General features: G+C 50.1%; 35 protein-coding genes across 35 annotated transcripts; 17 read left to right on the forward strand and 18 right to left on the reverse strand.

The window, feature by feature from the left end:
• Positions 1 to 5,958: 5,958 nt before the first annotated feature.
• Positions 5,959 to 7,155, forward strand: DSM5745_03707 (uncharacterized protein; the record flags this gene model as incomplete). Its single annotated transcript, XM_026745723.1, has 1 exon — positions 5,959 to 7,155. One exon carries the CDS (start codon positions 5,959 to 5,961, stop codon positions 7,153 to 7,155), a length of 1,197 nt encoding a protein of 398 aa, XP_026606589.1.
• Positions 7,156 to 17,705: 10,550 nt separating this feature from the next.
• DSM5745_03708 (uncharacterized protein) lies at positions 17,706 to 18,131 on the forward strand (the record flags this gene model as incomplete). Its single annotated transcript, XM_026745724.1, has 2 exons — positions 17,706 to 17,949; positions 18,106 to 18,131. 2 exons carry the CDS (start codon positions 17,706 to 17,708, stop codon positions 18,129 to 18,131), a joined length of 270 nt encoding a protein of 89 aa, XP_026606590.1.
• A 767-nt stretch (positions 18,132 to 18,898) lies between these two features.
• On the forward strand, positions 18,899 to 20,026 carry DSM5745_03709 (uncharacterized protein; the record flags this gene model as incomplete). Its single annotated transcript, XM_026745725.1, has 4 exons — positions 18,899 to 19,155; positions 19,210 to 19,553; positions 19,615 to 19,724; positions 19,778 to 20,026. 4 exons carry the CDS (start codon positions 18,899 to 18,901, stop codon positions 20,024 to 20,026), a joined length of 960 nt encoding a protein of 319 aa, XP_026606591.1.
• Positions 20,027 to 21,164: 1,138 nt separating this feature from the next.
• DSM5745_03710 (uncharacterized protein) lies at positions 21,165 to 28,712 on the reverse strand (the record flags this gene model as incomplete). Its single annotated transcript, XM_026745726.1, has 4 exons — positions 21,165 to 21,933; positions 22,004 to 28,045; positions 28,110 to 28,285; positions 28,356 to 28,712. The coding sequence occupies 4 exons, from the start codon at positions 28,710 to 28,712 to the stop codon at positions 21,165 to 21,167; spliced, it is 7,344 nt and encodes a 2,447-aa protein (XP_026606592.1).
• A 2,286-nt stretch (positions 28,713 to 30,998) lies between these two features.
• Positions 30,999 to 32,753, forward strand: DSM5745_03711 (alpha-amylase; the record flags this gene model as incomplete). Its single annotated transcript, XM_026745727.1, has 2 exons — positions 30,999 to 32,015; positions 32,085 to 32,753. The coding sequence occupies 2 exons, from the start codon at positions 30,999 to 31,001 to the stop codon at positions 32,751 to 32,753; spliced, it is 1,686 nt and encodes a 561-aa protein (XP_026606593.1).
• An 831-nt stretch (positions 32,754 to 33,584) lies between these two features.
• Positions 33,585 to 35,653, forward strand: DSM5745_03712 (alpha-amylase; the record flags this gene model as incomplete). The annotated part of the gene is made up of 7 exons (XM_026745728.1): positions 33,585 to 33,657; positions 33,715 to 34,128; positions 34,192 to 34,784; positions 34,852 to 34,947; positions 35,007 to 35,229; positions 35,298 to 35,559; positions 35,629 to 35,653. 7 exons carry the CDS (start codon positions 33,585 to 33,587, stop codon positions 35,651 to 35,653), a joined length of 1,686 nt encoding a protein of 561 aa, XP_026606594.1.
• Positions 35,654 to 36,738: 1,085 nt separating this feature from the next.
• On the reverse strand, positions 36,739 to 37,535 carry DSM5745_03713 (GPI anchored serine-threonine rich family protein; the record flags this gene model as incomplete). Its single annotated transcript, XM_026745729.1, has 3 exons — positions 36,739 to 37,150; positions 37,205 to 37,418; positions 37,484 to 37,535. The coding sequence occupies 3 exons, from the start codon at positions 37,533 to 37,535 to the stop codon at positions 36,739 to 36,741; spliced, it is 678 nt and encodes a 225-aa protein (XP_026606595.1).
• A 2,256-nt stretch (positions 37,536 to 39,791) lies between these two features.
• Positions 39,792 to 40,418, reverse strand: DSM5745_03714 (uncharacterized protein; the record flags this gene model as incomplete). Its single annotated transcript, XM_026745730.1, has 1 exon — positions 39,792 to 40,418. One exon carries the CDS (start codon positions 40,416 to 40,418, stop codon positions 39,792 to 39,794), a length of 627 nt encoding a protein of 208 aa, XP_026606596.1.
• A 1,628-nt stretch (positions 40,419 to 42,046) lies between these two features.
• Positions 42,047 to 43,257, forward strand: DSM5745_03715 (metallophosphoesterase family protein; the record flags this gene model as incomplete). Its single annotated transcript, XM_026745731.1, has 3 exons — positions 42,047 to 42,181; positions 42,232 to 42,657; positions 42,715 to 43,257. The coding sequence occupies 3 exons, from the start codon at positions 42,047 to 42,049 to the stop codon at positions 43,255 to 43,257; spliced, it is 1,104 nt and encodes a 367-aa protein (XP_026606597.1).
• A 713-nt stretch (positions 43,258 to 43,970) lies between these two features.
• DSM5745_03716 (alpha/beta fold hydrolase) lies at positions 43,971 to 44,996 on the forward strand (the record flags this gene model as incomplete). The annotated part of the gene is made up of 3 exons (XM_026745732.1): positions 43,971 to 44,336; positions 44,407 to 44,760; positions 44,817 to 44,996. 3 exons carry the CDS (start codon positions 43,971 to 43,973, stop codon positions 44,994 to 44,996), a joined length of 900 nt encoding a protein of 299 aa, XP_026606598.1.
• Positions 44,997 to 49,866: 4,870 nt separating this feature from the next.
• On the reverse strand, positions 49,867 to 51,712 carry DSM5745_03717 (cytochrome P450; the record flags this gene model as incomplete). Its single annotated transcript, XM_026745733.1, has 3 exons — positions 49,867 to 50,069; positions 50,135 to 51,423; positions 51,492 to 51,712. 3 exons carry the CDS (start codon positions 51,710 to 51,712, stop codon positions 49,867 to 49,869), a joined length of 1,713 nt encoding a protein of 570 aa, XP_026606599.1.
• A 1,728-nt stretch (positions 51,713 to 53,440) lies between these two features.
• On the forward strand, positions 53,441 to 53,923 carry DSM5745_03718 (uncharacterized protein; the record flags this gene model as incomplete). The annotated part of the gene is made up of 1 exon (XM_026745734.1): positions 53,441 to 53,923. One exon carries the CDS (start codon positions 53,441 to 53,443, stop codon positions 53,921 to 53,923), a length of 483 nt encoding a protein of 160 aa, XP_026606600.1.
• Positions 53,924 to 54,592: 669 nt separating this feature from the next.
• On the forward strand, positions 54,593 to 55,798 carry DSM5745_03719 (uncharacterized protein; the record flags this gene model as incomplete). Its single annotated transcript, XM_026745735.1, has 1 exon — positions 54,593 to 55,798. One exon carries the CDS (start codon positions 54,593 to 54,595, stop codon positions 55,796 to 55,798), a length of 1,206 nt encoding a protein of 401 aa, XP_026606601.1.
• Positions 55,799 to 56,412: 614 nt separating this feature from the next.
• DSM5745_03720 (uncharacterized protein) lies at positions 56,413 to 56,877 on the forward strand (the record flags this gene model as incomplete). Its single annotated transcript, XM_026745736.1, has 1 exon — positions 56,413 to 56,877. One exon carries the CDS (start codon positions 56,413 to 56,415, stop codon positions 56,875 to 56,877), a length of 465 nt encoding a protein of 154 aa, XP_026606602.1.
• Positions 56,878 to 57,833: 956 nt separating this feature from the next.
• Positions 57,834 to 59,057, forward strand: DSM5745_03721 (uncharacterized protein; the record flags this gene model as incomplete). Its single annotated transcript, XM_026745737.1, has 1 exon — positions 57,834 to 59,057. One exon carries the CDS (start codon positions 57,834 to 57,836, stop codon positions 59,055 to 59,057), a length of 1,224 nt encoding a protein of 407 aa, XP_026606603.1.
• A 619-nt stretch (positions 59,058 to 59,676) lies between these two features.
• On the forward strand, positions 59,677 to 60,888 carry DSM5745_03722 (uncharacterized protein; the record flags this gene model as incomplete). Its single annotated transcript, XM_026745738.1, has 1 exon — positions 59,677 to 60,888. The coding sequence occupies one exon, from the start codon at positions 59,677 to 59,679 to the stop codon at positions 60,886 to 60,888; it is 1,212 nt and encodes a 403-aa protein (XP_026606604.1).
• Positions 60,889 to 62,731: 1,843 nt separating this feature from the next.
• Positions 62,732 to 63,282, reverse strand: DSM5745_03723 (uncharacterized protein; the record flags this gene model as incomplete). Its single annotated transcript, XM_026745739.1, has 2 exons — positions 62,732 to 62,738; positions 62,795 to 63,282. The coding sequence occupies 2 exons, from the start codon at positions 63,280 to 63,282 to the stop codon at positions 62,732 to 62,734; spliced, it is 495 nt and encodes a 164-aa protein (XP_026606605.1).
• A 345-nt stretch (positions 63,283 to 63,627) lies between these two features.
• DSM5745_03724 (uncharacterized protein) lies at positions 63,628 to 65,052 on the reverse strand (the record flags this gene model as incomplete). The annotated part of the gene is made up of 2 exons (XM_026745740.1): positions 63,628 to 64,721; positions 64,788 to 65,052. 2 exons carry the CDS (start codon positions 65,050 to 65,052, stop codon positions 63,628 to 63,630), a joined length of 1,359 nt encoding a protein of 452 aa, XP_026606606.1.
• A 580-nt stretch (positions 65,053 to 65,632) lies between these two features.
• On the reverse strand, positions 65,633 to 67,596 carry DSM5745_03725 (putative Major facilitator superfamily transporter; the record flags this gene model as incomplete). Its single annotated transcript, XM_026745741.1, has 9 exons — positions 65,633 to 65,859; positions 65,948 to 66,047; positions 66,098 to 66,208; positions 66,273 to 66,465; positions 66,522 to 66,876; positions 66,927 to 67,103; positions 67,152 to 67,280; positions 67,332 to 67,384; positions 67,433 to 67,596. 9 exons carry the CDS (start codon positions 67,594 to 67,596, stop codon positions 65,633 to 65,635), a joined length of 1,509 nt encoding a protein of 502 aa, XP_026606607.1.
• A 568-nt stretch (positions 67,597 to 68,164) lies between these two features.
• DSM5745_03726 (glycoside hydrolase family 43 protein) lies at positions 68,165 to 70,093 on the reverse strand (the record flags this gene model as incomplete). Its single annotated transcript, XM_026745742.1, has 4 exons — positions 68,165 to 68,425; positions 68,521 to 69,498; positions 69,573 to 69,677; positions 69,755 to 70,093. The coding sequence occupies 4 exons, from the start codon at positions 70,091 to 70,093 to the stop codon at positions 68,165 to 68,167; spliced, it is 1,683 nt and encodes a 560-aa protein (XP_026606608.1).
• A 356-nt stretch (positions 70,094 to 70,449) lies between these two features.
• DSM5745_03727 (uncharacterized protein) lies at positions 70,450 to 72,054 on the reverse strand (the record flags this gene model as incomplete). Its single annotated transcript, XM_026745743.1, has 2 exons — positions 70,450 to 71,568; positions 71,614 to 72,054. 2 exons carry the CDS (start codon positions 72,052 to 72,054, stop codon positions 70,450 to 70,452), a joined length of 1,560 nt encoding a protein of 519 aa, XP_026606609.1.
• Positions 72,055 to 72,343: 289 nt separating this feature from the next.
• Positions 72,344 to 75,074, forward strand: DSM5745_03728 (glycoside hydrolase family 3 protein; the record flags this gene model as incomplete). Its single annotated transcript, XM_026745744.1, has 3 exons — positions 72,344 to 72,601; positions 72,662 to 73,116; positions 73,163 to 75,074. The coding sequence occupies 3 exons, from the start codon at positions 72,344 to 72,346 to the stop codon at positions 75,072 to 75,074; spliced, it is 2,625 nt and encodes an 874-aa protein (XP_026606610.1).
• Positions 75,075 to 75,314: 240 nt separating this feature from the next.
• DSM5745_03729 (fungal specific transcription factor domain-containing protein) lies at positions 75,315 to 77,863 on the forward strand (the record flags this gene model as incomplete). The annotated part of the gene is made up of 7 exons (XM_026745745.1): positions 75,315 to 75,417; positions 75,470 to 75,498; positions 75,566 to 76,210; positions 76,241 to 76,528; positions 76,581 to 76,853; positions 76,927 to 77,706; positions 77,774 to 77,863. The coding sequence occupies 7 exons, from the start codon at positions 75,315 to 75,317 to the stop codon at positions 77,861 to 77,863; spliced, it is 2,208 nt and encodes a 735-aa protein (XP_026606611.1).
• Positions 77,864 to 78,130: 267 nt separating this feature from the next.
• On the reverse strand, positions 78,131 to 79,153 carry DSM5745_03730 (zinc-binding alcohol dehydrogenase family protein; the record flags this gene model as incomplete). The annotated part of the gene is made up of 1 exon (XM_026745746.1): positions 78,131 to 79,153. The coding sequence occupies one exon, from the start codon at positions 79,151 to 79,153 to the stop codon at positions 78,131 to 78,133; it is 1,023 nt and encodes a 340-aa protein (XP_026606612.1).
• Positions 79,154 to 80,330: 1,177 nt separating this feature from the next.
• On the forward strand, positions 80,331 to 82,340 carry DSM5745_03731 (uncharacterized protein; the record flags this gene model as incomplete). Its single annotated transcript, XM_026745747.1, has 1 exon — positions 80,331 to 82,340. The coding sequence occupies one exon, from the start codon at positions 80,331 to 80,333 to the stop codon at positions 82,338 to 82,340; it is 2,010 nt and encodes a 669-aa protein (XP_026606613.1).
• A 1,810-nt stretch (positions 82,341 to 84,150) lies between these two features.
• Positions 84,151 to 87,210, reverse strand: DSM5745_03732 (uncharacterized protein; the record flags this gene model as incomplete). Its single annotated transcript, XM_026745748.1, has 5 exons — positions 84,151 to 84,982; positions 85,122 to 85,810; positions 86,160 to 86,303; positions 86,415 to 87,109; positions 87,165 to 87,210. The coding sequence occupies 5 exons, from the start codon at positions 87,208 to 87,210 to the stop codon at positions 84,151 to 84,153; spliced, it is 2,406 nt and encodes an 801-aa protein (XP_026606614.1).
• Positions 87,211 to 87,552: 342 nt separating this feature from the next.
• On the forward strand, positions 87,553 to 89,460 carry DSM5745_03733 (uncharacterized protein; the record flags this gene model as incomplete). Its single annotated transcript, XM_026745749.1, has 5 exons — positions 87,553 to 87,721; positions 87,779 to 88,008; positions 88,091 to 88,330; positions 88,404 to 88,485; positions 88,529 to 89,460. The coding sequence occupies 5 exons, from the start codon at positions 87,553 to 87,555 to the stop codon at positions 89,458 to 89,460; spliced, it is 1,653 nt and encodes a 550-aa protein (XP_026606615.1).
• Positions 89,461 to 91,573: 2,113 nt separating this feature from the next.
• Positions 91,574 to 93,193, reverse strand: DSM5745_03734 (uncharacterized protein; the record flags this gene model as incomplete). Its single annotated transcript, XM_026745750.1, has 3 exons — positions 91,574 to 91,969; positions 92,023 to 92,872; positions 92,928 to 93,193. 3 exons carry the CDS (start codon positions 93,191 to 93,193, stop codon positions 91,574 to 91,576), a joined length of 1,512 nt encoding a protein of 503 aa, XP_026606616.1.
• Positions 93,194 to 97,643: 4,450 nt separating this feature from the next.
• On the reverse strand, positions 97,644 to 98,915 carry DSM5745_03735 (dimethyladenosine transferase; the record flags this gene model as incomplete). The annotated part of the gene is made up of 2 exons (XM_026745751.1): positions 97,644 to 98,426; positions 98,484 to 98,915. 2 exons carry the CDS (start codon positions 98,913 to 98,915, stop codon positions 97,644 to 97,646), a joined length of 1,215 nt encoding a protein of 404 aa, XP_026606617.1.
• Positions 98,916 to 99,527: 612 nt separating this feature from the next.
• On the forward strand, positions 99,528 to 101,112 carry DSM5745_03736 (uncharacterized protein; the record flags this gene model as incomplete). The annotated part of the gene is made up of 3 exons (XM_026745752.1): positions 99,528 to 99,558; positions 99,660 to 99,811; positions 99,871 to 101,112. 3 exons carry the CDS (start codon positions 99,528 to 99,530, stop codon positions 101,110 to 101,112), a joined length of 1,425 nt encoding a protein of 474 aa, XP_026606618.1.
• A 232-nt stretch (positions 101,113 to 101,344) lies between these two features.
• DSM5745_03737 (uncharacterized protein) lies at positions 101,345 to 102,922 on the reverse strand (the record flags this gene model as incomplete). The annotated part of the gene is made up of 1 exon (XM_026745753.1): positions 101,345 to 102,922. The coding sequence occupies one exon, from the start codon at positions 102,920 to 102,922 to the stop codon at positions 101,345 to 101,347; it is 1,578 nt and encodes a 525-aa protein (XP_026606619.1).
• Positions 102,923 to 103,393: 471 nt separating this feature from the next.
• Positions 103,394 to 104,869, reverse strand: DSM5745_03738 (uncharacterized protein; the record flags this gene model as incomplete). The annotated part of the gene is made up of 1 exon (XM_026745754.1): positions 103,394 to 104,869. The coding sequence occupies one exon, from the start codon at positions 104,867 to 104,869 to the stop codon at positions 103,394 to 103,396; it is 1,476 nt and encodes a 491-aa protein (XP_026606620.1).
• Positions 104,870 to 105,594: 725 nt separating this feature from the next.
• DSM5745_03739 (uncharacterized protein) lies at positions 105,595 to 107,244 on the reverse strand (the record flags this gene model as incomplete). Its single annotated transcript, XM_026745755.1, has 1 exon — positions 105,595 to 107,244. One exon carries the CDS (start codon positions 107,242 to 107,244, stop codon positions 105,595 to 105,597), a length of 1,650 nt encoding a protein of 549 aa, XP_026606621.1.
• A 905-nt stretch (positions 107,245 to 108,149) lies between these two features.
• On the reverse strand, positions 108,150 to 109,625 carry DSM5745_03740 (uncharacterized protein; the record flags this gene model as incomplete). The annotated part of the gene is made up of 1 exon (XM_026745756.1): positions 108,150 to 109,625. One exon carries the CDS (start codon positions 109,623 to 109,625, stop codon positions 108,150 to 108,152), a length of 1,476 nt encoding a protein of 491 aa, XP_026606622.1.
• Positions 109,626 to 110,599: 974 nt separating this feature from the next.
• DSM5745_03741 (uncharacterized protein) lies at positions 110,600 to 112,129 on the reverse strand (the record flags this gene model as incomplete). Its single annotated transcript, XM_026745757.1, has 1 exon — positions 110,600 to 112,129. The coding sequence occupies one exon, from the start codon at positions 112,127 to 112,129 to the stop codon at positions 110,600 to 110,602; it is 1,530 nt and encodes a 509-aa protein (XP_026606623.1).
• Positions 112,130 to 113,671: the final 1,542 nt, after the last annotated feature.

The raw sequence follows: 113,671 nt of genomic DNA on the forward strand, positions 1-113,671 counted from the left end.
AAAGGTAGGTTAATAATAAAGTTTATAAAATATTTTTTATAGCGTATTTAGTACTTAAAAAATATTAAGCTTTTTTAAAATAATTACCTTAAAACCTTAAATTTTTAGTATAAGAAATATTTTTTAATATACACACGTGTATTTTTATTAAGCTTTTTTTATTAGAACTTGCGGGTAAGTATTTTAATAATTTTTTTATAATAAAAATAGCTTATATAAAAATTATTATAATATTATTTTATAATCTTATATTATAATACAGGCACGGGAGGTATATAAATAATACTTTTATAAAAAAAAGTCCTTTTTTTAAATTATTTAATAATAAAAAAGGCCTGCCTTAAATTAAAAAAAAATTATATTTTTAAGCTACTATTATAATTAGTAAATAAAAGTATTTTTTATTATGCTATAATTAATTATTATTAAAGGGTATTTATAACTAGTTTAATAATGTTTTTACTTATTATTTTTATTATAAATATTTTAAGACTTAAAAGTTTTAAATACTTATAAGCCTAACCATATAAAAAAATAGCTAGGTTTTTTAGTATTATTTTAATAATAATTTATTAAAAAAATAAACTTAACTTTTTTTATAAGGTAAAAAGCATTTTAACTTAGTGCTTTTTATTTTTTATTATATAATTTAATTATTATAATAACATATTTATTAAATTATATTTATTTAATTTATACTTAATTTTAAAGTTATAAGCTGTAAGTAATTTTACCTATTATACTTATCTTTAACTTAAAACCTTTATTATAAAAAATAATATAGGTTATTATAATTATACTACATGTATATAAAATATAAAAAGCCCTTAAAATAATAATATTATTTTTTAAAGTACTTAATTATTATAAGTAATTCCTAATTATAAACCTTATAATAAAGCTTAGGTTTATATAATTAATAAAAATAAAAGGCCATGGGGCGTTACTAGTCCTATTTTTTTATTAAGTAATTTTTTTTTATTTAAGCTATATAATAATTCTAGTAATAATAAATTTTAATATATTAGTAATAATAAAAATCTTTTTTTAAAAAATTAAAGTGCTATAATACTAGTAGTTTAGTAAAGTTTAACTTTATTTTTTAAATATATTTTTTATATTAGTAAGGAATAAAAATAGCCTGCTTTTATATTTTTTTACTATTTTTATTAAAAGCTAGGTTATTAAACATGTTACTTTAGTATAACTAAAAATAAAATATTAAAAGTAGTTTATAAAGCCTAAAAGAATTTATAACTTATAAAATAATATTAATTTTAACTAGTTAATAATAGTCTAGCTGTAGTCTAAATTAATAAATAATATTTTTATTTAATAATAAAGCCTAAAAACTTTTCTTTTTTATAAAAACTGCATTTTAATAATTTTATATATAAATTATACCTTTTTAACTAATTAAGAACTTTTTAAATATAATACAGATGTTTTTTTTATTTTAAAAAAATAAAAATATTATGAAGGTAAATAATATAAAACTTATTAAAAATCCTGCTTATAACTATATTTATATAAAATTAAAATATAGCTAGCGTATTTATTAAGCTAAAAGGTATAATTATATATCTATAGTAATTATAATAGGTCTAGAATATTATTTTTTATTTATTTATTTTTTAATTTATATTTTATAATACGTGTCACGCAGATTTAGCTTAGTAAAATATTTTATATTTACTAGCTAATTTATTAGCTTATTAATATATAATAATAAATAATAATTTTTATTAATTATTATATTTAATTTATGGTAGTTAATATAAAAATATAAAAATTCATTAGGTTTTTAAATAAAAAATACTAGTACTTTAGTACTACTTTAAAATAGCTTAATTTATTTTTTTAAGTATTTTATTAAAATACTTTTTTAATATTTATAATTTATATTAAAAAAAATTATAAATAAAACCTTATAAAGGCTTCTTGCCTTTTTTTTAATAAAATTTTATACTTTATTTTACTAGTTAAAAGTTAAGTAGCTTTTTATTTAAAAAAACTTTACTTTAGTAAATATACTAGGGTGGCAGGACTACCTTTACTTTTTTTTAGTTTTTTTTTAATTAATAATAAAGTATTATAAATACTAGTTTTTTACGCATAGTTTTAACAAATTTTTATAATATTTTAATTTTAATAAAAGGTATATAATTTTACCAGGTTTATTTTACTATAATAAAATAAAAATTTAAATTTATTTTAACTATTTAGGGATGTTTTAAAACTGCATAATAATTTTTATAAATAAGATTAATTATATAATATACTAAGTTAAATATTTTTATAACTTTTTTTAAATTATAAACCTAAGTACAGGCTTATAAACACCTATAATAAAAAGTAAAGGTATTATTAATATATTAAATTAGATATATTATATAATTAATATTTATTTTAATTTCCTACTTTTATAAATATTAAATTAAAGTAAAATTAATATTAGTCCTAGTGTTAAGCAGTGCTTTAAATTATTAATTTATATTATTTTTTTATATTTTAAAGTTTATAAAAATAGGGAAAGTAATCTTTTTTTTTAAATTATATAATTTTAATAACTTAGGATTAATAAATTACTATTTATTTTTTATTAGTTTTTTTAGGCTTTTTTTTATTTAAACAAGCCTTTAATAGGTGGCCTAATTTACTATAATTAAAATAAAGGCCCTTTTTCTTGCGGCACTTTTTTTTAAAAAGAAAAGTAAATTATTACTTTTTTTTTACTTTTTTTCCCTTTTTTAAAAAAGCCGCTTTATTACTATTCTAGTTTTATCCTAAGTTATCCTTATTCTTTTTATTTTTAAAGTTAAAACTAGCTTTAAACTTTTTTTTCTTAGCCTTTAAGGCCTTATTATACTTTAAAATAAACTTTATATAAATTATTACTATATTTATATTAGTAAAAGTTTTTAGGGGGGCTTTTAACTTTTTTAAGTATAAGTAAATATTTTTATTATAAGTTTTAGTAAGTATTTATATCTTAAACTTTAAATTATTAAAAGTACAAGCCTAATTTTATAAAACAAAGTTTTTGAAAAGTAGTATTTTAAGTATTTTATTATTTAATTAAAAAATATTAAATAGCATGGTAATTTTAGTTTACTACTAGGTTAACTTATATATATATAAATTTTTTAAAATTTGCCTAAATTTATTTATTATTTTAAAGTTTAACTTAACCTTTTTAATAATTACAAGTATTTTTTAAAGTATTTTAAATAATAAATATAACCTTTTTATTATTTATTTAAAATTATTTAAGGGTATTATTAAAGTAATTTTTTTAAGTTTTTAAACTAGGTTTTAAGCTTTATTATATTCTTCCCCTTTAACTTTTTAATTTTTTTAAACTTAATTTTAGGCTTTTAAAAAGCCTTTTTTTTATAATAAAGCTTATAATTTTTTATAACTTTTTAATACTTTTTTTTATATATTTAAAATTTTTAAACCTTTTAAAACTAGATTTACTAGTACTAGGTTTTAAAGGTAAAATAGTTTTAATATAATAACTTAAGTTATTTAAGCTTAGCTTTAAACTAAAATTAAAAAAATTATTAAAATTAAATTTTTTAAAGCTTATTAAAAATATTAATAAAAAGATTAGTATAAAAATTAATAAAAAAATTAATATAAAAATTAATAATTTAATATTATTTTAGCTTTAGGTTATAGGGGTAACTTTTCCTTATTTTTTTAAAAAAATATTTTAATTTTAATATATAATATTAATTATATTAAAATTAAAAAATAAATAAGCTAGGTATTATAATCCTAGGCTATTTCCCCTTTAAAATAGCTTTAATTATAATAAATTTAATATTAATAAATTTTAATAATAATATAAAAAAATAAGGTAAAAAATATATTTTATTTTATGCTTTACCAAGCTAGTAAACTAAATTATTTAAGTTAAATTTTTTTTAATTATTTTTAATAATAATAAAATCTTTTAAGTATAAATAAAAAAACACTTTTTAATTATTTAAATTTAAATTTTAAAAATTTTAATTAAAATACCTGTAAACCGCCTTTGCTTACCCTTTAAAAATTAATTTAAAATATTATTATTAAAAAGGTTTAAAAAGTAGTAAGTGTAAGTAACTTTAATTATAAAATTAATAAGTTTTAAAATTTTTTACTAATAATAAAAATATTAATAAAAAAATTTAATTAATAAAAATAAAGTATTTTAAACCTTATTTAATAATATTAAAAAATTATTTAAAAATTAAAAAAAGCTAGCTTTAAGGCTATTTTTATAAACCTTTAAATTATGCTTAAGCTATTTTTAATTAAAAAGTAAATATAAGTTTAAAATACTTTATATATAAGTTTTTACTTAGCTTATACTTAAAGTATATTTTAACCTTATTTAACTAGTAACTAAAACCCTAAATAATAATAACTTAATTAAGTTATATAACTTAATATAATAATAAAATATGCCAAGCCTTAATAGCCTAAGGCCAAAGCTTAGGTTACTTAAGGTGCTAATTCTGGACTAACAGTGGATTAGCTCTGGTAACATTAAATGGAAAAACATTGGCCCTGACACTAATCACTGGTGTTAATCGCTGGTAACTAGGCAATTGATGGCCATGATACTTTTCTAAAAATTATATTTTTTTGAAGTTTAATAATTTTCCTGATTCTAGCTATTTTTTAATATTTTTTTATCAATATATCAATTAAGATATATAATTTTCTAAATTATTAAAAATACTAACTTATTTAATAGCCTATAACCTATATAGGTTAGCTAATCAAAACTTATAATAAATATAAATTTAAAATAACCTAGCCTAAACTTATTTTACTGCAGGTTTTAGTACAGGTAGTACAGGTTCTATAGTGCAGGTTATACATGTCTAACAAGAAAAGGGAGCGTGAAATGTTAAGAAAGTAGAACAGAAAAAAAAATTAGACCAGTTGGCGAGCATAGAGAGGGTCCGGGTCAAGTATAGACCAACAAAAACACCGCCAGCGGAAATGGCATAAATAGCTAACACATCCATTTTGTTTGGAAGGAGAATAGTATTCAAGGGGAAAGATAAAAAAATAGCTAAGTCAAAGACCACGCAAAACACGGAGTACTTTTATAGCGAGTAACAGCCTTCTTACTGCGGTGCAACTCCCTGAACAAGGGTGCTGACTGCGGTTAGGGAGAGACTGTCCTGCTCAATACCTCCGCAGCAATCCACAGGGCCCAGCGCCAAGATACTTAATAAGTCTTAATATCTCGATACCTGCAATCTTCAAAAATATTCTTTTGAGAAGAAATGTTGTTATGTCCAGCAAACCTTCGTTATTAAAGAAGTGTTACTCGGAGAGTGCTCGAGCAAAAGCACAACAGTGGTATATACATAAGATATGCCTTTTCAAAAAAGCAGCAGAGTGCAACCTTGAGTGCGAATCCGATATTATCATGGCTATTCAAATCCAGAAAACCGGGCAGATATATATTTTGGATTCATTTTCGCAGGACCCATTGGATCAATGCAGTGTCCAATTTGGTATGGTAGGCTTGGTCAAAGTGTGATCCTTACTGTCTTACAATCCTAGGCGAAGTGCTAGGAACCTGCCTCCCATCCATGAGACACTAGGGGATACCATTCCCCAGCATAAGTGTTTGTCGTCGAACCAGGAAGGCAAATCCGTATCTACAGGCGGCAAATGAAATGACCTTGAAGCAATTTTTGGTACTATGTTTCAGATTTCTGGCGTTCTTTTCTACGTGTGTTGTTAACATTGGTTCGGGAATAAAAGGAACTACTCTGAAATTGAATCCCGTGTCTTCTCTATGGAGTCTCAGCCCAGCCACCCGTAGTACGGCATGCAGACAGCGAGATCGACCCACACTTAGCAGGTTAACCTCGCGGAGAGAATCTCCTTCCATAAAATACCAGGCCTTTAACCTATCTCCCATTCCGGCAGAGATGAGCCAGAATGGATCCCTTTGGCAGACTTCCCTGGTTTGCTCTACACAATATCCTGTCCGCTCTTCCAGATCTCCCCACACTTCACAGCCTTCACAATGCATCCCCCGATGTTGCAGCATTCCTCCAAGGAAACAATGACCTCTTCGCCCATATTGTGGACTCTATCATGGAGAGTACAGCCCGTGAACGGGGTCTGCCACCCATTGTTCAGCGTGCCGTCCGCTACCTAGTGACCATCTGGACCGCGCAGTCAAAAAGAGAAAGACAACAACAAGACTCCGACCAGAATATCCTCAACAGCCTACGGTACCTCGCAGAGAAGTATTCTAACCACCCCACACCCATTCCGACAACAATATCCCCATCTACACCAGCGGCTATTCTTTGCCGGCTCCTCGCGTTAATGACCCGGCTCCGCTGCCTCGTGCACGCTTCATTCCACGATATGGTCTCAAAGGCTCTCCAGCTGAAAATTGAACACCTGCCCAGGAAGGCTGCGTACATCAATACACGTGGGGTGGGACCTGCTCATCGCCCGCAGGGCGTCCCCCATACGCCTGTTGACGTTGGTCCGCTAATGTGGATTGAGGAGCAGCGCCTTTTGGGGAGTTTTCTGTGGATTGTCATATTCTACGAACTGCGGAGGATATACGGTGACTTCACCGTGCCGCCCGTGCGGGGAGAAACAGTGTATATTTCGTCGCTCGACACTGCAGAAACATTCTGGAAGAAAATCCTCTGTGGCGACAATAATACCCAGCGAGAGCAGATCGCAACGACACTGCAGTGGCTTGATATTAAATGCGGTGGGCGCGAAAATATCTCCTCCTTGCTATCATCCAGCCCACTTCCACTCCCAAATACATATCAGCATCGCTATCCCGAATCCACGACCCTCTCCGACAAGGAATGGGAAACAGAGGAAGAATGGATATCCAACGCATTCTCTACACACGGCGCACTCTGTCTATGGGAAGCGCGTGTTTCACCTATCTCGCCGCTACGGTGCGTGGATTACGCTGTTTTCCGGCCGTACGGGTTGATATTCTGGAGTGTGCGAAGAATGGACGGGTTGGGGTTTCGGGAGGCCTTTGATGCCGGGCACCACATGTGGTTTGCCTTGTCGTTTGTTCTCAATCAGGAGGATTGGGATGAGGTTGTTAAGTGGCAGGCGGAGAGGGGGTTTGATCCGCGTGCTGTGTGAGGTTGATTACATTTGTAGCTTTGCTATTAGTACGCTTGGTGTTATTGAATTGGCCTGCCTTTCAACATGGTATTCTCAGCCTTCAGGAAGCAGATATTCCTATTTCATCCACTGTCTACAAATCGCAGTATTTCGCCATGACCCCAGCTACATCCCCGACCCTACCGTCATCACTGCAGACGATGATACGACGACTATCTTCCTCCCCCAGCAACTATGCAGTCCTACCGCGACGACGACGACGACGGCGAGACATAGACCTACTCCGAGACGCAGTTCCCCTCGCTGACCGACATTTCAACAACAACCGTCTCGACAACAACCATCCCCGCCCGCAACCCCGACGCCACGACCACCAGCACAGATAACCCCCATCCCACTGTACATTCAGACCGGCGGATTCTTCTGGTCGCACGTCCCAGATCTCACCCCGGCCCCGGGCGATATTAACGTGAAACCGCCGCCTCTCCCCTCCTTCCCGCCCGTCCCGGACCCCCCCCCCCTGCTTCCGCATCGGCGATCTCTTATCTCGGGTTTCCGCGGGATGATAAAGGGCTATAATAGTTTTTATAAGCCAAGATTATTAATATTCTTACTATATAAAATACCCTGTAGCCCGCGTGCTAAGTGGTTGCAGTACTTTAGTTTAACCCCTTAAAAAATAAAAGTTATTTTATTAAGTAAATAGTAACTTACGTGGTTTTTTAGCTTAATAGTTATATGTTAGTATTATAATAACTTAATTTAGCCTTTAAAAAATAATTTTAGCTTGTTTTAGGCTTTAAAAAGCCTTATATAAATACCTAAAGCCTTTAAAAAGTGCTAAGTATTTATTTTTATTAAAAAAGTATTTATTTTTTTTATTCCTAGGCTTAAACAAGCTAAAACTAAGTTAAAAACTACTTTTTAAAATTTTTTAAAAACTAGGAGGTCCTGGGTTTAAACCTAGGTATAATTATATAAGTTTTTTTTATAGGTTAAGTAAATTAAATAAAGTTAAAAAGTTAATTTACTATTTTTTAATTAGGCTAGTGCAGCGGTAAAAACCTTTAAAAAGTATTAAATTTTTAAATTTTAATTTTATATATAAAAATTTAATATACTTAGCTTAAAAAAAGTATTAATTCTTACTTATTTAAACTAGTGGCCTTGGGCTAATAAAAAGTTATTATTTAAAATATATTTAAAATAGCCCTATACTTAAAATTATAGAAAATTAAGAAGTATTAATTTAATATTTAAAAAATTTATAAATTAAAAACTTAATATAACTTTATAATATTAGGTTTTTTACGCTTATTTATAGCCTTATTTAATTTATAAATATTTAAGTAAGTTATTTAATTAATAAAAACCAAGTAAAAATAACCGGCCGTAATATAAAAAAAATAATTAAAAGTAAAAAAAAAATAAATAAATAAGTAAACTAATTTTATATTAAGGTTTAAGTAACTTAATTATAAAAGGCTTAGGTACTAGGAAATACTATAATTAAATTAGTTAGCTAAATATTTTAATAAATAAAATATATATACATGCTAAGTAGCCCTATACTTAATATTTATTAAGTATATTAAAGTTATATTACTAGCCTTTAACTTTTAAGGCTTAAATTAATTATAGTTAAAAGGCTTTTTAAACAGGATTTTACCTAGTGTCTTAATATAAGAAACTATTATATATATTAAACTTAGTAAAAAGTTTTTTTTTAATATATTTAAAACTATTTTATTAATAGTTATTTCCTATACCTTATAAATAATAATAGTATATATAAAAGTTAAAAAAAACTAGGTATAATAATAAATTATATTTACCCTAGTAAACTCTTGCTTTAATAAATAAATAAATATAATATAATTTTTATTATTAATAATAATACCTAGCCTAATATACTTATTAAACTTAATATAAATAGTGCCTGGGAAATTTATATATAAATTAAAGTTAGGTAACTAGTTAATATTAATAATAATACTTAAAAATTTATTTACTAGGCTAGCTTTAACCTAATAATTTTTTATTAATATAATACAAGCACTTATATAAAAATATAAAATAAAATATAAATTACTTATATTTTTTATTAATATAATTTTTATATTTTTATTTTTATATATAATATTAATAACCAGAACTACATGGTTTAGATCCTGTAAAATATTATAATTTTAGGTAAAAACCTAAGTTTTTTTATAATATATATATAATATATTTTTAAAACTATTTTTACTATTATAAATTAACTGCGTATATAATAGAAAAAGTTTTTAATTTTTTTTTATTACCTTATTATAATAAAAATTTTATAGGGTAGTTTTAAAGCCCTTTACATGTAAATTACTTTTATTTTATTATTAAATAATATTAAGTTTAATAATAATATTAAATAAATAATATAAATAGCGTGCGTAAACTATATTAATATTTTTTAATAATTAATTATAAAATAACAGGCGCTATATAATAAGTAGTAATTAGTAAAAATTACCCGCAAGAATAATATTAATTTTTTTAAAGTTATTATTAATAATAAAAAATATTTTATAATAGTGCTAGTTAATTTACTATATAAATAATAAGCTAAGCATAAACTTTTTATTAATAATAAAATAATATATACTAAAAAAAAGACTTTAAAGCACGCGTAGGTTTTATAAATTTAATACTTAATATTTTTACTAAGTACTAATTAAAAAATAAAAAAGTGCATGTAAAGTATACCTTAATATAATATTTATAGTAACTTTAGTTAAAGTAATATAAATAATTAATATTCTTTAACTAGCACTTATAGCTATATTTTATAAATATATAAATATTAATTTAATAGCATGTATTTTACTAGTTCTTACCTAGTTATTTAAGTTAACTTAAATAAAGCATGGAAAATTACTAGTAAAAATAAATTAATAATACTTAATTATAAGGTTATATAGGTGCTATTACTTAACTTTTAATCCCTTAATTAATATTTTAAAATATAGTAACATAATAACTAAAAATATTATTTTAATATTATTTTATTATTTATATTTTATTATAGTTTTAGGATACTTATTAATATAAATATTTTAATTATAAAAGTAATTAATATTATAATTTTTAAGTAAATTAAAGTTTTTAAAGCATGTAAAATTATTTTTTAAAAGTTATATAATAAGCTTAACCCATACTTTTTACTTTTTTTTATTTATTTACTTAAAATTATTATTATTATTCTTATCCGGAGCTAAAGCAGTAAAAATATAATAAAAATTATTTAAATAAGTATATACTTTTTAATAAATAATATATATATTATAAAAAGTTAGATACTTAACACTTTTAATAATTTTTAAATTATTAATATTTTAAAAATTATAATAAAGTATTAGCTTTATATAGTCTAAATTTTTAGTTTAATTTTTAAAATACTTTAAAAAGTAATTTAAAACACATGCCTTTCCCTAATATTAGGGGTGAATATTAGCCATACTCCTGTACTTATAGTTTAAAAAAAAATCTAAAAAAGTTATATTTTTATACTTATTTACATGTAGCTTATATTTAGTAAAAAAAAAGGCCTTTTTTAAAACTATTATTAGCTTTTAAATTATTATTATTAGCCTAATTAATAATAAATAACTATTCTTGTTATTTCTTTAAATAATAATTAATATAAGTAACTATTTATAACCCCTGCGTTAAAGACAAGTAAAACAAAAAATAATAAATTTTTTATACTAATTAATCCTGCTTAAAAATTAACTTATTTATTAGTTTTACCATGGTAAAAAAAAGGGGATTATTTATATTTAAATATAAAATTAACTTTAATATTATATTTTTATAAAACATGGTTTTTATTTTTATTTTTATAATATATTTAATAATATAATTTATTACTACGCAGGCACTTATATAAGGTGCTATATTTATATTTATTAGCTAACTTATAAATATTAACTAATTATAGTAATTTAAATATAAATTATTATATTTTAAATATAGCTAATAATAAAACACTTAAAAAGGCTTAGCTAAAAATATATTTTTAACATAAAATATAAAATAATAAAAATAGTAATAAACTTTTTTAAATCCCTTTTATTTTTTAAGGTAGTACGCTTTAAAGCACTAGTATTTTTATATATAATTTAGGATTATAAATAAATAAGTAACTATATTATATTAATTTTTTAAAAATAGGGATATTATAAAATACTTATTTACTAGGTTAAACTCCTGCCTAGGTTTTAAATTAACTATAAATATATAAATACCCTAAAACTTTGTAAAAGCATCTTGTGCTTTAAAAAAATATATTTTACTTTAAAAAAAAATATTAATAATAAGAGTTAAATTAATTTAATATAATTTATATAAATATATTAATTCACGGCCTTGCTATTTAAAATAAAATTACTTATTATTAATTTTAAACTTAGGCTTTAAAACGGTTTTTTTAAATATTTTAAAATATAACTAAAAATAATAAAAAATAATATAAGGGTTTTTACGCAAATTATTACGTGTAATCTTAATTTATTTAGCTAATAATTTTTAATACTACTTTTTAAAGCAAGGGAGGTGCCGCATTAAATTATATTAATAAAAATTAATAGTAAAAAGTGTTATAAATAAATATAATATACTTAAATTTAATATAAAAAACTTAATTTACCTGCGCTTTTTTATTTAAAATAAATAGGTGCCTTTTAAATTATTAAAAAATTAGGTAATTAAGTTTAATAAGGTAATAAATTTAGGACTATTATTTTAAAAAGTAGGTTAAATATTTTTTATTATAATATTTACATGCATACTAGCCTTTTAATAAATATAAAAACCTGCTTAAGTATTTACTTATTTTTTTATAATTATATTAAAGGCTATAAACTAAAAATAAAAATATTTTATAAAGCGCCTATTATAATACTTTATTAAATACTTAATATAGTTATTATAAGCCACTTACTTATTTTTAGGTAAGGTAAATTTAGCTTTATTTTTAAAAAAATAAAGTAAAAAAAGTGTAGGCTAAAAAAGCAGTGCTATAGTTAAACTTTAATAATAAAATATTTTAAAATAAAGGCATGCTAAAATATAAAGCACTAAAACTAAAATTATAAGTAATTAAATTAAAAAATTAGGCGTTTATTTATTATTAAATTTTTATTAATTTTATATTTTTTATTATAAAATTAAGTATTATAGTAACCTCTAGCAAAAGCTTTTTATTTTTATTTAGGTTTTTAAAATTAAATTTATTAATATTAAGGTCTTGCACTATTATATTATTAGTAATATATATATTTATAAGTAATATAGCTAAAGTTTTAATATTAATTTAAATATTTTAATACTAGGAATACTAAGTATATAAATAAAAAAGCTATATTTAAACACACTTTTAATAAACATAAAAGTTGCGCTTATACTAATAATAAAAATAAGGGTTATTTTTTATATTAAATAAATAAAAAAAATAATATTTATTTTATATAGTAATAAAAAAAGGGTATTATACACGCGGTTAATATTTTAAAAAAAAAATAAATAACATGGCTATAGTATTTATATTACTAACTATGTACTTATATTACCTATATATATATATATATATATACCTTTATTATTAATATTTTTTTAATTTATATTAAATTAAGAAGTAAAGTTTATAATATAAGTATTAGGCCTAAATTAAAAAAATTAGTATTATTAAATAAGTATATATTTTTATTTTAATTTTTTATTTTATAGCACTTGCAAACGCCTTTTATTAAGTATATTTTAAACTAATACTTATTATAATTACTATATTATTTTATATATTTATTAATAAGGGCGGTTTAAAAACTTATAAGGTATTTATTATTAAATATAAAAAAAGCTAGCCTAGCTAGCAGCTTAGGATCTTAAATATTAATAATAAAATTTATTTTAATAGCAGGTTTAATTTTAAATTTAAGTTCGCATTTAGGTTTAGGTTTAGGTAAGGTATTATATAGCATATTAAATATACTTAAAATACTTATAATAAATACTTTAAACTAAATAAACTTATATTAAAACAAGGGCGTTTGCGCAGGTACCAAAAATAAAAAAAACTTAATATTAAATTAATTAAAAAAAAAGTTATTTACGCAGGTGCTAAAAATAAAAAAAAACCTAATATTAAAGCAAAGGGTCCTAGTATTAAAGTAATTAAAAAAAAGTTATTAATAAAAAAACTAGTAAAAAAACTAATAAAAAAATCTTAGTTAGTAAAGCCGCGCCTTTACCACTTATACTTATAAAAATAATTAATTAAAATAATATAAAAGTAGCTAAATAAGCCTTTTTAATATAATTAATAACTTTATATTTTTTATAAATAGTTACTTGCTTTTTACAAGCTAAAGCCATTAATTTTATATTTAAATTATAAATACCTTAATAATAAAAAGTAAAAAAACCTTAAGAATAGCTAGCTGCCCGCGGACTAATTTATTAAATAAAAATTATATAATTTAAAAATATAGTAGTTAATGCTATAAAGTTTAAATAGGTAATAATTAAAAAATTAGGTAAAGTAGCCTTAATACTATTATATTTTATTATTATTAATATAAACTAAAGTACTAAAGCAAGTTAACTAATTATATTTAATTAAGCTTTTATAAGCTGCTAAAAAATAAATAAATAAAGTTAATATTTATAATTATTAAATAATAAATATATATATAATTTACTTAATTATATTTTAATATTTTTAGTATTAAGTAATTAGCTTTAATATATACTTAATTAAAATAAACTTTAATATAAGCTTAAAATTACTATAATATAAGTAGCTTTTACTAGCTAAAATAACAGGAGGCTTTATCATAAAAAATATTTATTTATAAAAATATAAATAATATATATATTAATAAAATATGATAATAAAAAATATTAATAATAATAATAATATTATAAAAAAAGGTGCGAATAATGGGGTTATAATAATAAGCTTTTAAAAGTAAATATTACGTGTAAAGGGGAAGCTATTTTAAAGTAAAAAGGTATAGGTTTATATAATACTACTTTAGCTTTAAGTAGCTATTTATAAAATTAGTTAAAAAAAAGTAACTAATTAAAAATAGTAAAGCTTGCTTAGTTAAAATTTCCTAACCTAGTTAGTCCTGGAACTAACTTTTAAATTTTAGTCCTAAAGTACTGCAAATAATTACAAAGCTAAATACTATAATTATTAATTATAAAAATAAAAAAAATTTATTTATAACCCTAAGAATTATATATTATAGCAGCAGCTATTTTATCCTGTGTAATAAGATATTATTGAAGAAAAGATTAAAAAAATATATGATAGGCTTATAATTATAAAATAAAAAAATAATTAGAAAGCTTTAAGTCATTAAATAATTATAATAAAAGCTAAATACGCGCATGTTTTTTAAGTATTAAAATAACTATTTATATAAAAGAAAAATTACTAGTATCTGCATGCTTACAGCGCGGCCTGGATTTTGATAGTTCTAGTTTTATTAAATAAAGGGAGTTCCTTTAATTAACACTTTATTTAACAATGCATATCTAGTCCACGGAGGTAAGCTGCTTGTTTACTTTTTTTGTAAATATTATACTATCTTTTTTATATAATATATTTCCCCTTTCCAGCTCCAAAGTCAAATAACTAGATATTAAAATTTATAAGATATAGAAATAATTTAAGTAATAGTATTAACTTTTATTACCCTAATTAAAGCCCCGTGCTTGTTATATTAATATTAGCTACCCTTGAAACTAAGAAAGGGTATTTAAGAAACTTTTTTACTTTATATATATGCCCCTGCCTATTCTAACTTTCTCAATATATATTTAGTAAATTCATTTGCTATTATTAGTATAATATACAACATTTTTATATATATATTATAATATTTACTACTATAATAGTTATAATTTTTAAACCAATTAATATTAATATACCTATAGTAACACCCTTAATTATAAACACCCTACCTATAGGGATTTAACTAATATTAAGCTTCAATTATTATTATATAAATCTTAAAAAATAAGTACTAGTTTATATTTTATGAAGTTATAAGGCCTGGTACCTACTCTTAAACTATTTTAGTTCTTAATTCTAGCAAATAGCAAGCTAAGTCGATTTTTATTTTTTATTTATAATTTTTTAAACTTATAGTTTATTATGTTCTATATTTACTAGACCTAGTTATATAATAAAAATATAAAATATATATTTATAAAAAGTACTTTAAATTTCATTTTAAAAATATATATTATAAACCTGCCTTAAAAATAATACAGGGCTTGCAAAACCTAGTTATAGTAAATTAGCTAATAAAAGTGTAATTAAAGCCTGGTTAGGAAATTAAATTAGGCGCAGCCTAAAACTAAAATATATTTAGTTTATTTATTATGCAAAGCCCCAAGAGTAATAAGGTTAATATAGAGTATAATTTTGCAGCGGATAACATCCTGGGAGCAGAGAGGAAGAATGGCTTGGGGGATACAGGGGGTTTGCATTATCATAATCGTTGATTCTGGAGTATGTACGTGTAACAAGCGCAAGCACCAATTCCTCTGTTGAGAGGATCTGAATTAGTGACTGTACGCTAGGCGAGATAGACTTGATATCATCCGCATTTATGTTCCAGCCTGGAGGAGGTTATATCGACAGCACCCGTTGAGTTGATGGGTACGTCAAGTCAGGTGGAGGCTGGTAGGCTAACCACGGTCATGTTCTTGACATCGCAGTTAGGTCAAAGGTCGATAAGTATGAGGCGACATCTAGAACACCCGACGGAAACTGCCGGTCGTAAATTCGAAGTCCAGAAAACTCGAGTTCAATCTCCGGAATTCCAACAGTCCTCCATCACATTCAATTAATCCCCGGAATCTTCCAGCGTCATTCGTTTGCAGCCAGCTTTGAGAAAACAAATAAGCTGAACCGACTACGAACGCATGAACCTTACAGACCCCGACGAAGCCAACATGAACCGCCGAAACAACAACAACAGCGTCCCATCAGAGCGAGATAACGCATCTGCATCTTTGTCTGAGAGAGGCAACGGCGCGGACTTCATACATGGCGCAATGCTGGCCAATCCAGGAGTATTCCCTGAGGCTACGAGCAGCCAGCATCAGCCCATAAGTACGAGCCCGTCTATCGCAGCTGGGCTGGCTATGGCTAGGGATTCAGAACTGAGGTACATGGGGCGACGATGGGCGAAGCCGGGAACGCGCTAGTCAATCGGTATATGGCCCTGGGTGGGAGCCGATACCTAGGATGGGTAGATGGTGAACTTGTAGGGGGAGGCTCACATCGGGGAGGAAAGCCTACCATACAGTGCTGTTTGTTCTTTTTTATATAGATTTGAACATGCCTGTTGATTGCGGCCAAGCTTCCGGATTTCTGATACTTGTAGAAATTGATGGATCCTCATTCTACAATTCTAGAAGACTGCCCAGATGTACACGGCATGATTCACATGCATGTGCCCGTTGCAGCCCAGTTTCTAGAATGCGGATATTCCCCGTTCAATCCCGCTCCCAACAGAAACAGAAAATATGTAGTACTATAAAATTGAAGGAGCATCCGGCTGTTCGGCCCAACACCCAGTCAAACTTCACTGTCCCCCATGGAGATCACCATGTCAGGCTTATATGCCCCTTATGGCACTTCTCCGCGCAGTACTCGGGGCCTTTTCCTGACATCAACGCCAAAAAACTATGCCCGTCATTGAAGGGTACTTCTGAAGTGAGCAGCCATAAGCCAGGCATAAAACATACCCTTGAATCTTTATAGATCTCACTGCGGCTGAGCCATCTCGTTCAAAGCACATCCACAAGAGACCAAAGCTGGTGGATGAAGCCTCCCCTACGGAACACGTTCAGGTCCCATGAACAGCGACGGAGACCTTGAGAAGGATCCTGAGTTGCATAAGGATGTTTTCCAGGCGGACGGGAGGGCGGAGGGTCACCAGGGGGTCTATGATGATATAGTGAGCAGAATGCGGATTATGACGATTTCCAGCTGATCCACTTGAAAGATGAGAGAACCATGGTAAGCCCAACAATTGCGATGTACTGGAAAAGGTGGTATTAGTATTTTCTACATATAGAGAAAATAAAGTTCCATCTTGTGAGGTTGGACTCAGCTTTTGCAGCAGCTACAGCCCTCTCTTTCGAGTAACAATATTTTGAATAAGCACCCAATATAATGAAATGAGAAGCCACGCAAGGGCGGAGAGCACATGCAAAACCCCGACTCTGCCCTAGTTGACATCAGCATCAAGTCACGAAAATGTAATCCACTTGGCACGATCCAACGAATATACCCAGGCAAAGGTCCATAAATACAAACCATCCCATCGGACCTAAGCCCTGCGTATACTCAGGACGAATATTCTCCAACTTCTCTTGGGGAAGAAACAAATCCTCTTCCTTGCAACCACATACCATATTGCAGTCCAGCTACTTGATTCAACAAAGAACCAATCCCCACAGCGAACATCAACACGCACCTCCTCAGAAGCATGAACGCCCAAAGCAAAATGTCCTCCGAGAACCCGGCGGACATCAGGATGCCCGCGACCGAGTCAGATCCAACTGGAACCTCCATGTCGGACCTGGACGGCGGTGTTAGGATCGGCAACACAAGCGTAGTGGATGACAAGGAGAATGACCGCGACGAAGACGAGGACCCGCATCTCCCGTCGCTCGGGGAGTATCTGAAGATGACGGAAGAGCAGAAGAAAGGGGTGATGTTGGATTGCTACCGTTGGCGGTCTTTGAAGGGTGAATAATGCGATTGTTGAGATTTGATGTACATTACTATTTACCATGGATCCTTTTCTGTATGATGATGTATTTGAATAGTAATAGACAGTTGAAGGAAGAGCAGTGAGATGACATCCCCAGATAACGTCCAATGAGATACAATTATCTTTGCAGGTCTGGCTATCCGCGGCTGTCCCTGAGCTGGTGAGGTCATCACCGTAACCCTAATCCAGCCCCGACTGTTCATTAGGGAACCCAAACTCAGTCCACGATTTAGGCCTGCCACAGCCAAAGACGCAATCCTGACCGCGTCCAACCAAACCACCAGTAAACTTAGATAACACGAGCCAAACCCCAAGGGCAACGCCCCCACACACTTCCCCAGGGCCAAACTAGCCATTGGCAGATTCGTCATTGTGTGCCTATTGCGACAACTCGCTCCTGATCGACACGGCCAGGAAGCCTATCAGCGAGCGGGTGCCGATTTTATTTCGCTGGCAAGCTAAGCAAGACCCTGATATGGGGCTGACCTGGGGGCTCGGGCTGCGCTGTGGGTGCACGACCTTGGGAGCATGGCAAAAAAGAGTTTTGCAATAGATTCTCCAAGTATACCCAGCAGGATACAGATTTGGGCTATTGGAAGACGGGTGCATATGCTTTTTCAGGAACTTCTTGTACCGCCATGCCGTGTCCTGTGAGAAGTTGTGAGAGTTCCAATATAACTATATGCATGCTAAGAACTACTCTGACTAACAATGGCCTCAGTTTCTCCTTCGGACGGTGTCATCAGCCCGTTATCTTAAATGGAGATAACTCTGCAGGCCCTGTTCGGACATGTCCCGAGGTCGCCAACAGCAAGGGATCGGGGTATTATAGAACCTTATGTGTATGTGTAGTCAATGAATGATGCTCCATTGGACGGGGAGTAAGGTACAATCGCCCAAGCAAATCATATTCAGCGTCTGATATGACTCGGAATGGATCTCCGCGTCATGACGTCTTCGTCGGCGCCCAAGAATCCTCTCCTCTTGTCCACCAAGCTGCCACCATGATAGTCGACCAGTCGGGTGAAGTCCTTGGGACAGGACTCGAACCTCTTTGGGCCGCGGAGCTCGAGCCTGGGCAGATCAAGGGGAAGCTTGACCTTGACCCTGAAGCGGGCCACAGAAATGGAATGCATCTCAGACCTATCGGAGTGTCGCCCCTCACTTTCTCCATTGGTAAGTACAACCAATTACTGCCCAACATATGCAAAGCAATCATCTAACATTCTACCAGCTACAAATTTCATAAATATTCACAAAGAGTGGGCGCTTGCCCGGGGCCTGGACGGGTTTCCAGATATGCAACAAAAGAAGGAGCGAGCGTTTCTTACACATGGATCCAGGACATGCTTTCCAAGTGTCTTAAAGCAAAATCAAAAGCAACTAGCCTCCAGCCGGTCCTTCAAGAGGGCAACAAAGGCCTCCGGGTCCCACATAACCCATTGGGCTACCGTGACCCCCCTCCAAGCGACCGACTTCTCACCGCGACCGCTATATGGACCGTGAGCTTCCCCGAGGGCAATGATGGCGGCGATCTCAGGAACTACTTGGTAGTCGCCACCGACCAGGGAAACATGGGTAAGTGATATGCTTGGGATGCGGATCTTGACGTTACAGCTTAACAGTGGACATCCTACAGGGATTGTCCATCGTGATCGCAAACAGCAGGGCAAAGAAAAGACAAATGTCTATGGTCTCTCCGTTGAATGTCGCACGTTTAACTTCTTTGATATCGACTCCAGGTCCCGGGTAAGGAAGCACCCTTAATATGCATTTGGACTCTGCTGACTTGACCTTCGCAGGTGCATTCAAGCCCTTCATGTCAGTTTGACGTCCACTACAAACCTGGCGAGGGATTCCACCGGTCCGTAGTGGAGCGAGTATACCCTCCAGAGTACTGGGATAGAATCTATGCGCAGTACTGGGATTACGAGAAAGGCAGGATGAGAAGTAAAGTGACTCATGTGGAGGACACGATTGCCCTGATTCTTGAGATTCTTAACAGAGCGGAAAAAGACTGCGCTTTAACTGTTCCTATGGAGCAAAGCTGAGAAGGCATTTTTCGGAGAAAGCTATTGTTACATGGAGTAACGGGTTACGAGGTCTTTTTGTCAGATAGGGAAGACTTTGGCTTTCGGCGTCTGGCGGACGACTATAGGTCAGCATAGTCCTTCAAAAATGAAACCCTCCTGGAAAATTCATTCCAGGGTCTGGTATTACGTGTCACATTCAATGGTATAACTGTGGTATCTCCAGCTCGTGCTCTCGGGCCATGCGGACCTTGTCTACCATACAGACCAGGGCCTTTCCAATGCTTTCCAATGCTTTCCAAGCCATTCAATTCGCCAAATAGTAACAGACATGCCCGCCCTCTTACAGAATACTGCGTCTACACATAACCAGCTCCAACACAAGCCGCACCAACGCACCAAGCATCAAGCATCAAGCATCAAGCATCAAGCATCAAGCATCAGGCATCAGGCATCAGGCATCAGGCATCAGGCATCAGGCATACCGTGTCCATGGCACCTCCAGAGGCAGGTTCCTCCCCCTCCCCTTCAATCCGGCGCCTCCGACAACTCCAGGTCCATCCCTGCATTGATGGCATCGGAGGTACTAAACACGCCTCAATCCAAGAGCCTCAGCACGTTAAAACCCCACTCCCCTCTCAAGAGGGCATAGAAGCGGCTTTTCCTTTCTCCCATATCTTGAAAATCTCCAGGGCTACCCTATATCCAGCGCTAGGAACCTTCATCTCGTATACTTCGTTGACAAAGCAAGCCCAGCCATATTCTACTGAACGAGCCGGCATCTTGACCCAGGCCCTTATCGATGGGATACTACATGCAAGGCAGTTTGCAGAATTCGGCTAACGAGTGTGTAACCATGAGAGAGCGATGAAGCAGGAGTCTCAGTGTCATGAGAGTCTAATTAATATAATGGAATGTACGCCGGACTGGCGGACAGCTAGTCGGCCATGGTCTATATACATCAGGATGGATAGCATAAGATAAACACATCATTATAGAGACATAAAACGGCAAAGGAAAAGAAAGGACAATGCAATGAGACAAGGAATGGGACGCCGATACTCCATAGAGAAGGCAGGATAGGTAGAGATACATGATATGATAAAAAGACATGAACCACCCTGCCCTAAGACAGGTGGTAAGTAGGTGAGAAGGTAGATCACGGCTTCGAAAGCTGCTCCTTGCGGAAGAAGAGCAAGAAGCCCGCACAAACAAGCAGCTGGCAGAACAGCGCAACCCAGAACCAGGCGTTCGCGAGCTCCCCGGCGCCCTTGGTCATATCGGGACTGACAGGCCCAGGACCGACATTATTCGGCGCGCAGGCACGAGCCACGATCGTCGCAATGGATCCCAGGACCTGAGAGACAATGAGCGTGAAGCACATGTGCATGCGCGTGAGCGTCTGCAGGAGGATAATACCAAAGCCCAAGCCCTGGATACTATCCAGCACACCGAGCCACAGCCACAGACTGCGCGAGACCAAAGCGCCGCCTGTATACCCGCCCGCGACCCAGGGGAGGTAGTACCCGATGCCGGAGACGCCCCACCAGATCTGCAGGAAGCGAGGGGCGCCGAGGCCGCAAGCGAAGACGGGCAGGAACCAGGAGTGCTGCTTGGAGAAGGTGGAGACGATGTAGAGGAAGGCGCACCAGAGGAGGCCGAAGAAGATGACGCAGAGGATGACGATCTGCCAGGCTTTGGCGTGGTCGGAGGTCCATAGGAACGACCAGTTGCGGCCGTAGGGGGCGGACAGGAAGAAGTTCTGCAGGATGACGGCGACGAAGTTCCACAGCACGATTTTGCGGCGGAAGAGCGACTTGTAGAACGAGGGCACTTTGCCGGGCTTTTGGCGGTAGTAGTTGGGTAGGCCGAAGATGAGGAGGAGTCCGATGCCCCAGAGGAGCAGGGCGATGGGGTAGCAGATGGCTCTAGACAAGAAGTTAGTTTGATGTGAAGAGAAGGGGAAGGGGGAGGGTAGGAAAGGTTAAGAGAACGTACGACATCTTCCACGTATTCGAGATCTTATTATCGGCCGTCAGCAAGCCCTCACTTGAAGCCGCCGCCATCGTCGAACCCCAGTACCACAGCGCAATGACATAGACCTGCTGCAGGCCCTGCACCACACACGCGCGGAAAATCCACTTGCTGACGGGCGCACCACCTTCGTCACCAAAGTTCAACGCGAAGAAGATCGATCCAGACGACGAAGCCGCAGAGTAGAACCCACTGCCGACATTCTGGATCCAGCCGCGCGTAAAGGAATCCGCCTCGAAGTGGGCCGACCCAATGAACAGGAACGCAATGCCGTACAGGAACCACGGCGTGCTGAGGCAAACAATGCTCTTGAAGTACCGGAACACAAGCCACCAGCACGCAGAGGTAATCGCGTACACGGTCGCAATGCCATACAGTTTCTCGGCCGTCTGGCCCACCTCGCCTGTCAAAAGCGTAATCTGGTACGAGTTGGCCGCGATAATTTGACCAAGAGCAAGGAAGAGCGTGTAGACCGGCCAATCGCCGATCTTGATCTGCATCCACTTCTTCAGCCCCGTGGGCGGGACATAGTCCTTGCCCAGCAGGAACTCGTCGTCCGTATCGTCAGACTCGTGCATGGCGTCGCCGCTGTGCCGGGGCGCATTGACGTCGACGTCGACGTACAGCGACCCATCGGGTGAACCGTTGCGGCTGCCGTGCAGGTGGTTGTCGCGGAAGATGGAGGGCGTGGGCGACTTGATGCGGCCGAGCTTTGCGTCGCGGAAGCGGTCGAACCAGCGGCGTTCGGACTTGACGAGGAACTCCTCGATGCACAGCTGGGACTCGGAGTTGGAGCCGTTCAGCGACTCGAGTTGGTGCTCGAAGGTGCGGGCGAACTCGCCGTTGGAGTCGGTGAAGAAGGGGTCGACCTTCTGCAGCTTGAAGTCCTTTTTCCCGCCGACGACGGAGTCCAATGACAGCACGGATGCGCTGGAGAGGCGGTTGCCGGGCTCGGCGAAGGGCTTGGGGATTGGGAGGAGGGCGTGCTCTGCGCCTGGGGAGCCCGGGCTTGATGGGGGCATGGGGAGGGGAGACGTGGGCGGCTGCAGGGAGTTGTGGCTGGCGTTGAACGAGCTGGAGCGGTTGGCCTGGGCGCGTCTGCTCTCTTCGATTTGCGCCGGGGTCAGCGTGTACTCGTCTTCCTCGAAGTAGTCCGGCACGCTCTCGGTGTCGCTGTTGCTGTGCTCGTCCTCGTTGGCCTCGGGGATGTTGTCGGCGTCGCCGGCCTGCTTCTGCTCGCGGCCACGACGGTGGCCAGGGCCAGACCGCACACCCAGCGACAGCGAGCGCTGCAGACCACCGCCGGTAGACGACTGGCGGGGCTGCTGCTCCGTGACGTTCCGCTGCGCCTGCGTGCCGATATCGCTGAGCCGGTTGAGGTTGCTGTAGCTGCTGTTCCGCGAGTGCGGCACAGACAGCGCGGCGCCCATGCCCTGCGAGAACCCAGTCCCAGGCCGTGAGGGCGTCATGGCTCCGGGCGTCATGGCCCCAGGCATGAGCGCACCGGCCGGCGTCGTCGGCGTCATGGGCCGTCCGCCATTATGCCCCTTGGACACCTCCTTATCATGGACATTGATCGCGGTGGATTGCAGAATCTCCAGATCCTCCACCCACTGCGCAACAGGGAAACGCTGTTTTGCAGAACGCGCACGCATCATGGCGCGTGTCTCAACCTTGGAGCTCAGCGCCGCATCAATGGCAAGCTTGAACTGCATGAGCAGATGCGACGTCGACACCGACTCCACGTTATACCACCAACCGGGCATCTGACCAAGTCCACCAACGCGCGCTCCAATACCAAGCGCACCCTTCCTTCCAAACTCCACCGCCACAAGACCAAACGGCTCGTCGCGCGACGGGATCAGCGCGAATTCCGCGCCGGAAAAGATATACGGGGGCAAGGCCGTGAATTCCGGACGCGAGAAGACACGCCCAGGGTAGACCTTCATCATGCGGTCGAGTTTCAGCGCTGCAAAGCGGCCATACAGATCGATAACCGGACCAACACAAATAAGCTGGACATTAGGCCGTGCCTCCAGAACAGCAGGCATAACATCCGCAATAAGATCAACACCCTTCTGCATGGACCAGCGGCCCACAAACACCAGCAGATCCGCATCAGGGTTCTGTTCAAGCCCAGCCCACTCCTGCGCCTGACGCTTCAGATCGCCACGGTTAGCCTCGAAGTCCGGATCAACGCGGATATCCTCGTCCTTGACCATCTCGCCCTTGGTCCACTCGCCGACATCGCTGGGGTCCGGGTTCGGCAGGTTTCCGATCTTGCGCAGGCCCCAGAAGATCGGGTAGCGGGCGTACGAGCGCTTTCCGTATTTCTTGGACACGCCGACCGCGCCGAAGCCCTGCTGGTGGACGCGCAGGTAGCTGGCGCCCGCGTGTAGCAGGTTAAACACCTCGCCGAACTGCACGTAGTTGCGCACGGTCTCGACGTCCAGGTTGAAGACCGAGCAGACTTCCTCTTTCTCCTTCTGCGTGCGCATCGGCCACAGACCCTGGAACTCGGCGTTGTGCAGCGACAGACAGGCCGGGATTGTGCCGGGCAGGAGGTACAAGGGCGCCACGGAGCCGTGGTAGTCGTTGATGTGGTACAGATCCACGGGGAAGCGCTTGATGGCTTCCGCGATACACTGGTTCCAGGCGGAGTAGTAGACGGCCGAGTCCAGATCGTCCATGCGCGCCGGGTACGGCTCGGATTTCGTCTGCTGGCGGAACACGGGCGCGTCGAGGAGGACGTACGTGATGTTCTTGAGGACGTGGTACTGCACGTTGACCTGGTATGCCTGGCCGAGAATGGTGACGGTCATGGGTTCAGCGGGCGTGTCAACGGGATAATCAACACCTCCAACACAAGGAACAACCCAGATGAGGTCCTGGTGGCCCAACGTCTTGCCCATCAGCTGCGCCATGACACCCAGGCCACCGATCTTGATCTTGATCGCCCAGTCCTCGATATCGTACTCCATCGTCGCGATGAGCACCATGCGTCTCTTTGCCGCGGCGCCAGCGGCACCCAGCGCCGTCGTGCTCTGCATGAAGCCGGACTTCTCAGCGAGGCGCATCAGCGGGTTCGGTTTCGCGGCGCCAGACCCAACTCGCAGTTCCTTCATTTTCCGGCGCAGCGCCAGCGGGACAAGGCTCTTCATCTCCGTGCTTGCGCCCGCCGCGCCAATCTCGTTGAACTTCACCTTGTAGAACGACTTCATGAAGATGTACACGCACGCGGCGCCGGTCAGCAGCGGGATGATCCAGAACAGCACGAACATGGCGATCTGCTTGCTCTGGTGCCCGACGGGGACCTTGGTGTAGTGCAGCGTGGCGTCATTGATGTACAGCTTCCACGAGATATACGGATGCGGCGGGTGATCCGAGATGTTGAGCAGGGTCGGCGAGAGCGAAGAAGGCGGCATGCGGTCGAGCACATTATCCCCGTCGACATCCCCCAGCACCCAACTCTGATCCGGCTCGCCGTCGGGATTCATGCCCCAGACGTTCAGCTGGCCGACGGCCGGCCACTCCGACGTGAAGTGGTACTTCCAGTAGTTGTCGCCGCCGGCGTCGAGGCGGATCTTGTTGTCCAGGCCGCCGTCGTAGCCGTATTGGTTGTAGGGGCCGTTGAAGAAGGCGTGCGGGAAGCGGCGCTGCGACTTGTGGTTCCAGCCGGAATCGCCCTCCTGGACGTGTGAGGACGAGCCCGTCCAGCGCGACCAGTACTCGACGCGGACGTGGTGGCCGGCCCACTCCTGGGCCTTGGTGCCGGTCCAGTCCTGGATGGCGATGGTGTCGTTGCCGCCCTTGTAGGTGGTCCAGTTGGAGAAGGTGGTGCCCCAGTTGGTGGAGTAGCGGTATTTGTCGGCGCCGGCGGCGTGGTGCTGGATGAAGAAGCTGCCGTCGTCTCTCTCGTGCAGCAGCGAGCTGGAGTAGTTGGCGGAGTAGAAGACCATGGGGTTGTCGACCTGGCCGATGCGGAAGAGGAAGTGGTCGACCGCGTTGGTGGACTCGTCGCCGGCCTCGTTGCTGACGTTGTTGACGGTGACGCGGTGGATGCCGTTGTACACGCCCGTGAGGTTGGCCACCCACTGGAACTTGCCGGGGATCTGGCCGGTGACGTTGCTGTTGGCGACGTCGGCGATGGAGCCGCAGGAGACGGAGTCGCTGTCGATCGAGGGCTTCCTGCCGGACTCGGTGGACGAGTTGAAGGAGATGGAGTCGATGATGGAGTCGCAGTCCATGGCTTCGGAGAACTGCAGCGTGATCTGCACCGTCTCAAAGGCATTCGGGGCGACGGTGGAGCGCAGCGGCGTGTCGTGCCCGTTGTTCTCGCCGTCCCCAGGCTGGAACTTGGTGATCATGGGCTTGGGGCCCTTCCACAGACTCTCCTTGACGTACGCACGGAACTCGTAGCGGTTCATGGTCATGTTGGGGTAGCAGCCGTTGTAGTCGTCGGAGCCGTTGAAGCCCTTCTTGACGGTGCTGTCGACCAGCTTGATCCGGTCGTAGGGGGAGAACAGGTTGCGGACGGTGGTGCCGCTGGGGAACGGCGAGATCAGGGCGGTCTCGTTGTCGGAGCAGTCGAACTCGTACAGATGCGTGCGGTTCATGTTGCTGTAGACCAGCCACACGGTCGCGTTCTTCTCGACGGACCCGAAGTCCTGCGTCTCGGTGTTGAGGTCGCGACGGACAGACCAGAAGCCCGTCTCGGTCGCGGTGGTGTTGGAACCCGGGTACAGGATCTCCGTCGTCTGGTTCGACAGCGTCTCGATCACGTACCCGTCGTTGAGCATCGGGTAGTCCTCGCGCATCTGGTACATGTGCTTGAGCATGTTGCGCAGCGGATGCGCCGGGTCGCGGTGGTCGTATGTCACCGTGTCGTCCATGCAGCCGTCCAGCGCGGCAACCAGCGGCCACTGGTAGTACTGCGAGGACTCGAGCGCGAAGCAGCCGTGCGTCTTCCACGCCGTGGCTGAACTCATCGCCTGACGGCCGTAGATGTAGTTGCTGGCCGTTGCATCAAGCACGTAGAACGCCTGTTCTTCGCCCCAGAGGAGCAAGGGGATGCCGGGCAGCATTAAAGTGGTAATAAACGTCCCCAGCATCTGCCGCTCAACTCCCCACATAATTGCCGGCCACCGGAACACATCCTGGTTCGTGACGCCGTACATGTGCCGCGGGTCAAAGACGCCCGTGTTGGCATTGATCAGGTCGTTCGTGCGCACCATCTGGTCCCACGCCTCCACCCAGTCAACCGGGACATCGTAGCCCGCATCCAGCTGTCCATCCATGCCCAGGAAACGCGTGAGCGCACGGTACGTCGAGTAATGGAACGCTCCAGCATCAATAGCCTCATGGCCCGCCTCACGGAGAAACAGCTGCGGGTCGCTGGTGTTGGTCAGCTTCATGGCGTTGGCCTGGCTGCCGACCGCAGCGACCTGGTTCGACTGACGCCCGCGACCGAGGTAGATGGAGCCAAACGTATTTCCACCGGTAATTTCGCCCGCAATGAAGAAATTCTCCTTGCCCAGATCGCGCGCACACTCGCGGTACGCCTTGGACATATCGCCCAACGCGTCGACCGTCGACTGCGTGGCCTTGTCGTACCGGATCCCGTCGATGTCGAACGTGCGGATGATCATGCACGTGTGTTTGATCAGCCGCTCGCGCACGGTCGGATGCCACTCGCGCAGACGGTCCTGGACGGAGGCGAACTTCGCCAGCTGGCGCTTCCAGTCGGGCCACACGCCAAACGCCTCGATGTCGCCGTACTGGTCGAAGTCGGAGTCGTAGCAGCCCACCAGACCGGCGGTTAGGGACTCGTTGACCGGCATGCCGTCCTCGTACCAGAAGCGCGGGTAGTCGCAGGTTGCGTTGTAGGTGTTGCCGATGTCGAAGTCGACGTAGTGGCGGTCGGACTTCCATTGGGCTTTGTGTTCTTTTTCGCTGAAGGGCGTGGTGCTGTTCAGGTGGCCTTCGAAGCCGATGAGGTCGCCGAGGCTGTGCAGCAGGGTTAGAATGCACCTTGGTGTTGTGGTCAGGGATTTAAAGGGCAAAGACTCACGTAGCAATGGTATTGTCGAACAGCACGTACATCCCCCGCCTGTGGATCTCCGTGATGGCCTCCTGCCACACCTGGATCGTGCCAAAGTGCTGGTCGAGCAGCGTCGTGTCCAGCGCCGAGTATCCGTCCGAGCCCCAGGGCTGGTTCATGAGCGGTGTTCCGGCAAGATATAAACCCTGTTTAAGTCAGCATTCACCTCATCATCCCACTATCCAGCTGCAACTGCAGCTGCTTGTGCAGGCGTACCTTGATCCCCATGCCCTGCAAGTAGTCCAACGTATCGACCAACCCCGCGACATCGCCTCCATGCCTCATCTGATTCGAATCCAAGTCGTGCTCAAACGTCGTGCCATTAATATTATCATTAGTCGGGTCGCCGTTGACAAAGCGGTCCATGAACAGCGTGTAGAAGGGGAAGCGCCAGTTGTCGGGCGACGGGTGGTATTTATGATCATTACCCCAGGAGCCGTCGTAGTCGGCCGGGTCGGTCGCCGTCTTGTTCGTGTTGATGTTGTAGCCGACTAGCGACTCGTCGTACGGCCATGCTGTGGTGCTCGCGGCGAAAAGCAGGGCGCTGCTCGCGAGGTGTGTGAGGCGCACCATGGTGCAGTGCGATGCTCAAGCGAGCAAGCGAGCGAGCGGTGTAACGAGTGACGGTGCGAAGTGCGCACTGAGAGTGTCTATGCTATGAGTGGGACATGGACTGTGAGCTCTTTCTCCTCGTCTCTTCTCTGCTTCGTAAGTATGGTATAGCGTGGAGAGCGTGGGGAACAGTAACGAATGTAAACGAGCGCGAGACTCGCAGAGATAAAGACAAGGCAAGGCAAGCAGAGAAAAGTCAAAGCAGAAAAGTCAAAGTCAGGAACAGCAGAGAGAACCCCTGCTGGCGGAAGATGAGCCTTATGATAAGAGGCGTGGTGAGCGAATGAAACTGGCGTGAGGACTATTGCTAAGAATAAATACGAGGTCCACACCGATCCTCTGAAGTCACGGTCTGCCCGACACTAAGGCCGACTATAGCTTGAGTAGCCTGTAAGAGCTAGACCTAGGGCTCTAGGAGGAGGCTGTAGCCGACCTGGAGCTGCTGGCACAAACTCAATATTGAGACGGTGTACTCGGTGTAGTCTGTAGTGTACTGTAGATGTGCCACAGTACAAGTACAAGTACAATCCCCAGGACCCTTGCTGGATTCCGGGGCCGGAAGTCGGCAGCTTTTATCCATCTATAACCAGGGCCAGTATGGTGAGCTGGAGGCGTGCCTGTCTGGAAAGGAGAGAAAATCTCTGCGGTCGGGAGAAAGACCGTAACTGCGGCGTATCGTCGGGTTCCAAGCCCTACAGTGAAACAGTGGAGCTATCTGCATCGTCATTGGAGCAGACTGAGCCTCGACCCTGAAAATCTCTGCCTTTGGGTTTGCGGCGCTCGTGTCAGCAGCATGACAGTATGACAGCATTGGCATTCTGCACGAGGGCTGAACCACCAGGTCATGATTGCCCCTTTTCGCACTCTTTTCCCTCTCTTCGAAGATAATAATGCAGCCCCTGTCTCAGACTGCAGGTACCAGTCTACCAGAGACAGCAGTGGGTCGCACCAGGCCCGATCTCTTTAGGGCAAGCCTGCTTGGCAGCCCACTGGCATTCTTTCAACGGTTCGTGCTGTAACTGCTGCAATGCAAATACTGCTGTAATGTGGTATCTTGTCGATGACTGATGCTGACTTCGTATAGATAGCATAGCAGCCTCTCGTAAGTTAAGCACCAATCCCAGCCAGCGATAGGGTGCTTAGCCTGCACTAGACCCGGTCAGGAAACAGCCACCGCTATCTCCACCCAATTGCTGTTGGCCTGAAATGAATATGAGACATCAATTTATTTCCAAGACATGCCACTTCTCCCACGCCAGTGCAGTAATCTATTACTCAAGCTGGTAATGGTAATACGCCTATGGTCCGAGCCACCCATTCGGCAGATGGGCAATGGACATTCCATGAACGCAGACGATCCTAACCGGTTTTCGTCGGTTCTCGAACCATGATTGTCGCTCTGCCTCGGCTGCTTCGATTGGCCACTGGAAAGCACACTATTGACAGCGTCCATCCACGGATCCCGCGCTCTCGCTCGACTTCCGCCCGGCCAGGCACCGTACATTAGTGACTTTAGTGCATCACACCGTCTGGTTGCGATAAGCTAGCGTGCTGACAGAGTCGGAGTGAGAGAAGAGACTTGAAGAGACTCTGAGAGTGTTCCTGGTTCCTGGTTCCTGAATCACGGCATCTGGGGCACGACTACTCCGTATATTTATAGCGATGAAGAACCCATCGTGGGCACCCACATGCGGGACATACCCAGGCACTCCGTAGTATCCAACCATGTGGCGATGGCCAGGCAGGCACGAGCAATAACGGCCTTGATCGTCAGTCACCCGCAGAACCAAGTGACCAAGTCCAGTCCAAGTAGGCCCATGCTGTTTTCCGTCTAGACTAGGGTTGTCCTTGTGCCTTGCTGGCTGCCCCTTACCGGGGTCTTCTCATATCTTGCCTGCACTCTGAGCTTTCCCCAAGTCACTCGCTTTCTGGATTTTCCTCCCTGTCGCTCGTTATCTTGCCTTGCTAGAGTATGCCATAGGCGCCGGTCTTTACCCCTTTGCGTTCTCTTCCCCCGCCTTTCGCGGTGTCGCTCCTTCTATCTCGCGCCGTCCTTCACGCTCTTTCTGGATGTCCCTCCTGTAGCTCAGCTCTGGCACTCCCACAGTATCATCTCTGGAAGGCGCACGTTATCTTATCATATCACGAATCAGCATCAGCGGGAAGCACCTGCAGCCACAGCCCGCGATCTGACGCAGACGAAAGTCTATACGAGACAGGCAAGCCGAGACCGCAGGTCTCACCACCATGACGAAGATGCCGATCCCCCAATCCCTCCACCTCGTATCCCTCTTCACCCTCCTTTCCCTCCTCACGCCCTCCCTCGCCGCCAACATCGCAGCATGGAAATCCCGCTCCGTCTACCAGACCATGACGGACCGCTTCGCGCGGACCGACGGCTCAACCACGCACGCCTGCAACACCACCGCCGGCCTGTACTGCGGCGGCACCTGGCGCGGCACAATCAACCACCTGGACTACATCCAGGGCATGGGGTTCGACGCGGTGATGATCAGCCCGATCATCGAGAACATCGACGGCCGCGTCTCCTACGGCGAGGCCTACCACGGCTACTGGCCGCTGAACCTGTACAACCTAAACGACCACTTCGGCACGCACCAGGATCTGCTGGATCTCAGCGACGCGCTGCACGACCGCGGGATGTACCTGATGATGGACACGGTGATCAACAACATGGCGTACATGACGGACGGCGAGGACCCGGCGACGGACATCGACTACAGCGTCTTCACGCCGTTCAACAACAGCGACTACTTCCACAGCTACTGCAAGATCACGGACTGGAACAACTACACGAACGCGCAGCTGTGCCAGACGGGCGACGACAAGGTCGCGCTGCCGGATCTGTACACCGAGCACAAGAACGTGCAGGAGCTGCTGATTGACTGGGCGAACGAGGTGATCAAGACGTATTCCATCGACGGGCTGCGCATTGACGCTGCGAAACACGTCAACCCCGGCTTTCTGAAGACCTTCGGCGACGCAGTCGACATGTTCGTCACGGGTGAGGTGCTGCAGCGCGAAGTCGACACCATCTGCACGTACATGGACGACTACATCCAGAGCGTGCCCAACTACCCGATCTACTACTCGATGCTGGACGCCTTCACGCAGGCAAACGTAACCAGTCTCTTCGAGCAAGTCGAGATTGTCAAGAACCAGTGCAACGACGTAACCAAGTTCGTCTCGTTCAGCGAGAACCACGACGTCGCGCGCGTGCCCAGCTTCAACGACGACATGGCGGTACGTCCCTAACAATCCCATTCCAACCCAACCCCAGTAATCCCATCCATACTAACGACTGGACCGCAGATCGCCAAAAACGTCCTCACATTCACAATGCTCTACGACGGCATCCCAATGATCTACCAAGGGCAAGAACAACACCTGTCGGGCGACGGGACGCCCAAAAACCGCCAGGCGATCTGGCTGTCCGACTACAACACCAATTCCGAGCTGTACAAGCTTCTCGGGCAGCTCAACGCGCTCCGCAAACACGTCATCTCGCTGGGCACAGACTACCTCGACGAATCGACGGTCCCACTGTACCGCGGGCAGATCGAGCTCGCGTTCAGCAAGGGCGTCGAGGGCCGGCAGATCATCATGCTCTTGTCCGGGCAGGGGAGCAAGGGCGACGAGTACACGCTCTCGCTGCCCATTAGCTTCAATGCCGGCACCACGGTGACGGAGGTGCTTAGCTGCACGAACTACACGACTGTTGCGAGTGGGGAGCGCGCGGGGGAGCTGGATGTGAAGATGGACAAGGGGGAGCCGAAGGTGTTTTTTCCGGCGGAGCTGATGGAGGGGAGTGGGCTTTGCGGGCATGCGAAGGGGAATGTGAGTTTTACGAAGCTGGTGACGGGGCAGGATGCGGTGGTTGATTCGGCGGCGGGCAGTTTGACTGCGTATCGCAGTTCTGGTGCTGCTGCTGCGGTGTTTGGGCTGCTTTCGGTTGTGGCGGCGGGGTTGTTGGGCTTATAGTCTTTGTCTTCGTTCGTTCGTTCGATACTTCTTTCATTCTCTACTCTCCTTGACATTGCATTGGCAGTGGTGGTGATACCCGACCAGCGCGCGGCTGTCGCTTTCTTCCTTGTATATATTTCGCTTTCTTTGTTGTGTTTTGCGGATGCAGGGGGCTCGGAACTCGAGACAGACTGCCTGGTCAATGAGAGAAATGACGTTCTAATCCATCTCCTTCCAAAGTCAAAGTCACCAATGCAAAATCCTGAGCTTAGAATAGCTACAGTAAACAAAACAAACGGACCACCGAACCTCGGTCCAGCAAGGACAAAAGACAAACGACCACGGAAACCGGCAGACCCCTCGCCTCCGCCCGCAATTCAGTTGGCAAGCGATGACGTCAATTCTCTGAGACCGCAACTGGAGCCAAGGCCCTTTATCCGCATCCGGCATGAATGTGTGGACGTGAAAATGAAAAAGAGAAATCCACTCCAGCACAAAGAAAAACAGCAAAAATACCCGCAAACTGCCCTGTGAAACAGACTTTTCCCACACGCCCTCTGATTGGCCGCCCAAAGACCGAGCTGAAATATCTTCAGGCGGACTAAGCCGCACCAATCAGACGCAGAGAGAGGATCCGCCGCAGTGGGCCTGTGAGACATGGACGGGGCACGCCCGGAAATAGATTCTGATCCATTCTTACACAGCAAACGGCGCAATACGGTTTTCGCAACGACTCGGTATACCGCGTACCGCTCAGGGTACGGAGTATCATTCACGTTAATATAGCAAGGCCGCTGCATTGCTTGCCCTCGTATCATCCATTGCCAATCGTCAATATTGGGTCGGACGATGGCGTCACTCCTCTCCTGCTGGTTTCTCCCCTGGCGCTCGGGGGGCCGGCCGAACTGGAAGAAGATCGAAGGTACGTCCCTTCCCCATCCATATCGTACCAGACGAGATACTTAGACAACAAATGTAGAAGCCGCATCCCCCGCCCGCCTGCAGGCCCTCCCCTCCTGGACCGCCCCAGACAACAGCCTGCTCTTCCAGGGCTTCGAGTGGCATGTCCCCGCGGACGGGGCGCACTGGGCGCGTCTTGCGCGCGCCCTGCCCGGTCTCCGGGCGCTCGGCGTCGACAGCATCTGGCTCCCGCCGGGGTGCAAGGGGATGGACGTGGACGGGAACGGGTACGACATCTACGATCTCTGGGATCTAGGCGAGTTTGGGCAGAAGGGGGCGGTGCGGACGAAGTTCGGGACGCGGGAGGAGTTGCTGCAGTTGGTGAGGACTGCGCGGGGGCTGGGCATGCGTGTTATCTGGGACGCTGTGCTGAATCATAAGGCCGGCGCGGACTTTCCGGAGCGCTGTGAGGCTGTTAGGGTTGATCCGGAGCGTGGGTTGTCCCTTCTCATCTTTTCCCATGGGCGAGGGCAGTGTGTTGATGAATAATGGATAGGACGGAACGTCGACGTCTCCAAGCCCATGACCATATCCGGCTGGACTGGGTTTGAGTTCGCGGGGCGGGGAGATACGTATAGCGGCATGAAGTATCATAGCGAGCACTTTTCCGGCGTGGACTGGGATGATAGTACCCAGACCGGCGGGGTCTATCGTATTCTTGGTGGCAAGAAGAACTGGGCGCAGGATGTTTCGCAGGAGAAGGGGAACTACGACTATCTGATGTTTGCGGATCTGGACCTCTCGCATCCGGAAGTGCGTGCGGACTTGCTGAGCTGGGGGTCGTGGATCACGGAGCAGCTGTCGCTGGATGGGATGAGGCTCGATGCGGCGAAGCACTTCTCGACGGGGTTCCAGAGGGCGTTTGTCGAGCATGTTCGGAAGACGAAGCCTGCGTTCTCTGTTATCGGCGAGTACTGGAGCGGCGATATCAAAGAGTTGGCGGGGTATCTGCAGGACATGGAGCATACGGTCTCAGCATTCGATGTACCTCTCGTCGACAGATTCTCGCAGATTTCAAGAACGCGAGGAGCCGATCTGAGGAGGATCTTCGACGGGACGCTGGTGCATTCTCACCCCGAGCATGCGGTGGTACGATCATCCCCATGGATACCTCCCATCCAACATATCAAACCCATACTGACTGAACCCTTACCAGACAATCGTCACGAACCACGACACGGTACCTCCCCTGCCCTCCTCTCTCCAACCAACTAACCAACCACAAACAAAGCAACCAGGCCAAATGATGGACGTACGTACCCTTCCCTCACCACCCCATCCACCCCACTAACAACCCACACGGCGGCGTAGACCCCGATCTCCCCCTCCTTCAAACCCCTCGCCTACGCCCTCACGCTCCTCCGCAAAGACGGCCTCCCCACGCTCTTCTACGGCGACCTCTACGGCATCCGCCACAACGTCAAGAAACCGCTTACGCCCGCGTGCGCCGGCAAACTGCCGATCCTCGCGCAGGCCCGCGCGCACTTCGCCTACGGCGAGCAGCAGGATTACTTCGATGCGCCGAACTGCATTGGTGCGTCGACCCTGCGTTTCCAACCCTTACGTCCGCACCATTCGTACGTTGGATGCTGACGAAGCTAGGATTCACGCGCTACGGCAACGCCGCACACCCGGCGGGCCTGGTCTGCGTTATGAGTAACACGGGCGCGGCGAGCAAGAAGATGTTTGTTGGGACGCAGCGCGCCGGCGAGGAGTGGGTTGATTTGTTGAGGCCAGGGGCGACTCGAGTCGTCATTGATAAGCGCGGGTATGGGGTGTTTGGGGTTGAGGCTGTGAGTGTGGCTGTTTGGGTGCCGGCGCAGGCGGCGGCTGGGGTTGGGCTGGGAAGGGAGAAGGTTGAGTTGTGAGTCTTATCCCGCTATACTAATTGGTTGTCGGTGGGTGGTGAGTGCAGGCTAACGATGATGGACAGTGACGTTAATATCTACGGCCTTTGATGGGAAGTTGGGGGAGGTAATAGATTTCTGGTAATAAGGGCGCGTCAAGAGTCGGGAGCTTTATGTGGCTTCTATAGTGTTTTCTACTTAATCATAATCACCACGTTCACAATCAAGCCATGTCCCCTTGACACAATTGATATGAACAATACCAGCTCAATACACACCTGCTCGGCCGTAAGACACAAGAAAACACACCCAGACCCTGGAAACAATAATTTGCCCCCGGCCTGTTCCAATCTTCCCCGAAATACGACCGGGCGTTCAGTGTTCACTGTTCAGCCCTGCCTTGGGCCTTGGGCCCCTTTACTTTGGCAATTGGTACAAGCAGGCAGCATACTGCCACGCCACCAATGGAATGCCGAGCAGCTCCTAACTTTTCACCCACGAATTGGTCAGGCTGACCGTTCGCCAATCCAAGTCTCGGAGGGCCCGAGTCAGAGTTTGCCATTTCCGGCTGTCATAAAATACCGAGGGCTCCACTGGACCCTTTGGCTGGGTCGATACCGTACGGTGGGCCTGTCCTGTTCAGCCCAGTAAGTTTAACTGGTGCAGACCCTGTTTAGCCGGTGTAACCGGGATAGAGGAACAGGTTTGGCGTAGTTGGGCTCTGTAGAGTATCGTGGTCGGTGTAACCTGGGTAGGCACTGCTGAGGGTTTGCAGGAAGAGTGTTGGACAAGCAGATGTGAACAAAGAGATCGATATACCTATTCCGGCTTTGATGCTGCTCATTAAGCAACCCAACCAATTGAGTATTTGAGTCGGACTGAGAACCTGGGGTTGCCGCTCTGAATATATCTCTGCATTGAACAAATGTACAATTCCAAAAGTACCATATATCACTAATTCCACCACCAATATATTCACAATTAATCTAGTCTCTATCGTCCGCAAAGCATCAACCTAATTATAGCAGAGAAGCAGAATTAAACATCAATCGCATATCCACACTCACCAGCCACTCGTACGCCCTACCTACGTAGGCAGTCGTCACAAGCAGCTGGATCCCGGTCTCAGCACCACCCGGCCTCCCCAGATCGATCCTTTAGCGGTATTCAAGGTTTCGCATGTAGCATATCCCCGCTTACAGGGTGAACATAAGCGCACCGGCCATCAGACCGGCAAGGGTGAGGGGAGCACCCATAGCAACACCGGCGTTCAGGTCATCGGGGACATCGGAGGCGCTGGCGGTCGCGGCGGCATCAGACGACGAGGCAGGGGTGGAGGAGCCTGCAGCGGAGGAAGAGGCAGTGTTAGACTCGGCCTCGGTAGTGGTGGAGGTAGAAGCAGAGGTGGTCTCGGTGGAAGTGGAAGGGGTGGAGGTAGTCTCACTCTCAGTCGAGGTGCTGGAGGTCGAGGTCGAGGTGGAGGTGGAGGTGGGCGTGGCGCTGCTGGAGGAGGTGGTGTCGGAGCTGGTCACGTTGAACTGCTCGGACTGCGCGAGGATGCCGGTGTTGTGGGCTTCGTTGGAGAAGAGGTTGATTTGGTAGCCGCCGCTGTGAAGGGGTTAGGACTGGGTTGCGTGGAGTATATGGTAGCTGGGGGCTTACGCCTTCTCGAGACCGGAGATGCTGTCGATGATGTAGGAGCCGTCGGAGGTGTCGACGTCGGAGGCGATCTTCTTCTCGACGCTGGGGTAGACGGCGTTGTTGACGAGGTACAGGTCGAAGGAGGAGGGGTCGGTGCTGACGGAATCCCACTTGACGGTGAAGGAGTCTGAAGGGTCAATCTCGGCGCCCTTCTCGGGCTGGGTGACCTGGAGGGCTGCATTTATCATTAGTTGGGGCTTCTCTCTTGGTTGAAAGCCGAGTCTTTGGAAGGGTAGTTACCTCCAACGGAGACGGCCAGAGGCAGGAGAGACGAAGCGAGCGTGAAGCGCATTTTGGCGATGAACGAGTGGATTGGTGCGTAGGGTAGCGACTGACTTGACTAACGAGTGACAAGCAACTGACTGGATGATAACTGGAAGAGAGGAAGACCCTTAGATCCAAGCCGGGACAAGACAATTATATAGAGCAGATCCGAGGGATCCATTCTTGCAGCGAAGATCTTGACAGGCTCGAACCGTTGTCAGCCACAACCTGGAAGCATCAATGATCACATTGTATCTGATATGATAATATCCATAATTAGACACAGAAGCAGTGGGTTGGAACACCCAGGTCTCAGATATCGCAGAGACATGCCCAGTATGCTGTCAATACACATGATTACACAGCTGTATTTTTGCAATAGACCCGCTATCTTTCCAGTCTCCAGATTGTCTTGGGTCGCATCCGCGCTAGCGATTGAATGTCTCAATATTATATCTGTATCCGGCTGTCTCAACTCGGAAATTGAATATTGATAGCCGAATGAATGGAGCAGCCAATCGCAGGGCCCTCGGTCCTGGAAGCCTGAGCCTGGACGAACCTTGGAAGAGTGCACTGATAAGCGGGCCTCGGCGAGACACCCGAATTGGGCAAATGCCGCCACTGCCGGACAATAATAGATAACAAAATCGGAAAATAACAGAGTCAATGAGTCTTACCGTATTGGAGTGTGGCCACACCAGGGCTGCACTGTATTGTGCCACCAAACGCCAATAAACAGCTGTCCGAGCTCACTAAGGATGACTCTTGATTATGGGAGACTTTGTCTGCTTGGAACTTGTCACGCAATGAGTCTCGGCCATCCACCCTACATAACCAGCAGGTTGGAGTAGAATCCGGGGGAAATGTAGAGACAATATGTTTTTGTATTGTTCTTTTTGCCAGGGCTGAAGACCTAGACATCAGGCAGAAATTGGAGGAATGCGGACACGTATAAATAGGTGATTAGATGCTCCGTGACTGTTGTTACTAACCATGCTGTCATGACGCCCTGGCGCAATGTGAGCCGAAAAAGTCAGAGGCGAAGCGCAATCCTTCAGCAAATCTTCCTGGGAGACGCTCTGGGCGCTGGCCTTGACCATTCAGTAATTTGTGACGGAGGGTATGGAGGACATGGGAGAGTCCTATGTGATTCTCGACGATGGTACAGCGAGAGTGTCCCTCCTTAACCTTGGAGGTTTTTGGTAGATACCGAATACGGAGTAGATAAGGATTCTTCTTGGAGATTCGACCGCGAGAGTGTCTTCATTGAACAATGAATATAGAGTTCTCGCTTTCCCGTTGTTCGGATCCTCCTCGTGATGGCAAAGTTTATGCATCCACATTCCTGCATCGCCGGAGTCCAACACTGTTAACAACGAAGTTACCGACAGCACTGGGAAAACTGCCTTTATGCGTCTTGTTGTGTACGATGATCCGAGAGTCCCTATTCGATACGTGGTCAAGGCATTTGACATCCCTACTTGGACAAGGGTGCCGGGGTATTTGATTCTCCCTAGGCTTGAGAAGAGTGCCCGGGCTACGTGACGATGCTCAACAGAAACTTCCTTAGCAAGCTTGAGTTTCCATGGTAGGTTTAGAACGAAAGTTGTTATCATCGGAGTTACGGTGAAGTGAACCAAGTGTAGATGCCTTTTTATCAACACAGTACATTGGCCTTTCCGACCAACCGCATCTTGACGCTCTTGAATGCTCCTGCATCGAATATCAACTCTTTACCCATCAGAGCAAGCCAAACGGCCCTATGTCCAGACTCGGACTACTACTGGTAGCGTATTATCCTGCGTTTATGCCGTCTATATAGGTCGAAAACTTGATTAAACCAGTACATACGACCATAGGGTGTGGAGAACAGGGCTTCCCGTCCGCTCAGCCGTACTTAAACCACACGCCGGCGAGTTAGTAGTATGGTGGGTGACCACATGCGAATCCCAGCTGTTGTATGTTTTTGCTTTTTGGGCGAGCGGAGACGTACGCAAGTAATCAAAGTCAAAACCCAGCATTACGCCGGGCTGGCATTTTGTTATTGCTAAAGTCGAACACGGCGCGATTATTTAGACGGGACTAGAAACATTTCTGAGAAAATTCTCCAAGAAAATACAGTACAACCATCCATGACTACTCATACCTCAAGCATGAAGCACGCCAACCGCATCACGGCCATCTCATCCAGCCTCTCTCCACAGCTTCATACCACGGCTCCGTAGTGACATTGCGCCTTTGCAGGTTCGAGGTGAGATGCATCTCTTGCGCCACAGACCTTTAACTAGTGTATCAGGACAGGCGAGTCCTGGCCAAGCGGCGACGACTGAAGCTGGGTAGCAGGTTGAACCTCCGGGTCTGATTCCTCGCGCCAGGCCGCCCACTCTCCATCACTGCACGGGTCAAAGAGGACTTGGCACATTACTCGCTCGTTCAGCCTCCAGTCACGCTCGGTGCAGAGGTACAGCACGCCGTGGTAGGTTTTAAAGTCATCGATGTAGCTGGGGACCAAGCCCGGTAGCCGGGTACCAGAGGTCTTGGTCTCGTCTGTAGCAAGAGTTGGAAACGGAGGTGCGTTATTCTGAACAGCGGTAATCTGAGCCTTGTAATCGCCGCGCTGGGCCTTTTCGCTGTGGTAGTGGGCAATGCAGTCTGATACAGTGGCGTGAGGTAGGAAATATAGCTCTAGCCGGATTTCATGGGTCCCAGATGGCTGGTTAATTGCAGTAAAGAGGGCTGCTGGGTCCACGTTATCGGAGGACGCATCGGGGTGGGTGAAGTAGATGGCAAGCGCGTAGAGAGGAGGCAGAGGGCATGAAGCCCGGCCCCGAAATACAAGACCTGCAGCGTGCCCCTGGTGGTCCGTGAAGGGGAGGACATGAATTTGCATGCGTTGGATGCGATTCGCCATGGTGGACAGCAGGATTTGAGACGTCTCTGGCGTGCTGCTCTTTGCCTAACGAGTGATGCCCCTCACTAGCCATGAAATCCCAGCATGTGGTCCGAATATCCAAGGCGCTAGGCCAAAACGGCGACATGTCTCTATGCCAACCGGGTACGACATCTGGAACATACTTGTTGCTTGGTGAACAACAAGTACAAAAAGGGCTTACTGAGCGCGACTGTAGTCTGCGCAGTTAACTGACTTGGAGAGGGTAAGGAGTCTTGGAAGCCACTCCGGCCATCCACACGAGTGGAATGTGGAGTATGAGCCCGAAAAGGGATTTCACACGCGAGAGTTGAGGTAGGTCTGATATATCCCTGAAGCTCTGGAAATATATCTGGGCCAGATACTGGGACAAGAAAACAACGAGAGGACGAAGCTTGACAAATTACTGGTTGGATGAACAGGCCATAAGAGGTTCGATGGATTGAAAGAAGAACTAGGATACCCTTGCTAAGGATTAACTGGAAATAAAAGGCAATCAAACGGCCATGGGATTTAGTAGTAATGTATGTTAAGTCCAAGCAATGGCGGATCGTGAAACGGAGGCAGCTTGCACCACCATCCAACAAAGCCCGCTCATGCAGACCTGATTATTACTACCCAGTATACCCCGGAGCAAGTGGACACTGATTGCGGCGAGGGCTGCTTCCGGCGATCATGCAATTCCACTCTCAAGTCCTCCCGGCAATTGAAACATGGAGCTCCGACCTCCATACCTCCGATCTAACCAATATGCTCTGATCTCGTCCGCTCACCTGCATTGGCAATGCAGCGGGCATCAGAATATTATCTATAAGATGAAACGCGGGAGAAGATTTATGCAAAAGCAGTGGCAGCAGGACCTAGATATGGCGCAGACGACGTTGCTCCTGAGCCCTTTTAAATCCTTGCATGTTATGTTAAAGTAGAGAGCTTGTTTACGGGCCATGCATAGGTACCATACCCTTAGGTATGGTAGTCTTCCGTATTAAGCCTGGGATGGCTGGGTGGAATCGTGCATTCTTTTTGAAGCAGGCTATGTCTGGTTGGATGCCCTAACAAACAGAAGATGTTGCGTTGTGCGCCGGTCTCAAAACACTCTTGAGCTGAGACATTTATGTGCTTTGAATGATCGCTTTGATAGAAAGCTTCGCATGGTGAAATCAATGTCTCTCGGCCTTCGACGCCCACATACCAGTACACAATCTGACTTGTATACAATCAAGTTCCGCTTTTATAAGTGGTGACTTCGTATCGTAGCCTGCAGACATGGTCAAGAACCTGAATCCCTGGACGGGTAGAGATTTATTGAATGAACGCGGGCCAGATAGTGCAAGGATAATCCGTAGAGCCTATTCACAGCCAGGCTCTGGTCTCCGGCCCCCAAAGCCTACCATACCCTAATGACCTTTCCAATTCCTTGGAGTACCATGGAAAATTACCCTAGCAACGCTAATGCAGGGCGCTGGCGCCACTCACGGCAGGCACGGCCCCCACGTGGTGTTGGCAGTTTCCTTGTTTTAGTGTTTACAAACACTTAAGAAGCGTTACCATACCTTCCAGGGATTCTCAGGTTGCTCGCTCAGCTGTAAGAAATGCGTCAGTCAACGGTCATGCTCGCGCAGACAGCGCTCGCAGGTGCCACCTCATTCAGACCTCTTCGTTTCTCGGACGACGGCACATTTCAGATTTCAATCTTTAAGGATCTACACTTTGGAAAGAGTAAGGATTTAGTGTCATATAACAACGTTGGGCTGACGTTATTATAAATACATGGGAAGACTAGGGTCCCCGCCAGGACCGCAACTCCATCACCGTGCTTAATACAATCCTCAACGCTGAATCGCCGGACCTCGTCGTGCTGAACGGCGATCTAATCACCGGCGAGAATGGCTTCCTGGAGAATGCAACCGTCTACATTGACCAAATCATCGGACCTCTCGTTGACCGCGGCCTAACTTGGGCTTCGATGTATGGGAACCACGACCACCAGTATAATCTCTCCGCTGAAGCTCTCCTGGAGAGGGAGCAGAGCTACGCCAATGCCCGGACTCAGCGCATGGTCTCTGGTCATGATGCCGGGGTGTCAAATTACTACTTGCCGGTGTACGGATCAGACGGTAGCAGTGATCCAAAGTTGCTCCTGTGGTTCTTCGATAGTCGCGGGGGTAACTACTTCCGGGAACTTGACAAGTCTGGAAACATAGTCCCCCAGCCGAACTGGGTGGATAGCAGTGTTGTGACTTAGTTCGAGAGCACAAGCCGGTCACTGGGCCAGCAGTACAACAAGACGATCCCGTTGCTTGCATTTGTGCATATCCCTACTAATGCTTCGCTCGCGGCACAAACTGTCGTTGGAATTGATGCAAATTCTAAACCTGGAATCAACAATAACGTCCCCCTTGCGCAGCAAGGTCAGGGATGGTGTGAGGATGGGACGAACAGCAACGACTGCGCGTATGGTGGACAAGACATCCCTTTTATTAAGGCGCTTGTTAAAACACCCGGTGTCCTTGGCGTGTTCTCAGGCCACGACCATGGCAATACCTGGTGCTATAAGTGGGACTCTGAGTTACAGCTCCCTGGGGTAGGGGGTGGAAACGGACTGAATCTCTGCTTCGGCCAGCATTCGGGGTACGGAGGGTATGGTAGCTGGATCAGGGGATCGAGGCAGCTGCTATTGTCTGAGGAGGCCCTGGGTCGTGGAGAGCTGGATACCTGGATTCGTCTTGAGTCGGGGGACGTTGTTGGATCGGTCTCGTTGAATGGCACCTATGGGGAGGACTTGTATCCCGCCACCCCGAACGATATGACGCACTCGTGAATGTGTGATCGGCCTAAGCCTGTTACTTTATCAATATGGCTAGATTCAACTTTTAGGAATCCGTATCGCCTTCATCTTCCCGTTGAATTCCCTCGATTTGACGAATGAGCAAAGATATATGGCGAACATGGTATGGCCCAAAGGAGAGAATCCTATTGAACAATAATCCAAGTCATACCACGCACAGCACCACGAGGAAGATCGCACCAGTTGAGGTCTTTGGAATCTCACCAGTAGACATCCTGCTTTGGATGTTAGGCCTCACCGCGACTGCTTGAACACGGCCTGGCCATGTGGGTCTGAAGCTTCACTTCTTCGATTTGTCCCGCAGCTTTTATTCGACTTTCAACATGCAGAATTGGAGAAGAGCTGCTCGGTTGAGGGTAAATTATTCGAAAACAATGCACTGCAGTGACTTGGAAGATCGGAGCAATCGACTGACCTGTATTCCCTTCTAGACGACAGCTTGTCGAGGAGAACGAGCCGTTCCGATCCAGCGCTTCACAGTGGGCCTCCCAGAGAGCGCCCACTGCATCGGTAACGCTGCTACACTAGACTAGATTGTCTTAAGCGTGATCTAGTCATGTGTTCATTGGCTGTTTAGCGACAAGAGGGGTTCTTGTTACAGGATAAAGTTCTCAACGACAATCTCTGCCTTTAAATCATCTTGACCATCATCATCATCACCATCACCATCAGCAGCCACAAGCACGATGCCCAGAACACAAACCATCCAAGTCCCCCACCTCGGCGGCATCTCCGTCGGGTACGCCCTCTCAGGCGACAAATACGACCCCTCCAAGCCCACCTGCGTACTCATCAACTCGATGTGCATGACGGCAGCGCTATACAACGACCAATTCAACGACGCCGCCTTAACAGACGCAGTCAATCTTCTCGCCATCGAGCCATTGGGCCACGGCGCCACGAGCTGCGCCACTGAGCACTTCACCTACTGGGACACGGCCATCATGGCGCTGCAGGTCCTGGATGCCCTAGGGATCGAGAAGGCATTTGCGCTCGGAACGAGCCAGGGTGGGTGGATGGTTACGCGGATGGCCCTGCTGGCGCCGGAGCGGGTGAGTCCTCGTCTTTTCCCATGATCATCCTCAATGGCCGGGGTACCTAGAATACAACTAAAAGCGGTAGATCCTCGGCCTGATCCTCCTCGGCACATCGCTGGACTCCGAGTCCGCGGACTCACGGAGAAAAGGATGCTGGGATCCGCTGCCGCTGCTGAAGCCGTTCTTCGACGGGTGGACGAGCGATGCCCCGACGCCTGAGTTCGTCGTCGAGGCGGCCTGGTGTAAGATGGTTGGGGCGATGGGGTTCGGCGCCTTTGCGACCGAGGAGCGGGTTGGTTTCTGGACCAAGACGCTGCAGGAGGTTTATCGGGGGGATGAGGGGCGCAGGAAAGTGCGCATGGCGCTGAACTGTCTGCTTGAGCGCGATGGGTTGTTGTTGAGGCTTGGGGATGTCAAGTGTCCGGTTTCCTGGCTGCAGGTATGTGGGCATGGGTTACTTGACAGAGGAGGGAATGGAAGCTAATGGTTGACTAGGGCACCGACGATACACCCTTTGGCTCGACTGTTCAGCCAGAGCAGATTCGGCTTTTCACTCGGTCCAAGGAGGCGAAGCTGGAGATTATCGAGGGGGGTGCGCATTATCTCAATGCTACGCACCCAGAGAAGATCAACCAGACTATTTTGGCCATGGTCAGGAAGTATGGCACGCAATGAGTGGCTTGGGCAAAGTCAAAGAGCATCGAGTGGGGGGCACTTTGATCATCATAGCTTCTCTGTTTGAACTATGGATTTTTTGAGGTAGTTAAAATCGTTGTCTAAGCCATAACAGGTGTTAAGGGCCCAAGCAGGGAGGCCATGGGATGAACCTATTGTAATGCCCGGGGCTATCTCGATCTCCTTGTCATTTATTTCGCGCCTCTGCCGCATGCGGGGATCCTTAAAGCAAACCAGTAAGGCGACCCGTTCCAGGTTCCGCATCACACCCGACCGCGATCACGATGGCTTTTTGGCTGATATGGGCGGCTCTGGTATATGCGAATAGTTTACATGCCGTCCACGCGCGGGAGTGCTCTAACGGCACCTATGGGTTCATGATAGACAATGACTCGGGCATACCATCGCTCCTGACGGCTGCGACATAATCATCGGCGATGTTCTAATTTCCATCACGTTCGCAGGCGACTTCAATCTTCCTAATAGATCAAACATCACCGGGAAGCTCACAAATTCTTTCCCCGGTCGATCATCACTGCGTCATTAGATACCGACACTCACTGCGCCGGATCTTGAGCTCTTGGGTGGGTTAGTGGAGTTTCGCGCTTTACAGATTTGCGGCTCGATCATTCTGTCTGACATGTTCTTGAAGTATGGAAAGGTCGCTGGCGTCCCGAGGTCTGTTCCGTTGATTGTGCTTCGCTGACCCATGCCGCTTAGTATCGACTTTAGCGCTCTTGAACCATTTGAACAACATTTGGACAATGGGCATTGTTTTCACTGTTTTCACTGTGACCCTGATCATTATAATAGTCTTCCAGAACCATTGGAGATGGCGTTTCCGGCACCCAAATCTGCCGAGTATATACAGCTTTTTAGTCAAATCTCGAAGTAGCTATTCCCCCTTCACCAGTTCTTTACCAGATCAAAGAAACCACTCGCTGACCATTGCATTCGCTGTAGCATCCGATGTCTGAGCTAATCTCTGCTGGTCTACCGGTTCACGGCCACAGTCCCTTTGGCGATGCCGGGATGCAGGTGGCATTGCATATCCCATATGTGCCTGAGCCGTTGACGCTGAACTTTTCCAAGTTTTCGTCCATTAACAACTGACTATACATCATGAGTGTATGGAGAGGTGCGCATAGCGTTGCCTTGTTTCTATTCGGCATCTGCTGATGAAACATCTCATCCACTAAGTTTATTCTTGCCCGAGTTTCTCACTAAGGTTGCATCAATATACAACCCGTTGACATCGATATACCCCTAGCGCACGCAGGGTCGATCGAGTTACGAGGGAACATTGAACAGTCAGTCTAAACTCTTTCCTTTCATCTCTTTGCCTCACATTACCATGACTAACACGACCGCAGCGCCCAGCTAAAGGGCCTAACTTCGTACGGTGCCCTGCACCCCGACACTCTGGAATGTAGCGCCATTGGTGAGGGCTTGTAGTCGTCGGATCACTACGAGGCCAACTGTAGCTCCGAAGGAAGCAGGCTGGGCCAAGGCGAGAAGATTGCAATCGGGGGTTGCGGTCCGTTTGGCGTTCTCACTCTGGGTCTTTTCTGCTCGGTTGGGTATCGGACACAGAGAAATAAGAACAGGTCCAAGATTTCACTGAATGATGGGAACGCACTTAACGATAGGCCTGCTCGCGCGGACTCTATGGCCACGGACTCGGCGCCTGTTAGGGCTAGCTCGCCGCCGCCGCCTTACACGGCTGCGGCGCATGCGACGTGACATTGGGTTTATTTATTTCTAAAGGAGATGCTATCTGCGTCGACTGCGCGATGTAAATGATGCAAAAGAATGGAAATTCTTCAGACAACAAGAAAACTCCCAAGGTCATCTCTATAGGTATATATAGGCCTTCGAATTTAGTAGAACTACCCCAATAGCCCTGAAGGGTACGGGGTACCTGCGCATATCTGGACTAACAGATGCGCGTTCAGCCCAGTATATCGCGGAGCGTATCGGCTTCCATATTACTGCCATGAAGATTGTAGGGCTTGCTAGTCGTTGTAGTCCAGGGCCTTTCCAATCCATATTTAACCCCCTCTGCCGGTCCTGACCATGTATGAGGTCCGCAGTTACACATACAAGTGGCAACAAAAAACATGTTTACCAGAGTCCTCATCCTCCTGTTTTGTCCGTTCAAGTACCTTTAACCCCCTACAGTCTAAACACTAACGATGTCCATTCTAACCATCGCCGCCGTCCGCCATCGCCCATCTTCGCTTTAACGTTGAAGTTTTGCTCCCACTCCAGGGTCTTCTATAAATATATCGTCTCCAAAAGCATTTGGACCATCCTACGCATGATAACTCTCCCTTCTCTACCAAGTCCTCCTGGCCCTGAATCTTCGGTCAATCCACTCTCCCTAGCCCTCACTACACCCCTTCAATCCTTTTTATCAACACGATGCTCACCAAGCCCTCGCCATCTAGCGGAGGGCAAAATAGGCTGCCTAGCCAGATAACCTGAACGCGCATTGCTCCCGCCACGATTCTAGTTACCGCAACCCAGTGGTCCTGGGACGGCCAGGAATAAAACTCACACCTAGGTAGATTAAGTACACCCCGCCCTGGGCGCCCTAATAGCAATCACCGAGGGCGCCGTTGACAGAGAAAGCTAACTTTAATGCTATGGCTAGGTCTTGTTCTATCTATGGTCCGGGCTCTTAAATACGATTCTCTCTTGCACGGCGACACTTCCGGCGCAAGTCGCTCCAATTCGAATGGTCGCGCCGAACATGGCAGTGCTTCGCGCATATTAATATGGCTATGCAGGTCATGAACGGAACAAGACGGTAAAGCTGGCACCGATTGTTCGCATGAATGTGAGACTGGGAGATCACCGGTGTGGTATCGGGACTCTAGAGACGGAGAGAAGTATCTCCTGGGTAACATACCTCCGGTGCGGGTTTGGACGATCTAGCGAAGCACTTTTGTTGTCGATGGCAACATCCTTCCTGGGAAAGATGAGAGACAGTTATTTCCATAATTTTGTGATGTGTTTTAGCCCTTGGATGGGTCTATCACTTACCTGTGCCTAGTAGGAGGAGGTGATGAAATGAAAGGATCCAAGACACCAGCTATGCACACGCTATACACGGGTTCAGCATCGACAACATACCACAGTGGCTGAAAACAGGTAAAGAGTATGCCAAACACAAGCGGCCATCGCCGAACCCAGGGTAACGTGCTTAGTACGTACGGTGCGTAGACTACGACGCCGATTCAAGAGCACATGGCCGAAATACATTCAATGTTAACCTTCGACGGCGAGGCCATTGTCCGACAACAAACTAGAGCAACGACAAATGGGAGAGAATCAGCTACATCGATACGTCAAGACACACCAGTCAACCAGTCCATTCAACCGATACGCGACGAATCGATCGCACTGGAACACGCCGAAACCACCCTGCAGATCCGCGTCATTGTGGCCATGCCACTACCTGTTCTTTGGTCATTCGGTGATCAACAAAGCGTAATGATGTGACCGAGAGGAATGGCTAGCAAGTGGCCAGGAACATTTCACTAAGCGCCGGCTGTTGGAGTGAACAAGATACGAGATCATTGACGCTACTTAGGGTACCTACACGGTCAAAGCCCTAATAACCTCGCGATTCTGGCAGACTCTGAATCGACCGCATGCGATATTCTACCAGACGCTCTGGGATATAACGTCCGGCCCAGCCTCATTCAGGAAAGTAAGGAGAAGGAGATAACGACTTTTAGAATATCTTTCAGTGGAGAGCGAATCAATCTTAAGGTAGAACGACCAGGCGAGGGCTCGGCGATAAAGAGGAAATGCTTGGAATGTAGGTATTGGGTGGGATGAAGGATGCTGGACGATTGGACGAAGGGTATTTGATTACGGTTCCTTTTACAATGCCATTGTGCATTGTTCTTTGATCTGTATGACACGCCATACCTGAGCAAATTCTAAACAAAGGCGGTGCTAACAGTACTGCACATAGGACGGTGGTGGCCGTTCACCGGATCGTCTGAACAAGTCCAATGATCGTATCAAGAAGACCAGTAAGCTTCAAGCGTCTGACAGTGGCAACCTGGAAGACTCAGGCTTAACTGGATGGGAATGTCGACGCCAACTCTTGTAGGTTGACTAATGGATACCGATGGTCCGAATCCTGCGACGGAGGGAACTGGTGCGACACCCACAGTTCTTTTATCAACAGCATATTCCCATTTGTCACAGGGATTTAGCCGCGGTACTCTGCCTAAAGAACATCTCTTGCTCATGGGTGGCAAACCAAGTACTGATCTGCGTCGTGCATCACATTTCGCGAGCAACCGCCCTTCCAACACCAACAACAAATGCGCTGCCAAGAGGACACTATAATATACAAAGCAAAGCCCGATGACGGTACAGGAGAAGTAAGTCGTCGTCGACATGTAGCGGTGAGGTACTTGGGTAGTCAGTTTCACAATGACCGCCCCATTTTTTGTGTCACCGAGCTTTGCAGGTCAGCATAAGCCAACCCACAGCCTACTCTGGGCCCATTACAGGAACGTAATCGCAATGCATGAACTCATCCGTCATCTGAGCATCTGTTGTTCAGGGGTCCCCCGACTCTGCTAGGGCGCCTCCCCACCTGGGCATGTGCAGGCGTAGCGCTGACTGGTGTTCTCAAGATGGGACAAGTGGAAAGTCATGATCTCTGGCTTACCTTCTTCCAATATGTCGCTAGTCAATTAGTAGTTACAATTTTCTACTGGTCTGTTACTAGGACGGGATAGATATGAAGTTATCTAGGCAGGGTATCCAACTCCGCGCAACAAACAAATAAACCGAGCCTCGTCAGAAAAGCAGCGAAAACGGTGGACACCCAGACGGAGACTCAAGTCTCATCCTCCAGTCCCCTCCGCCTGAGTGCAAAAACAACCTTATCCTTCGGCTTCTCCGTGCCGAGCCCAAACCCAAGCGAATCCATCCTGAACTTCTTCGTCCGAATCTCGACATCGAACTGCGTGACAAAGAGCGCAATCGTGTAAAGCATGATGCGCTTCGCGAAATGTCGGCCGGGGCAGGCTCCAAAGCCAGCTACAGCACACGCAGTCAGTCAAAGGCCCATAACGGGCGAGTTTGAGCGAGCATAAATCACGTACCGCCGTACGGAACCCAAGATCCCTCCAGCCCCTTCATCGTGAACTTCGCCTGACCGGGATACTCACCTTCCACCATCGACCCTTGCCCCGGAGCCCCGGGCCCCTGAGCGCGCAGGGGCCCCGAACTGGGATCGCCAGGGTGAATAAGGAACCGGTCGGCCCAGAACTCCGTCACCGGATGCGCTCCATCCCGCGTATTCCACACCATCTCGCTCATCTGCGACGCATACGAGCTCACCGTCGCGACCTCGTTCTGCGGCAGCCACCACCGCCCCAGCGCCACGGGCTCGTGCGGCGAGCACCGCGTCACATACGACTGCACGTGCAGCCGGAGCGTCTCGGCGTAGATGGACTGGAGGAGGTCGTCGCGGAGGAGCCGGTCCATGTCCACTGTGAAGGCGCATGTAGCCGATGAACGGACTGTATCGCGGAGACTCGCGCGGACGCGATCGAGCAGCCCAGCGTCCGAGGAGATGTGTAGGATGGCTAGCATCGCGTTCGGAACGACGTTGGTTACGGCCGTCCAGAGGAGGCCTAGGTCGGCGGAGGCTAGGGCCGCGTCGTCTTGCTTGTCGGCGCTCAAGAGGAACTGTTGGCGTTCGCGCATCATGGCGCTGCCCCAGATGGAGTCGATATCGTGTTCAAGGTTGTGGGTCTCGGCGGATTGGGCGCGGGCGTGCCAGTACCAGGATTGGATTTGCTGGAGGAGGTCGTCTCGCGCGCGGTAGGCTCTTGGGTAGAGGAGTCGCGGGGTGCCTCTGATGATGTAGGGGACGGCGGCGTCGAACTCCCACAGGTTCGCTTGGAAGGTAGGGTGTATTTCCAGTAGTGACGGGCCGACGAGGGAGGTGATAATGGCGCGACCGATGTGGTCTTTGAAGAATCGCAGCATATCGGGCATCTCGGTCCACTCTTTCTCTATGCCGAGATTGTCGATTTCGCGGGTGAGGACGGCCTGGAAGCGCTGGAACATCGGCGCCAACCCCGGACCCGTCAGTCCGCGGAGGAGGGAGTCATGCGTGAGGAAGTCGACACGGTTGTGCGGCGCGATGTTGCTCTTGGGGTGCGGTTTGCGATACGGTCCGGAATCGTCGGCTGTATATGTCGCGATGGCGCTCTCCTTCATGCCGAACAGTCTTCGCAGGCCGACAGTGTACATGTAGACGGGACTGGCAAGGGCCGGGTGTTTCCACATAGCGGCGACGGCTTCTGGGTCTTGAATTACAAAGACCCCCGGCGCGGTAGGGAGCAGTGAAGCTCGGATACATGTCAGGTGGCCGCAGTATGTCCTGAGCAGTCGACGGGTTAGCTAAGAAAGAATATGGATCGGAAAACGAAGGAAAGAGAGGCAGCATACGTCACGCGTTTCACGAAAGCTGCGCCGTTGAAGAAGATATGATACAAAAGACCCAAGACGGGGACACTTGGCGGCAGGTCGGGGGGCACCTGTTTGCCTGGAGCGTCCGTCCTTCGCCGGATATTGACGATATGGTATGAAACATATAGGACAATGTAGCGCACTAAAAGAGGTATTGATAAAAGCAACGGAAACACATAAGGATACGGAAGATGTGGCATCTTGGCTGCTCAGGAGATAGAACGTAAACTACTCCAGGACAAGCGCCGCCGGGAGGAGAGTGAAAGCGTCTATATATACAACAACGAGTTGAACAAAGCTCACCTCATCACGTCGAACGCCCCCACCCAGGCAGTGCTGGCGGTACGTTTCGCTCCGACTCAGATAAGGTTAGATAGGAGCCAGCAGTAGGGGTGCGAAATGAAATGTATCCATAGCGAAGCCTGATGCAGCGGTGGCGGCCTCGGTGGCGTTGCTCTGTCCCCGTGTTTTACCATCCTGCGACGCAAACTGATCCATGCCTTCACACTGTCATTCAAGTGTCGCAGATGGGGGCCGAATAAGCCACGAGAGCCAACACATGTGACGTAGGATTCGAAGGAAGGTAGGTGCTTAGAGGGTAAGCCCAACGCGGGGCCGAGCGATCTGAGCTCTCCAACCGCCCGAAAAGGATCAATCCCGCGCCGCTAAAGCACTAGTTTACCACCGTACTGTAGTATGGTAGTTCACACAATTCGCTGACGTTCCCAGTCACTGCCACCGGGTGACGAAATGCTGTCGCCGACGGGTGCCCTGCGCACAGGCAATCCTGGCCCCAGTCAAGGTGTAACGATGCAGCTAATCTTGGAAACGTGCGTAAGCCGCAAGCGCAGTGATAAAAGGGGAGTCCGATACTTGCGACACGAATAGGTAGGCGGCACTAAGCACCCAACCAGGTACAGTCAGCGCCGACCGGGAGGATCCAGGGCCTGCCCTGCCAAGGTGCTGGGGCTGCAAGCCACCATCGGCCTGTAACTCACTTGGATCATGACGTTTCGCCCGGGATCGGGCGTCGCAAGAATTGTCGTCTTTTGGCCGTAGTCTACCATACTGTCAATGACTCAATTCGTCCCCGCGCCTACAGTACCGGTACCCGGGTACACCTTCGGCCCGCAGCGGGGCACTGAAGCGGGCCCTGCCCTGTAAGGCTGTGCCTGCGCCACCTAGGCGGCTCCCCGCAAAATCTTGATTAGGTACCACATCCTTGGGATTCGACCTCAGTATACCTCCACACCCAGTGCTACATTCTCCGATGGGCTATAGAATGGCACTGCGCTACAGTGTTGAGCCTCCTTGTTACGGTCGTCATACCAATTTCCTGAGGAAGCTCTCTGGGGTGGATTGTTTATCCATGGAGAATACTACGAAGTGATTCATAGGTAGGCTTTATGCCAAATGTGCATCTGCACGTTCACCTACCAGGGGCTACGGGCTATCCATGCATGAGCCTCTGCCATTTGCTACTCCTGGGTCTCCGAGACTTGGAGCTGAGGTTACCATGCGGCCGCGATCTCTGAGTATCCTGTACACGGAACTGGACCATGCCGCGAGCTTTCTCCGCTTCTAGGGGTGGCGTGCAGCTGAACTGACTAGGCAAGCCGCCTATGAGCCAGCCGGCTGAACGAGAAGCTTCATGTTACGCAGCTACCAAAGGATATCCACCAGGCAAAGCGTGATTCGTCGCCTCATGTTAAAGAGCAGAAATACAAGGAATATCATCTTCAGCACTCTTCTTTATATCATCATGGACCAACAACATGGTCTATCTGGATATCCACTCCGCTTCCCGTCTTGCCTCCTTCCCCTTCCATCTACCACCCTCCAAGTCCACAGTATCGCCCACACAGTGCCTACCCAAGCATTAAATCATCCAAGACCCGGCCTACGAAATCGATCGGAACGTTCTCATTATGACAAACCAAGCATCTTCAGGATTATCTGACACCCGACGCGGCGCTCCAGTGCCCTTTCGGTGGTCAGATCTGTTTCAGTCAAGTCGAAACCGTCCGTCTGCGCCCCGGACACCTCCATTACCTTCCTGCAACAGCGACGGATCCGAAGCGCGGTCAAGTCAAGCCCATCCTCCTGCCCTTCGCGAGCCTCCTCTACACTCTCACAACCATGATGGACCTGAAGCGCAGCCGAACCAAAACTGTCCTCCTGCGCCCGGCGAACATCCACTACCCTCCGGCAACCACGGCGGTGGTTCAGCGCCCCGTTTGTGGACAGAGCTGTTTTACCCGAGACGAGACCGTGATCCAGCAGATGAACAAGTTTCCGCAAGCACTACCCCGAGCCGAGGTTTACATTCAGCAACTCCTGCCTCAAATCCATCAGGGGCCCTCGCCCCAATCCTCATTTCGCTGGCCGTCGACAACACAATCAAGAGCTAGACCGGTCGCAAACGTCCGGACGATATCTACCGCGACGAGCTCTATCCTTGATTTCAAGAGATATCTTACGATACCAGGCCCTTCAAAAGTTCCTCTGGCCAAAGACACTCAAAAGACTTGCATGCTGAAACCCTGGATCTGTTTGCTAGGGCTCACCGGGATGGAAAAGTTCCGGAACTTAAGTTGGAACATGTGGACACGGTTCTGAAGACCTTTGAGGTGTTGAGGGAATATGAATAACTCGCCTTTATTGGAGAACTCGCAAAAAAGATTTGGAACTGCATTTGGCTTGTGGAGGACTTGGACCCAAGTTTGGAGAAACTTCCGACTGTCAAAAATCTAGACGTCTTCCTTGAACAAGAGGCGGCGAACCAGCCGAGTGGTAGAGTGGACGACGGCAAGTGGAACAAAAAGGTGCATTAAAAATAGACATCCTGGCAACGCCACGCAGGCCTACGGTACTATCACGAGGTCCCGAAGGTCTGGTACCATACCTAGGTATACAATGGGAGCCAGGCGTCGAGCATAAATACCTTTCCGGTTCGTCCGGCTTTCGTCTTCCCTTGCCTCCATTTTCATAATCTCGCTCTTTTGGCTCATGGTCTTTTTGCTCCCTCTCTTGGCTTGTCGTTTCTTTTGTTTCTCCCAACCCTCCTCTCGCCCGCCAATATGCTAAGCAGCGCACGGATCGAGGCGCTTCGCAACGCCGGCAGGGCCGGCGGAATTCCCGAACTCGCCAGTATCTACGGGGGATGGTACACAGCACCCAATGGAAAGCGCTACTTTGGACTGGGTACAGTTATGGAGATCGGGTATACCCATGACGGCAGTGTCTATGTGAACGCTGAGCCCACCAATACCGAGGATGACCGATTCCGGTTCTTTGATCCCTCCACCGACGAGGACATGCCGGAAGATCAATACCCGGAAGACCCCGAGCTCGTCTTCGAACGAACCTACTTCAGTCCCCGTAAAGGACCCACGTACGGCCCGAAACCAACAACCCCAGGCCTGAAGCCGGGTGACATGGCGCGCGGCTTTTACGACTCCGCGCAGAATGTGGTGTTCTACGGCGTCGGCCGCATTGTCACACCCATCATCCAAGAAGACGGCCAGCCCAGCGGCAGTTTCTGGATTGAACCGTCGCGGATCCGCGGTCCAATCCCCGTCTGGGAGACGTATTCGCGTCGTGACATTGAGGAACACGAGCTTCCACGGTCGTACTATACAGGAAGCCTGGAGACACAGCAGCGCGAGAACAAAGACCGCCCCAGGCGCGAGATTCATCATGAACTCCACCACTGGTATGGGAAGCTTCCGCCAATGCCCGCTCAAGCCCGTGACCAGCCACGACTGGGCTCTGAGCATTCTGGCGCGTATTTCGCCCCGGACGGGCAGTGGTTCGCTGGGGTAGGCAGGGTTGTTGCAGTTGGATATATCTTGCATATTGGATGTTCCCAAGAATGGTATGTATATGTGGAGCCAACAGGCAAGACTGGAGGAGACTATGACTTTTTTCACCCTCAGACTCGTGAGTGGATGGACGAGCTGCCTCAAACCAACCCTATTCCTGGCATGCAGTGTACTCCAAGGGAGCGCAGGACCCTTCCATCGCGCTGGCGAGACCTCCCAGTCATCAATCGCCAGCCAGCAATCGGCGAGGAATACCACGGTCGGTATTGCCCTCCGGGTGCGCCGAAACGGGATGTCTATGTTGGCATTGGCAAGGTTGTGAAAACGGGCGTGGATGAAGAACGGGGTCGGATTTGGGTGGAGGTGGTGCCTGTGGCCAACAAGCGCGATAGCTGGAATCATCAGTTCCGGGACCCCTGGAGTGGCAAGAAGATGCCGGAGTGGTATTGGCCGCTTGAGTAACAATGGCAAGGCAGGTTCTTGCTTCTATGTGTACATTGATTTGCTGTTTTCCCATTGCTGTTTATATCTCGCTTGGTTGGTGACTGATTATATGTTTTGCTCGTTGACTGTTTATATATATGTGAATATGCACCTTCACCTGCCAGAGGCTAGGGCTGCATGATGCATGAGTCCTCACCTATATTGCACGCCCGGAACTTAGGGCTGAGGCTTATATGCCGCCCAAACGTTTCTGCATGATGGACTATTGGAAGTTCAATAAGTATAGGATGCTTTGATCTCTCTACGGCAGGCTGGCGACACACAGGCCAAGATATTCACCAGAAAGCTCTCATATTAGGCCAATACCCCAGCATTACCCAGTAGGCACAGTGTGAATGGTCAACTCAGCGCCGAGAGTCTAGATACAGGTAGTACCACAACCATCACTGTTTTTTATGCCTCAACGAGTCATCAACAGGTATAAATACCTAAAGAATCAAATTTCTTCCGCTGGAACTTCTTTCCTTCTCCAACCACCGCTCCTCCTCCTCTAACAATCTCTACACAACAACACTTCCATATTCCATGCCTTTCGCAAGCGTATGAACACCCAACAGACTTCCACACTCAGAATGAGCAGAGCCCGTCGCAACCCGGACTCTCAGGGAACCTCTGCAGCGAGCAGAAACCGCCCACGTAATGCTGCATATCGCTTTGATCCCTATGCCCAGAATGCCAGAGCCGCGTCAGGTTCCGAGCCCCCCTCTCACGGACAATACCACTCAAGCGGCCAGGATCAGTTACTGTTGCAACACAGGCAACCGTCCGCAGCCAGAATTCCGCTTCAAGAGCAAGGTCAGTCAGAGCGCGATGTTCGCTTAGCAGTAGCCTCCTCCTCCCGCGCCTCAACAAATTATCCAGTCAGACATGAAAATGCCCGGCGACCACGTCCGCCTTCTCCAGTGGCAACTTTCAAGCAGCGCAAAGCACGCAAGTTGTTCGATACTCGATCGCGAGAGCAGAAGTTCGTGACGCTGCCGGACATATGCGCGCAGACTGGGCCGGATAAACCACGAGCAGACGGAGTCCTACTCTAAACTTCGAGACGCTTTAACAAGGCTTCAGCGTGAAGGCACACTGGGAGATTTTGAACTGGAGCAAGTGGAGACAATGGAACAGGTGCTTGATGAACTCGAGAAAAAGAACATGTTCGACTTAGTCGGTGATTACGTCGCCCTGGTCTGGAACTGCCTGTTGGTGTCGATAAGAAACCGGGACCCGAGGACGATGGTCCGGATTCCGAATTTCCAATCCCACATCTACCCACTGATCTCGCCGTTCTGTGTGGAAATCTCAAGGATGAGGAGGAACATTCGAGGAAGCGATACAGAGAGGGCTGGCGCACACAAGCCATCCGGGAATGGACGGAATGGGTGAGCAGAGACAAGGAGGCACCCTTGCAACTCCGATTCAATGATGTGAAGCATGCATTGGAAACTTGGAACGAGAGGTGCTCAGGCACACACCGCGGGTTGCCGGATTGGTGTATACCGATGAGGAAGAGGAGAGAGTGAAGATAGAAATTGAAAAGGATATAAAAAGACTGCCAAGCAGGATGGACGAGGTGGACCAGAGCAGGTATAAGCGCATAAGGCGTGAATACCCAGCATTTCAACACTTACGATCCTAAGCGGAAGAACAAGAGGCGAAGCGGAAAGCAGGCACAACATTGAAAGGGTTGGCACTAAGAATAGACAAATGAATACGGAGTATGTGTGTGGATAGACTAGAATAGAGTTGGGAGTGCTTGCAACCCTTATGAATAAACAAAGAAAGATGTTCTGGCCGTGAATTGACTTGGTAAAGATGCTAAAAACCGCCACAGTGTCATCCAGACCACAAAGACTCGAGAAGCATAAGCACCTGACCAAGTCGCTCCAACTCTCCTCATGTATAACCCTGCCTCTGTGCCTATATCCCTCTTTGTGTTTCTTTTCTCTTCATGCTTCAGTCTTGAGATCCCTGTTTCTTTCCCTTTTCTTTCCACGCTACCATGTCCACCAGCAAACGTATGGACGCCCTGATCCGAGCCGGCAGGACCGGCACCGGCCGAACCCCGCGAGTCGATACAATCCATGGTGGATGGTACAATGCACCTGACGGAAAGGAATACTTTGGAGTTGGGGTTGTCACCGAGATCGGAATCACACATGATGGCAGTACCTACGTTAACGCCGAGCCGCAAGTCCTCAGGAGCTCGACCAACAAGCAGTTCCGCTTCTTCGACCCCCTAACAGACGAGGACATGCCACTGGACCAGTACCCCGAGGACATCGAGGTTCGCACTGAGCAGGTACTAGCCAGAAAGCGGCGCACGCTCAAGTCGCAGCCCAAGTCCGGCCTGGGCCCAGGCGAAATCTGGCACGGGTATTACGAGAGCGCAAGAGGGCAGAGCTACGACGGGGTTGGAAAGATCATTGCGCCCCTTGTGAGACCCGACGGCACTCCAACCGGCTACTATGCGCTGGATCCATCGCGCGTGCGCGGTGTATTCCCGCTGCAGGAATTGTACACCGACGCGGATATTGTGGAGGACGAGCTACCACGTTCGCCTTACACAGGGAGCGCGGAGACGCAGCGGAAGGCGCGTGAGAATACCGCACGCCCCCTGCGAGAGGAGAACTTTGATTGCTTGTACTACTGGTATGGGAAGCTGCCGCGTCTGCCAGGCTCGCGCGGTGAGCAGCCGCGGCTCGGTAGGGAAAGCGCGGGCGCGTTCTTTGCGCCTGATGGCCAGTGGTTTGCTGGGGTAGGTAAGGTGGTGACTGTTGGCTGCATTAACCGGCCTGCGGCGCCTCAAGCATGGTATGTTTATGTTGAGCCAATTAGTGATAGGGCTCCAGCTGGCAGGGATTATGACTTTTTTCATCCAGTTACACGCGAGTGGATGGACGAACTACCAAGCAACCCTATCCCTGGTGTCCAGTGCAGTATAGCGCAGCGCAGGGCTCTGCCTTCCCGCTGGCGGCATCTCCCTGCAATCCGCCGCAAACCTGAGATTGGCGAGGTGTATCCTGGCCGGTACTGCCCGCCCAAAGCGCCCAGGCGAGATGTCTATGTCGGAGTGGGCAAGGTGGTCAGCACGGGGGTGGATGAGCAGAACCGGATCTGGGTGGAGGTGGTGCCTGTCGCAGACAAGCGCGGCAAGTGGGAGTACTTGTTCTGGGATCCTTGGTCTGGAAAGCGGATGCCAGAGAGGTACTGGCCAGCTGAATAAAGAGAGCAGGGCAGGCCTTTGCCCTTGTCTTAGGGATATTTGGGTAGTATTTGACTTTTGATGTATTGCATGGATGTTTCCTGTTTATATAGATCTGGGCGTGGGTGTATATGTTTCTTGCCTTGCAATGACTGCTTGAGCTGTGACTGCCCGTTCTTTAGTATCTTGATGGCATTGTTGTACGTCCAGCAGTCGACCACTGCCGGCATACTCTCCGCAAGGTAAGGTCAAGGAAGGAATCGGGGGTCGCAAGACTAATCGTCGCCACACTCGGATTGAGAAGGCCAAAGAGGTGGCGGTCTGGAAGGTACGGAAAAGGACCATAAGAGACAATGACCGATGAGTTGTTCCTAAACAAGAATAGATATAAAGAGAAAAAGTCTAAAAGTCTGGTACACTGAGTGAACCAGGGCAGTGCCGGGTCAAAGGAGATATTTTAAGTAGTTAATTCACAAAGGATTGCCAGGAGTGCCAGGTCTTTACAAGCATAAATGCCTCATCGTCCATACTTACTACTTTTCTGTGTCTATTCTCCTCTCTTTTCTTGTTTCCCCCCTATCCTTGTCTTCGATTCGTTTCCTTTCCTTTCCCACCATACATACGTGCTCTCAGCAAAGATATGGAGGCCGCTACCCAGACTGGCAGGGCGCCCCTTGTTTCAAGTATATATTCCGGATGGTACGACGCCCCCAATGGAAAGCGCTACTTTGGCCGGGGTGTTGTGAGTGAAGTTGGGATCACTCATGACGGCAGCACCTATGTCAAGGTCGAGCCACAACTTGTACGCGACACCTTGCCCAGCAAACGATATCGCTTCTCCGACCCCATCAGCTTGGAGGACATGCCATTCAACCAGTACCCATTGGACCCCACTGTCCTCGTGCGGGAGGCAAGAGAGTTCAATATACCCAGCCCACAGCGCTTTCTCCTACGAAAACCTGGCCTGGGCCCTGGCGACATTGGCCCCGGTTGCTATATGTCTTCAAGAGGACTGGATCATGCCGGCATGGGGAAGATTGTTAGTGTTAGGCCTGGCACGGAGGTGGAAGGCGATGCTCATTACGGCTACTACGACATAGAGCCAGCGCAGGTGCCCTCGGCCGGCGGATTCTTCGCATGGGAGGGATTAACCAATGTGAGCATTGCGGACGAGGATCTACCGCGGTCGCCATACTCGGGGAGCGCGGAGACACAGCGCCGCCTGAATCCAGAGCGTCCCAGGCGAGAAGTGCACACTAATCTTGTGCGACACTGGTATGGAAAGCTCCCGGCAATTAATTGGGGAGTAGAGGTGAGCAAAACGAGGCAGCCGCCACTGGGCACGGAGTGCACGGGCGCTTACATTGCGCCTGACGGACAGTGGTTTGCTGGAGTGGGCAAGATTGTTACTATTGGGTTTATTCGCCAGGTTGGCGGAATAACAAGATGGTATGTATATGTTGAGCCAACAGGGAAGACTGGGGGAGATTACGACTTCTTCCACCCTATTACCCGCGAGTGGATGGATGAGCTCCCAAGCAACCCTATCCCAGGTGTCCAGTGCAGTATAGCCCAGCGCATGCTGCTTAAAACTCTTCGCTGGCGTAACTTACCCCTTATTCGTTGCCAACCTAATATTGGCGAAGAATACCACGGCCGCTACTGTCCGCCCAAAGCACCCAAGCGAGACGTGTACGTTGGCGTTGGCAAGGTGGTCAAGACCGGGGTGGACAATAATAAAATCTGGGTGGAGGTTGTCCCTATTCCTAGCAAGCGTGACGAGCTGAACTACATGTTCTGGGACCCCTGGAGCGGCAAGAAAATGCCCTCGCAGTACTGGCCAACTGAGTGATTGTGCTGTGCTGTTTCTCTTGTTTCTTTATCTTTGTTTTGTGCTTTGCTCTACTACGTATATAACTTCTTTGCTCTTTTCACAAAGCATGACTGTCGATTACTATGCCTTGTTTTATAACAGTGCTCATCCCACAACCGTAAGCTACCTATGCATCCGCAGGTGGCAAGATGCCAGGTGCGGCGGCCATAATGGCCGATCGGCCCAAGTTTGAAGGGTATTGGGTAAAGGATAAAGAAGACATTCTCGAGGTCGGCTCAATCAGCCCGGAAAGCGCATCTACGGGGTTGACTGGGATAACGTGCTAAGCAATGCCAACATTACTAAACAGCCGGCAAATCAGAGTGTATAAAACATGTTTGTGACCTGGAGACTGCTGTAAGCAAGAGTAGACATGTTCTACTTGGGCTAGGGCACATGGCATTCGGGCTGTTTCCGGATCTGCAGATGTAACATTTTCACTCCATACCCTCGGGTTATTCACGAAACCTTGGAACAAGGGAGGCTAACCTTGGAAGCAAGCCCCCTTTCCATCATGTCAAGTGGGAACGACTGTTATACCGAACCACGAAATGCCGACGCCACAAGGTGTCGACAAAGGAGGTACCATGTGCGTGACGGCCCCAGCCAAACCTGCAGGATATGCTGCTCGCGATGAGCTGGTCTAGAATCAACGCTACCATATTTTCCCCATCAAGGGGCCGGTTGGAGGGGTTATTGCAACGGCAGTAGATACCCATGGTACCCTAAAATGCGCAACATCGTAGCATGGTTCATTCCAGTAAGTGAAATGGAAGCTTGCTCAGAATCTTTACGCACTCCATGTCCAAAACCCGGCTGGAACCCAGATAGAAAATATTGGACTTGGGCCTGTCAGGGTTGCTTTGGTTGGACTACTTGATAATATCTTGAACAATATATCCTCAGCTTATCAAATGGACAACAAGACCGTATTAATCTTCTACCGTGGTCTTTCTACACTTGGCAGGCTGGCACTCATACAAAGACCAACGTTGGCGTTGGCGGGTACCGAAGCCTGCAGGACTATGGTATTCATTGACATACAGACCTTTTTGGTTGGCAATATTCGCACTTATCCAGTCTAATAATCACTACAGGTCCTCGGGCCGAGCTATCAATGGACAGACGTGTAATCCTTGCGTTTTCTCTGGGAAAGCTAGGCGTCATTCAACATCCTTGTCCGTCAAAACGCCAGAAGTATACCATTCATATGAAATACAGTTTACACTTTCTAGGTATAATGTTCTAGAATCATGCTCCTATATGCTTAATCCATTTTTACCCTGCCGAGCGAGCCTTACTGTCCCTAGACGTGCTCCTAATCAGCCCATTCGCATCAACCATAACCCTCACAACTCATGGGAATTTGCCCAGGCTCAACGCCAATCTCCAGCGCTGTATCTTCGGCTCCAAAGAACGCGTTGTCACGATTATTTTCCCCCACTTTCCGTCGCTGAGAATACGGCGGTCATTATGACCTTCTTGCGGATTGAGATGTGGATGCGCCAGAGGATGAGGATTGGGATTGAGAGGACTAGACATTGCGAGGACTGTCAGTAGGAAGAATCATGGCTTGGACGGGATAAGTAGCCCAGCAGGAGTGACTAGAATGAACAAAGACCGGCTGGGTGTACTCATTAAATCAGTCACCACATCCCCGATACAGTTGAAGTAGAACAGTCTCATCTTCCGGCTGACTTTCGCGGGCGTGTGGCATACCGCTGGAAGTGAGATGGCAGAGGTTAGATCAACTTCCTCTTCGAGCATCGATACGTTATGACACATCCATAGATACTTACTAGACAGGTTCTTATAATCGCCGTCATGCACTTGAAATCGCTATCAGCGACCGCCACGATCCCACACCAACCGTCACAACAAGCACAACGAGCCACCAGATCCGGTGGCTCCTACCCTCGTCCCGAGTCCGTAGAAGAATACAAGCAACGACAGCTTGATGGACCAGAGCGCCAGCGGGTATAGAATATTCAGCGGGCTCAAGACGCGGTAGAACACCGTGATTTGGCTCGCGATCACCTCCCAGCTTTGGCGCTCCACCTCGAACGTCCGATATAAAGCCGGCGCTTTGACCTGCCAGATCATGGCGGATTCGAGGTGCATCATCCATGCGAGGATGACAAGGTCGTCGAGGAGGAAGCGCCGGTGGGTATGGCGGCGGATTGTGAGGCGGAAGAGGACGAAGAGGAGGCTGAGGGCTGTTATTGACCATTGTACGCCCTGGGCTCCCATACAGAAAGCGTCAGCGGATAGATGTGCCAGAGGGACTTTATAGGCTGCACGACGAACGAGAAAAGCTGCTTGGAAGATTCGGCCAGGTTGGCCTACGTCTTGCTGTTGCTGCGTGCTAGACATTGTCGACTATCGGATGAAGCGGCTTCGTCTTCAGAAGGACGGGCTCAGAGTCTATAGGTAAGCGATTAAGCACGTCTGTACTCCGCTTCGGCCGTACTCTGCGCCTGTGATGCCGAGGAAGAGCATCGCTGAAAACGTCTATTTCAATTCGCCTAGTCTCGTCTCCTGTAGCACAGAGACGGTGATGATTTGGCCGCACATCACTGTGCTCAGCACCTACTCAAGATAATGCATGGGCTCTATCTCCAACAACTTACATATCAGCTCACGCTCGGATGGTATGCTAGATGGCATGACCGGGGATAGGTTGGGCATTGTGAAAACTACACATTGCAGTGTCTATTTCTATGAATTGACAACAGCAGCTCTAGCCTTCCCTTCCAGCCTCCGCACGAAATCAACTCTGATGGCCTCCAACGACCTGAGCACAGTAGCTCGCAGCTTTAATCCACTCCTACAGTACCAAGTCTCCTCAACCAGCAGCTCCTCCAACCCAAGGCAAAGCGCAACCCAGTCGATCTCGCCTCCCGGCGGTATATCAACAATCTCGAAAAGCGGCCACGGCGCACACCGCGAAATCCAGTATGCATCAGGGAGCGTCCAGGAGAAGGCTTCGAGGAGATTGCGGGTGTCTCGGATCATGTCGACGACGGAATCGTAGGTATGGTACATGTAGTCGAGGATCATCATCGCGATATCCACGGGGATATCGATTTTCGCAGCGGAGTCGGATACCCGTACATCCCGACTACGATGTATTGACCGACGCTTCGTGTCCTCGTTCTCCTTCACAACACTGTCAACCAGCGCCTGGATCTCCGGGATGCGGACCGGACTCCGCGGCTGATGGTAGCGGTTATCCATGCAGCGCTCTCTGCCTGGTCTGGGCGTGAACTCCGCGTCTGGCCCGAACTTGGGCGTCCTCCAGCCGTCGCACTTGTGGCGTTTCCCCCAGTCCCGGACATCTTTGCGGTGGTGCGCCGGTTCATAAGCCCATGTCTCTCCGGGCCCTCCGTGACTCCTCCAGTAGTCCCGGACGGTTTCCACAAAGAGCCGCACATTGGCCGTGACTAGATCATGCCCGATTACCCGGTCAACCAGCAGCCAGCAGTCAGCGTGGACCAGGTGGCCGCGGGGACAAGAACGCCGTCTAGCAGCGCGAGCGCGCTTGTCGCTGCACACTTTCTCCCGTAAAATCTGCCGGGTCGAGCCAGACGAAGACTGCGATGAAGATGGTGCCACGAGCACAGACTCAGGGGCCGGATGGCCCCCAGCGCCGCCAGTCACATCGACCGGCCGGAACAGAGTCGCTCCTTGGCCTGGCTTGACTCCGGTGGACGCGATGCGTGCCGTTGCTGGATCTTTCGGGACGATGAGCTCGTCTCTGATGGTCGCTATACCGGATATGGTGAACTCCTCTGTTTCTGGATTCTGCAGCACTGCTCAGCCCGTTAGTTTGAATTGATGCAAGTATGAAAGATTATGGGTATGGTAGTGCCACTCACGGACCCGAAACAAATACGACCACGCGAGGGGACTAGCAAGATATGTCCCCTCGACCTCGCTCGCCGGCACAGAGATAGATCTGCGGAAGATGCCGAGTTTCTCCTTGCGCCAGTGGTCTCTTGACGCCAGCATCTCGTGTTGCTGCTCGGTGCTGCAGTGATGTATCACGGCGCCGCAGATCACGCAGGCATATTGAGCGTTGCAGGAGGTGTCTGTGCTGTTCACTCCAGGCCCAGGCCGCTGTCTGCTATGCCTGTGCCCCATGCTGCGAGACTGGTTTATTATGAAACAGACAGACTGTGAGATGCGCTGATGACGCAGTGTGTCGGGGTTCAGGCATTCCGGGACCTTGTTCCATGCTCAGCTGTTCCCAGGCACTCCGGACGGGGGGGCCTGGTGGTGCGACCGGTTTATACTCTCGGGAATTGCTCCTCGCTCAGGATCTAGGGAGGAAGTAAAGTCCGCAAGCTTGGAATGATTTTACCGAGTAAGCATATACCTGGGTAAGTTCGTTTGCAAGGCTGGCCTCTCCCATCTACTCCCCATTATGAAAATCCTATCGACATCATCTCTAACTCTCCTCTGCCCAGCTCCACAAACCAAAACCTGCAATGACTGATCGGCTGCTTTAGGGTCTAAGATCATGCAGGATGTTCTGCCATGGAGTATGCTCATTTGTGCTTCATTCCAAGCTTGTTCCCCTACCTATATCGATTATGGGCTGAATGCTTCGGCAAGAATCATAATTATCCTTCAATCCTATACGTTAAGGCAGACCATATTCCTGCAGACCCCTACCCGACATCATGCAGCAGAGCATGAACTGCTCAACCGTCCTTCCTTATCACCTAGCAGCAATCTCTGCAGCTGCGCCTTCTGGACCCAATCCTGGCGCCATCCCTGCATCCCCTTGCTCCTCGTTCCCCGAGGTCAGGGCATCGAGCCTCTCCTCCCTCCTCGCAAACCATCTAATCACAAAGATTATGCCAAACTGAAGCACACTGATCCCAGACATAACGCTGTACCCCATCGTGAACTTCGGCGCGTACTTCCCGGTGTCGAGGATCAACACTGTATCGATTATAGTCAGCACCCATCACCAACCTCCTAGATGAGGTCTAAACTGCAATACGTTGGAAGCAGAGATGGGAGCACGTACGAGGAACCCAAGCAACAAACGCCTGCCCGAACGTCTGCGCCACCCCAATAACAATCGCGCGCTCCTCAGCGTCTTTGTGGCAGATTTCGCTCGCCCATGCCTGGCACTTCATCAGAGAAAGCTCGAAGAGAGGGGAATAGAAAGACGCACGTATAGAACAGGCCAGTATCCCCACGAAGCAGCATTGAGCATGTATCCCAGGAACGTAGCTCCGTAGTTCGGCCCAACGGCGAGGATGACCATTCCGACGAGGTTGATTATCTGGAACGGTCAGCGGGAATCAACATGCTTACGGTACCTAAGTGTTAAGTGTAGCGAAACGTACCGCAGGAACACACAGCAGCTGCCACCTCTTCCCACCCAGCGCATCCGAGATCCAGCTATACGCCAGCGTCGTCACGAGCCCGCACGCCTGCGCCGCCGTGGGGAAGAGGTTAACCTGGTAGACGGAGAACCGGTCAAGCGACTTGAGCCAGACGGCGAAGTAATTCAGCGGCTGTGTCGCGATGCAGTGGAATCTGGGATGGCATTCTTGATTAGCAACGACTCCCGATTTGTTAACAAACGGACGTACATCAACGCCAGCACCATGATATAAAGCGGCCAGTGCGTGGCGATCCTGCGCATCTTCTTCCAGCTCAACCCCGTCGGCTTGCGCCGATCAATCTCCTCCATCCGCTGTGTCGCATGCTGCAGTTTCTCCTTGGACAGCCAGCGCGCGCGGCAGTTATACGGGTTATCTGGGACAGCGAAGAAGCCGTACAGCGCGGCGGGGACGGAAATCACGCCGCAGAAGATGAACAGCCAGCGCCAGCCCGGCAGGCCCAGGTGGCCGTCCATGCCCCTGTAGATGCCGGCTTGCAGGTACCCGCTGAACATGGAGGCGGCGTAGCTGGCGGAGTAGAAGATGGCGATGCGTTTGGAGAGCTCTGCGATGGTCAGCCGGTATCGTGGACTGGATGTGGAGAGGAACGGGCACCCTTTGGTGTGTACCAGCTGCCCATTATTGTGAGGACGCCGACGGCAAAGGGGCTCTCGAGCATGCCGACGAGGAAGCGGAGTGCGAAGACGGTCTTGACGTTCTGCACTGATGCGAAGCAGAAGGTTATGATCGACCAGAGGAGCTCGACGGTCGGGATGTAGTAGGACGGTCGGACTGGCTTTGTTAGTACTTTTTTTGTGGTGGATGGGCACGGTGACATACTTCTTGTTAGGAGAAACTGCGACGGGATCTGCCCGATCAAGTAGCCGCAGGTGAAGAATGTCGTGAGCAGGTTGTATTGGTTCCCGTGGAAATTGAGGTCCTCTTTCATGCCTGAGACGTAGGCATTTGCTATAGGGCGATTAGTTTGGTGTCATCAGGCAAGGTGTTGGAGGAGTGTACTGATGTTGCCAGAGTCCAACAAACGAATGAAGTACCCATATGTGGCCCAGCTCCTGTAACAGTTAGCAACCATCATAGTGTATTCAAGCAAGAGGTCGTACATGATGAAGATGTCCAGCGTGCGCACCAGCTCCTTCTCCTCTCTCGACCGGTATCCACCATCCCAGATCACAGCCTCGATGCGCTCCCACCTCGTCTTCGGGCGGATGGGCGATGCATCCGCGGTCGCGGTGACGTGTGTCTCAATGGGGGTCTTATCCTGCATGCTTATATGCTGGTGCTGGCGTCTAGATGTAATGGACGAGGTAGAATGCCCCGCTCTCTGGAATTGAGCCGGAGATTTGCTCCACTGGAAAAAATCTCCAACGCCAAGACATCGTCACTCCACGCCATCAAAGAGCAACTGATTAAACAGCTGTCTTATTCAACAGCTATCTTATGCAGTGGGAAGAATATGCTCTACTCCAAGTGTGGCATCTGGCGTTGGATGTGTGTCGAGTGCATCACGAATATCGGGCCTCTTGTGACCTATTGCCCTTATCTGCCGAAATATATATATTAGAATGCAACTCGATTTGTCTGCGCAAGCCTTTGATATTAACATTATTATACTAAATGACTCTAGGCCACTGGCTTAAAAGGCCTTGATACGCAAAGAGTTTCTCTCGTGGAGGTAGAACCTCCGTCGCTACTGGGGGACCGAGTCAGGCCTTATCTGGACATCAAGTCAACGGGATTGTTAGTTACCTTCTGTGATGCATCAGGTTGCGCTTGCCAGGCTGCATTTCTCCTGAAAGACAATTCATTCCCATGCATCTAGTACTCCATCCACATTACACACACCTCCACTCGGCAAACGAAAACACCGCCGGCTGCAAACAGGGCATGCCATACGCCCCCTGCGCATAGATCGCAAAATGCGCCCCTGTATTCGGCGACTCGCGGCCAGGATGCCGCACCGTCAGCGCTGAGCTCGCGATGCCGCCGAGCTTGGTGGGTCTCTCGCCCGGGATGGAGAAAAGGAGCTCGTAGGTGGCTGGGCGGGCGCGGATCAGCAGTTCGAGCGCAGTGGATTTGACCGCGTGCACCGTTTCCTGCGCGAGTTAGCATGACTTACAGTATGAATGGCACCTGCTCTGCCCTGCAGCTGGAGGGCAAGCAGCTAGATGCAGGTGGAAGCAAGACGTACCTCGAACGTATCCCCTTCCCCCGTATACCCGCGGAACCGCACCTCATACCCACCCTCCGCAGCCCTCCGCAGCCCAATCGACGCATACGCAAACTGCGACCACCAGATTGCCGTTCCTGCCTCCTCGAGTGCGTTCTCCGGGGAAAACTGCAGCCCCACGCGCCAGTCCACCGAGAACTCTGTTTGCTTCTGCAGCAGCATGCTCGGCCACTCGGGGTCGTGGATGCGGTATGCGTTGCCGTACAGGCTTAGACACCCGGGCGTCTGGGTGAGCGAGTACTCGCGCTTCAGCGGCGTGCGCAGGGCGTACCAGCCAAGTTGGAGGGTGGGGGAGGAGAAGTCGTCGCGCCAGGAGGTAGGGCGATGCTGCACCGCTGTTGCCTTCTCAGTGGAGGTGGTCGATGTCTGCATCTGCATCTGCATCTCGAGCGAGATGCGTTCTCCCCCATTAACGACAGGCCACCCGTCCCTCCACTCCACCGGCGCAAGGAACGTCTCGCGGCCTAGATGCGAGAGCTCGGCCTTGGCCTCCCCATTCCCGTCCTGGACAACCCTCACGCCCAGGAACACCGCAAACCACTGCTCCCCCGCCTCCACAAAATCGCAATGCCCCGTACACCGTACCTCCCGATCATCGCCATTCCACAGAATCGGGTTCACGCCCTCCGGCGCATCTTCCCACGGCCCAAATGGCCCTACCGTACTCCGCCGAATCCACTGCTGATGGCCCTCGTCAGTACCCCCCTCCGCAGTCGAGAGATAATAGTACCCGTCCTTCTGGAAGATATGCGGCCCCTCAGCAATACCAAGCCCATGCCGCGAAATGCAGTTCCAGCGTGGCGGCGCCAGACACCGCCCACTCGCGAGATCGATCTGAACGGTGAATGTTGCGAGGCCGAGGGCGTGCTTGGAGATCCTCGGGTCGCTGATTTGGTTGACGGCGCTGAGGTATGTCTTGCCGTTTGCGTCGAAGAAGAGCTGCAGTACCATCCATACGTTTTAGCATTGTTTTCTGGTTTCTGCTGGGGGCGTATCAGTGGCAGCAGACGTACATCCTGGTCTATCCCCGGCACATCGAAGTACACAGGCTCAGACCACGAATCCCTTGCCCAGATATCCTCCGTGCTAACGTAGAACCCGCGCGGGATCACGATATCCTGCATATCAACAGACACAATCACAATCCATTAGCCTGGCCCATCTACCCATGACTGCGGAGAAAAGAAAAACCCACCCACTCCTTCGGCCGAAACCGCTGCGTGCACCCCACACTAACATAGAACCTCCCCTTCCCCTTTTCCTTCCCCTGGTCCCCGGCCCCGCGCTGGTACCGGATCGTCGGCGCCCAAACGCCCCCGCTCGGCTCGGTCGTGCGCATATCCAGCTGCGAGCGCCGCGTCAGGACATGGCCGATCAGCGTCCAGTTGAGCAGGTCTGTGCTGTGGTAGATGGGGATGCCCGGGAAGTACTCGAAGGTCGAAGTGACGAGGAAGTAGTCGGCGTCGACGCGCACGATGGAGGGGTCCGGGTTGAAGCCGGGGATTATGGGGTTTTGGAAGGTGAGGGGGGGCATGGTGGTGGTATTGGGAAGACGAAGTGGGTGTGCTTGTGCTTGCGAGCTGGAGGAATGATGACCTTATGATGAGTTGCCGTGTGGGTTAAGTACTCCAAGTCGATTGCGGTGGAGACAAGACAGAGTGTGGGGAGTGGAGTGCAGGTGGACGGGTTCCAAGTGGACGGAGTATTCGCAACCCATACTTGACTAAAAAAGACTGGGCTCGCAATAGAGAGTTCCTAATTGAAGTGTAGGACGTTGAGTTGCGTTTAGAAGCGACAAAACGAGCGAGGGTCAACTGGACCATATGCAATGAAGCTGCATCTTCAGGGTACCCTGGGCGAGTCATCGCCCCAGGTCTACGCATTTGACACTCAATTACAACCCATCTCCCCCTCAGCATCATCCCTCGCTTCCGTGGCTCTGGGAAACCTCCTCGTCGGAAGCCCGTCCCTAAAAGCTCGATCCAGCAATGCAAACGACAGATCCTTTGTCTCGGGAACTTCAAACCACACCCAAACGGCCGCGGTTGCCGTCAATGCCGCCCACACAAACGCCGCCTTGGCGCCCAGATCCGCCTGGTCATTGTTAATCAGGTACGGGGTAATGAAGTTAAACAGCCAGTTCGAGAGCGCGTTGGTAAGCGTGCACAGTGCTTGCGTCTTGGCGCGCAACGCGACCGAGCTGATTTCGCCGCTGATGCTCCACGAGACGGCGCCAATGGTTGGCGCGTAGACCAGCTGCACGAAATTGATCATGATGGCAATGTACAGCATAGCGGACTTGTGCGTGTCGAATATGCCTGCGACGCCGACGGTCAATAAGATCGTAAAGTTGATCAGTGTTCCGGTGAACAGCATCGGCCGTCGCCCGATGTACCCCATTGCAACCCAGGATATGACGTTGCCGAGCAGACCAGCGCCGAATCCTCCTAGCGCGAGCTGGAAGGACAGCTGCACGTTGAACCCGCTAATTCCCAGGAAGTATAGGGCTTGCGCGTACAGTGCGATGCCGCTGAATTGTTGGATCAGGAACATGCTGCAGGCGATGCGGGTGCGGCGCCAGTTCGGGCCGCGGAAGCAGTCCAGGTAGCTCTGCGTCGTTGCAATGGATGTGGCTTCGGCGAGGACCTCCTGGTGGAGATTAGAAACTGCGATGGGGATATCGTATTGCGAGGTGTGCAGGGCTTTTAGGCTCTTGGCGGCTGCGTCAAGCTTGTTCTTGCGCACGAGATAGCGCGGGCTTTCGGGAAGAATGATCAAGAAGAGGATGATTGCTCCTGGGAAAGCCCACTGGGCCGCGAATACCACTTTGTAAGCGGCCGGGGTCATGATAGAGAAGCGCGTGTTGCCGATTCCAATGGCGGCCATTTGACCGGCAGAGATGAAGAAGCTGGTTGTTGCGATGAGCGCAGACCGGATTCGAATCGGAGCCACTTCGGACACGTAGATCGGGCCGGTTGAGAGGAAAAAGCCCATGGCAAAGCCGTTGATCTAGATATGTCAGTGAGAAACTAGATGGAGTGGCGGGTGGAATACGATCTTCCCCGCGAGCAGAACCCCAGCGCTCTCCGAGATATACTGGACAGCCACGCCGACCGCGGACAGGACGGATCCCGCAAGCATTCCCGCCTTCCTCCCCCAGCGGTCGGTGAGCGTGCCGCAGATGACGCCGCCAATAATCATACCGAGAGAGGTCATGGCTGTCCACAGAGCATTCCACTTTGCATCAATCAAGAGTTCGCCTTCGTACTCGTACCCGTAGACCATCTTGAACGCGGGGAGAGCCATGGTAATGGTGTTGACGCCCACATCAAACCCCCAGAGCATGGAGCCGATGCAGCAGCACAGCGAGTAGAAAAGGATCTTGCGAGACTCCCAGAGTACCGTCGTCAGTGGCACTGGGTCCTGGGCGTCTGGCCGAAGAATATCTTCGACATGCTTCTCCACATGTTTGTGGTCTTCGTCGGTAGGGCTCATTGTGAGTGATCAGTTCAGACAGAGTAACTAGGTGTGGTGGATTACCCCAGACGAGCCCTGGTCAACCGTCAATTATATGCCAGATCTTTGCGGGGAGAACCGGGGGTTGCAGATGGCGTGGTCGTCGTCCACTTTACCCCGGATTATCCGAGGGACGCCTCCAAGTGGACGGTCACCCTTTGCCGAGGATGATGACAAGTTGGATGAAGTGGACGGTCACGTCTCTTTATTTTCGAGGCAGCTGCAAGCTTGTGGTTCGTTGTCTTGACCATTTATTTCTCCCTCTACAATGTCGCTTGCTGAGATATCGTCCGCAAATGACGCGCACGTGGTTGCGGTCGCGCATAACGGCAAGCTGGAATCTGAAGTCTGCGCCAATGAGATCTCTGACTCTGAGGCTTCGCAACATGTCGACTCGGACCATGGACGGCTACCATACCCAGAGCTCTTGCAAGCGCTGACACTGGAGGAAAAGGTCGCTCTACTTTCAGGCTCAGACTTTGTGCGCTCCACTGGCATCCCTCGACTGGATATTCCGCCTCTCAAGGTAAGCCACTGCATCCGACGCACCGCTACCAAAATCCATATGCCAATGTTGACCACCCAGATTGTCGACTCAATCAACGGCGTCAAAGGCTCGGACCTCCACCACGGAACCCCCACCGCTGTCTTTCCCAGCTCAACACTATACGGCTCGACATGGAACAACGCGCTGATGGAAGAGCTAGGCGCGTGCCTTGCCCAGCAAGCAAAGCTCAAGTCCGCGCAGGTGATTCTCGGTCCAACGATTAATATCCACCGGGATCCGCGTGGCGGCCGGAACTTCGAGTGCTTCAGTGAGGATCCGCTACTCTCGGGACAGCTGGCGGCAGCGATTGTGCGTGGCATACAGTCACAGGGATTGGCCGCGTGCCCAAAACACTTTGCGTGCAATGAAAGTGAGTTTAAGAGGAGGAGCTATGATGTCGCGGAGGACTATAACGGACGGACGGTGCGCGAAATCTATCTTGCGGCGTTCCAGGAACTGCTAAGAGGCTGTGAGCCGGCGGCTTTGATGATTAGGTGAGTGTTGCCCGTTTTCTGCGGCGGATATACCTGACATGCGCAGCTATAACAAACTAAATGGTGTGCATACGACGGAGAGCCCCTTTCTCAAAGATATGCTGCGCGACGAATGGAAATACAATGGTTGCCTGGTCTCCGACTGGTTCGCGACAAAGTCAACCGCTGCGTCCATGAATGCCGGTCTGGATCTAGAAATGCCTGGGCCGACGGTGTTTCGCGGTCAGAGGCTGATAGATGCAGTGCGAGATGGACTTGTTGAAGAAAAGGCCGTGGACGAAAGTGCTGCACGTGTTCTTGCTCTCGTTGAGGCGGCTAGGAGCAGCGTATCTGGTGCGCCTGAACGCTCTGAGATCCGGCCAGAGACCAATGCTCTCGCCCTGAGGATTGCCTCCGAGGGAATTGTCCTCCTAAAGAGCGATCATTACGTCCTGCCCCTGGATATGCGACGTGCGCCAAAAATAGCCGTGGTCGGAGTACCCGCCACAGAACCCGTTATCAGCGGCGGAGGCAGTGCGAGTGCGCCGCCTCAGTACATTCAACGGCCGCTTGATTGTCTCCGGGAAGCTCACCCTGTGCCATCGCTGATCCAGTATGTTCGGGGTGTCAACACGAACCGGATAGTTCCCACTGTGCCCCTCGCCCAGACGATGTCTCAAACCGGCGAGCCTGGGTTCGATATTGCATACTACAACAGCGGATGCGATGAGCCTGCATATACGGAGAGACAGGCGGTCCCCGTCGTAGCAATGGTCCGCGACTTGAAGCCCGGACTGGAGGAGACGGGTTTCCGGTACGAGATCTCGACAACTATTACGCCCGCCAGCACGGGAGTGCACACCTTGGCGGCACGAGTGACGGGTGCTTTCTTGCTGTTTGTGGACAACGAGCTGGTTGGGTCGCTATCCGAGCAAGCCGAGGTCTCGATGGAAGACTTTCTCTTCGAGCCGGCGCGGCTGGAGCACAGGATTTCCGTGCCGATGGTTGCCGGGAAATCCTACCACGTCCGCCTCGTGACAAATGCTCGAATTCCCAAGGAGAACGACTACGAGCCCACACCCCACGGTGCAGTCCTCTGCTACGAGGAGTATGTCAACGAGCGCGCCAGCATCGCGGAAGCCGTGCAGGCAGCCTCCTCTGCCGACGTGAGCATCATCTTCGCCGGCCGAAACCACGAATACGAGTCCGAGGGGTTTGATCTGGTGTCCAACAGCCTTCCCGACGCACAAGTCAAGCTCATCAAGGCAGTGGCCGCTGTTTCGCACCGGACAGTCCTGGTTCTGAATTGCGGCAACCCAATCAATGTTTCACCGTTTGTCGATGACGTTGATGCAGTTTTGAATGCGCACTTTCCTGGTCAAGAAGGCGGGCAGGCAGTTACCGACATCCTGACCGGAAAGACAAATCCCAGCGGTCGGCTTGCGACGACTTGGCCGAAGCAATTCGACCAGGAACATGTACCGAGTTTCGACCACTTCCCGGCAAGACTGACCGACGATGGATATAAGATTCAATACGCTGAAGGGGTTCAGGTCGGCTATCGGCATCCGGGTGTCGAGCGCACCGCTCAGTGGCAGTTCGGATTCGGGCTGTCATACACCACGTTTGAGTATTCCGAGCTTGTTATTAGCGAGGTGGCGCATGCTAGCATAACTGTCTCAATTGGGGTCAAGAATACGGGCATATACCCCGGCCACGAAGTGGTGCAGGCGTTTGTAGTCCCACCGAAGGCGAACGTCTGGCGGCCTGCGCGCGAACTGAAGGGGTATGCTAAGGTCTGGCTACTTCCCGGGGAGGCGAGAAGAGTCAGTATAGAGCTGCAGAAGAAGGATGCGTTTAGTTACTGGGATGAAGCTATTAAACAGTGGAAGGTGGAGGCGGGGACATACCGGCTAGTGGCAGGACCACTTAGCGAGGCTTGGACTGTGGAGAAAGAAGTGACTTGGTCGGGGAGATAGAATTGAGCCTGTTATAGGGTAATAGTTGATGGAATTCCAGTCTCTTGTGAAGATGATGATGACTTGCGGAGTAATTGCAGCGGAGTGGAGCGATCACGATTGAAATTCTGGAGACCACCCTGGGCTGGAGAGGGAAGGCGGTACCCTCGTAGCGGGCAGAATGGATCCCCGCCACTCTCACCTCTCTCACCTTCCACTTCTCCCATCCACTTCCTCCACTGCCATCCACCCCGGCCCATAATGCAGTCTGCGAAGCGCCATCGCACGTCGGGCACCTTCGATTGCCAATCATGTGGCAAGTCCTTTTCGCGAGTCGAGAACCTCACCCGACACGCCGAGAACCGTACGCTCCTCTAGCTTCTTGCTATTCCGTACTAACGTCTACTCTGCTCCAGACAAACCCAGTGCGAGGTTCTCCTGTGGGGTATGCGCCAAACGCTTCAATCGGAGGTAATCTCGACGTTTTCCCCGGCTAGCAGCTAAGCTCAAAGTTGTCCTTGATCAGTGATGTCCTGAAACGCCATCTGAAACTCCACCGTGCAATCGAGGACCAGCGACCTGCTACAGTCACCGATACAACGTCGCGGGAATCTCCCACGGAACATTCTATAGCCACCCATCGAAATCCAGAGAATGAGATCCCGGTTACTTATACCGACATGCAACCTCCCTGGACAGAGGGCACTGCAAGTCGAAACGATCCCGAATGCTACACCGCTGCTCCATCTGGAGCCCATGACTCTCCACTAAGCCATCAATCTTACCCTCCGCTTCCTGACGGGTGCTACGGTGTATATGGCGAGGGGTCATTCGACGCTGATCTGGCTTGGATTCTGGATATGGCACCACCGGACTGTATGACTACTACCTCCTTGCCGGTCCATGAGTATCCTTCGCACGTTAATGCACTACCAGTGCCTACGGCAGCCGGTGAGAGCGGTAGCAGTACTTCCGTTGAGAACAATGACAACTGGCCTGATGTCGACGGCGATGGCAACCCAGAATCTCTTCGCCCGCAGCAAGCACCGGTACTCCTCGTTCCAGATTCGACCGGTTGGGTTGATGCGCACGAGGTCTTGTCGCCTATGCGCACCCTCGGCGATGGGCCAGCACCGCATTATGCGGTCGATGCTGAGGTCAGAGCACGTATACTGACAGCCCTTCAGGACGAGTCATCGGTACTACATGGTCTGCTTCCACCGGACGAGGCCCAGTTTCCAACTTCTGAAATACTAGAGCACTTTCTCAGACTGTTTTTTGAGCACGTTTATCCCCGTTTTCCAGCTATTCACCAACCTACGTTCGCAACAGCAACCGCGCCGCCGTTTCTACTGTTGGCCATGATGCTTCTGGGATCGAGCCACTCGAGAAGCAACCGTGGGCAGTTCGTAGCAATTTATATCCGTCCCATAGTGACGATGTTCTCCAGGATGCAGGCGCTCAACACCGCATTTGTAAGTTCGGCTTCCTTGACCGGTTCGCTTATCTGCTGACAGCGAAACGCAGCTCCGAGAGACTGATAACATTCTTTCACTTCTCTTTCTCTGTGTTGCAGCCACCTGGTCGGGACATAAATTCGCGTTCGAGTTCGCAGAGGGCGCGCGTGGAATTCTTGTCACCGCGTGCCGCCGCTGCAGGCTTCTGGATTGCCGTCTGAAGCCACTGCCATCCCCTGGCGCCGATGGAGAACCCGTGCGCTTGATGCGCTCCAAACTGCACCAGTCATGGCAGTCCTGGGTTAAATTGGAGCAGCGAAAGAGACTAGGACTTTCCATATACGTAAGCATTTAATCCCTGATGTCCCCGTTTCGTCTTCGGGCATTTGCATTGACACTGGACTGGTACCGGTCAGCTCTTCGACCTTCAATTTCCTGCTCTCTTCCACAACCAACCTTACATCTCCAAAGCCGAGACCGTAAACCTCGTCCTCCCCTGCCACGAGACCTTCTGGGAGGCAAAGTCCGCCGCTGCATGGAAGGTTCTTCTCGGGCCCGCTGAAATACCCCCATCAACGTACTTCATGGTGCCACTCGATACATGTCTCCTATACCCCGCGGTTAAGCGCAAACCACCATACGCGCCTATTGACTCCTTCAGCAAGACGCTGCTTATGTACGCTCTGTTCACGCACATCTTCGAGTGGAGACAGTCGCTGAACCTCGTATCGCACTCGGCCTTTATCCGTGGCTCGGAAGGTACTGGGCCTGGCGAGGGCCTACTCGAGCGGCAGATGTGGCTACGTGATGCGCTAGATGCGTGGATGAGCTCGTACCACACTAACCATAATATCGAAGCTCAAGCGCCAGACCCGGCACTTCTCCTCCACTTTCTCGCGCACATCCATCTGGATATCAACGTTTCAGACCTGCACCTCTTTGCGGGCCGATCGGGACTGAACGAGGACATTCAACTCGCCGAGGATTCGCTTCGCAGATGGTGTCGGAGTGCGGACTCTGCGAGGACGATGCATTACGTCTACGAGATGCTTGGCCTTGCGCACCGAATCATCGAGGCAGAAAATGAACCCCAGTGCGGCTTTGAGATTGCGGTCGCCTTGTTCACGGGCGGGCTCATGTGCTGGATGTATGCAAAACTTGGTGAGAGTGAGCGCGTAGGTCAAGCTACGTCTCAGGTATGCTAATTTCCTACGTCCGACGGATCTTCTTCTACCAGATAATGGTCTAATCCCCGCCGTGCAGATCAACGTGGCAAGCAATGCTCTCGATGAAATTAGTTGCTGGGGGATCTGTTCAAACTTCGCTCAGATCCTGAAGCGGTTTGTTGAGTAGGTGCATCTACTTGAATGGGCAATTTCAACCAAACAACTTGAATGAAAGGTCGGTCGCTTGACTTTGTCTTTCTTGAAAACTACTTCTGCGGCTGGCAAAGGGGCCTTGTGAAAAGAGCTAAGTTATGCCAGGGTGCTATCAGATGAAACCTAGCATTGGAAGTACTGCTCAATTTATTTACCAATTAGGTGCTCTTTGGTTCCAGGGATACAACACTTGCACTGGAAGCTTATCAAAATGACAAAGGTGAGTTGAAGCAAAACGACATCACAGAGAAACCACCACCTTCTGAGCCGAAGTCCCCTTCGCCTGCAGATCTACCGCAACCTGCACACTCTCTAATCCCTTCCCAGCAACCAAAGCAACCGGTGCCGGGATGAACGTCCCCGCCTCTAGAGCCTTGGGCAGGAAGTCCTCGTAGATAGCCTTGCCCACATGGTTATCCTTGATCGTGGTTGCGAACACGCTTTTAACCGTCACCCCCTCGGGCGCCTGGAACCCACCCTTGACCGTGGCCACAAACTTTCCACCCTGGGCCTTGGAGACCACCGCGACGGTAAGAGGGGTCGCCGCGAACCCGACGCAGTCCATTGCGCCGACGAGCGTCTTCCCCTGCAGCGCGGCCAGCAGATCGTCTACAACGCTCGCACTATGGTAGTCGAAGACCTGGGCGGCACCGAGCTTCCTAACGTACTCGAAGTTCCTGGGCGAGGCGGTGCTGAAGACTTCGTACCCAGCCGCGCGGGCTAACTGGATCGCGTTGCTGCCGACGCTGCCGGCTCCGCCCCAGATTAGGAGGACCTGCCCGGTCTCCTGGGGGCGCGGCTCAGTGGGGAGCTGGAGGTTGAGGAACTCCGTTTGGAAGAGACCCGCGGCGGCGGTGGAGAGGCCCAGAGGCAGCACAGCGGCGTCTTCGTATGAGATGTCTCTGGGGAGCTGGGCAGCCATGTTGGTTTGCAGGATGGTGTAGGCTTGGAAAGCGCTGTGCTGAATGCGCTTGGTGGCCAAGCCGACAGCGAGGCCGACCACGCGGTCGCCGGGCTGGAAGCGAGTGACGCTGCGGCCGACCTGCACGACCTCGCCGGCGACGTCTTGGCCCAGGATGGTGGGATAGTTCATGGGCCACCAGGCCTTGGATTGGAGGCTGCCGTCGATCGGGTTAATGGCCACGGCGTGGTTCTTGACGAGGATTTCGTTCTCCTCGGGGGTGTAGGAGGGGGCGTCCTTGACTTGGAAGGGATGGGCCTTGGCTTCGGTCAGCCAGGCGGCGGCGTTTTTGCGGACGGACATTGTAGCTGGTGGTATTCTGATTGAAGTGTGTTCAGGATGAGGCTCGAGAGAGACGAGGTCCGAGGTCTTTATACTTTAATTCTTGACATCTTCGGTCAGATCCAAGGCGCCCCAGCGACGCATCGCTAACTAGGCCCGGCTTAGCTCGAGCTGCACCTGTCATGATGACTTACGAATATCTGCTCTTCCTGGTTAGCCTTGCGCTCTGTCAGCGCTCTCCGCTGGTGTTTGGCGCTCTCTTGCCTGAAGTCCGCGTCGGAGGCTCGGAGATGGAGGCTCGGAGATAACCTCGGAGCCGATTCCCTAATCCCTCCTGGTGCCATCTCGGTCATAACCTGAATGTGTCCGGTTTTACTTAGTCTGCCGCCGGGGACTTCTGTATTATCGCCGGCTTTTGCGAGTCTTGCTTTGTGTAGTGTCTATGCGCACTACATTATCCGTATGGACATGTCAGGGTGCATCTATGTCTCAACTGCCTGCTTTTTTTTCAAACGTGATGTTAGGCTGGTAGAAGAAGGCTGACTCCCAAGCATATACAGTTGGTCATGGAACTGTGTCTACTCGGAGAGTCGGAGTACAGAGCTCAAGCAGTGAACAGTGTCTACCACTAGCTATGCCAGAGCTTATAAATCACGTTAGCCGGCTAGGACAACGATGCCTAAGTCCGAGGGCAACAGCCCCATTTGGAGAATATCCCGAGGGACTCCGATCCAAAGACGATTCCCCAGAGCTGCTCCTATTCCGACCCCCAACCACCTAGGTATGGGCATTAGTGCTCGCAGAGGTGTTTGATCAACCAAGGTGGTGGCTTCGTAGCGCGATGGATCCACGGTTTGTTGTTCTTTGAGCCTGAAACAGAGGCCCGTGACCAGACAAAGCCCTAACCACTTCCTTTGTCGTCTCTTGTTTCGATGGTGCTTCTATATCTGGAACTCACTGCTATCCGATCCTTTGTCTGTGTCAGGATTCTCTCCCGGCTATCCTGGGTGCATTGTTAATGCCTTCATCAGCCTGGATCCTCGACGGTTTCTCACGTCTCAGAAAGGGGTCTGTCTGGCCTATTTTTGTGCAGTGGCAACGCTTTCTATATAACACTAGCCTGGTGCATATTTCACTCGTCATATTCTCAACAATCCGACAATCTCACTCATGAAAGTTCTCGAGTCATTCTGCCACCATGTTCAAAGTCATCATCGCCATTCTCCTGCTGCCTCTGGCACTCACCTCCCCCCTCCTCGCCGCTGTACTCGCACCGATTCAACTGCTCCTACTCTACATCTGGCGCATAATTCAAGGGTTCCTGGGCAACATCATCGCCTTCTGTTTCAACTTCTTCAACTGCAACAAGAAATGCCGCAACAAGCTCATCAAGGACTACAAGAAATACTCATCGGGAAATCTGTTCAGTAACGCATTCGCGATTCCTGCCCTCGTTCTAAAGCAGCTCGGACGTCCAATAACCTGGGTCTTTGGCAGTCTGTACAACGTGGTCGTAGGGGAGCCTATCAACATGTATATCCAACAGGCCACCTCCGACGAGATGGGCACCTATTTTCTGTATCTGGTCATCTTCAGATGTCTCCGTATGATCAAGCACCTTTACAGGGCCTTTAGACACAGCGCGACGCCCGTGCCAGAACGACCGAATGTGCGTCCGACAGACTGCACTGTGATCCTCCCAACCTCCGACCCGCGTCAGAATCCCGATTTCGAAGAGTGTCTGAGCTCATGCCTCGCCAACGCGCCAGGCGCCGTCATCGTCGTGACAAACAGCAGCGCAATGGTCGACGCAGCAAAGCGCATCGTGACCCCCTACGAGCAGCGCTTCCCCTCTATCAAGATCAGCGTCAGGTCCTGCCACTACAAGGACGCCACGAAGCGCCAGCAGCTCGCCTACGCCCTCGGCTACGTCAGGACCAGGATCACCGTCCTCCTCGACGAACACGTCTTCTGGCCCTCCCCGCGGTTCCTCCCGTCCCTCATCGCCCCCTTCGACGACGAAGAGACCAACGTCGGCCTCGTCGGCACAAACAAGCGCGTTCGCCGCAGCGAGTCAGGCTACTCCTTCTGCAATATGCTCGGCGCGCTCGACCTCGAGCGCCAGAACTTCGAACTCCGCTCCACCAACGCCCTGGATACGGGCGTGCTCGCCGTGTCAGCCCTAACCTCCGCGCATCGCTCCGCCGTCGTAACGAACCGCCGCTTCCTATCCGAGTTCGCGAACCAGTGCTATTTCTTCGGTACATTTGACGCAGACGACGGCGACATCGACGCCTTCATCACCCGCTGGACCGTCAAGCAGGGCTTCAGCGTGAAGATCCAGCACTCCGCCGACACGTGCATCGAGACGACCGTCTCGTCAACCCTAACGGGCCTCCTCTCCCAGCTCGTCATGCAAGCACGCAGCAGCTGGCGCAACCGCTGCGCCGCCCTCTTCACAGACCGCCTCTTCCTCGACCAGCCGCTCACCTCGTGGGTGGTCTACCTCCCGTTCCTGTACGCCACGGCCCTCTGCGACATCGCGCAGATATACACCCTCAGCAACAGCAACCTCGGTCTGGAACCGCACGCGCTGACCTACCTAATAAGCGCCATCCTCTTCTCGAAATTCCTCAAGATAGCACCTTACTTCCTTTCCCACCCGCACCATCTCCTCCTGCTCCCGGGATACATCATCTTCACATACCTCCAAAGCCTCCTAAGGGTCTACGCAGCCCTAACATTCTTCCTCACAAGCAGCGGGCCAGATCGCTACGCCGAGGCTGCTTCTGCTTCTGCGCCTGCTTCCCTATCCCCATCCCCACCCACCCGGGCTCTCTCAACCCCCGCTCCCCCCCGCGCAAACGAAATGCAAATCCCCCTCATCGTATCCCCGAGTACATTCCTCCGCCCGCAACCCCGCGATCTGGCGGGCGTTAGCGCCGCGCAGGCGTACGCGTACGAGCGGCACGCGGACCGCGTGGCGAGGGCAGTGCGCGAGGACGCGCCCTCGCCTGTTTCGCCGGGTGTTGTTGCGGCGCACGCGCAGCAAGCGCAGTCGCCGCCGCCGCCGCCGCCGAAGAAGCGTGGGCGGCCGCGGCTTACGCCGAATGCGTCGCCGAGGATGACGCCGAATGCGACGCCTCATGGGTCGCCGGCGCTTGGGGCGAAGAGGGGGCGTGGGAGGCCGAGGAAGAATCCGTTGTAGGACTGGGGGCTAGGGAGGTTCCAATGGATGTGGGGTTTGGGATATATTTGTATATTAGACTCGTGGATTTTTTTTATAGATTTATTGACCTCTTTTTCTTTTCTGTTTCATATCACTTTTTCGATCGCGCGTTTTGCCTTTTCGGTCCTGTTGGGTTAGCAGAATTAGGCCAGGGCTTGTACTTGCTTAGTTCGACGGACAGGGCGGAGCTTCTTCTGCCTCGATCTCGGTGGTGTACAGGTCCTTGACTTAGGTTTGGTGATACGGTATAAATGCCGACTGTATGTGCTTATTGCTAGGAAATATCATTGAGCTACACGGGGCGCTCTTTCCATTAAATGATTATGGTAGTCTTCTATTAGGTCTCGTAGAGACCTACGTGGCAGCTTGCATGTCCTGCTTGTCAGCCTATTCATGAGTCAACCAACTCTATGGTAGCTTGACTCGTTGGTATGGTATATCGTTCGATTGCCGGGAAATCTATGTTTTTTTGGAGTATGTCGAGCCTCATGGTTCTTCTACTGCCTTAGTGGTGCGATAGTTATGGGGACATTCCTGCTGTAAAGGGCCAAATATATATTTCAAGCTCAATCAATCCATCAACAAGGCTTACCGCTGCATATTCTAGCGGCCCTTGAAACCTTCACAGCCCAATTCATAGACTGCCTTTCCGTTAAACCGATAGCACATTAATCTGCCATGAGGACTGATTATCATTTGGGCGAGCGTAAGACAAATGCGCAGATTGGTCCTGTGTCATCGCAGTCGTGGTTGCTTTGCATAGCAGTTAATTTGCGACATAAAGCAGAAGTTAAGACATTTCTTCAACAAGCAGTCGCGTGGTCTAATGGTTATGATTTCCCGTTCACAGCAAGTGAGCATTCCTACCAATGGTAGAATACCGGGAAGGTTCCCGGTTCGATCCCGGGCGCGACTATCTTTTTTTTTTATTTTTGGTCGGACCCCTGTTGGGCCACGATAGAGGGCTTTTGTCTGCGGATCGGATGCGATGGCAGGCAGTACTCTGAACCGATCGGTGTGAGTCCTTCTTTTATCTTTTTATAAGGTAAACTGTCACTGTATGCCCATTATTGCCCCGGTCGCACTGTTCAACAGGTACAGTTGTTAGCCCTAAGTCTTCTCTAGCCCTACATACTACAAACTCCGTACACCCTAGTACCTGTGTCTGACGACTCCATCAACACCTCAAACTGGACAGCACTGAAATTTAACCCAATAGCTAGGTAAAGCTTCTTCCTTCCTCTGATCGTACAGCCACACGATATGATGGTCTCGGACATCCGACGTTATCAGGATCGGCCGTCCGCTATCACTATCACTCCAAGGGTTGTATGCAGCCAAGAACGCATGCATGATACAGCTCTTATCAACGCCACGGTCAGTGTCTGTACGGAGTATATCAATCAAGGTCCCCCAATCGCTCGTGGCTTGCCCAGGCAACAAACGACGGCATAGGATCCCAAGATGGACCGCTCATCCATCCGGTCACGACTGGCCAGCGCAAAGAAGTGCATCCAAACCCGCGATGCCCCAGAAAAGGGCACTGCGTACTTCAACGAGGATCTGCTGCCTACGCCGCCGGGTACGTCATCCTACCCAACGCCATCCTGGGAGTCTTGCACTGCTAATGAGCCGCAGAACACCGAACATGGACAATCCTCCACTTCTTCACCTACTACCTAACAACCACCTTCTCGCCGAGCAGCTACAACCTCGGCGCATCCCTCATAAGCCTCGGCCTGGTACGCCACTCCCCCCCTACCCAAGCTCGTTGCCATACTGATCCTGATCAACTCGCCAGCGCTGGTGGCACTGCCTCCTCGCCGCAGTCCTCGGCTCGCTCATCCTCTCGCTCCTCGTAATCCTCAACTCCCGCGGCGCCACCCGCTACCACATCGGCTACCCAGTGTACATCCGCGCGTCCTCGGGAATCGGCGGGTCGCGCCTCTTCGTGCTCGTGCGCGCCTCCGTCGCAATAATCTACTTCGCCACGCAGTCGTACTACGGCGGCATGATCACGGCCGTGTGTCTGCGCTGCATCTTCGGGGACGCCTGGGTGGATCTGCGAAACACGCTCCCCTTGTCCGCGGGGATCTCCAGCCGCGATCTGCTTGCGTTCTTCGTGTTCTGGATCGTCCAGCTCGGCGTTATGTTTGTGCATCCCACGCTCCTGAGGCATTTGTTTGTCGTCAAGGCTGTGTATACGACTGCTGCGCTGCTCGGGGTTCTTGGGTGGGCGGTGCGGATGAATGGCGGACTCGGCGATTTCGCGTTCGATGGGCAGATGGCACTCCATGGCTCCGCGCTCATCTGGCCCATGATCCAGGCGACCAATAGCGTCATGGGCGCGCTGTGTCCGATCCTCGTCAACCAGCCCGATGTGGCGCGGTATGCGACGCGCCCGGCGCAGGCGACCTGGTCGCAGGGCCTGGGGATCCTGATTAGCAAGGTTCTCGTGATGTTTGTGAGCTGTGCGACGACGAGCGTCACGACGAAGATCCTGGGGCGGAGTTTCTGGAACGTGTGGGATCTGTACGATGAGATTCTGACGCGGTTTTGGGGGGCGCAGGCGCGGGCGGGCATGTTCTTTGCGAGTTTGGTGCGTTCCCCCTCCATCCGAACTATATACCTCTGCCAACTAGGGTTGGGGCATTTGGCGAGGCGAGAGCTAATAAGCACAGGGCATGGTCCTCGCCATCATCGCCACCAACGCCGGCACGAACTCGCTCCCCGTTGGCGCGGACCTCTCGGGGTTATTACCTCGATACATCAATATCGTCCGCGGGCAGGTCCTCTGCGCATTGCTTGCGCCGCTCTGCGTCCCGTGGAAGATCATCTCGTCCGCGCAGTCGTTCCTCACGTTCCTGGGCTCGTATACGGTCTTCCTGATGCCCACGTGCGGGATCATGATCGTCGACTACTGGCTTATCCGGCGCGGGAACTTCCACGTCCCCAGTCTGTATACGAAGGAGCCGGGCACGGTGTATGCTTATTATCACGGCTGGAATGTGCGGGCTATTGCGGCTTGGGCTGGGGGTGTGGCGTTTACGGTGCATGGGATTGCGGGGAGTCTTGGGGATGGCGAGGCTGTGGGGCAGGGGAGCAAGGATATGTATAAGTTGGGGTTTTTGTTGAGTTTTGCGATGGGGTGTGTGTTGTTTTATCTGTTGAATCTTGTTTGGCCAGTGAAGATACTGGAGGAGGGGGATGGGGGGAGGGGACTGCGGTTTGAGGAGATGGCGAGGACGGAGGGCTTCCTGGAGGGCGAGACCGTCGAGGGCATTAGGGCTGGGTTTGCGGGGAGGGTGTTGGTCGGGGAGGAGGAGAAGGGCGTTGGGTACGGGGTTAAGGAGGTTTGATTGTTTTAGTAGTGATCCAGTTGCATCATTACTCTTGGGATTCATGTTCTTAGGGCTTGGGGGCACAGCATGGCCAGGTCGACATTTAGGCTGCAAGCCCATCACAACCCCCTCTCAGTATTAACATATTTCATACCCTGTTTGATAAGACTACTACCCCTCTGATAGCCGACCTTGGAGATAAGGCAGGTACCCTGGTAGTTCGTGATAGTCAATCTTGACCCCAACGGCCAACACCATCTCCACATTACAATCTCATGGCATGTCAACCTTCCTCATGTGGATTCTTCTACTTTGTAAATCTATCTTAACATCCTAGTTCTCAGCCTGCACTCCCTCCATCCACTTCCCATTCGGCCGATACGGAAACTTCTCCCGCATATGCCTCGCAATATCGCGTCTTGTGGTCACCCAAACCCCCTCCTTCTCCGCCACATACAGCATGAACTTCCTCAGCGCCTCGCATCTCCCCGGCTTGCCAATGATCCTCGTGTGCAGCGGGATATTCATCATCTTCCCGCCCTCGCGGTATAACATGTCGAACGTGTTCTTCAGATACTGCTCGTACGACTCCGCCACGGAACTGCCGAAGCCAGGCGACATGTGGAACTTGCCGTCGTTGCAGTCATACTGCCCCAACACATTAGCACCCCGCACACGTCCAAGATAAAGGGCAGGGTCGGGTAGGACATACGTTATACGGAATCAACAACATCCCCTTCCTCTCCCCCTCAGGCTTCGTCCCCTCCCACGGCAAATCCAACCAATACGGCACATCATCATTATAAACCTCACTGCTCCACAGAAACTCCTCGCCCATCTCCTCCCAGATCTCCGGAAACTTCGCATGCGTCTGCGGCGTCCCGCGCCCAAAGTACGCCCCCACCGGCATCTCCCCACTAACCTCCTTCAGCACTTTCAACGTGCGAACAATATACTCCCTCTCCTGCTCCGGCGTATACTCCCAAATATCCAGCCAGCGGTACCCGTGCGCCGCGATCTCGTGGCCGTCTCGCACGAGCGCGCGTGCGAACGCCGGGTTCTTCTGCAGCGCCACGGCAACCGCGTACGTCGTGAAATTCCAGTTGAATTCTTTGAACAGCCGCAGCAGGCGCCAGGAGGCCGACCGCGACCCGTACTCGAAGTCTTGCTCTGCGTTCAGGTACCGTGCGTTTTGCTTGTACCCGCCCGAGGAGCCTTTTTCCCAGAGGTAGGGCTCGGAGTGGGCGTCGCCGTCGAGGATGCTGCGTTCGCCGCCTTCTTCCTGGGTTGAGTTAGTGGGGATATGGGGGGAAGGAGCGGGGAGGTAGGGTACGTAGTTGAGGACGAAGGAGATGGCGATGCGGGCGTTGTTGGGCCACTGTGGGTTGAAGCCTTCTTCGCCGAAGCCTGTGTTGTTTAGTATGGTAGGGTAGGGGCTTGTTATGAGGGATGGGATGCGGACCTTCGAAGTCCCGCGGGATGCTGTATTTCTCTTCGATGACGGGCATTGTGCAGTATGTAGAATTAAAGGTTTACGGGTCTGCAGAGAGGCAAGCCGTGAGAATAACCGTTTATAGGTATCTACCCCAACCCAACGAATCGGTCTCCAACACTTATCAGCATATCAGACCCAGCTATCTCGTATCTCCCTTCTCCAACGGCCGTGTAGAAGTCGGAGCAAGATAGGAGATCCGTCGGAGTGCCGATCCCACCTGCTCGTCTGATAACGATTCAATAAATGATCATGTCTCCAACCCCGCGGCGAGGTGCAATCTCCAAGGTCAGAGAAAGGAAGACAAGCAATTGAACCTGAACCTGAAGCTGAACCTGGGTGTAGGGGTAATGCAACAATGTCCGTCTTCTCCCTCAACATCAAGTCCTCCAACCCCGTCACAATCGAGACCCTCGACACCGTCGCAACCACCCTGGGGATCAAGATCGCCGAGCATGAAAAAGAAGACTACCTCCGTCTCCTCGCAGTATACCACGAGAGCGCCGAGGCCTTGATGAGCCTCCCTGGTGTGCCCTACCCACCAACCATGACCAAGACCAATATACGCTAATCAAGAAATGAAGACTACGTCCCCGAAGTAAACGAAACCCGTTTCCTCCGCAGAAACATCCACTTCCCCCCGGCCTCCGAGAACCCTCTCAACGCATGGGCCTGGAAATGCGAGATCGAGGACCAATCCCCACCTGCAACACCAGGCCTCCTCGCCGGCCGCACACTCGTCCTGAAGGATAACATCGCCGTCAAGGGCGTGCCCATGCTCATGGGGACGGACATGGTGAGCGGGTATACGCCGGTGAGCCTCCCCCTACCCTCCCACTGCCTGCCACTCCGCTCTCCTTCCTGAACGTATATTGCTAAAAATAGACGGAGGGCAGGACACAGACGCAACGGTCGTAACGCGCGCGCTCGAAGCCGGCGCCATCGTGCAAGGCAAAGCCGTCTGCGAGAACCTGTGCCACTCGGCGACGAGTTCCTCTGCGGCCACGGGCTCCGTGCATAACCCGTTCGCGCACGGGTACAGCAGCGGCGGGAGCTCGAGCGGGTGCGGTGCGCTGGTGGCGAGCGGGGCGGTGGATTTGGCGATTGGCGCGGATCAGGGCGGGAGTGTGCGGGTTGTATGGCTCCCTACCCTACCCAGCTTATTTACTTCGTGGAGCTGGAGCGGTGTGAGGCTAATGTGGTTTATAGCCAGCTGGGTGGTGCGGTCTGTACGGGCTGAAGCCTACGTTCGGACTGTTGCCGTATACGGGGTGTGGGTCGAATGAGCCGAGTACGTACATCGATCCCTACCATACCATACTGATCTAGCCCAGGCATCGCCCATGTGCCCTGGGAACTAACATGGTGCAAAGCAAACGACCACCTCGGCCCCATGACCCGCACGCTCCTCGACAACGCCCTCCTCCTGCAAGCAACAGCCGGAACCGACAACATCGACGACCGCTCCTTCGCCGCACCACCCCCCTCCAAGATCCCAGCATACCACGACCTCCTCCTCTCCCTCCCCAACCCAAGATCCCTAACCGGGGTAAAAATCGGCATCATAACCGAAGGAATGACCATGCCGGGCATCGACCCGCGCGTGCTGAAAACAATCACGCACGCAATCTCCCTCTTCTCCACCCTCGGCGCTGACATCTCGCACGTCTCAATCCCAATGCACACCAAAGGCGCCGCAATCTGGACACCGATCTCGAAGTCAGGGAACTTCCACTCGCGCATGAACCGCGCGTTCGGGAGGCGCGGACACGCGCTCACAGACCTAAACACGCTCTTCCACCCGCTGACGCAAGAAAAGTGGGATAAAGCATACGTGTCTACCAAGAATATCTACCTGAACGGGGCATACGCGGAATCGCACTTCCCCGGCATCCTCAGCAAGGCGACGAATCTGTCGCGGAAGTTGCGCGATGAGTATGATGCTGCATTGAAGGAGTGTGATGTGCTTGTCCTGCCGAACACGCCGTACGTCGCGAATAGCCATGTTGATCCGGAGGTTGCGACGCCCCTGCAGATGGTTGCCAAGCAGGTTGGGCTTACGGCGAACACGGCGCCGTTTAATCAGAGTGGGCATCCTGTGCTGGCGATGCCGGTGGGGATGCTGGAGGTTCAGGAAGGGCCGCTGGCGGGCAGGGGGGTCAAGGTGCCGGTTAGCATGCAGGTTGTTGGGCGGTGGTGGGGGGAGAGTGAGGTCTATCGGGTGGCGTATGCGTGGAGTTTGAGCTTTGATTGGAGGGGGATGTAGATGTCAAATGGATTGTATTGATGTTGATGTTGATGTTGGTGTAGTGGTGGTTTTGGTTTTGGGATGTTGTAGGCTGTCGACAGGGTTGGAAGTTGGTCGGTTAGGCCAGTCGGTTAAAGCTAGTCGATTAAGCCATTCAATTAAAGCTAGTCAATCAGAAGCCGAGAGGAAACCAGAAGACCCTCGCTCCAGCCGGATTCCAGCATCGGCAAGGCTGGTTGGGATCAATAGGCATGATCTCCGGGTTGGCATTGGCTTCGCAGAGGACGACGCGGCGGTGGACGGGGCCGTAGGCTGAGGTGACGGGTCGCATTTTGGTATGAGGTTGGTTGATTTCGTCGGTCTTTGGTTGCATTTGACATGAAGTTGATTTGTTTCGTCGGTGTTTGGTTGAATGGTGATGAGTTGGCGCGTGGATCGTAGCTTGATCGATAGTTGAGCGATGAGTTGAGTTCCAAAGATGAGAGGAAGAACTCGAAGAACAAACGAAGAAGACAATCGAATGTCAGCTTCAGCTTATTACTATGCAGACAGTGTCTAATGAACCTCATAGACAGCGTCGTGGGAGCCATTCCGAACCAGCCTAGATCCGCGGACTGTCCCTTGCTAGGCAACCAGACGCATGCTCTGCATTTAGCCTGCAAGCTGGAAATATCCCAAATCACTCAATGCAACCCGTACAAAACCTAGTCTGCCGTGACGTGTTCATCTAGACCGGGGAATGCTTTCTTGGGTAGGCTGCGATTAGTCCACAGGCAACAATGCAGGTTACCTAAGGGTTCCAGCTCAGGTACCATATACATACTATGTCCACTAGGACAGGCTCTCGCACAGCAAACATAAGCCGTATGAGTCTGCACATAATCGACGTCCAGGGAGCTTTCAGGTACCAGCTAAGAAGAAAGTCAACTTTATCCGCCGTTCGAGAATGTCGCTCAGCCCAGGCGCCGACGCCAAAGGAGAAAACGAGCCCGACGTGGTTGGCAAGGAAAACCCTGCCATTTCGGAGGACGCGGTCGATCTAGAAGCCCGGGGATGCCGAAGATGGTAATGGCGTCCAAGAACTCTTGCGCGAAGGTGTAAAGGGGACCAAATGTTGTGATAGTGTCGCATCTGCTTACGGGAGGGCAAAGCCAGTGGTGGCCGAGGAGCTGTCGACCAGGGAGTCCATGTTAAAAAGACGCCCATAGCAGCAAAAGCTCGCTTGGTATACCGCGTAACACCCCAGAATCCAAAATGCGTTGGCTACGTCAGGTCGAGCCGCCGACACCTCTCATCAAATGCCCCCGGGTCAGGCACGAAGACCGGCGCACTCTCCCGTCATCCAGCATCTCAAAATAGACCCCTAGAATCTTCTCAGGAATATCCACCATGCCAATTCTCAAGAGCACTATTAAAGCCCCCACAAGCTGGCAAGAACATCGCCCTCTGCGTCTCCTGAGCTAAGATAATCGCCACTTCGTCCATGACGGTAACGGGGCTCGCCGCGTCCACCAGAACGTACCGGTCGCCTAACTCCCTGTCCTGAAAGACCGTATAACCCAGCATCCTAACTGGCGTGAGGAGTTCGTGAATGAAGTAGAATAGAACGGATAGTAGGCATGGGCTCAGACAAGTCTCAATCATCAGGCCCAGTTAGGGCTGAAAACTTGCATTGGTTCGTTCTGTGGCGTCAACCAAGACTCACCTGCCTTCACAGACATAGAATAACAAAGGAACCGATGATTGTCGAGAAGCGACTCGAGACATGCTCTAAACGGCCGACAACTTAGCACAGCGATTCCGCCGGCTGCAGCATGGCGTCTTTGGCATCCCGCGATAGAGGGGGAATCACTCGGGACACACCTCCATGCCACGGCCTTATGCAACTTCGCTATACATCGTTTATTTAATACAAGCAAACTGTAGGTCTATGCCATGACCTTCGCTGAGAAAAGCCACAAAGTTCCCACGAGGAAAACCAACTTTGAACAACCATTGATATAATAGATTCCTACATCGAAATCATAACTTCTGTCATTATCGTTGTGGAGGGTACATACTAGATGAGCTGAACAATACAACCTTGGTAGACGCAGCTCCTGGGCACCGAAAACATGGAGACGGGATGGAATCACGCTGTCCCGCGTACTTGATTCCATCCTTGTCGGGCATCGCTGCCAGCGGCATCACGTTCCTTGTCGAGAAACTCCCAGGTTGACCGAGCATTCTCAAGGACTGGGTAATATCCCGCCTCCGAGAAGATGCTCTGCTTGCGTTTGCGGAAAAGCACCAGTGAATCATAGAACTTATACCTTTCATCCTGGTATCCTATGCCTTCTAGCAATGGGGGCCCGTCGGAGCCCAATGCCCAATCCATAAATAAGCGGAGTGAGGACCAAGGATTAGGGTAGCGATCGTCCGGAGAGACCGATGTCGCGTCCGATTCCTTGTCCTGAACCGAGCGATTAACTCTAAGATGAAGAATACGAATGTGGTTTCGGATCCTTCCTTGGGATAGCAGACGTTTCTGACCGTATCGTTAACGCAGAGCATGTAGTAGGAGACAGGTGGTTATCATACCAAAGAGCCGAAATCAGGGCAACAAACTTCGAGGAACTCAACAGCTAGCTCGGAAAGCAGGTCTTCGGGTGGACTTGCCATCAGCCCGCAGGCCTCAATCTCATCTCGTGTGACGAAGTGATCTTCCTCCGTGAAGACAAACCTCCTCAAGGTCTCGCGATGACCAAATGCAGAGCGCCAGAGCGGCAAGGAATTTCCGAGGCGAAACGAACAGCGAACCTGCAACTCTTCAAGGCAACTGAAAGCCGCAATGAAGACCGAAAGCGCATGCAGGGACTTTGCCGAATGCGCAAGGATGGTCGTTGCTGAATGCTCACGGTAGGCCTTCCGGATCATATCCGATGGTCGATCCAAACGAATGATAAAGCTTTTTAGCCCAATGTCCTGGTTGCTAATACTGAGTAGCAGCTCCTGCCAGCCTTTGCACAAATGAAGCTTCAGTGATCGGAGTTTATGGAAAGCGAAGACAGAAGACAGCTTTTGGACTTGCTCTGTTGGAAATCGCATTCCCAGAGACAGATCCTTGAGCGCGGGAAACGTAATGTTTTCCAGCCCCGCGAGCTTCGTTGCGACTTGTTGGATTTCTCCGACACTTTCTCTCAACTCGAGATGGACAAGGTGGGAGGAGTTCTGCTGTAGCGCTAAGCATAATTGACTCATATCAGTAGTGGAAACTTTCCTCCATGAGAGGCTTCTGAGATTTTTGAATGCAGACAACGATATCTGCTCGTACAGGTGGCCCGCGAGTCCAGCCGTTTCAAGGTAGATTGTTTGAAGCCTTTTCTGGGTTCGTGCAAGAATACCGGAGCGTCCTAGAAGTTCGCGCGGAACGCATGTGCCGAGTCTCCAACTATATCGTAGATTTTAGGAGATATGAATTGCCCAGTCATTTGGGAGTGGCTTACCTGAACCTTTCCAGCGTTCCCGGTTCGCATTTTGCCAGGACTTGCAAGAGAGTACTAGACAGGAAATGCAACTTGCCATACGTGCGTGGGTCGTTGCTATGTTCATTAGGAGGGCGCACTCTGTGATATGGAGCCTCTCGTTCCTTGTAACGGTCCATGAAGGTCTCAATGGTCCGGACGTGGGCCAGCAGGTGGGCGGGTGCCTCCACCGCTCGAGAAAGGCCGGACCAGTCTTTCTTTCTCTTGGTACGTAACACTAGCGACATCGAACGGTATAAAACGGGAGCTGCGACAGTATGAAGGTGCTTGGAGACCCGGCAAACACTGGCGACATCCTTCTGCGGCAAAAGCTGGTATGTAATCAACCGGATGTAACGAGGATTTCCGGACTCTTGCGAGTGATTCTCATACCTCAATCACCAAATAAAGTATCTCGAGTGGAAGACGCGGCAGCATTGTAAAGCGAAGGCCGTGGCTGGGCAACGGCTCGGAGTGTGCGGCAGGAAAAGGACTTGTGTGTTGCTGAATAGAACGCTCAGAGTCAGCTGGGTGCCGAATAAATGGCTAATTTCAGTAAACTGTACTCGTACTTACCTGCCAGAAAGTAAAACAGCAAGACAATTGCTGAGGTGGAGTTGTTGTAATAGGCGCGCGTGAGTAAGGGAGATGGACAAGAGGGAGATGGACAAGAGGGAGATGGACAAGAGGGAGATGGACGAGAGGGAGATGGAAGGGAGGCGGATGGAAGAGAGAGAGATGGACGAGAGGGAGATGGAAGGGAGGCAGATGGAAGAGAGAGAGAGATGGAAAAAAGGGGAATGAGAGAGGAATGACAGATGAGGCGGGACTGAGGGGGATTGCCGGCTGCCCCAGAAAGGGAAGGAGCGCTTCTGTCCCGTCAGGTGACCAGCTGGCCTGCAGTAGGGTAATGGATGAGCCTTCGCTCCAATGGAGAGTCATTCATTCTTACTGCCTCTTTGACACCCAGTCTGTCAATTGATCATCCAATCCTTTGACAAGTCCTCCACGTCGAACATATCCATTCACTCTTTGAATGCTCACCAAGTTCAGTCAATTTGGAAGCAGACTGAATGCTAAGTTCAAAGACCATCGTATTCAGACCTGCAATGGGGGAATTCCTGTCAATACTGACACAAAGGCACAAAGGCCTGGATGCACTCACCCTTTGTGTGCACAACAAAGCCTCATTCTATTAACGTTCTCCCCGATGCCTTAAAGAACGAACAGCATTTACTACCAAAGACTCTTGCAGCCGAAATACCTTAAATATCACCATGTCTGCTCCAGATATCTTCCCGTCTCATCCGCGGCGCTCGCACAGATCCCATCGACTTCTACACCCTTCCAGAGCAGTTCTGCTACTACACCGTACGCTCGAAAATCACATGAAGAACAGCTAAACAACATGTCCGGCTTTACCGCAATCATGTCCTGCACCATGGTCTCCCAGGACCCCCATTGGGCCTCCGTCAGTCTCACGATCTTGCGCTTCAAGACTGCCCTGCCGTTTCTTACTATGCACTAGTGGCCTACCACTTGACTGCGCCTGCGACGTTCTCCTGTGGAGTACTCAAATCCAGTTGCTAATGCAATGGAGCAAGAGCAAGCATATTAGACCGGCAATCCTCCACAGCCCAAATGCGATACCGAACCCTTGTTTGATGCCGCACGCAGTTCCTCCACTCAATCAACCCTGGGCAACGTCTACGCATTAAGCCCTCAGTTGTTCTTCCCCATCCCTGGGGCATTTTCTGTCAATCAGACGTCCGCTCGTTTACTCGATTTACTGTTGATACAACTCAGCACTGCGCAGTAGCCAACCACGGCCGCGACAATCGATTCATCCCAGCGAGCCCGCAACGGTGCATATAAGCATGGCTTGTCTTTTCTGTTTTGGCGTTGCTTTGGACCTTCGGACTGGTCATGTATTCCCGACTCTATTTGTATTTAATACGATTTATCTTGTTGTCTATCTCTTACATCCAACTTTTAGAAGACATTGGATGTGACGTGTTTTTGTGCTATAGTGCTATTAGTCCTAATTGAATCATGACTTACTTATAGTCTTTCCTTTCATTCGATTCCAATTTTTTACAAGCTACTCTGTAGCCTCCCGGTTTAGACCTCGAGAGGGTATGGACCGCACGGAGTCGTAGATCTGCGAACATTATTTATCAGTATACCCAAGCCGTGACCACGTCAAGAGCCATAGTACGCTTATTAAAAGAAACTGGTGCCGGAAGGTCGTAGTAAAGTGTGTTCAGTTAGTAATGTGTTCAGTTTGCATGATGTTCAGCAAGTCCCATCTTGTTAGCCCTAACTAAGAGCGGGTAAAGGCAAGGCTCAGAACATGAACCTCAGCGGAAAGGTGCCAGGTAGTTGTTATTTCCTCGCCGGAGAAGTTGAATATGGGTGTGCAAAGATATGAAAACGGCGATAATATCATACCTTCCTGGAACCTTGGGATGAAAGAAGAAATGGGAGCTGAAATATATCAATGGATGGGAAAAGACTACGGCAGCACAAATAACTTTGCTGACAAGCCCAGAGACTGAATGAGGAACGAAGAACATTCACTATGAAGAAACAAGGTTTTGCAGTTATTATACCAAAGGTACTCGATTTTCGTGGACGGCAGAGTGGAACGAGTTGGGATGAAATAACCCACGAGTCGCTTAAGGCAGTATATGCCTGAGATACGGTACGGGAAGGAGAGCTCCCAGTCTATCTACGAAGTTCGAGAACTGAACTTGTCGTCGGTAAGAATCACCATCACATTAAGCGATGCGTACAAATAACCAAAGGACAACATAAAACAAGAGCTGAACCAAGAACAATTCAAGACTATACAGGCATCCATAAGCAAAACGAGTGACAATCGAAGCGAAAGTACATCAAGAAGAATCAACAATCAACGCCCCCAACACCCTTCTTGTCGTACAACATAGGAAAATCTCAAGCCAGCAACATCGCGAACATCTCGCCTAACCACACCTGGGCTTCCGAAGAGGGTAGACATGTTGCCCTCCAAGCCCAAGCGGAAACAGGCGAGGAAATCATCAGACTGGTCGTCATTTTTTTTTTTTTTTTTGGTTTGTTGTTTTTTCTGGCTCACCGTCTTCCCCATGAAGGGGGAAGAACGGAAAGAAAGGGTGAGGCATCAAGACATGCACCTTAACGCCTAAAAATGCCGCAGCCCTCAGACACAAATCGTAAGTCCGTCAAGCTGACACACTGCCAGAACGGGAATTCAGAGACGAGGAGCATGCAGGCCATTGCAGCGGAGAAGCCGGCCATGATGGAGGTGGTTTTTTGTTGTTTGGTTGGGAGGACGGAGTCTGGTTTGGAAGTAGATGGAGGTGGAAGCGTCTGGGCTAGATGACCACGAATTCGAAGATCGAAATGGCTTGCTGTGTCTGACTGCAAATGGTAGGCGGATCTGAATGCAAAAGGATCTGATGATGATGATGATGATGATGATGATGATGATGATGATGATGATGATGGAATCAGCAGCAGGAGAGGGGGTATTTATGCCCTGTCTAGGGTAGGACTGGGAAACGATGTATCCGTTAATTTACACCCTTCTATTCATCTAGACACCCTGCAATGGCAAAGGTTTTCCAATGATCTTTGTCAAAGACAATATCAATGGAAATCAACGAATCAGATTCAGCAATTGAGATAGTACAAGGATACCATACGATCCAGTATAATGGATCTGCGCAGGGTAGGGAAAGACACTATCCCTATCAATTTGGTCTTTAACCTAGGTTGTTACCATATGTGGTCCAAGAATGCCAAAGACAATTAACGAAAATCATGTGATGGACTTCAACAGGTCTGGAAGACCGAGATACCACCAAAATAACCGAGTATGAGTGATAATTGCATTGTAGAAAAGAACAAAATACCAGGCTAACAAAGTACAAGGAGCAATACCTATGACTGGGCACCTGAAGATATGTGGCTTGTACGGTGCGGACCGCTCCCAGTCATGGGCATGAAATGCTGGGTTTCTTTGTGCTGGGGTATGGCTGAAGGACTGGGCCTTGTTCACGCTTGCCGAGAGCTTGTCATGGTCTGGAATGCAAGGGGGATAAAGAAACAAACCGTGGATGCAGAGTGAAGGGTTGGTCAATAGCCCTGCATTGTTGTTGAATCACTTTGTGTCTGGATTGTCAAATGACGGCTCGACGTTCCAAATTATGATGGAGGAGTTGTGGCTTGGAGAAGACGTTCTAGATCGGGGAGTAATGATAATTTTTTGGAAAGGATGGTCGGCTGATGGGGAGAGTTGGGTTGCGGAGGACAGCAGTATTGCGGCCTAGGTTGCTGGGAATCCCTGGGAACAGAAACATTTGACTTCATGATATTAAATTCTCGAACTATTCAACGCTGGTGGTATAAACAGATAGCACTTTTGGTCGTGACGGCTCTATAGGGCTAGGGTAGGGTACTTTAGGGAAGGTAGGCCGTGGATAGGGCGAGGGTGCGGGCGGGACTGCAGCTTGGCGCGGGAGTCGAGCAGCGTCCAGCACCACTCGCAAGAGCCAGCCGACAGTCTGATGGCGCGGAGACAGGGAGCAGCAACACGTAGGCGCCCTCGTATCGCATCCCGGAGACGTACCTCCCATGACAAGATCGCATCGAGAGAGACCTGATTTGGTAGATGTGGTACGCTCGACAAGACGCTCATGAGAAATGGATGCCCTCGGTATTGCAAGCATGCAGCAAGCGCAGGAAAGCGTTCTCATCACACTTATTCGCACGCTGATTGGCCAGCCCCGCTGTATCCAGGACCTTCTCGATCTTATGCTGGATCAGCCGCGTCACGTTCGTCTTCGCGACCTGCTGCCCGGCAACAGAGATCATCGGCCCGCTCTGCGCGACAGCACCACCCTTGTCACCGCCCCCTTCACCCATGAAGATATCACCCACATCATCCTCATCCACGATCGGCGCGTCATCAACGTCCATATCCATATCCAGATCCTCATCCTTCCCACTCGTCGCCGCGAACCTCCCCTCAGGGAACGGCGTCTTGCCGGTAAGCATATCGACATCGGCCTGCGCGACCTTCTCAGGATGCATAGCAGCCCACGTGATCCAATTGCGCTCGATCATCTGGCGGATCTTTGTGGCCATGAACCCCGCGCGCAGCGTCTTGTTCTTGCGCACGAAGCAGATGCGCAGCATCCCGTCCCACTCGTCCCAGCTGATCTCGGGTTTCCCGGGCTTCGGCTCGATGCGGACAACGCTGGACTCGACCTGGGGCGGGGGGCGGAAGTTGTTGCGGCCGACTTTCATGATGTGCGAGACTTTCGAGAAGAATTGCACGTTTACCGAGAGGCGCGAGTAGAGGGCGTCGCCGGGGCGGGCGAGGAGGCGGAGTGCGAATTCGCGTTGGACCATGAGCACGCACATTTTCGGGGGGTTCGGCATCGAGAGGAGCTTGAAGATGAGGGGGGAGGAGATCTACCGCCGCAACCTATTAGCTATCAAGCGAGCAGAGGGCGAAGGGTGGGTACGTACCTGGTACGGCGTATTACTGATGACAGTCTGGAATGGCGGCAACTTGGACAGGTCCGTTTTGATGAAGTCGCCCAGGACGATCTGCAGCTTCTTCTCCATGGGCGTCGCCTGCACGCGCTTCGTCAACTCCGCCGCCATGCGCGGATCGAATTCGACCGCGATGACCTTCTTCGCTTTCTCCAGGATGCGGGTGGTCAAAATACCCGGACCAGGACCGACTTCGAGGACGGTCTGGCTGGGCTGGACATTGGCCTTGTCGACGATGTTGTCGGCGATCGCTCCATTCTTCAGAATGTGCTGGCCGAGGTCGGTGTTGAATTTGAAGATCGCAGAGCCGGCTTTCGCTGCGGCGCTCTGGCCGCCGCCCTTTGTGGGCTTTTGGTAGGGGGAGGCGGAGGCGCGGGCGCTCTTCTTCCGGTCGACTTTGCCCATGGTGTCTGGTTTGTTTGGAGGATGCGGAGTTGAGGCGGGAGACAATTTCGCGATCTTTTTTTCTCTTATCGGGCGGTGGTTGATTGGTGGGGCCGCACGTGATGATAAGCTGGCTGCAATCTTTTGTTTGGATTATGTTTGCAAAGCTTTGACTTCTCCACAACAACCAGCATCATTGGTCTAGTGGTAGAATTCATCGTTGCCATCGATGAGGCCCGTGTTCGATTCACGGATGATGCATCGCGTATCCTTTTTGTTTTTGTCTGATCCGCCCCGTTTGCATAGAGACCGATCTTCTGACAACTGTCGCGACACCATGATCGTTTCGCGGCGCCTTCTTGTGCCGTTTTCTTCTCGCTCAACCCCCTTGTATAAGCGTCTTTATTCAACCACAGGCAAAAAGGTGCCTTCGAACGCGCTCCCCACCCTAAGTAGCAGCCTTGAGGATGGCTCTGGCAAGTCGCTCTAGCAACAACTAGACCCAGCTAACGACCCATCAGAGACTCCCATCCAAGAGCAAGATCTTTTCAGATATCAGCGATACCGATGGCTGTCAGTGTTTCTCCATCCCAGCTTGATCTCGATTAACGCGCGCAGAGACAACGATGCAAAATGCCAGGCCGACCGCTATCGCGAATTCAATGTACGCGCCTTGTTTCGTGTAGCTGCGGGCCTTGTTCGCCAGCAAGGCATTGAATGTAATGAACCAGGACCTTTCAAGCGAGTATCTGACACCAAATGCAGGCACGAAGATCCGCAAATGCGTCGAAGGACAGTACAACAAGGCGTACGTCTTGACCATGAGCAACGGCGACGAGGTGGTTGCTCGACTGCCCAATCCCAACGCTGGGCCAGAGTTCTATACGACCGCTTCGGAGGTAGCGACTCGCGACTTTGTACGTTATTACCATTATTTATGTCTGTGCTGCACTGCCCTAACGCATACGCATCAAAGGTCCGCGGTATCTTGAAGATCCCCGTTCCAAGGATCCTTGCATCATCGTCGGACGCAACAAACGCCGTCGGCGCTGAATATATCATTGAGGAAAAGGCTCCCGGTCGACCTCTCGGGGACATTTGGGCGCAGATGCCAACTCCAGCACGGCTGGGGATTATAGACCAGCTCGTTGACGTGGAGAAGAAGCTTGCGTCGGTGTCTTTCCCAAAACACGGTTGCATTTACTACGCGTCTGATCTGGAAACAAGGCCTTCGTCAGCGTCTGAAATGGACAGTGTCGAGCCCTTCCCAGGCTTTGCGATTGGACCGTCGAACGATCGAAAGTTATGGCAGAGTGGACGAGATCAAATGCGTCTCGGAAGAGGCCCTTGTGAGACACACATAATCCTTCTTATTGCCCACCTAACATCTCCAGGGACAAGCCTGCTCGAATACGCGGTAGCAATCGGTGAAAATGAGCTTCAATGGGCCGAGGCTCACGCAGCACCCAGAATCAACCCCCACCGGTCAATGGAGGAGCCAGAAACCCCAGCGCAATACATCCATCTCCTCCAGCAGTACCTCAAGATAGTGCCCTACCTCGTATCCGGCCTACACGATTCAAGCTCGAGAAACACGCTGTTTCATCCAGACCTGCATCTCGATAATATCTTCATCGACCCGGCAACAAACAAGATCACGAGCATTATAGACTGGCAATCCGCCGCAACAACGCCATTTCCCCTTCAACCCTCTCATCCGCAAATGCTCGAACTCTCAGTAAACCCTTCAAGCGACGAGCAGCGGAAGCAGGAGAAGGAGCTTCTTGAATACTACTACGCGAAGACGAACGCCGCCGGCCTGCACCGCGCTCCATCCGGTGATCCGTCCCTACGCGTCCGTCTCAACCCTCTAACCCATATAACCGGATGCTGGGAACGCCATGACACATTTTCCCTGCGCCAATCCCTCATCAGCGTCGTCGCGCACTGGGATACCCTCTACCCCGACGGCACCATACCGTGCCCGATCACCTTCACCCGCGGCGACCTGCAAGCGCACAAGCTCGAGAGCGAGCTGATTTCCGGACTCGCAGGTATTATACGCCAGTTGGACGAGCACATACCGATGGGCGGCATGGTCCGGGCGGCGCAGTACGAGAGTGCACGGGCGGTTAGCGAGTTCTTCAAAAAGGAGTTTGTGGAGCTGGGCGAGGATGAAGAGAAGAGGAAGCTGCATGAGGCGGTTTGGCCTTATTAAATACGTCTAAGGACTGAATCGAAACCGGATTGGATTAAATTGCTACCAGAAACCAACGATCGAAATCACTATGCAAGACTCCAACATTAGCTACCTAAGGAAAGCCAGGTGCCACAGGATCCATGCTACCTGCCAGTGCGGTATTACCCAACCTTACCTTACCTAGGTAACCTTAAACCACGCCATTGAGCGCCCGTCCACTAGAAGAGAGAATCCAGGAAGAGATGCTGAACTACACCAACCACTCCGGCCTCGGCCACCTAGTCTCCTCCTGCACGCCAAGATGCGCACACCCACAGCGGCCAACACACTCCAACCCCCGAAACGCAACATCGGAAAAAGTCTCATATGTGAACTGCGCCTTGTTAACCCCAAACAACCCCGCAAGCTCGCGTGCGCGGTCCGGAAACCCATCGACGAGCCAGAGCTCGCGGCGGTGTGAGTGCGCGTGCAGCGTTATGCTCTGCAGGAAGGGGAACGCGACGCCGGTGCCCCCAAGCTCGCCTTCGCCTTCGCAGTCGCAGTTGCAGTCGCCGACGGAGCTCGATAGGGAGCGGAGGGAATCCCAGAGACACTCGACGGACGGGGGACGCGCGATGCCGTGGATCTCCAAGGTCTTAAGAGAACGCGGGAGGAGCGCAGAGAGCGGGACGGGTGCACCGGTAGGCGGGTTATGAGAATACGAAGCAGCCGCAGGGAGGACGAACACGTCGAAGAGCTCGAGGGTCTGCAGGCGCTCGTACGCCGCAAACGAGTGCTGCGTGGGCCCGGCGGACTCGCCGTCGCCGAGGGTCCTGCCGGGCTTGAGGGCCAGCTCGGTTAGGGTGTGTTTGTGGGCATCAACAGCTTGCATGATGGGGTCTATATACTCGCTGTACATAAGGCCGACGAGGTGGATGGTGTAATTCAGGACTTCGAGGCGCTGGACTGCGCCGATGAGGTTGGTTAGATTGTCCAGCGCGAAGGGGGACGTGATGCGGAGGGCGCGCAGGGTGGTTGAGGCGTACGACGGGGTGAAAAGGCGCGAGTAGCAGGTTCCCGGAGCGAGGAGGGATAGATCCTTCAGCATAGGGAGGTCGAGGATGCGCGCCAGGAACCCCGCCCAGCCGAGACAGGTGAGGCCGCTGATCGAGAGGTGTTTCAGGTTTGGGAAGAGCTTGCGGGCTGCGCGGCGGCCGAGGCTCTGCACGAGGGACGTGAAGATCCAGTGGGCGGTTGGCTTTGCCTCGTCTCGGAAGTAGGAGTTGTAGCGGAGGGTTTGGAGGGCGGGGAGGCGGTGGAAGACGAGGAGGAGGTAGAGGGTTGTGTCTCTTGTTCCGGGGGCCTCGCGGTCGAAGCGTGCGGCGAGGGCGGGCTTGCGACTGTAGACGTTTCCCCAGAGTTGTTTTCCGTGTCTGGGCATGGCCGGGGTGAAGTTGGAGGTGGGTAGGCCGGGCTCCAGAGTCGAGGGCGAGGACAGTGTAGTGGTTGTTGAGGGCGTGATCCAGTTGAAAGGCTCAAACACGGTGATGGTGTTGATTAGGCCTGCTACCTCTGGGGTGTGGACGAGGGTGCGGAAGAGCAGAGTGATCTGGTCTGCTCTCCAGAGGCAGATCTTTGCATAGAGAAGCGGGCGGACGACGAGGTAGCACTGGCGCGAGACCTGAGCCAGTGAGTGGAGGGTGCGGATGCTGGAGACGACGGCGTCGGAGGGAGTGGGATTGCCGGTGTGAGGTTGAGAAGGAGGCTTGTCCAGGCTCTCAACGAGCACCATGCAGATCTCGTGGATGATGTCGCTGTTGAGGCAGTACGAGCCTGCGGTGGAGGACATGGTGCCGATGGAAAGCAGGAGATCAGAGAGTGATGCCAGATATGAGGAGAGTTAGGAGGACTTGGATTGGATGGGTGAGAAGTGTTAAGGCAGAGAGTGATCGCCGCGGTAACAGCACTCACTGATCCCATGTGGTTTGTTGGCGGATGCGTGCGGAATCTGACAGAAGTTCACAGTCGCCAAATTGGCCAAAGTCATTATGGACACCAGCAGAACAGCAATATCTGATAGAGGACTGCTAAGGTTCAATGGAAGACAGGAAACCACCCGCAAACCACCTAGGCAGGGCCGACTACATGCCTAGGGCAGAGTGACCTTCGGTATGCCGTTTGTAGGGTCTTTACTGGGAGAACAAGCGGAAGAAAACATAGGTTAAGATTGAATAGAGTGAAGACTGGTAATAGAATGACTAGGCTAGATACCTAATAAGATAAGAGAGCCAGACTTGACAGTCCAGCAGCCCGAGGCAGATCACCATATCATGTACTCAAAAGCAACACCAGCCGACGCGAATGCCCCTTTGACCTTTTCGAGCTTGACAATAACCCGCTGCTTGTCGACATACATGTTTTCCACCTTGACTTGCCTCAAGGATGAAAAATCACTCGCGTGCCGCGCAAGATCAGCCAAAAAAGGCAACAGCGACTTGCGCGTGTTTTCCTGAGTAGCATTGATAGTCAAAGATTCCAGACACAACGGCAAGCGGCGGAGTCGGTCTCCAGGTGGATCGAAAAACATGCAGTCCTGGATTGTCAGATTGGCGAGTTGCGAGTAGGCGGAGAAGTCCGGATACGGCCTATGAACGGGCCAATAGAGAGGCGGGATGACACCGTGCTCGTGATGATGCAGTTCTCGCAGCGTTGTGCGGTGCCGGTTTAGTCCTTCAAAGGAGCGCGGAACCCGACTACCACCGTTCATGACAGAGAACTCCACGTTCACGACTTCGAGGTTCTGGAGAATGGATAGGAGGTCGGGGAGAAGGACTGTAAGGTGCGAGATGCGGTGAATGTATAACTCGCGGATGCTGGAGTGTTGCAGTGCGGGTTGAGAGCCGGGCGTCCAGCCACTGATGGGCGGGCTGATGCGGAGGGTCTTGAGACGTGGAAGCTGAAGCACGTTGTGCAGCATGCGGTACGTGTGAATGCCTGAGAGATGGAGCTCTTGCAGGTGGTAGAAGGGGTGGTCGCTCATGTTGCCTAGCTGGGCGGGTGTGAAGGCGGCAAATGTTTGTGAGAAGAGGTCTTGGAACGAGGTGGCAGACCAGTCGGAATCAGACTCTGCGTGGTAGGCCATGCGGGAGATCCAGTGAGGATGGCGGACACAGACGTATCGGAAAGACACCAGTCGAGGAAGATGCCTGAGGAGGTCCAGGAGGTCCAAGAAGCTATCGCGAGTGCGGGTTGAATATCGTTCAGGACTGGAAACCGCCGAAAGACGAACGACCTCTTCCGAATGAGCTCGCTCCTGAAGCGGGCCCAGATCCAGCAGTTTCCTGGGCGGCTTGGACTTGGGCTCGTACCAAGGGCGACGCGACCGTTTTCGCTTCTTGGGGCGTCGGAGTGCAGGCTGCCTGGGCTGGGGAGGCTCGAAGAAGATGAGCTGCATCACCTGGCTTGCCAGACCAGGTTTCTGCGCGATAGTCCGCAGGAAGTGGCGATGTTCTTCGGGCTTGGAAAGAATGACGGTCCTGAACTGCATCAACGGCCTGGACACGGCGTGAAACCATTTGCACGTCGCAGAGGCGGCGCGCATATTGGAGCCGGCCCTGCCCGCTAGTTTGTACACGTCGTCTGGCCGCATGGCTTGATATCTTTGTTCTAAATCATCGGCATTCGCGAGGTGTTGGAAGACGAGGGTCAAAAGCTCGACGGGAAGACGGGAGATGAAGCAATCGCCGCTAGGATGAGGTCGCTGGCTATTGCTGAGGCGATCATGTGTTGAAGACATGGCAGGATGATAGGCGAGGAGAGTGAGTTGGAAAGGAGAAAGTGGGAGAGGAAAGGAGAGAAAGGGAGAGGGAAGGTGGATGTGTTACTCGCTCACTTGGGAACTTGGCCAGGAACAACATCCCGGCCGCCACCAACCCGGTGCAAATTCCGACTCAATCACACTCTCAATTACCTTGCTGCACCCGGATCTACCTTCATACCATCCATTCAGAGCAGCGACACCAGAATGACGAGGGCCACCGCTGACAGGAGGGATTGCAATCCTGAAGGCATTAAACGGACAAGCTGGAGGAAAGGCACAACACTTAGCTTGACAAATGCGCCTTCGGTTGCCCCGACGAGAATACACGGACTGACGATATCTGGGAGATCCCGGCTTGAGGGAATCACTGCGTTGGACGATGATGCTCGTCACGCTCCGGAGAAAGGCGACCTCGATGGTGGGAAAGATATATAACGGGAAGACGCCGGCAAGGACGGGGCTTGACAGGGAAAGAATGCGCGATGACAGTGAGGTATGCTCGCTATCTGAGTCTCTTTGAAGAGCTACATCGCAGCAGTCTAATACTTGATAGAACCAAACATAGATTGTATCCAAATGGTCTAATCATACTTGAAACTAGAAATACCCTATGCTGACATGCGGATAGTACACAAGATCAGTCAGTCCTCAATCACAACGACTCGCCCACGTCCTCGCTAATGAGCGGCCCTGTCCTCCATCTACCAATTCACAGCATGACCATTGCGCTCGTAGCGAAACCGAACACCCCGCAGAGCAAAACCGCGCTGAACCATTCGAAGGCGGTCCTCAAAGGTCGACACGCGCATGGTGCGAACAGTGATAATCGGGGGAGGCGGTCTATTCCAGGCGGCCATTTTGATCTTTCGCAGGTGTGGTAAATAATGTTCTGTCTTCACTGCCTCAGCCAAGCACTCCAGGCACTTCGCAGCCCCCTCAGCACTGGCGAAGCAGTCCACCGCCAGATCCACCAGGCGCGGCGGGAGCTTGATGCGCCCCTGGTACGTGTCTGCCCTGTAGTCAAACACAACGTCATCCGGAAGGTGAACAGAGACAAGCTGGTGAAAGAGCGAGAGATCCACTCGTGGTGCGGCGGGCGACCCCCTCCCATTGTACCTGAACTTGCCTGGGCTACTATGGACGATGCGGAGCTCCCTGAGCGTTGCGGCCTGGGCTTGAGCCAGGGCTCCAACGACGGCGTTGGGGCGATTTGCCTCGTAGACGAGATCCCTCTTGCTGTAGAGCTCGAGGTGCAGGACTTCGAGGGAGGTAACGGCGGCGATGAGGTGCGGGATGTCGGGGATGTCGTATCCCTTTTGGTGGAAGATAAGGGCGCGGAGGCTCGATGACTTCCACTGCTTTGTGGTGGCGGCGTGTGGTCCTCTTAATCTCGACCCGCATGAGCGGAGGGTGTGCAGGTTTGGAAGGGACATGATGGTATCCAGGGTGTTGAGGTATGACGGGTGCCGGAGGTCAGGGATGTCGATGTCTTGCAGGCACGCAAGGAGGTCGTTGTAGAGCACCGGCTGCGACGTGGGCTGCAGATTGCCTAGCATGGTCAGGAATATTTCCCGAGTCGGCAAAGGCTCAGGGTATCCATGGGATGTTTGTTGCATGGGACCGCAGTACCGACGCTCCTCCGGACAAGGGAGATAGCGGAACTGCCTGAGGCGCGGGAGCAGGAGCAGGAGTTCCAGCAGATCAAGGACGGAGTCACGCTGGTTCTTCTGCAAGGGACTCCAGGATCTCGCATTCCACGAGTTGGCGCGGCGGACGGTCGTCCATAGCTTGGCGATATCCCGCGACAGGACGCGCTCAGCAAGCATCTTCGGAGCCTCCAGCGCGGACAGTATAGGCAGCTTGAGATGGGCCAGTGGTCTGTATCCCCCGGTGCAGCGCAAGGGGTTTACGGAGCGAGCTTTAGGGGCGGGGCGAAGGCCACTAATGATCTCCTCGTCCTTGAGCGTCGAAGGACGGTAGATGAACGGGCGGCCGGTCTCCAGACGCTCAACCATGATGAGATGCTGCACCCGTTTCGCAATCTCAGGGTGCTTATCCAGCGCGCGGAGGAGATGGCGATGGTCGCCAGCGTTTGTGAGGATGATAGTGCGGTAGAGGAACGGTTGGACAACGGCATGGAACCGCCTGGACGTGCAAGCAAGGGCCAGAAGGTTGCGGCGCTCGCGAGTGATCGAAGGTGCAATGTGGCCCAGAGAGCGCTGAATGATGGCCGGACATTTGTTTTCCACTTCTTGGGCTAGGAACTCGCAGATCATGCTGAGGATCTCGGGGGGGAGCCGGTTGATCAGGCACTCGCCATCGGCTGGAGCGCTGGGGTTGATCAAAGACATGACCGTGAAGCGTAGACGAGAAGAGTGATCGGTTGTTTGATTTGAGGTTGAGAAGCAGCTGGCAGAAGACAGAAGACAGTGACTTGAGGAGAGGGAGAGAAGATGCAGCGAGCTGGGCGGGAGCTGTGTCGTTTAAGTCAGATTTCAGTCACTGAATTTGAATGAAGCAGTCAAGAGTTCAGTCGCTGTGAATGAACGCCTGGAACCTTTGTGGTCAGCGCCCTCCCACATCGCCGTTCACCTGGGACAGTATGCGGACCTGACTCTCTCCTCGGTATACTGGGAACCAAAACGACATCTCCGTCGAAGTCTAGTTTTACGGCCATCGGCTTGCTCTCCCATTCCTCATAGCCAACAAATTCCCTGCTTGAACGTTGGCAAGAAAGCTTTGGACCGACAAGGAGTAGGCTAAGTTGTTCAAAGAAGCCTAATGAGCTATCATCTTCACTAACTCCGTACAAACCACATGGCGAGTGAAGCTTCTAGATGGCCAGACATCACATACCGATATACCAGACTCTGTCAGGAGATGAAGATGCAATTGACGACCTCTACCTAGGTGGCCAGATTATCAACTTGATTCCATTTTGAAGTAAAAGCATTCCCAGTCTTCTGCATTGCCTGGGTACGTCCTCCTTTGTCAAGGAACTCATAGTTTCTATGATTGGTGACACAGCCCCGGAGAATCACAAGGGATAGACTTAGACGCAAATATTTCATGGAGATGGATTGCATACATGGAAACTAATGACATAGAACAGAGACCGGATGAGAAACCCAAAACACCAAGATCGAACAGAAAAGGACAAGACAAAAGAGAGGGAGGTATCTCGGTGCTCCAGCGACACAAAACGCAACCTTGCGCCGACCCAAACCACCAAAGCAGCATTAGGAAACCAAACAAGTTAAGTTGACAAGAACCTCACCCGCCAACCATCTGCACTCCCACCCACCGAATCAGACAGGACATCCTTCTCAATGACAAACCGCGGATGCTCATACACAACCCCCAACTCCAAGAACTGCGTCTCCGTAATGCGCAACTCAGCACGCACCGTGAGCTCCTCCTCCGCCGAGAACGTAAACTCAGGGTGGGCGGTTTGAAAATCCAGACTCACGGACTCGAGGTACCGAAACCGCTCCACGTGCTCGTACCGACACCGCTGCACATCGCGCGCCAGAGACGCTGCCATCTCGAAAGATGTCTCTGTTGAGCCGTGGACCTTCACGTCGAGGATCACCAGGCGGGACGGGAGACTGTCAACGAACGACTTTGCTGGAGTTGCGGCGTCGAAGAGGAATGTGTCGCGGGTGGAGAGGGTGGAGAGGCGGGTGAAGGCGCGGAAGTCGAAGTGCACCGGCGACCCAGGGGCAAGGGCTATGTCGAGGGTTAAATGCTTTAGGGTGTGGAGGTGCGTGGCTAGTGCCTGCGCGATGTTTTCGAAGATAGCTCCGTTGGTGGCGCCGTAGGTCTCCAGCTGAGTGGTCTCGATGTGGAGGGTCTCTAGCTGCGGGACTGCGGTTAGGATGGCCGGGATGATCTGGAGCTCCTGGATGTAGCGGGAGACGAATGACAAGGTGCGGATTGTGGACGATGTGTTGAGCGGAATAGCGCCAGCTGTGGGAAGGCTGGGGATATGGGATAGACGGAGCGTATGCAGCTTTGGGAGAGACAGCGCCAGGTTAACGACGTGCGCTGTAGCACCGGAGAAATGGAGATCTTCCAGCCGCTCGAAAAGGTGTATCTCTGATACAGCAGCTGGAGTAAGGGACGACAAAATCTCAACGAAGAAATGGTGGAATCCGGGGATCGGATCCACACTGTTGTACGAGCGGTCCAGGCGCAAGACCCCATCGGTGGTCAGGAACGGGGCGTACCGGAACCTCTTGAGCTGGAGGAGGCGGGGCAGAAGATCAAACAGGTCTATGACTGCGTCGCGGGTCTCCCTAAGATGTTCGCTCACCCAAGCGGTCCCTGTTTGACCGGGGAATGCGGCATCGCATAGTTCCAAAATTCGATCTGGATGTTCACACTTCTCCAAGGGGGGCGAAGGTACCGAGTGACAAGCTCGCGCATTGGTGAAGAAGACAAGTTGCTTCACCGAACCCACTAGGTAGGGTTTTCTGGCCAGCGTGCGCAGGAGGTGCCGGTGCTGGTTCGGACGCGAGAGTAGGACGTTGCGGTACTGGAGGCGTTCGACAACGGCGCGGAACCAGCCTGATGTTGCGGAGATGGACCAAAGCTCACGGAGGCTTGGGATCAGCCTGGAGTTGGTGCCATCCGATTCATCGTGGTCATCCCCAGCCACGAAGCCGAATACCATTTGGAGAACTTCCGTGGGTAACGTGTAGAGAGGAGGATGACTGTTGATGGAAGCCATGGCCGTATCACGTAAAGAAGGTATGGCCAATTAGAACGAAAGAAGAACAGGACAAAACGATAGCACAAGACAAATAAGGAACGAAGGTCAGTTAGGTCGGAAGGACTGAAGAGCGGAGAAGATACCACAAGAAAAAAAAGGAGCGAAGGCAGACTTGATCCGGGGCATTGAGACCCCAACCGCGGGAGTTGGCTGGGTATTTATAGGCCAGCCTGAGCCCGACAGTGCATTCACGGGGATGCGGCCATCGTGCCTTAAGCGACCTGAGGTCGTGGTCAGGCTGTGGGTATTGGGGCTGAGAGGCAGCGATGGATGGTAGGCGCTAACTTCTAAGGGACCTCAGTATTTACCACTCGCTTGCCGGTGGATCCCTGCCAGTGACCATGACAGGTGAGGTACAAGTACACTGGGAGAGGGTCCTGAAATCTCCCCTAGCGGCTGACGTGGGCGGGTCTGGACGCTTCCATTCGACTGCTCTCGCTGAAGTATTGCACGCTGCGCCGGTCAGAGAACTTGGGACAGCCAATCAGGTCCGGCTTCAGCCGTGATTTCTCGCTGCAAACAAGGACGCAGATGGTGAGTGACAGATGCACTTCCAAGTGGTTTGCAGACTCGCACCAATAACAAAGACCCTCAAAGCAATGGTCCTGATTAACAGGCATGACAGGGTTAGTAGCTATGTCTTCTCCGAAACAAATCACGGGATTATAGTTGAATGGAAGGTCATTGATTTGCATTGCCTAAACTTAAGTTTGATACCAGGCATTTGCTGTCAAGCGACGGAGGTGAAGTGACTGATTTTAGAAGACAAAGCATGCGCGACATTGTATTAGAGGAAGAAAACAAAGAACAAAGAACAAAGACGATACCGTAAACCGGGAAAACAAAACAGCCAGAAACTCGTACAAAATGCGTTGAAACCTCGCAGTAACAGAAACAGATACACCCATATCAAGGTAGCAAAGGCTATGATACTATGCATCATCAAATACGCCGGGGTTGATTCTACCCACTCGTCTACTCGAGATGACCCGGATTTCCATCCTCACCCACTGCTGCACGCGGCACTTGAGACGATCCGGATACTCATAAACAACGGCATGGTCCGCAAACTTCTTCTCGGCTATGGCCAGCTCAACTTCAAGTTGCGACGGGGTGTCTTGTCCCACGAGCTGAAGAGTACGGTCACCGCGGTTGGTCAAGGCCACCTTCTTCAACGACGGGAAGTAGTCCGCATGGGAAGCAAGGTGACCCATCATGATGCAAGTGAGCGCCGACGCACTGGAGATGTCCACGGTAAGGATGCCGAGGGCGCTGGGGAGTCGGGGAATGAGATCGTGGATTGTCGTCAACGAGTCGAAGAGAAGACAATCGGGGAGATCGATGACGGCAAGGTTCTCAAAGGGGGACAAGTCCAGATTCGCGAGTGAACCCATTGGGTGAGGGCCAACAATGCGGAGGTCCTTTAGAGTCTTGTGGTGTTGCGCAAGGGCATCCAGAACAGGTCTCGGGCCAGCAGAAGACCAACTCTCTGATTGGAACAGATCTTGGAGATTGACGAACTGGCCGTAGAAAGTGCTAATTGACGCATCGACCTCAAGGTGCAGCACCTCAAGGGCCTTGACCGCAGTGAGAATCTCGGGGATGTCGTCTATATCATTGGCACGGCAAGATAGAAACAATCTGCGAACATTGGAAGCATTCCAGGCGCGGGAGACACCAGGAAACAAAGAAAAGCTCGGCCAATGTGACAAGCGGAGGGTATGGAGAGTCGGAAGAGCCAAGATCATGCCCAGGAATACCATGAACGCCGATTCAAGGAATCCATGGAGATATATGTCCTCGAGGCGTCCATTAAGCCAGTCAAAGAGTCCGGGCTCGTTGGTGCGATTGACTGCAGCCATAAAAGTGAAAAAAAGCGGATATGACCTAGGCCGCATACCCATGTCGGTGTATGGATGGTAGTCATTTCGGCCAGAATGCGCAGCGCTCTGGTCTTCAAAAGGGACGTACCAGAACTGCCGAAGCTGAGGCAGGAAACGGAGTAGTTTGATCAGGTTGGTGTGGTCCCTAGGGTATGTGTCATCTGATTCCGAATCCGCAGGCATGGTGACCTCAGGTCCGCTGAGAAGGCCCTCGAAGAAAATAAGCTGTGTGACATGCTGAGCTGTGCTGGGTGCCTGTGTTATCGATCGCAAGAGGAGTTGATGTTTGTCTGGATAACAAGGGGGAAAAACAATTGTGCGGTAGAGGATCGGCTGGACAATCACGTAAAATCGCCTGCAAGTAAGCGAGAGGGCGCACAGAGTACGCTGGCCTTCAATCAAGTTGTCTTCCGCATTTTTGGCAGTGAGACTGGGGATTGTATCGCAGTTGTAGTACACATCTTCAGCAACCTTTTGAAAGATTATGCAGAGGATCTCGCCGGGGAGAGCGTAGAAGGACGAATGGAGAGTAGCTTCGCCACCGCCAACATCGTCCAAAGAATCTTTGGCGGAGGACATGATTGCGGTCCAAGGGTAGCTTTGCGGAACTCAACTGCGAAGAAGCGGAAGGGGCTGGCGATGACAGAGAAAAGAAAGACGGAAGGACAGAAGAAGGGAATGGCAAAGCGAAAACTCAGGAAGCAAGAAAACACCTAAGGTGGAGGCCTTGAAGGTGTTATTTAAGCCTGAGCAGCTGTTGTTTTGAAAGAACTCACTGGGTTGTGATCATGCTGAGCGGAGAGTTTGCAGCCTTCAGGTCTTGACGCGACCCTAGGAAGCAACACAGCAGGGATGTTGCGATGAACCGGAAAAAAAAATTTGCCACCAGCAGCAAGGGGCCCTGATTGACAAATGGCATGCTGGCATTTGAAACTGGCGAAAGGTCTCTCTCTGCTGTTTCAGTGAGGCCCACTCTAAGGAGCGGTACTGGTCACATGTGATTGAGCCCAATGCAGTGAATAATTGGGCGGACACATGCCTGAGCCCAAGGAACATCATCATGTCATAATTCTGGACTTGCTTGCTTGAAGTAGCGCAAATGGCATATTATCGACATCAGAGCTGAAGTAGGAAGAGAGTAGAGCCAAGAGTGGAATCAGACCCCTGCCATGAAGGGCCGTGCCGCCACTAAGATCGCCAAACACGTGGGTGAATGCGGGGCGGGTGCCTGGTGGCAAACGCCCCACCCCAACAATTCCAACTTCCCCTCTCCTCTGTCTCTGCGCATCGTTGCTGTTCCTAATGTTATCATTTCCAACCTGAGACATGCGTCGGAACCAATCAGAAGTCAGAACCATATTCCTGTCCCAGCCACCCATTTAGCACGTCAGCAGGCCTGACCGAAAACTCACCGCCGTCACCGGAGGTCCTGCAGTATCGGCCGGGAGGTTTCGCGCTGACGGCCGAAGTTGGCTCGTACACCTAGCTCCCTTCACAAGCCAACTATCCGCTGACTGACTTCTATCCAGGTCATCATCATCTACGTATCCTCCCCACCGCGATCGAAACCCGAGCGAAATCGCCGCCGCCAACGACGCCGCCGTCCGCGCCTACAATGCGAACTTAACGCGCAAGCCGAGACCGGAGCGACCGTACAACAGATAAGGAGGACGTTGGGCAGCTGGATATCATTATGTCAACTCCGGCATCACAGCCAACGTTCCGGCGGACGAATATAACGTTAGGAGTGAAGGAAAACCATGGATTGATCTTGGACAGCGCGGTGTGGTCTGCGGCCTGCGCAAGCTCCGGGCAAGATCCTCAAGAGCACCTACAGAGTCGGGGGAACGTGATATTCAAGGCCTCGTCAGCGCGACGCGCGTCAATGTCCCTCGGAAGCAGGCTGCGTCGGTCCTTACCTGTGGAGATTTGGCTATCTAATGGTTCTTGATATTGAATTGAGATGTTGCTTCTTGGTATGGTATGCAAAATGCTGACTTCAACATATAGCACAATGAAAGCTCCCGAGCCCTCAACCTACGCTTCACTGTCTATCTAGATCCGACTTTCTCCATTCCTTCGTCCCTTTTAGCCAAAGACCAACTTGAAGAACCCACTGGC

Source organism: Aspergillus mulundensis (genome assembly GCF_003369625.1).
Source record: "Aspergillus mulundensis strain DSM 5745 chromosome Unknown scaffold_2, whole genome shotgun sequence".
Taxonomy (NCBI): Eukaryota; Fungi; Ascomycota; class Eurotiomycetes; order Eurotiales; family Aspergillaceae; genus Aspergillus; species Aspergillus mulundensis.